Source organism: Mauremys reevesii, linkage group 1 (assembly GCF_016161935.1).
Source record: "Mauremys reevesii isolate NIE-2019 linkage group 1, ASM1616193v1, whole genome shotgun sequence".
Classification (NCBI taxonomy): Eukaryota; Metazoa; Chordata; order Testudines; family Geoemydidae; genus Mauremys; species Mauremys reevesii.
Window position 1 is genome coordinate 244,470,773 of NC_052623.1, and position 105,837 is coordinate 244,576,609.

General features: G+C 40.9%; 1 protein-coding gene across 2 annotated transcripts; it reads right to left on the reverse strand.

Moving 5' to 3' along the window:
- Window positions 1-2,321: 2,321 nt before the first annotated feature.
- On the reverse strand, window positions 2,322-84,499 carry AEBP2 (AE binding protein 2). Of its 2 annotated transcripts, XM_039544448.1 has the most exons (9): window positions 83,760-84,499; window positions 57,504-57,711; window positions 52,808-52,915; window positions 39,113-39,299; window positions 25,560-25,684; window positions 15,563-15,630; window positions 6,271-6,384; window positions 5,945-6,011; window positions 2,322-4,358 (listed from the first exon to the last, which is right to left on the reverse strand). In XM_039544448.1, exons 1-8 carry the CDS (start codon window positions 84,317-84,319, stop codon window positions 5,957-5,959), a joined length of 1,425 nt encoding a protein of 474 aa, XP_039400382.1. In that variant the 5' UTR covers window positions 84,320-84,499; the 3' UTR covers window positions 2,322-4,358; window positions 5,945-5,956. The 2 variants fall into 2 exon arrangements, with proteins under 2 accessions (XP_039400382.1, XP_039400391.1); XM_039544457.1 differs by lacking the exon at window positions 5,945-6,011 and having other exon boundaries at window positions 83,760-84,494.
- Between the last annotated feature and the right edge of the window lie 21,338 nt (window positions 84,500-105,837).

Here is a 105,837-nt window from a genome sequence, read left to right on the forward strand (position 1 = left end):
TGGCACAATGATGATGCATTCTGTACAAGGTAAGTAATGTGAGGTGTCACTGGAAAAGTTATGTTTTGCTGAATATGATTATCCTATTTGTATGCATATACATTTTTGTATCTGACATTAAAGATACTATGTGTCTATACTTCAAATGTAGTTACACCTGGGTAACATCCACTAAACAAAATGCTTTCAGTCTAGATAGCTGGTTGGGAAGGGCCAATGAGTCATTAGGGAAAACAATAGGTCTTGGGAGAAGCTTATCCCCTACCTAGTGAGCCTTCTGGTGAATGCTGCAGACAGCCTGTAAGGCAGGGGTGGCCAACCTGTGGCTCCAGAGCCACAAGCGGCTCTTCGGTAGTTAATATGTGGCTCTTTGTACAGGTGCCAACTTTCCAATGTGCTGGGGGAGGGTGCTCACTGCTCAACCCCTGGTTTTGCCCCCACTCCGCCCCTTCCCCTGAGCCAGCTATGCCCTCGCTCCTCCCTCTCACTGCCTCCTGCAGCCACAAAACAGCTGATAGGGAGGTGCAGGGAGGGATGGGGAGGCACTGATCAGTGGGACTGCCGGTGGGCAGGAGGTTCTGGGAGCAGGGGGGAGCTGATGGGGCGGGGGGGGCTGCTGACATATTACTGTGACTCTTTGGCAATGTACATTGGTAAATTCTCAGGCTCAGATTGGCCACCCTGCTGTAAGGAATGGCTATGACGACTAAGGATATGTGACCAGGCCACAGGATTCTGGACTCCATCTTGAGATGTCAGTATTTAGTCAGAAAACAGTCTGGGAAGCAAATTTTGAAACAAAGGGTTCCCGGTAGTGTTCCCTTTTTATGTCTATGTGTGGAATGAATTTTGTTATGTGAATCAATATGGAGGTGGTGCGTGACACATCACCTCAATAGTGGTGCACATAAAATTCATGGGGTGGGACCGAGGGGTTCAGGGTGCAGGAGGGGGCTTGGGCAGAGGTTTGAGGTGTGGGGGCTGCAGGCTCTGGGGTAGAAATGAGGGATTTGGAGTGCAGGCTGCCCCGGGGAGAGAGGACTCCCCCCCAGCCCTCCCTCACTGCAGCAGGTTGGGGCCAGGGGAGAGATGCCTCTCTCCGGCAGCGCTGGTCTGAGGGAAGGGCTCCTCTCCCCAAGCCGCAGCAAGTCTGGGGCAGGTCTGTTAGGGCCCAGGGAGGGACACCGCTCCCCCGGCTGCGGCAGGTCCATGCTGGGGGAGAGATCTCTCTCCCCACTGAAGCCCTGAGCATGGGCATGGGGCTTAACAGGCACCTGCACAGCTTTGAAGGAATTTAGGTTCCCGCCCTATGCTAAATCTATATAAGGCAGGGAGTAACCTCATCTGTGGTTCTTTGCTCCCCACAAAAGACCACCCCTGGAAACACCTGAGGAACAAAGACTGAACTGAGGGAAGGACTTGACCCCGGCAAAAGGGATTTCTAGCCTGTGTATGAAACACCTGGGGATTCTAAGCTGCAAAGCAAGTGCAACTCGCCCATTAAGAATCTGCAGCCTGCTTGTATCATGAGATTCTGCTAATTCATATTCAATCTAGTTAGTATATTAAGCTTAGTTTGTTTTTTGTTTATTTGCTAAGTAATTTGCTTTGATCTGTTTGCTATCACTTATGATCACTTTTGTAGTTAATCCTATAACAGATCTCTGAACAGAAGAACATAAAAGTTATATATCAGGGTAATACCAATAAAAAGAGAACAGCCTGAATTGCTCCAAACTGGAGAATTAATGTTATTCTTCAGAAATACTCTAAGTAACATTCAAAACGTCACTCAGACAGATGCGTGGAACTGCCGTTGTGTGTGCCTGGTATACCTCTATCAAAGTTGGTATTTGTTTAGAGCAACAAATCAGTGGCACTTAATTCTTGCATCTGAAGCACAGACAAAAGAATTAGATACATTCAGAACATGGATATGTATAAGCATAAACTTTCTTCAAGCTAAAACAAAGCTAAAAAATTCACTTACCTTTTTGTTACCAGTGCAAACTCAGATTTAACTCTGTCTGCCCCCTGCATTTTGGTTTTAAATAGACTCTTCCCCCATCATGCCCTTCCGCCCCACCCCGGGCAACTGCTGCATCATTAGGACATCACAAAATGCTTTGCTCAAACGCAAGAACAGACAATCACTGGTTGATTATTAATGGTTTACAGGTACAGTATGGGATTTATATCCAACAACTCTGGATTAAGTGTACATTCCATCATTTACAGAGGAACTAAAAAGATATTTAATTTATATCTTCAGCTCTTTTAAAACCTTCATTGAACGGTTACAATTTGGAAGCTAACATGTGGTTATTTGCTTTGTTTTATTAGAAAAAATACTCAGGCAAGGTCTACAATCATCTGTCCATTATAGATGACTTACAAGGAACTCATGAAGCAATAAAATTAAAAAAATACAAATACAAACTATATCTGAAACACTTCTATTTGGCAATTTTATAACAAATTTTAAAAAAGAACCAAAGAGATTGTGGATTACTTTATAGGTACAGAATAAGCAGTAGATGAAGTGCTCAAGCAAAAAAATTAAACAAAACACTGTACTTTTTTAAAAAATAAAGTCAGGTTGCTACAAATCTTATGAATAATACCCTTATTTATTAAACAACCAGTCCAGAACATCTTATATTAGTGGTGCTTTTAATCTGCACTTCATTTTGTTTGATAAGATTTTTCATGTATATAAGTAACATATTTAACCCGTTGGAGCCAAGCAAGTCTTGTGTCAGTACCAATGCAGAATGCATTCGTATTATATTAGGAAACACGTAACCCTGCAGCCAAAGGGTTAATTCTAAGTTTTATTCTATTTAATAAAATTTTAGTGTAAAAACTGCTGGTTTTTCGTTTCACCGTAGTAACGTGAAAATTCCTCCCCAATAAGGAAGACTAATTCTGCAGTTTGACTGCATATATCCACATATATTTTACATTAGTTCCTTCCAACAGCAAGGAAATGACTGATTTCACGTTCACTATCAGAAAAGAGTTCTTCCCTCAAAGATTTCTGGGAAGGATGTTCAATGTATTTTTGTTCTTACAACAGATATTAACAGTAGTATATAGTCCCTTAGGTATGCAAATGACTTTTTTTGTTGTTAGGAAGGTGCTTTTTTAAACATTTCTTCTGGCAGCGCTAGTGAATTACAATATCCTTCCATATTTTCTAACATAATATATACATTTTAACTTTCATGCCTCTAGAAAAACATCTACAGTACATTTCATAATATAAAAATATATTACAAATCTGCGGAATTATTTACAAGCAATGTCCTATTATCTATATGCAACATTTTTGTCTCCATACAAGACTAACAAGTTACACACATTTCTATTTCTGCAAGTTAAAAAAATCCATGATTTCTTGCTTATTAAGCAAGAAAGTGATTTTATTTTCCTTTTCAAAGCCAACTTTGGTGCATAAAGGTTGAATTTCTAGATGTTTTAAAAAAATATCTTTTTCTTTACATCTAGAAAAGATTAGGCCAAATTAAAAAAACACATACTGTACAAATGACAGAGTCTTAAAAGGTCAAAAAATTAAAATCAAACACCAAATTTTGCTAACTTAAGTAGAGGTTTTTCAAAAACCGTTCAGTAATAAAGATTACATAAAATTAGACCTCATTAACATACAGTACTAGTCCTGAAAAAGGGTCAGACATACTGCAACACTCTTAACAACACCTTTCAGTCTTACTTGGATATATGAATTTATAGTTGATTGGGGAAAACAAGCATTCCATTAACATTTGTTTAAACATCATTTAATGTCTCTTAGTTTTTGTGAAAGGATGCACAAGTGTACAAATGACGATTGATCACTATCCACCATACTCAGAAGGTAATAGGATAAAGCCTGGGTAGTTTGTTCATTGTCTGGTGAGTGTTAAACTCTTAGCAGCTTGTTAAGAGTTCTCCTGGGAACTGTGTAAGTTGTGATGGTTAGTTACTTCCTCTTTTCAAACTACTGTATATACTAACAAAAGAAAAGCAGCTTAAAGAAGCAAGCATGCAAAGCCTTTTAGTTGTTCCACTAAGTTGCCAGAAGAGTGTTTGCTCAGTCTCCCACTGTACCATTCCATGACAATGTGGATATACAGTAATATATTAATATATTCCACAGAAGCATCTACTTCATTCACAGAATGTTTACACTAAGCATAAATATTATCTAAGGATTTGAAAAAAAGGATGAGGGTGGGTTGGGGGGCCTTGACTAATGTGCAACTTTATTTCTAATTCCATTGTCAGTGACTAAAGACTGCAGGTGTCCCCAATTGCTTGGTTTTTACCTCTTCAACCTCTTCTGTGGCATTGTTCTGCAAAAGAAGAAGATACATTTATGGTTCAAGGTCATCTCAACAGCTGATTCAATGTAGTTGTATATGGAGTACTTTGGAGTCATGATTATACACAATTTATTTTAATCAAATTTTATTCAAACTGAAATGTCATTTTAGAAAATCCCATATTAGGATCCATTGTATCAGCCTTTGTACCGAGACTAGTATCCCTTCAATAATTCTTCCCCCATGCAAGTTTTAGGCTCCAGTTTCAGTTCTTTGATCACACAATACTGTGAGGTTTCCAAAAGAGCAGTATTTACCAGTACACAATTCCAAGAGTTAAAATTCTAGAGTACAATTTATATAGTTCATGGGGGTATTTTAGTAGTTTTACTGGGGTATCTCTTAGCCCAAAAACATTACAGTTTCATTTGAAAGGATTATCATATCCATTTTCATGGAACTTGTAGAAAGTTGGCTAACAATAAATTAAACAAACTGATCTATAGAACATCAGTTAAATTCCATTTGGGGCCATAAAATTACAAGTAACTAATACCTAAGGCAGGGAATAAAAACAGTTTATGTTAAACATTTTAAAACAAGATACAGTCTAATTTTGCTCATCACACTTATGAATTATTAGTTCACATCAGTAATTCATATTCAAGTAAGTATTTTAAATACTTACATTTAGAGAGACAGCACATATAGCAAAATTAATTCTCTCCATACTCAAAATCCATTAATTTGATTAGTGATGTAAATTGGCTATGAAGGTGAACTGAAAGGCTTAATACACATCCAGGCTTAATATACATCCAGACCTCAGCTGAGTGTTCTGTGTATTGCTTTAAACCTTAGTGATGTCAAGAAACACAGGAACACTGAACTTTGATCATGGCAGGTAAATGAAAACAACCAGATTTTCAAATTTTTAAAGTTTTTATAATTAATCCTACACATGTATCATCCTGTTATTGATTTGGGATCTTAATTTATTTAAAAAGAATTGAAAGCATTTCAGATTACCTTTAAAAATTTTTACACAAGATACAATCGTGGGATAATACAGAGGAATAAAATAAGAAAATTATTAGAAATGTGATGATTAGAAGCCAATCTGAAGTCCTAAAAAAAAAACACCACACGTGTATGCTCCTTAAAGACATGTACTATCCCTCACCCCACCCCAAAGGCTAAAGAGTCTTGTATCAAAAAAAATAATAGTACTTGTATACAAGTACAAGTTTCTAAGGCTATGTCTACACTACTGCAATAAGTCGACCTATGCTACGCAACTCCAGCTACATGAATAATGTAGCTGGAGTCGATGTACCTTAGGTCAAGTTACCGCGGGTGGTCGACAGGAGAAACTCTCCCGTCAACTTACCTTGCTCTTCTCGTTGGGGGTAGAATACAGGGGTCGACTGGAGAGCGATCTGCTGTCGATTTGGCGGGTCTTCACCAGACCTGCTAAATCGACCACCAGTGGATCGATCTCAGAGCGTCGGTCCCAGCTGTAGTGTAGACATAGCCCAAGTAATACTGCATGTATTACAGCTGAATGTAAAATATGAAAAGATAAATTTGGACTTTAAAAAAATTGGTATACAAACCAGTATGTGATCTTAACAGAAGTGATCTTTCAGGATTCCACTGTATGTACCTCCTTTACTAGAATTTCTGTACACCAAGCACAAAAAAGTAAAATACACTTGGTAAATACATACATTCCCTGTGTCTCAGTTACTAGAGTTCAGTTCAAGAAGTTAAGCAATTCTGAAAAGCCTTAAAACCTCAGAACTTAACCCCTGTACACTGGCAGGATTGATGTCACCTGCACTGGTGCATCATGCATTAGCAATCTTGGCTTCTGGCATCAAAAAGTTAAGTGAGGCTTAAGACTTTATTGAAAGTAAGAGGTTTAAAATTAGGAAGTTACCTGTATATGTTTGGGTCCAGAAGCAAGGCAGTATCTTTTGGTAGTTTTGATAAATGAACTACTTTAGTTTTTAATTGATGTCGTTCACTTTCATTTACCCACACATCAGGCAGACTATGAATAAATAAAATAAAAATTTTCAAAAAAGATCAACCCTTTTTCTCACCACAAAAGTATGTGGCAAACTAGCACTTACAAAGTTTTTTAATATAATCCTCAAATTTCATTTATTAAAATAGCATCATCACTGGGGTGGTAAAAAGACACCAGAATTTTTTACACATTCCTTACCTTTACAGTGCAAAAGAGATGCTAAGAATGGCTGAAATTATAGTTCCTTAGAAATACTGGATGAAAAAAATAAAACAATGGCCTTGCATTTTGAATATCAGACTTTTGGCATTTTAAATGTAAAACAAAGAAAAGCACACAGTGACTTCTAACAAAAAAGAATAAATTCAACTTAAAGTCTCAAATCTAAAACAAAAATAGTATGTTTGATTTTTCAAGTATTAGATAATGATAATCTAGAATACTAAATGCCCTGCGCTTCACCACCCTGGATCAATGAACTTGCTAGTTATCTGCTTAATTTTCATAAAACTAAAGCTTACTTGACATGCTCATCAAAATATGATTTCCTGAGTCAAAATAATGAAGTAAACTGTATTAATTCTCTTTTTTGGATATATAGACAGCTAATTTCAAGCATGTTTGGTATCTAGTATATCAACTGTTCTTAGAGTGAGATACAGTAGAACCTGGTTACTACATAAATTGAGAGGTAGTCCCAGTGCTGCGTATAGTGAGGATCATGGGTAAGGGCTTGGGACAAAGGAAACACACTGGCCCAGTTCCTAGTACTCAACAATGCTCTGAAACAAGACTAATCCACTTAAAACTGGCTTTTTCTTTTGCTGTTTAGGAAGCTGTGAGTGCTAAGGATTGTGACATGCACGGTATATGGAAGAATGCTGCATGGCCATATATGAACGCAATTTACAGAGAACATTGATGAAATGTAAAAAGAAGTGTCTATAAAATGTATTTTAGAAATAGGGACTATTAACTGTTCCTAATGGAGCCTGTGGCACAAAAAATTTTGAAAAGAAATCAATGGATTGATCCAAGTCAGATGTTTGGAATGGAAATTAAATTAAAAACAAGAAATTACCAACTAAAGCTGAAAAGGACACAGAAACAAATAAAAAAAGTTCTTCATACAAAAGCTATCTGGAATGTAGAACTGTCATAAACAGACAGTAAAGGGTTAAGAAGGTCACGTAGCCTAGCTGACACCTGACCAGAGGAATCAATTGGGGGAACAAGATGTTTCAAGAGGAAGGAGGGAAGTTCTTCCTTTGTTCTGTTCATTAAGTTCTGTGCTGGAGTGAAAAGATCCAGGAATCAACCAGGGTAGTGAGTATTAGAGAAGGAATGAATTAGCTTATGTTTATTTCCTTTTGTGACTGTCTTTCTGCATTAGAGGGATAATCAAATTGGGTTTTCTTTTGTGTAACTAAGGTTTTTGCCCAGGGGAACATCCTCTGTGTTTTGAATCTGTTGAGTGTGAGAGTAGCTTGCATGCTAATCTCTCAGAGGTATTTCTTTTACCCCTTTTCCTTAAAGTCTTCTTTTTAAGAACCTGATTGATTTTTTCCTTGTTTCAAGATCCAAGAGGTTTGGATTGGTGTTCACCAGGAAATTGGTGGAGAAGTCTCTCTAGGTTACCCAGGGAAGGGTTACAATACTTGGGAAGGATACATTTTTTTCGGGGGAAGACAGTGTTTCTCAAATGACTCAAACAACTGTTTAACGATTTGGGAGGTGGCAGCAACCAGATTTGAGCTGGTAATTAAGCTTAGGGGTTCTCATGCAGGTCCCCACATCTGTATCCTAAAGTTCAGAGTGGGGGTGAAACCTATGACAAGAACAAACTGCCAAAGATAGCAACTTATGAAAATTAGTCCTTCTGTAAGCCTAAGAGGCAATTTGAAACACTTAAGATGGAGAAAATACAGTAGAACAGATTCTTTTTCTGAATCCAAAAAATCAATTGTAGTTTTTATTATTCCCTGTGTTTATAGGGAAGACATGCCATCTGGCGCTCTGTCCTGGCTCTTACCTACACCAGATAGTACAGAATGTTTATAGATTTACAACTAATATTAAGTTAGCTACAAAGGTGTAGTACAAGATTATTGTGTCAGAACATACAAATTACCTTACTTTTTCAAGAAAGCCAGTCAACAGTTCACTTCTGTTGAAACAGCAGAAGTATGCACATTACAGCATTCCTTTAATTGGACCAGAACTTCCATTCTTTACATTTACTTTAAATATCGGATTGTCTAGCATATCTGAGTAACTTCTCTTCTGCACTGTACAAAAAGTTCTAAAATGTTGTTCATTTCTTTAAATTGAAATACTGAAATTCAGTTTGACTCCTTAAAAGTAAAATATTGCACTCAAAATTTAAATCACATTTCTGTTGATATTAGAACATTTGTAGACCTGAAACTTTCAGGTATTAATTAATTAAGCAAATAAACTTTTATCTCCTATACCGTAATAGGAACAAGTATATGTTACAGTACTGTTATAAATACTCATAACTTAGAATTCTATTACAAGATATTAAGTTCTATTTTTAATACATTCAGACTTAATCTTGCCCAATGAACGGCAAGAACAGTACTTCTTAGTGGCAGCTGAAATATTTATAATACCCTTCCCATTCCTGGCTGAAAATTACTCAATCATCCTGCACTTCTGAGGTGGCAGCAGCACAAAAAAAAAGAAAGAAAGAAAGAAAGAAAAAAAAAAGAAAAGAGCCACAGATAGTTACAACACCAAACCAAAATGCCAAGGACTCCAGGAAAGAGAAAAAAATAACTTACCAGTAATCCTTGTTCTCTGAAGACAATAATTATAATAGAGCCACACTGTTGGGTTCATGCTCTTGCACACAACCGGTTGAGACACTGAAAATCTGAGGTGTTAAAACCACCTCATCAGAACATGTGTTTGCCTACCTGCTTTTGAAGATTTAAGATATTTATATTACACCTGCTCATCACAGTGGTATCTGCATCAATCTTCAGTTATTTGATCTAAAGTATCACTGAAACTAAAAATATTCCCTTGCTCCAAGAGATGTTGGTTGAGTGTTGGCAGAGCTATTATATGCAATTATTCTCTATAAATCGAAATTCACTTATGATAGTGTCATGCTTGAAACCTAAAGTCCATGCCTAATTTCAAATTATATGATTGCTACAAAACTAGAGCTTTTTTGATAGACAGTATCACAGGGATTTTATTTGAAAGTCTCCAAAGAAGGATGCGCACATGCCACCTTTCTGATGCAGCCATTTAACTTTTCTGAATTTTAGCTCTGAAGTTTTCCAGATCCAGTTATATGCAAGAGCATGGATTCAAGAATGTGGACCTATTATAAATCTACTTACCTTTAGAAGAAAAAGTAGTAACTTCGTTAAAAAAACTTGTGGAAAACTCAGGGATTGCGCAACACTGGCTAAACTACACTCCTAATGGGTTTCCTAATGATATTAGAACAAGGTGGAAATAAAAAGATTATTCCACTTTTCCATATAATTAGGATTATAATATTTGCATACAAAAGAACTTTTCTTATTTGAAAGAGAAAGCTCTCATCATTATTTAAAGTAGAGTATTTTAGAAAAGTAAATCAATGATGTATGAAATATTTGATACTTACAACTTTCTATTTGCCTTAAACCTATTTGAGGAGGGTTGAAACTGTTATTTGAAATCTGGCAGAAGGCGAGATTACTTACCTTGTACAGTAACTCAAGTTTTTTTGAGATGTGTCCTCATCAGGACGTGTGCATGACTGTGCACTCTGGAACGAAGATCTTTCATCAGCAGTGGCCACAGGTCTGTTCATGCTTGTTCCCTAGATACCCTCATGCACCAGTAAAAGGGCATATAGGAAGGGGTGAACCCGCTGCCACTCTAGTTCCTTCTCAACCACAGAAGTCCAACAAGAGACTCTCAAGGCAGAAGGGAAAGACGGCCTGTAGTGGAGCACCCATAGGTACTCAAATCTCAAAGAGCTCCAGTTACTGTATAAGATAAGTAACCTCTCCTTTTTCAAGTAGTGTCCTTATGGGTGCTCCATGTCACAGACTCCTGAGCAGTACCTCTATCATAAAGGAGGGTGCTGAGGAGGTAGATTCATTACAGAATGTTGAACAGCCTCAGCTCTGGAAGCAATCACAAGAGCATAGTGCAGGGAGAACATGTGTATCAAAGACCAGATGTCTGTGATGTATATGTTTCTCAACATGGCAACTGGTAGAGTCAGCCAGTGAGAAGGGGATGAAACTCTGAGGCTTTAAGATGGATCCTGCAATCCATTTGGGTAGTCTGAAGGGAAATCACCTGTACTTTCATGTTTTCTGCAATTGATAAAAAAAAATATGGGTGAAGCCCTAAAGGGCCTAGTTCTAGCTAGATAAAAGGTAAGATCTCATCTTACATACAGTATATGAAGGCTCATTTCTTCTCTTGAAGAATTAGGCTTGGGATAAAGCAAACAGTAGGCGATTTTCTTGGCTGAGGTGGAATTCTGAGGAAACTTTAGGAAAGACATGAAGGCATGGATACAGTCACCTTGTTGTGATAGAACACCACGTACGGTGGGTCAGCTATCAAGGCCCCAACCTCCCTTGTCCTCCTGACCAAGGTGATGGATTTGAGGTTTTAACAGACAGATGGAAGAGGAAATAGTTCAGCATAGGTTCAAATGGGGGTTTCCTCAGTGCGTTGAGGACTAAACTGAGTTCCTGTGATGGAGTTGGTTCTTTAATTGGAGGGAAGAAGTTTAAAGAGGTCTTTGAGAAACCTCATCATGGTTGGGTAGATGAAGACTGAAAACCTCTCAACGAGGGAAGGAAGGCTGTTATAGCAACTAGGTGAACTTTAACTGAATTCAGGGGTAATCCTGTGACTTTTAAACTGAGTAAATAATTGAGAATGTGTGTCAGACAAGACTCAAGAGGAAGTATAGATCAGTGGCTGTACCAAGTCTGGAAGTGTATCCTCTTATGTAGGTTTTTTGCTATGTTTAGATGCTTGAGCAGTAGGGGAGTTGGGATTAAACATATAGCAGTATGTGAGGCCAAGGAACTCTTAGGGCATCTCCCATTGAGTTCCACCTGTATCCTCCCCTCGAGCAGAATCATCTGCACTTCACATTGGATGGAGGGAAAGGGACAGGACCCTACTTGTCCTTGCCAGGGTTGGGTGTATCCCCGGCTAAAAGTTTTGCCAAGGTGAACCCCGAATGAAGGAGGCTCAACTGGGAACCCTGAATAGACACTTCTGAATCTAATAAGGAGTTGTCTCCTGTGTCAACTGGAGGGGCAAATAGTGCCAGTTACCAGTGTTTAAGTGAGTACAGAGGCCTGAAATGGGTTCTTTAATTGCATCAGTACCAGAACCTGTTAATATTAAGATATCGGATAGTGTCCAGTTGATAGAACTGGAAATGCATCTGTGTATCCACAACGGAGTTTATGAGAGATTGAAGACAGTGATGGTACCAGGGGGCAAGACAACATTGAACACGGTAGTGGAGGTGAAGTAGGCTCCAGCAAGCAAGATGGTACCAGTGGGGAGCATCTCACAGTACGCCTCAGCAACAATGGCTCCTTCAGAATCTGAAGGTCCTCAAGGGTCAAAAGACTAGACAATACCAGGGCCTCTGGATAGGAAACATCAGGAGTACCAGAGATGTCACTGAAGTACAACTGGTGCCTCCTTCATGTCTGGCTGCTGGAGGTAGTACTGACAATGATTTTGATTTGACTTGGGAGTCCTTATGTCAGAGTCACAGAGTCCAGTGCCAACGTAGGTGCCACTTTAGATAGTTTACCTGATGGTTTCTCAGTACATGGCATGTTTTTTTAGCCTGTGCTGTGGTCTTGGTGGGAGCCTCAATGGTTCCCATAACTAGTCACAAGGTCCCCTGCGACCCAGATTGAGGGTAACTTTTCTCTTTCTTTTCTCCCATTCTGGGGAAGGAAGCCTTCTCTTCTTCAATGGTTTAGATCAGCGGTTGTCAAACTGGGGGTCGTGACCCCAAAGTGGGTCATGACCCTGTTTTAATGGGGTTGCCAGGGCTGGCTTAGACTTTGCTGAGGCCTGAGGCCGAAGCCTGAGCCACACCACCCAGGGCCGAAGCTGAAGCCTGAGGGCTCGAGCGAGCGCAGGCTTTGGTCCCCACTCCTACGGTCGTGTAGTAATTTTTGCTGTCAGAAGAGGTCACAGTGCAATGAAGTTTGAGAACCCCCAGTTTAGATGGTTTTGAAGGGCCAGCGGGGTCTTTGCTTACTGTCAGTAGAGACGATCACCAGAGCTCTCTGAAGATCTGATGTACAAAGGGGGTGACTCAAATCCCACAGATCTCAGGCAGCACTCCACTGACAGGCGTTTGAGCCTATCCTTCCTCAATTTATTAGATCTGCTCTTAAATCCTGAGCAGATCTTAGATTGGGAGGGGATGTGAGATTTCCCGAGGCAATGGAGCAGCTTGAACTGTCTCTGTGGGGGAAAAGACCCATGGCAGGTCTGGCAGGCTTTAAAGCCCAGGGTCTTGGGCATAACGTAAACTTGAGGCCATGACCCAAAGACCTGAGAAAAAGCAAAGGCCTGAATCAGGCAAAATAAGGGAAGGGGAAACCCTTTATAAAAGCACAAACTGTGCTAAACAAAAATGAAAAAATAAAGAAATTTTAGCAACAGGATAGCAAACCAAGAGGCTAGCTAGCAGATGCTGCGACACAGCCACAGGCGAATGAGAAGGAATTGGAGTAGCAGTGGGTCCATCCCTCCTGATATGACCTCATAAAAGAGCATGAGGGTATCTAGGGCACAGTTGCAGACCCACGGACACTGATGAAAAATTTCATCACATATCCTGACATGCAGTACGCACAAAAACACTACTCAAAGAACATTCAGAATCAAAAGAAAAAGCAACCAAACACGCAGAGAAAGCTTCAAGTGCAGTGTAGCAGTTTGTTCTTAGAGTATGTCTACACAGAAAAGAAAAAACCTGCAGCTGACCTATGCCAGCCAACTCAGGCTCATAAAGTTCAGGCTGTGGGGCTGTTTCATTGCTGTGTAGACTTCTGGGCTCGGCTGGAGCCCAAGCTCTATGACCTTGCAGGGTCGGAGGGTCCCAGAGCTCAGACTCCAGCCCAAGTCCGGAAGTCTACACAGCAATGAAACAGCCCTGCAGCCCACATCAGCTCACACAGGCCAGTCGCAGGTTTTTCTCAGTGTGTCTTAGTTAAACAGGAGAATCCAAAATGGCAGCATTACACAATTTACAACTGAAGCGACAAAATGTAATGTTCCCATGGTAAATTTATTGCGAGATTGCAGCATTTGCTTTATGTATCTTGTAGTCCTGCTGTGTATTACCAATTACAATACTATTATGTGTCCACTTTATGAAGTTTGTTGCTATTTCACTTTCCCAACACCTGACATACTGAGAATCAGATAAACCATAGTGAGAGAACAATCACCATTTTATTATATATTCCTATACTGCAAAACCATCTGTAATTCTTAGGGCTGTCGATTAGTCGGTTAACTCACCCGATTAACTCAAAAAAATTAATCGCAATTAATCGCACTGTTAAACAATAGAATACCAATTGAAATTTATTAAATAATGTTGGATGTTTTTCTACATTTTCAAATATATAGATTTACGGGAGATACTGCTGCCTGCTTCTTATTTACAATGTCACCTGAAAGTGAGAACAGGAGTTCACATGGCACTTTTGTAGCTGGCATTGCAAGATATCTACGTGCCAGATATGCTAACATTTGTATGCCTCTTCATGCTTCAGCCACCATTCCAGAGGACATGCTTTCATGCTGATGATGCTCGTTAAAAAAAATAGTGTGTTAACTAAATCTGTGACTGAACTCCTTGGGGGAGAATTGTATGTCTCCTGTTCTGTTTTACCTGGATTCTGCCTTATATTTCATGTTATAGCAGTCTCGGATGACTCAGCACAGGTTCATTTTAAGAACACTTTCATAGCAGATTTGACAAAACGCAAAGAAGGTACCAATGTGAGATTTCTAAAAATAGCTACAGCACTCAACCCAAGGTTTAAGAATCTGAAGTGCCATCCAAAATCTGAGAGGGACGGGGTGTGGCGCATGCTTTCAGAAGTCTTAAAAGAGCAACACTCCGATAAGGAAAGTACAGAACCCGAACCACCAAAAACAAGAAAATCAACCTTCTGCTGGTGGCATCTGACTCAGATGATGAAAATAAACATACATCGGTCCGCTCTGCTTTGGATTATTATCGCGCAAAACCCATCATCAGCATGTATGCGTGTCCTCTGGAATGGTGGTTGAAGCACAAAGGGACATATGATTCTTTAGCGCATCTGGCACATAATTATCTTGTGACACCAGTTACAACAGTGCCATGTGAACACCTCTTCTCACTTTCAGGTGATACTGTACACAAGAAGCGGGCAGCATTATCTCCTTCAAATTGTAACCAAACTTGTTTGTCTGAGCGACTGATTGAAGTAGGATTGAGTGGACTTGTAGGCTCTAAAGTTTTACATTCTTTTATTTTTTGATACAGTCATTTTTTTTGGTATACAGTTCTACATTTGTAAGTTCAACTTTCATGATAAAGAGATTGCACTACAGTACTTATTAGATTAATTGAAAAATACTATTTCTTTTGGTTTTTTATTGTGAAAATATTTGTAATAAAAAATAAATATAAAGTGAGCACTGTACACTTTGTATTCTGTGTTGTAATTGAAATCAATATATTTGAAAATGTAGAAAATATCCAAAAATATTTAAATAAATGGTATTCTATTCTTGTTTAATCACTTGATAGTCCTAGTAATTCTACATTTCAATGATTAACAGCACTGGCTATTAACATTTACTCTGGCCTAATACAGCACATACACCTACTTATGGAAAAACAAAGTATTTTTTAAAAGGCATTTACATAGAGACGGTAATAATGGATCATCTCAATGACTTGGCAACTGAAGAAAATCAACTAGACAAAAGAGAAAGTTAATGACTCTTTTGTTCCAAACACCCAGGTTACTTTAAAAAACCCAGTATTTACACAGAAAATGTACTGTTAAATATTCAAAGAATAATAAAGGAGAGCACATTAACTGGATTGTAAACACTTCCACACGCAAATGGTATAATTGACAATGTATGTACTCACATGTCTTCTGGTGTCCAGTGAAGCAAGAGTTTTATTTTTCCAGACTCCTCTTTTCTTTTAGCTATTACCTGACATTAACAGTTAAAATAAACGTTATTTAAAAATCACATCTGCAGAATATTTGCTCACATTTACATTCCCTTGCTAAGTTTTATCCAATTGAAACAACTACTTAATTAAAAATTGTTTAATCAAAGACAGTGATAATTATATGCATAAGAAATCTATGTATAGAACTGCTCGAATAGTTTAGTAAGGTTGTAACCCTTTCATTTAAATTTCCCTTAGTATCTCATACTTGACATATCCAACAATCACTGAATGAAAAATTTAGATGTAACTTGAAATTTATTTTTTTTAATTAAAGCTTTTTAAAAAAAAATCAGTCAAGATTTTGCAAAGTTACTTCAAAATTGAAATTACTGAATAAGATCCACAACTTATGTATAGTTACAAAAATGCATGTGATGCTTTATTAAATACCTATGGAGACAAAATTTTTGCCTGATGGAGCTTAAAATCTCATTCTAAAATTAAATCCAAAACCTAATGTTCCTTTAATGTATTTAGATTGCAGAATAAATCACACAAAAAGAAATGCTACATTTATGGATGCCTGTGCAATCTTTATTCTTCTCCCTTGTACATACAAACTGTTACTCTTGGGGGAATTCTGAACTATTGTGCCCACTAGGGGCCACTGGACTCTGCAGAGCCCAGCTTGCACATAGAAGACAATGCTGGGGGAGAGGGAGCTAGAGCAGTGGTTCTCAAACTTCTGTACTGGTGACCCCTCCTCATAGCAAGGCTTTGAGAACCCCCTGGTAAATTAAAAACACTTTTTTATATATTTAACACCATTATAAATGCTGGACGCAAAGCAGGGTTTGGGGTGGAGGCTGACAGCTCGTGACCCCCCATGTAATAACTCCGCGATCCCCTGAGGGTCCCAACCCTCCGTTTGAGAACCCCTGTGCTAGAGCAGGGGTCCCCAACCCCCGGTCCGCGGCCCGGTACCGGTCCGCGGCCTCTTACAAACCGGGCCACGAACCGACCCAGTGGACCTCCCGCAGGCGTGCCTGCGGGAGGTCTACCCGAGCCCAGGGCCGCCCGGGGGGGGGGGGCAAAGGGGGCAATTTGCCCCGGGCCCCGGGCTCCGCAGGGCCCCCCTAGAGAAGAGCGGAGGCTCCCGCCTCCGCCCCTCTCCGGAAGCCTCGGCGCATCACGCGCCGAGACTCCGGCCGAGCCCCTGAGCCCGCCCGGCGCCGTGGGAGGCGGGGCAGCTGCCTCCGCTCGGCGTGGAGCTCACAGCCCCGCCCCCTCACCACGCGGCTCTGAGCGGGACGGAGCTCAGGCCCTGCCGGAGACGCGCTCGGGTAAGAGGCCGAGGCCGGGGAGAAGCCGGGGCCGGGCGGCTGAAGCGGGGCCGGGCCAGGCGGGGCGGGGATGGAGGCTGCGGCCGGGGCCGGGAGAAAGCGGCGGCGGGGCGGGCAGGGGAAGCGGGACCCGCCGCCATCGAGCGCAGCCCGGTCTTGGCGGCGGGGCCCCTTCTGTTCCGGGACCCGCCGCCGAAGTGCCCAAGACCCGCGGCGGGACCCGCCGCCGAAGCGCAGCCCGGTCTTCGGCGGTAATTCGGTGGCGGGGGGCTCCCGCCGCGGGTCTTCGGGGCACTTTGGCAGCGGGTCCCGGAACAGAAGGGCCCCGCGCCGCCGAAGACCCCAGGCCCCCGGAATCCTCCGAGCCGCGGGACGAGCGCTCCCTCCGCAATCATTCCTGCGGGAGGTCCGCTGCTCCCGGGACTCCGGTGGACCTCCCGCAGGCCTGCGGGAGGTCTACCGGAGCCGCGGGACGAGCGCTCCCTCCGCAGGCATGACCGGTCCCTGGTCCTGAAAAGGTTGGGGACCCCTGCTGTAGGGGACCGGCTCACCCCCTAGAGTGGTGCACACATGCCGCAGTATATAGGGCACCGCCAGCTCCTGCCACCCTCAGTTCCTTCTCGCCGGAAACTCCAACAGTGGGGAAGGAGGGTGGGTTGTGGAATGGACATGAGCAACACATCTTGAAGAACACTAGTTGCAGAAAAAGGTAACTGTCTTTTCTTCTTCAAGTGCTTGCTCATGTCCATTCAACTTAGGTGATTCCCAAGTAGTACCCCTCGGAGGTGGGTAGGAGTTCAGAGATGTGTAGATTGCAACACAGCTCTGCTGAACCTAGCATCATCCCAGGCCTGCTGAGTGATGTCAGGAGGGGGCATGAACATGTGCACCGAGGACCATGTTGCGGCTCACAGATGTCCTGGATCAGGAAGTGTGCCAGGAAGGCCGAAGATGCCCACACTCTGATCGAGTGAGCTCTGACAATCGGCAGTGGAGGGACTCCTGCCGCTCATAGCAGGTATGAATGCAAGAGGTGATCCAGTTAGAAATCCTCAGCCTTTCATTCTATCAGCTGTAGAGATGAAAAGCTGAGTCAACTTAAGACTTTGTCCCATCTAGGTAGAAAGCCAGGGCAGAAGACTGGAAAAAAGATGTCCTGGCTCATGTGGAAAATAGACACCACCTTGGGAAGGAAGACAGGTGGGGCCGGAGCTGAACCTTGTCCTTATAGAAGACCGTGTACGGCAGTTCTGAGGTCAGGGCTCGCAGCTCAGAGACTCACCTCGCCAACGTCACTGCCACCAGGAAAGCTACCTTCCACGATAGGTGAGACAGGGAGCATGAGGCCAAAGGCTAAAAGGGCAGACCCGTGAGCCTGGACAGAACCAAACTGAGATCCCAATGAGGGACTGGGGATCGAACTTGTGGAAAAAGTCTCTCAAGACCTCTGAGGAACCTGACCGTTATGTCATGGGAGAACACCGTCTGCCCCTGGATTGGCGGATGAAAGGCTAAAATGGCCAGTAGATGCATCCTGATAGAGGAGTGCGCCAGGCCCTGGTTCCTCAAATGAAGCAGGGAGTCTAAGATCAACTGCACCGAAGAATGCGAAGTGGAGATGCCCCGTTTGGCCGCCCAGCAGGAGAACCTCATCCACTTTGCCAGGTAAATCTGTCTGGTCGAGGGCTTTCTATTCCCAAGGAGGATCTTCTGGACTACTTCCGAACAGGCCCATTCCTCAGGGTTCAGCCACGCAACATCCAAGCCGTGAGGTGGAGGGACATGAAGTTGGGGTGCAAGAGGTGGCCATGATCCTGTGACAGTAGGTCAGGTCAATTCAGCAGGGGCCACCGAGGGATTGCTGCCAGGCTCGACAGCGTCCCAAACCAGTGCTGGTGAGGCCACACCGGGAAGATATGATAACCTGAGCCCTGTCTCTCTTGATTTTCACTAGGACCTTGCCCATGAGTGGAACTGGAGGGAACACATACGTCAGGCTTCCTGCCCACGGCAGGAGGAAGTTGGTCCAATAAAAGATATTACCTCATCTACCACGTCTATCTGAGAAGGAACCATGTTGATTTAAAAATTGTTTGACAGTAGATGCTGTCAAAAAATGTTTAGCAAAACCGTATGGTGGTGTGTAGCGAGGAGGTGTGGTCTCCCTCAGAGAGGGACCAAGAAGGACAACAGCCCCCCCTTGGGCTGCAGAGCCAGAAAAGCCATGCCTACCCCGCCAGAAGCTGAGGGGCAGGACAGGAAGAGAAAGTACAAAAGGCAGGCCCTGCAGCTCAGTTTGGCTGGAGCTGCCAAGAGACACAGAGGCTTCTCCCCTGCCTCTGGAGTGGGACGCTGAGGAAGAGCTCCCAGAGCTGCCGCCTGAGGACTGGCCAGAGTTCCTAAGGCCAGCACCTGACAGATGACAAGGAGCTGCTGGGGCTACCCCGATTACTGGCTAGAGCTTCCAGGGCTGCTGGCCGACCGAGGCATCAACCATCGGCTCAGGCTATCACTGATGACCGATCCCAAGGAGATGGAGGACACCTACAGCACGGAGGTACCTACCTCCCCAGCATTTGGAAGTAGCCTGGGAAACTAGACAACAGTCTGGTTGGACCTTGGCCTAATACTAGGTGGGCATGTTGCGGGTGGATCCCCACTGACCCAGTGGCGGACCACTCGGTCACCGTTAGGGCGCTGGGCTGGGACTGGTAGAGTAGGGTGTGGGGGGGGTCCCCCTGCAACCCCACTCCTGGGGTGGCAGCCTCCCCGCATTAGGCCAGGAGGCCTATGTTTGGTGCTCACCCTTGCCTGAGCTCCGAGACTGCCTTACCACTCTGTCGTGGTTGCAGACCACAGCCCCTAACTGTTTGCTCCCCTGCCCCAGGGTCTGGGCTTATAGACTGTGTTACTGTGTCCTGACTGCAGATTAGAGCCCCTAATTGTTGGTGCCATGCCCTGCCCGAGGGCCAGGGTTCACAGACTCGCCATTGCCCTGCCCAGATCAAGGAGACTGAGCTCTAAAGACTGCTAATACCCACTAATTGTTGCAGTGCTAAGGGCTCAACAGCTTCAGAGAAAGACCAGGAGGGACAGCCACGCAGGCTTACACGAGATATGTTAGGGAACAAAGCAAAAAGTACACATGCCACTAGGTGCACAGAAACAGAGGCTTGGACTTCTGGATAGAATCTCCACACGGAGAACTCATTCAGAACTTCAGAGGTTGAATTTGAAGGATCAGCAGCTAGCTCCTGGGAAAAGGAAGAAAGTTAGTCAGTTAGCTCCTGTGAGGAGAAGCAGCACTGATGGGCTTTTATAAGCTTAGGCAGTCCTCAGTGGAGTATGAAGTAGAAAGGTTACTGAATGTTGTTTTGTTAGTATTATGTTTACTCTTGTTAAATAAGTTTTGTGTTTTGTCAAACCCGGGGATTGTAGGAGTAGTCTGACAGTGAGCTTTGAAGAGATCTGCAGGCTCCTCAAAAGAATTAAGAAAAGCAGCCATCAAGGCTCGATATTTACAAGCAAGTTCCTAAGATTACCTTAGACCTTAGTCCATCCCATGCTTTGCTGCACATTGGGCTACCCACATTTGCCATCCTTTCCTGTTAACTGCCCTTCTCTCCAAATCTTCCCTAAGAAGATTAGAGGGGCAAAAAGGATGCACTGATGTTGCACCGGTGCTTAATAAGGTGTGCACCGAGGAAGGGGCAGGTCATGACAAAGAGCCTAACTCTTGGCTTTAAGGAACAACTCTAGTCAGAACTGTACGTGAATAGAGGTGATCAATGCAAGAAACCAGGACCTCAATAGAGGAAAGAAGTACCCCTCTAGAATTAACAGCAAATTCAACTGAATAGGCTCAAGGTCAAGTTGCTGATTATTTTATAATGGAAAAGTTAATAATGACTAACCATTATAGGTTAGTACATAGTTATAGCATGCAATTAGAGATTATATATATATATATATTCTCTAATTGCATGCTATATTATATATATATATATATGTTATGAAAGGTATATTTTATGGGTTTTCCTAGACAGAAATTCTAAATCCAATTCACTCTAATTTTTTTTTTCTTGTAACTTGTATCATTAGCTTCTCTTACCCTTACAGAATATGGATTACTTGGTATCCTAAAAAGAGAGCTGAATAACTAGTTTGACATGGATGACAGATTTTCTAGTCACACTTTAAGTAAGAACACTTTTGTCCCCTAAATTTACACACTAAACTGACCAGAACTCTTTCACTGAAAGACAGAAACCGCTAAAATTTTGAAAAGTCAAGTTAAAATAGATTACCCAAACAGCTACAGAACCTCATCTATCAGAAATAGTGCTGCACTAGTAATTAGTAATTCTGACTCTCCCATGGATCTAATTTGGAGAGGACCAGAATCACAAGTAGTGCTCATTTCATGGTGTAAACCACGAATACATGGACAGTCAGGAGTATGCAAACCAGCCACTGTAATATTAGCAACTAGAATATTATGGCTTCTGTTTGCAAAAGCCACAATATAACTGAAATAGTAGAAGCTAGCTTTGCTGTCACCCCACTGCTGTAAAGACTCAAAGGTCCTCTAAAAAAAAAAAGCATTATTTTTAAAACTAAATTTATTCCACTCATGTGAAATATTTTATTTTTAAGTGTACTGTTCACCCTGTTGTAAAATAAAACATTATGTACGAGATGATAATTTTAAGTGGGTGAGTTATGTATAGTACTATTTCTTTTGAAAAAGTCATACACCTTTCTTATAAAATACTTATACTGTAATTCAGTTTCCCTCTGCAACTAGATTCCTGTATACAGTGTATCTACTTTTACAGCACTGATCATCTGAAAGTCTTTCTAGTTAGGAATCAGAAAGGTTAATTATAGATGAACGGTAATCTGCTGACCTCTTCTGGAAAGCAGAAAACCCTCACCTTCAAAAACAAAAAAAATTGGCAACAACTTAACTTCCTGCATTCCATAGCAACTACATTATTGATTTCACATTTTTAAACATTTCGAATGGTCTCTCATAAGTGGAACCAGCAAGAAACAGAACTCTGAAATAAACCCAGAATAAGATATAGTAATCGTTTTTATACTTCTAATTTGCCTGCAGTGAAAATAAAAAAACCCAAAGAGATGGGAAAATAGTACCCTTTTCCACAATTTCTGTGTAACACTGGTGGTGTTCAAAGAATTAGTTTCACAAAGCTGAAGTTGAAAATTCAGAAATCAGAAATCTCTCTTGTGGGAGAAGTGGGTCAGCCTTCAAATATTCCAAAATAAACTAATCCTATCAATTTCAAAGCTAATCATAAATAGAAAAAGTATCATCTTGAGAAAGCAACATCCCAGGCAGACAAACTACAAATTGCAAGTTTGAATGAAGATTAGAATCTGTCACTGACAGGTAAATAGAATGTGATGTCTCATGTTTTCTACTTAGCTCAATTATGAAGACACTCCAAATGCCAACAACAAAGATGACAGTAAGTCAACCAATTCTGAGTTTAGACGAGAAAAAAATAGGAAAAATGTAAACATGCAGGCAGTTTGAGCATTGGCCTGCTAAACGCAGGGTTGTGAGTTCAATCCTTGAGGGGGCCACTTAGGGATCTGGGGCAAAAATCAGTACTTGGTCCTGCTAGTGAAGGCAGGGGGCTGGACTCGATGACCTTTCAAGGTCCCTTCCAGTTCTAGGAGATAATAATAATTGGAGATATACCTATTATTATTATCTAGTCAAAGTAAGCAGCAACTACAATAGCCAAATATCCTAGTCAGATAAGAAGATAAAACTTTACCTATCACAAAAATCTTGCTCAAAGAATTCAATTTTGATAAAGTTATATCACCAAGAATCTAACATTTGAAATAATCTGTATGAGTTAAAACAGTGATATTCAAAGCAAACCATCTCATATTTGACAAGAATTTATTATATACTACACAAAAACTTTAGTACACCTCTACCCCGATATAACGTGACCTGATATAACACGAATTCAGATATAACGTGGTAAAGCAGTGCTCCCAGGGGGGCGGGGCTACACACGCCGGCAGATCAAACCAAGTTCAATATAACTCGGTTTCACATATAACGCGGTAAAATTTCTTGGCTCCTGAGGACAGCGTTATATCAGGGTAGAGGTGTAAGTAGTCTTATTAATGAAACAGTACCCCAACTGTCTAAATTATCTTGCTTATAGAGGAACAGGCTCAAAAATTACAAAAGAAATGCCTTCAGTAAGGGATGAGACATCAAATCTATAATTACTATTCCCAGATTTTTCACCCTAGAAAAGGCTTCTAATTTTCTCTCAATGAAGAGACATCCATCATATACAATACTGCATCGTGCTGACTCCATTTTGTTCCACCTAGTTTCCAGGAACCAATTCCATTTTCTTTTGGATTTTTTCCTTCCTTTGGTGTAAAAGGCTCTCACAGATTACAATTCCCATTCCCACCCCTATCTGAAGATGTCCTGTATATGTGGGCTGTAGCTGTAGCACTGTTTGCCAAACTGCATGTGACAAATTTGAAGTCTGGTGTTGATGAGAGATAGGCTAATATCTATGGGTATTTAAGTTGACTATGACCTAAGTACCTAATGGCCTTGAGACCTAGTCAGTGCCCCATCTTCCCACCATCTCATGAGTGGCGGACATGAGGAAGAGAAGGAAGCCCCCTCCTCCAAAAAGTAGGTAGGTAGGTAGGGGTGTGTGTGTGTGGACAAGTGGAAAGAGTCCCCAAAACTGCATTTAGGACCCACTACTTTTACAGCACAATCTTTGACCTGGTCACACTTCCCTACTCATGTTGCCAGAGCTGGGCTTCCACACTTGCTGAGAGTCTGACCAGACAGCCTTTTGGGGAATAAGGACAGAATTTCCCCCTCCAACTAAGACAGATGAGTTGTAAGGATTTTCGCTTTCCTCGCAGCATCCTGGAGGCGTGTTTATTTAGAAAAATATGACAGGATGACAATTAAAAGAAGTACTTGTGGCACCTTAAAGACTAACAAATTTATTTAAGCATGAGCTTTCGTGAGCTACAGCTCACTTCTTCGGATGCATAGAATATCCCCTGTCTGTGTGTTCCATAGACTCTGCCTGTTGGTATGCATACTTCCACCTTTTCATGTTCTCTGTATGTATAAATATCCCCTGTCTGTGTGTTCCATAAATAAATTTGTTAGTCTTTAAGGTGCCACAAGTACTCCTGTTTTTTTTGCGGATACAGACTAACACGGCTGCTACTCTGAAACCAATTAAAAGAAGGTAATAGCAATAAATGGAGCAACTGTGGTCTCTACTTACAGCTCATGTCCACTGTGGGTAATAGGACTTACGAGTTCGCTAGCTGACGTAAAACTCCAGCACAGGACACATAAGTCAATAGGCCTGTATCCTGTGGTGCATGGGACGGGATTGAAGTCTTAAGCTTAATGCACCATTCCCATGGGTTGGATTCAACAGCTGGGCTGAGTCCTGTTCTTGCATATGGAGGGTTAGGCCAAGGATAGCCCTCCTTCCTTTCTAGCAGTTGTATACCTTAAAATCAGTTAACCTTGCACTGAACCCAATTAAATGCTTGTAGTTCAGTGGACCACAATTCCCTTCCCTTCCAACAGTTTTGTTAAAGTTAATGAATTAGTGGCCCGTTGCTTAAAATTCATCACTATGATTGCTATGTCTTCATTCTCTTGCATATCCACATCACCTGACCTAGCAAGGAAAATTGGGAATCGACACTTTTTGAAATTCTGATTCCTATATTTCATCACTGATGGAACACTATCACACAATTTTTTTTTAAGTGAACCACGCTGATCTCTGCATCAGTGTATGTTAATATCAGTCCTGTCCATCTACATATTCTTAGTAGGAAATCTAAAATACAATACTAAAAATATTACACGTAAAAGGGACTGAAATTGAGTTCATCAGCTGCTACTTGCCTAGTATTTTGGTGGTATGCTTATGGGAACTGGAGAACAGTGAATTTTGATTAAGATACTTATCTTGGTCATAACTTTTATAATGAAAAAAAGACCTGGATGTAGATCATGGTTGGACGTCCCCATCAGTCCACCAATAGGACCACACAAAAACAAGCATACATACTTTATAGGACTTTGTTAATCTCTCTTGATAAGTATATTTTCAACTATTCTCATTCTAGTATCCTTTTTTGAATTTTTTTTTAATAGTAAGCCCTAAAAATTCCACATTATGATACTAACAAAATCATACTACAAAGCCAATGAAATGAGTTTTGATTGGGAAGACACCTTGAAATTAAATTGTTCATCACTACGTATCTACTGTTAAGATACTGCCCAAACTTAGGGCACAAAACTGGATCTCAAACCTAGGGTACAAAACTAAGATTCCTGGAAATAACTGCCAACATACCTTAAAAATTAAGTTCCTCGATTTCCTTGTTTTTAATATTAAGTGAAAATTCCCTATTAATATTTTTGCATGTGGAATATCATTAAGAACAAGATCTTCACTCAGGTGAGAATTAGAATAATATTACACTTTGTAGCCATTACACTTTCAGATACATAAATGCAAATATGAAGGACGAAACAACATAATACTTACAGTACTATGAAATACAACACTATGGCCTTTTCCTAAACTTTCTATATGAGCTGAGAGGTTGAAGCAGATGGCTCGATGTCGTATGGCATCCAGTGTTTGTGCATCAAAGAAGTCATGTGGTCTTGCTGGAAAAAAAAATCCTGACTGTTAAACTCCAAGACATCGCAAGCATTCAAATACCTGCAAGTACTTTATATTTACACAAAAAGGCTGTGAAGTGTAATTAACAAGTCAGTTATTTATACTGGTAGTGAGCATCGTATCTTGTCAATATGATCTAAAAATTAATTTGGCTAAAAAGGGGGGTGGGGAGAGACCGACTCATAAAACTGGCTATCACCTGCCTGTCTTTCAAGTTTGATCAGAAACATTTACTTTTAAAACATTCACTTTAAAGTCCCAGCACAGCACCAATATGTGCACTAAACCACACTGTAAATCCTTTTGCTTTTACACTGCTGAAGTACATACTATTCTTTTTTAATCTTTAAGAGTAAGGATTTCATGATGGATTTACTGAAAAACGCAGCTTCCCCAGAAGTACTGCATTCTTCTTAAAAAAAAAAAAAGTAGTTCTACTGCTCAAACTCAAAACAGATCAACTCCTTTTTAACAAATGGGAACCCAAATGTATGGCAAAAGAAATATTGGAATGCTTCCCAGCACTACAATGAATATATTTGCAAACCTAATTCTCCAAACCACCCTGAAGTGCTGTCCAACTAGTTTCACTACTGCTGCTATGACTTAATTCAAAGTAGTATTTAAAAAAGGGAACTCCTCATACTTATACTAAAATAGCAATGGTAGACAAACTGCATGATACTCCAGCAGACCCAGGGAAATCCAGGAAGTGGAATCTCACTAGAGGCCTAACTAAATTACAACTAAAGTTTATCCACTGTTACTCCAATTGTTTCAAAGACAGACAGACTGACTACGCTATTCTATATGGAGTGTTGTTTCAGTCAATCTTTTTTAGGGCTGCAGAGGAACATACATCAAGTTTAAACAGCACTTCAACTATACTGACAGGATAAGAAAATCAGTAAATGATAAGAAATTCTAACTCCCAAACCAGAGGGTTTATCTGTGGACCATTATGTCTAAAAGTTGACTGAGGGTATATATTTTTTAAAAATCCACGTATTTATCACATGCTTTTAAATTAAAGCACAAAGGACTAAGGCAAAATTAATATTGGTGTACTGGCTATCAACTAAGGTTTTGGTTTTTTTTAAAGCCAGTTTTAAACTCTAGTACTGTCCTACCCTCTATGAATACATTGTGCAATACTTCATTTTCTATTGTTTGATAATAAACAAATTGTTGATATTAAAACAAAAATGAACACTTGCCAATTGTGCTCCAACCATTCCATCAGACCTTAAGTTTTAACTTACAGTTTTAGGTGAAGTGGTATTAACATCCTTCTGGTACTGTACAGTCATTGGTTGGGTGAGCTGAAGGTTGGTGAACCAACAGAACTGATTTGTCTCATGTGTTAAAGACATTTGTTTGTTTTTTGGCTAAAGGTGGACCTTACTGGCAAACACTCAAGAACTGTGAGTAAAAGGCTGCTGTAGCATATGATTTTTGGGGGGTGGGGTGGTTAAAGGAAATTTGTCAGATCTAAGCTATTTTTAAGAAAAGCTGAAAATTGCATCTAGTTAAAAGGTAACTGCAATTAAAAATACATATTCTCATCTTACTCTGTTAAAAATACTTTAGGCTTTACCTAGCATACATGAATATCATATTAAAGTACATAACGTTAAGTTTTGCTGTACTAATGACAATTTAAAATAATCCTTTAATTTCATGTGACAAATTTTAACAGTTTAACCCTGCATTTAATTAATCTCTACTGAAAGATAAAGTAAAGGTTAGCTCATAAGAAAAGCAAATATTATATCATGGGCTATATCACCATACAAACTGAAAATTATTTAAGTTTTTAAACAACTTTTACTCTTTCCCCCCCTCAAAAAAAAAGATTAGTTATCAAATATTCAAGAACAATTCTCAAAATTCTACTGGAAAAAAATATTTTCTACACTCTTAAGACCAATTACTGCTTAGACGTTGGTTTTCACATACTGTGCCTTATTCTCTCAGAAATCAATACTGCAAATTAGGCAATCATCTCAGTTGTAAGTGCTCTCCTGCTGAAATCAGATAACCTAAAATTGTAGGCCAGGTCACAAGAGGCTACTGAAGCTACTAATTTTTATACGGAGACTTTATTCTATCAAAGTTGTAATGGCTGCAAAATTTACCTTTGTTTTAACACAAAGCCATGGCCTTGTACCCCAAACAGCCTTAATACTAATTTTCCTTGTTCATAATACAACCATAAAGACATTTTTGTACAAATAAAACATGTACAATTATACTCTAAGGCAAGTGTGGTATTTGTATTAGCACCATGAAGGCCTGATTTGGCATAATACTTGAAGCTTCCACAACTGCAGGGATTCTCAACCTTTTTCCACCCATAACCTCAAACCACCAGCTTCTTTCTTCTCTGATCCAATATCTTGGATCCATTATTCAAATGATCCAAATGCTGTCATATATAGTTTTTTAAAGTTCATTGTGCCATATGACACTATTATCCAAATAGATATAAGCAATAATTCCATCACATTGAAAAAGTTATACTTCAGTACTTGACAAATCCACTCACCAGTGGTGAGTAAGACTTTCTCTGGTGAATGGGGTGGCTTAACAGTCTCTACGGAATCTAAGCTTTCATTCTTAAAAAGCTAAATTTTGAGCTTTTGAGTTACAAAGACACCTTTTCCAACTGTGACACAAACAAACCAATGCAGTCCCCTTCCTGAATCTGGAAGTAGCATGAAACAAGGTTTGTAAGCTACACTTGAAGCCTAAATCCTGGTCCCAGTGCATAACCTGAGCAACCACGTTCTGTTTTAGGAATTTCCTTCAAGGCCTGTGCAGGACCCTCTGGTCCCATAAAGCATCTCCATACCAATGGGACCAGTCCATAGCAGCTACAGGATAATACCACTTGGATCCAGGGAAAAAGAAATTCTAATGGTACATCCAATGTTTCTGAATCTTTTCTACTTCATATCAAAATGTTTTGTACATCGCTGAGGCTAGGTTTCTCAGAATCAGTTAGCCACTCAGCATCCAGGCCACAAGATGCAGAGATGCCAGGTCTGAATGAAGACTCTTCCAACTGTCCTGAGAAATCATGTTCATAGACACTGGCAATGTTTCTGGAAGATGTCTGGAAAGTTTTAACCAGTCTGTATCAGTATTGTCTGGGCCTCACTAGTGCTAATAAAAACAGTACAGCATAGAGCTGGTGGGGAATATTTTGACAAAGCATTTTTTCCACTGGAAAATGTGGATGTGTCAAAACAAATTATTTGCAGGAAAAGATTGGTTTCAACTATTTTTTCTACTTTTTTTTTTCAATCTGAAGCTGCCAAAATGTTTTGTTGCAACATTTTTAAATAATTTTCTAAACAAAAAATTCAAAGACGTCATTTTAAGCAGGTTCAAAATTTAAGCTAATTACAAACAAAAAAATGGTGAAAATCAAGAAAACATTTGATTAACCCAAAGCATTTTTCTGTTATTTATTTTTGGTTCACGAAAACTTCTGACATTGACTTTTTGTCTTGTTTCAGGATGGGAATTTTTTTTTTTTAAATCTCAAATATTATCATGGGAGGGGAAAACTGTTTCCTGTCCAGCTCTATTACCAAGACTCTCATTTGATTTTTCCTCAAAAGTCCTGTTAAAAAAAAAAAGTGGGTGTGCATATATCACACCCCAGTCCATACTATGAAAAATGTTTCTGCTTGGAATCCTAGGTTCTGACCCACTCAAACAGTAGGTTTGACGATGTGTTATTTTCTGTAGCGAACAAGTCTATGTACGGCTTATCCCAGCACTGGAATACTCTTTGAATGAGGGAATCCTTTACTGATCATGACTGTTTGTAAGAAAAATACCTGCTCAGGCCATCTGCCAACTTATTCTGTAATCCGAGCACAGAGCAATGATTATAACTTGGTGTTCAGTGTACCAGTTCCACAGCCTAGCAGCTCCTCATTGTTTGTTTACATAAACCAATGTCGTGGTACTATCAGTTCATGCCTTGAAAGAAAGGAAAAAGTATCATATGCGCCAAGCAGATCAGAGTTCTAATATGTGGATGTACAAGTGAATCTGTGCACATGACCACAGATCCTGTGATGGAAAAGATGAGCTCCCCATCGCAAACTTGAAGCACCTACTACTATCATCTTTGGGGGTAGAAGTGGAGAAAATGGAATGCCCTTGCAAACTTGATCGAGGTTCTTCCACCAATTTAAATATAATAGCATTTCTTGTGGAATCTCAACTGCCACATCTCCGAGATGTCTGCTTGGGTGATAAGTGGACTTGAACTAGACTTGCAAACAACAAAGGTGATGTGTGGGATACTGAGTCACAAATGAACACAACGCCATGTGGCCTAACATTCTTAGACCAGCCCTTACAGTCATCTGTTCATTTGTCTGTAACTGATTTATGAAGTCTGACTGACATCAAACCTGCTTTGGGTTAAGTGTGCTCTCACTGCTGTTGGGTCTAGAAATGCTCCTACAAATTCTGTTTTTTGAGTTGGCACTAACGAGGATTTATCTTTGTTGATCTTGAGCCCAGAGCAGTGAAAAGCTTAAAAATGTGATGTATGGTGTCTGTGACTTGCTGAGGAGAGTTTTCCTGAATTGGGCAGTAGTCACGAATAAAACTATAATACCTTGACACTTTAAATGTGCTGTTCCTGTGACAGACAAAGACTCTTGAGGCTAATGATAGACAAAGGCAGTTCTCTAGTAGTAGTGTGATGTTGTAACTACAAATCTTAAGTATTTCTTGTGAGCTGGATAGATCAATATATGAAAACGTTGCCTGGAAATCAAGAGCTGCAGTACAATCCTGAGAATCTAACATAGGGATAACGGAGGCCAGATTGGCCACACTGAAGGTAAGCCAACAAATGAAGATACTGAGCTCTCTCAAATGCATATATACCACCACCCTACTCTCTTCTTAGGGACTAAATTAATGAGAATAAAAACTCTTCCCTCTAAACAGAAGATGAACTCCTTCTATTGTTCCCAGCATAAGAAGGGGTTTCACCTCTTGATTCAACAATCTCTGGTGAGAAGGGCCCCTGAAAAGGGAGAGGGAAGATTGGTGGGTTTTAGAACTGCTTGAAACTGAGCTGAGTAACCTTTTTCAATTACAATTTCTAGGACTCACTGGATTGTGGTAACAATGTTCCAAGCTTCTTGAAAATAAAATCAACTGTTTTTGAACTGGAAATAGGGATGTTTTAAGGTATATCTACATTCCACACCCCCTTTTGGTGACATGTACAATACATACACCACACGCTTCCTTAACAAGGATATAAATAGCAGTATGGACAGTAAAGCGCTGCTTAGGAGAGCAGAGTACAGACATGCCTGAAACCTGTACTCTTTACTCACCCAAACAGTACGTCACCCCACCCCCATCTACGTTTTCAACAGCGTAATGTCCTGCTGTCAGAGCCCTTCCCCATTGGAGGGAGCTGCCAGAGCCTTTCCCCACCACAGTGGAAGACTCCAGCAGCAGGGAAAGGCTCAGGCAGGGGGGAAGGCTGCAGAGAAAGGTTCTGGCAGATACCCACTGCTGAACCTTTCCCAGCTGCATCCATTCAGTCACCACCTTTCATTGACATGTGTAGCTGCATACTGCATTGTGGATGCAACCTGCTTTTCTGCGAACTACACATATACCACACGCCGCCACAAGTGACGTGCAGTGTAAACGAAACTTCAGATGAGGTTCCCAACAGCTCTGGATGGAAAACTGTTTTTAAGCTGGCATGTGACTCAATGAAGTCACAGTAGCAGCAGAGGAGGGTCTTCTCCTATGAAACTTTTATTTCCTGCTGGGCAGTTCAGTGGTATGACTGACAGGAGGAAGCAGGAGCTTGTCTTGAATAAGGTTTGTACCTAAACTGCTTCCTCCTGGGCAGAAAGCTGTAAATGCCCAGGATCTGAGCACAGCCCTAAAATCATTTAGTGAAAGTAGACCATTATCAGTTTGGGTGCTGCAATTTAATTTCCATCAAAAAGAAAATCTTCTATTGCATTCTGAACTTCTCTGAGAATCCCAGAAGATTATAGCCAAGGCATGCCTCATAGGAATAGCTATTGCCACTGACTTAGCTGCAGTATCTGAAGCACTGATTGCTGCTTATAAAGAGGTGCACGCAATGAGCTGTCCTTCTGAAGTTAGATATTTTCATCCTTTTTTGGAGTCTTGTGGTGATACCTTATCAAGGAAATCAGACACTTTGTGCCCACTTTCATACTAATTATCAGACTCTCCTTTCTAAGACTAGCACATTAATAACTTTTTCTGCCAAAGAGATGTGTTTCAGCTCCTTCTCTTTCAGTGTAGATTTTGAATGTTGCTGTCTTATCTTTTCCTGAGCTGCAGCAATCATCCGTGACCCAGGTGTTGGGTGCACGCAGAAATACTAAAAGTCTGAAAAACTGACTTTGTATATTGCATCGGCTTTTTTAGAAGATGGTGGAATAGAGGTTGACGTACGATGACCTTCATTCACAGGCACAGCCAAGTTTCAGGCAAAGAGGAGTGCAATATGTCCAGAAATGTTGTGTGCCTTTTCTCGCACAACCTCTTTTGGTATTTCCAGCACCTCTGCCACCCTACAAAGAAGATTTAGAAAAAATCTTATATACAACAGGGGCAGAAGTATAAGATGTGTCAGCTTCACTTGGTGATGAAGATATGCCGGCAGGAGCAACTTTAGTAGAATACTGCTGCTTTTCTTCATAAACATGTAAATTCTCAAGTTCTGTACAGAAGAGCTGGGAGGTGGTTGCTGTTGTACCTAGATTTCTGTCAAGAGGGATCTGGATTTGGATTGAAAAGAGGAGCAGGGCTTCCTGATATGACACATGCTCAAGGTGCACACTATGGCCAGGAATAAGAACCATATGTAGTAAGTGGACAGCCAGAGTGAGGGATACCAAGAAGCTGGTCTCTCCCTACATTCCATTTGCCTACTAGGACTCCTAGCTCCGGAAAACTCATCTGAAAAGTAGGAGTCATAAGACTGTTGCCTAGGTGAGTACGTGGTGACTCCCCACTATGATGTTCTGAGAGAGAGTGGTACAAGTCCTCCACATGTAGCGGAGGAGCAGAGCTAGCAGAAGTCTGTGGGCCTAAGGAAAGGAGATTCTTTACTAGCGCCAAAGACGGCCCTGGTACCATAGCAGTTGGTATTGTGGCAGGTATTTTCACTATGAAAGACAAAGGTGACTCTGGCAGTGCTGATACAGTTGAATCTCCCATTACATAAGCTGTGGTACTGACAATAACAAATTAGAAGTTGTCAGCACCACAGTAGATGGTGGTACTACAGACTCCATACTGAAGGCAGCTAGAGATGAACTCTCAAATGGTACTAGAGCACAGATACTGAGATTTCTATGCATGCCCAAGGGACATTGGTCAGGCCTCAAGCAACCCTCATCTGAAAGGAAAGATGAGATTTTCCCCTTTCTTTTGCTAAGTCCCTGGGACCACATCTGTGTTTCTTAGGGTAGCGGTGCTGTGTCCTACCCTTTTCAGCTCCTGAGGAAGATGTGGCAGCTGGAACAGCCTAGGAATGCTTCAGTGAAGAAGCAGGAGCCTCGAAACTTGAAGAGCTAGTACCTACCAAGGCACTTTCAGAAGAGGACTGCTCGGAGCCAGAAGATTCTTGTCTGACCTTATCCAAGGAAGGTCTCATTTATTTATCTAAAAGAATCATGTTCAAGCACTCTGTGATGGTCTGTACCCCTGTATTCACCCCTTCCACACTATAATAATAATCTTGGTACAAAGTATGCCTTGGGAGGTCTTATTTGAAAACCCATAACTCACTGGTCAATGCTGTCCTGGCAAAATATATGTGTTGCAACATTCAATTAAGTTATGAGATTCCACTGTATGATGTTACTGAAACATTCAAATTCTGGGAGCGGCCAAACTACTTTCTCAGAGACAATGGGCAAACTGACACCTCAGTCAGGTATAAACAAGATCAAATAAGCCATCACTTGCTTGCATGGCCATTCATTAGCAGGAAAAGGGACATGGATGAAAGTCTACATCTTAGCAAAGAAACAGCATAGAGTTCCTGACAATGTGAACTGCCTGGCGCCCTGCTCCCTGCTGGAGAAGCTTCTCAAAGGAGGGAGAGGACCATAAAAGGAAAGACTTCCTCCCTTTTTCTCTGCCCACAGCGTTCACGACACTTGAAGAACAAAAACAACAACACTGGACTGCAGGAGGTATCTTGACTGAAAGAAGTTCAGCCAGTAGGACTGCTGAAACAGGTGGTGAGAGACCTTGCTTTGAATTTACTCTAGTTGGTCACTTTTTTTTTTGTAAACAATTCTGACTTTCATGCCTCACTACTTGTATTCATTTTAAATCTCTCTCTGTAGTTAATAAACTTGTTTTATTGTTTTATCTTTATCAGTGTGTTTGAAATGAAGTATTTGGGAAACTCCATTTGAGATAACAGGATTTGTCCATATCATTTTCTATTAATAAAATGATGGACTTCATATGAGCCTGTATTGTCCAGGAGAAAGTCTGGGATTGGCAGCATGCTGTTGTCACCCTGCAGTGTGGTTCAAGAGTGGCTGGCTGCAGAACTCATACAATGTGGCTTGAAGTGACTTACATGCTGGAGGCTGTGAGAGAGCAGACCAGGAGTGGTAGCTACAGCATAAAGCAGTGTAAAGGGCAGCCCAGGTAAGAGGGCTGAGGTGACACAACTGTTCATCAGCATAGATTGTACCCTGGGTATGTCACACATGCATCCCAGACTATTAGGGTTCCTCTGGAGAACAAGTGAAAAACAGCATTTCTCAGTGATATGTTCCTCACAAAGAAAAAATAATAATGCCAATCACTGAGTAGTATTGCTGTGCCACATAAACAGCAATATTAAAAACCAGGAGATTATTGGTCAGCTATGAAGTTGACCACCTGGTACTGGTAAACATATAGCTAGAAATAGTTAAACCAAACAAAAACCTAATAAAAATACTATCCTAACTAGTAATGTATTATTAGGGGCTTGTCTAATATTAGTGGGATAACACGCACTGTGGAGGTGTGATTTCTAAAGTGCATTAATGTGTTGCACATTAGGTGGTCCATGTAGTCCCTGCTGATGAGCACTAACGATTTATTTGTGTGCTTTAGGACTTGTCTCCACTTGAAACACTACACTACAAAGCCAGTGGGAAGGGTTCTCCCATCAGCACAGATAATTCACCTCCCCAAGAGATAGTAGCTAGATTGATTGAATAATTCTTCTGTCAATATAGTGCTCTCTACACCAAGGCTTAGGTCATCTTACCTACTCCACCCAGAGGTATGGATTTTTCACTTCCCTGAGCCACGGGACTGGATCAAAACTAACTTTTTAATGTAGACCAGGCCGTTACAAATTACTGTTTCAAACAGCACTATATCAAGGCATGCCAGCAGGGACTACACAGAACAATTCATGCACAACATGTTAGTGCGCTTTAGCAATCACACCCTAGTAGAATTCATTACACTACTGTGTAGACAAGCCCTAAGAAGGTAACTATATATAAAAATTCTGGTTTAAGGACCACAAGTGCAAGAGATAGGGAAACTGCTCTCTCTGTCACAGGTGATAAGAAGGAACTGAGGGATGGCTGGCCCTACTCCACTCTTTATGCCTTTGGAAGGGGTGGGGGCTCTCCCTGGTATAGGCATGGTCCCAACAGGCACTGCTGGCCCAAATATTCCCATTGAGTGCATGGGGTGTAGGCACACCATGAGCAGAATACATATAGACAAGCAACTGAAGAAGCTTAGATTCTGTAGCAAATATGAAGACACATTTTAGGGTCACGGTACAAAGTTGAGAATCACTTTCAATAAGTTTAGATGGATGCCTCCAAATGTATTAGGAACAGAGAATCTATCTGAGGCTACACAGAACAGAATTCAGTAGCAGAGATATTATGACTGTGAGCATGAGTGTCAATTTTGATAGCACTTATAGTAACAAGGTCAGCAAGTCGCCATCTGACTGCTTATGTAATCAGCTAGGAAGGTGTCTACAGCAAGAGAAAAAGAAAAAAATCACATTGTCAAAAAATACTAGATTCAACTTCACACAATATCTAATCTTTCATTACCAATTATTTTTAAACGCATATGCCTATAACAAGCAACTGAAAAAATATACACAGTGTTTATGAACAGAAAGACAAAATATAAACTAGTTTAAGACCAGCAAAATATCAACATGAAGAATAAACTGTTCATATTCTAGTAAATTAAGTAAGATCTTGCTTTTGTCACCTAAACATTCATGGTAACCTATTTTGTGTTAATACGCTCCACTGAGAACCTGGGGTTTGAGCAGAGAATCTGATCTCTCTACTTTGACTTTTATAGATGTAAATATGAAGATATTTTCAGTGTAATCATGTATAAACCATCAATAGCTAGTATTTTCGTTAGATACTTAATTCTAAATAAAAAATAATTGCCTGAGTTATAAACTGTAACCAGGTGCACAGAATTTCCTCCTCAAAGTAGGAGGGAAATAAGTACTTTCTTCAGTTAATGAAAAAGGAAGTTGGAAGGTTGCTGGGGAGGTGACAAACTTTAAGAGTTTATTTTTTCTGAATGATTTTAGCAAATTGTATCTTATGGTATTTCAGAATTTGTTTGATCAATAACTTATTCTAACCTGAGCTGCTCAGTACCTCTGAAAATCAGGCCACTCATTCAAGTACTTAAATACAGATCTATGTCTACATTATGGGCACTACAGCAGTATGATGACACTGCTGCAACTGTGCCACAGTAGCACCATATCGTAGACACTTTCTCCAGTGATGAAAGGGGTTTTTCCTTTGATGTAGGAAAGGAAGCAGCCATAGCTAGTTTGATGAAAGAATTCTTCCATCCACCTACCGCATCTACACTGGGGGTTACATCAGCTTAACGATGGAACTCAGAGGTGTGAAAAATCCAAACCCCGAGTGCGGTAGCTATGTCAACCTAACTTTTAAGTGAGGCCAGACCTTAGATCAGCAATACTCAGACTGAGGCTCGGGAGCCGCACGTGGCTCTTTAATGTGTCTGCTGTGGCTCTTTGCAGCACAGATTAAAACACTGATTTAATTATTAACCAATCTAAGTTATTAGCCAATCAGGATTCTTTTACTATGTTATTAACCAACTGCAGTATACCTGGGCAGTCATTTTGCTGTGAGAATAATTATATAATCTACTTGCCTTTCTGTTTCTTCAAATGTAGTGTACCTAAAGTTAGGCATCTAAAGCAGTGATACTCAGACCTCACTGGTTCAGGAGCCAAATTTTACTACATATAAAAATAGTAAATGAAACAATGAATTCACACTACTGTGGCTCTTTTGAGTAATACTGATCACTAATTTGACTCCTAAACCACTGAGGTCTGAGTATCACTGCCTTAGATGCCTAACTTTAGGCCCACTACTTTTGAAGAAACAAAGAAACAGAATTATGAGACCATTAAGGAGTCTGATTTCAGAGCCTACCAAGATTTGCAACCCATGGAGAAAGTTTTAAAACAAGCTACCTATACGTAGCATTTTGTGAAAGTGTTATCAGCTTCGGATAAACGTTCTGGTCACATGGCCTTTGGAGAAGTACATTACAGGAGTCTATCCTCAACTCAGATGGGAATTTTGCCTTAAGGTAAAGTCATTCAAAAAGCTTTGTTGCATGGGGCAAGAAAACTGCAAGTGCTAATGGCAACTGTCAGTTCTCTTTCTATATAGAACTTAATTTTGGAAGTAAAGTGAAGCAAATTACAACATAATGAGAGAGACTGGTATGTAACCAAAGAGTAGGAGCTGTGAATATTATTTGCTTTAAAAGAAAAAATTACTCATGAAGCCACATGTATAGAGATTAAAGAGCTACAGGATGTCAGCATGCTGAAGAGAACTCCAACAGAACAATACCTTGCGTGAAGTCCTGTAAGGAAGAATTTCTCAAGCAATGTCAAGACGGGAAAAAAAGTAAATTAGTTGTTCTACACATTGTCTATGAAACATTAGACAAAATGGCATATTAACTTAAATTATCCAAGCAACATATATACACAAGATAAAAGAAGGAAGAGAATCAGATTTTGAATCACAGAATCTAGAAAAATTAGAAGACCTATTGGGTCATCTAGTCCCTCTCCCAGCGAGTACTGTTCCTTACTGTCCATTTCTGGTTCCTCCTTTCTGATTAATCTGCATCAGATTCTTTTACTTCAGATTTATTATCTTGCATTTGTCCAAGATAATCTCATTTTATCATCTTCCACTCACATTAATCTCTCTAGGTCACTTTACATGATGTGTTTGCAACTCCTATCACCACCTACAACTTTTTACAGATTTTTCCATTTACTTCCCCATTACATACAGAGTATATATTCTTTACACAAGATCTGTAGAAAAATTCAACAATATATTCATATTATAGCTATGTAAATCTCGAAGGATGCAGATAACTTGATGCTGGCAAAGAGCTATGTCACAGCTTTAACTGAGGAAGCCCTGACTTGACTCTTATGACTCAATCATGTTCAGTCAAATATAAATAAGATGTGCATACTGCCAATTTGAAATAGTTTTTTGGACACAAGAATCAATACTTTCCAATTTGGATACTTAAAGTCAGCCACCTAAATCATATTTTGACTTCAAATGAGCTGTAGGGCTCAACATCTCTGAAAGTGCAGTCATTTATTTTGAGGTGCCTAGCTTTAGTCATGCAAGTTTTGACAAGCTCCAGAAGCTCCTGTTAAGTCTTCATTGGATGGAAGTGCTTCAAATGCAAATTAGACACACTAAATAGCAGAAAGAAAAGATCTGTTTTGATTTGCAGCTGATCAAGTTCTTTACACCACATTTTCATACTGGACCTTGGAGCCATCAGTATTTTCAGACCAAATGCTGAAAACATTGTTATTCATTTTAGTTTTGTGCTGAACTCGTTCTTCAAACCAGGAATAATGGAGATTCTGTTATTCAAAGTGATTTCCTTTGATTTTTCAGCCTTTGTTTTTATGTGTAAAAAGTGATTGGTTGTCATTTCAATAAGTGAATTTAAACTTAGTAAGATTTTATAGATCACTTCATAAAACTGTTCCCCCCCCAACCCAATATCTACATATAACACGTTAATTTTTGTACTAGAAAAACCTTTTCCAACAGCCCCTCTGCACAACGATTCTTACTGCTGCCTCACTGCCTGGCAAATATATCCTAGGCTTCTCTGAATTTCATTGGAAAGGGATCTCAAATATGCATCTGGGGGAATAGAGAGATGGCATGGTGGAAGGAAAAGGGGAAAAGATAATACTGTCAATGGAGGTAAAAAAAAATTAGTACAACTCATACACTTACGTAATGAGCGTCGTCTTTTGTTCTTTAACTTCCTTCTTTTGTTCATTCCAGCTTTAGAAGGAGATTCCTCTTTGGCCTTTGGCTGGCTGGCAACTTTTGAAGAGTTCTGCTGGCTGAAGTGCGTGGGCACATGACGAGCCAGCCCTCCCTGAGATGCAAAACTGGCATTGCACCCACCAACCACACACTAAAGGGAAACAAAATGACAAGAGAATATTGGGGACTATCTGTAGCATTCATTCAAGTGGCAGATAAATCAATTCTCTGCAGACTGTTATATTTTAGGTTTTTTCAGTTTACCTTTTCTTACTTGAATTCCAGCAAATTAGAAGTAATCAATTCAAGTTCTCAAAGTGCATGAAATTCTATGCAAGAACAGAAAAACTGTGATACAAATTCCCATCCTAACTTCTGTCACATATTTTTCCAGTGAAACAGATTACTGTACAGCACAAAAAAAAAGTTCTCAAAGCTCAGAGAAAAACCTTAGACACTGTACCTACCTGCAGCTCTTGCTGCAAGAAGCAGATCCATTCACTCTCATCCTCAATGACATTTCCCCTTTCAATTCAAACTTACCCCTTTTTCAAAATCCTCCATTCATGAACTAGCTCTACTCTGCAGTTACTTTACAACCTTATTTACCTATCAAATATAATGTTCTCTTACATCTACTTCTTCTGCCCTTCCTTGTGACAATTCATAGTTGGAGATTGTTTTTTAAAAAGTACTTTTTGAGCTTAACTCTTACGTGAACTACTATACTATTAATAAAGGATGCTTATTTTTAAAAGATACTGTAATTCATATTTTACAAATTTTAAGTACTTCAGTTATTTTGGCTTGGTAAGGTTACCTTAGCAAATTTTTTGAGAAAATGCATAATCAAAAGCTAATGACAGAAAACAAAACAGAAAAACAAGACGAGACCAAGAAATCTCCTGGTCATAAACAAAAGAATTATGGATATAGTCAGTGTTCTTCTATCTGGTTATATGAAACAATTAGACAAATAGTAAATCATAAAACAATGGTTCAACAATGCACAAAATTCAGTATTTCGTCTTAGTTCATAGACAAAATGTTTTAATTTCACTTTGATTAGGAGCTGGGGAGGGAAATCTTCCCTCCAGGGCCACACACTTGAAAATGGAAGTAGGGGGGAAAAGATTCTGATGCTCATTTTGGGATAAGAATGGATGTGTGTGAATGTAATATTAATTTTTTCAGCTCCCTTTCCAAGTAACAGTGATAGTTAACTGTACTAGCAGCTGAAAGGAACTAAATCATCACTGCCCAAAAATGGAACAATGTGCTCTTATTTCTCTCTCCCTCCCTACTATCACTTTGTTGTTTGAGTTTGGCCTGCATCCTCATATTTCCCATCTCACTTATGAAAACTCCCTTGATGGTCAGGCACTGCAGCAGCTGGAGGAGTGCGGGAGGCTGTAACTCTGCAGGTAATGACATCCATGAGCAGCCCAAGAAATAAAACCACAAACCTCTCCCTCGCATATCCTGAGCTTGCAAATTGGGCTGAATGAAGGGAGGAAATGGGGCTATCACTTAGCATATTCTACTCCCTCATTCCCAACTGAGCCATTCTGAGCTGCATAATAGAGAACGTAGGCCATGATTACACAATGGGCAACTCTATCCTGGGAAGCAGTGACTCTGAAAAAGATTTGGGCATTCAGCTGAACATGAACTCCCAATGTTATGCTGTGGCCAAAAGAGCTAACATGATCCGGGGATGGATAAACAAGGGAATTTTGAACAGGAAAGGACATTTTATTTCTCTATTTGGTATTGCTATGAGTGCTATTGGAATACTGTGCCCACTTCTGGTGCTTACAATTCAAGAAGGATGTTGATAATTTGGAGAGGGCTCTCAGAAGAGCCACAAGAATGATTAGAGGATTAAAAAACATGCCTCCCAGTGACAGACTCAAGGAGCTCAATCTCTCTATTTTAACAAAGAGAAGGCTGAGGGGTGACTTGATTACAATCTGTAAGTATTTACATTAGGAACAAATACTGGGCTCTTCAAGCTAGCAGAGAAAGGTACAACATGACCAGAGGTGAAAGTAAGCCGGTGCGGTCCGGTACGGCGTACTGGCAAGAGCCAGTACGCTGTGCTGGACCGCATCGACTTCCACAGCGGGGATTGAAAGAGCTCTGGGCTGCCCGCAGCTGCGGGCAGCCCAAAGCCCTTTGAATCCCGGCTGCGGCTCTGGCAGCCGGGTTGGGGCCAGGATTTAAAGGGCTCCGGGCTTCCCTCAGCGGCAGCTGCTCTGGGCCCTTTAAATCCCTGCCCCAGCCCCGCAAAGCTCGGGGTTCCCCCTGGTGGCCAGAGCCCCGGGCCCTTTAATTTGCCCTTGAGCCCTGGGGGGGCTCCCAGCCACTCTGCAGCTGGGAGCCCCTGGTTGATTTAAAGGCTCTGGGTCTCCCAGCCACAGCTGGTTCCCCAGGGCCTTTAAATCTTGAGAGGCCACGCCTCTTCCGGATGAGACCACACACACCCCCCCGGAGTCCGGCAGTACCGGTAAGTTACTTTCACCCCTGAACATGACCCAATGTCTAGAAGTTGAAGGTAGACAAATTCAGACTGGAAATCGGGCATTAATTTTTAACAGTGAGCACTGGAACAATTTACTAAGGGTCATGGTGGATTATCCATCACTAACAATTTTTAAATCAAGTTCGATATTTTTCTATAAAATATGCTTTAGGAATTATTTAGTGAAAGTTCTATAGACACTTGTTATATACAGGAGTTCAGACTAGATGAGCACAATCATCCCTTTGGCTTTGGAACCTGTGAATCACATATAAGCACCTAATAAGTGCATCTGTGGACAAGTTAAACACAGTGGTCCAGGATCTTAGTATCGTTTACACACCTGTAACGCTGGAGTAACACCAATGTGACTTCAATTACCCTGAATTCATAGTGATGTGAAATAAAGAATCTGAGCTTAGTCATGTAAAAAAATATATATATATCAAACTTGTGCCAGCAGAAGTAAGGATGAAAACAACTATCTGAAAGCATAATTTCTAGCAAAAATTGTTTCTTCTGTAGTTCCGAAATCATTAGAAGCCGGTGACTTCTACATGAACACAAGATGGTTTCATGAAAGGAAACTGAAAATCACTAAAATAAAACTTGAGGTTCTCTACTATTTAGCCTTTATAAAAAAAAAAAAAATAGGGCTCCCTACTGAAGTTGTGTTGCACAGCCTTCTTAACTTTCACTTCGAAATCTTCCTAGCTCCATTAGCTCTGACAAGATTGGAACAAAGCAGAAAACCTGACCCTAAGTAGAACCACACTCCTTGCAAAATTTAAAGCCACACTCTTAGCAATGTGTGCTAGAGCTCAGAAAATAGTCCCAGAAAAAAAATGGACTATTAAACAACAGTGAAACAGTAATACATTCTACAAATATACCAGGTAAATGTGTACCAGACATGTTTCTGGAAGCCAGGTTCATAAGACACAGTGGTGTTTCTAGTCTGTTTGGGTGTATTACACAGCTGGTCAAAACTTCATTGTTCTCCAACCACACACAAGATATTCACGAGATTCACCACAAAAATCAGCACTTGCTCTATCCAAAACTGAGCTTTTTTCCAGGTCATTACTGACACAGCATACTTACATACTCAAGTAGGTGCAGTTTACATCTAAAAAGCACCCGAAAATGGTTAGTTATAAAGTTAAGCAATTGAGCCTGCAACCAAGATACAAAAGTATTTATTTATAAGGACCATTTATTTTACTGTGTCTTCATGTGCAACATAGTTTGACAATAGTTGGTTATATTATTAGAGCTAATTAAAAGAAGTGTAGTATACCACAGATGCTACAGAATACTTTGTAGTCAAGAGGAAATAGAAGAGAAAAATGTCTTACCTGTTCTTTTCTTTTTTTCTCTAAAATAATATATCCAGCAATCCGTTACTAATGGGTTATGTCTCTTCCTCTCCAAAGATATAGGAGCAGTTCAGGCTGTCATTTCAGGATCTCTGGACTTTAAATCCCATCCAATCAGCTTCCCACCAAATACTTATACAGCTTTAGAAGACCTCTGATAAATCAAACTCAACTATTATGCATAACTTTAAACCTCTCTCTTTCAGAAACACAGATCTAAGATTTTTTCGGTTTTGTTTGTTAAAACCATAGGGTGGGTCCGGATTGGTGGATATGTTACTTCAAGAGAAAATAAGTTAACATGTAAGAAGTTTAATTTCTCCAGTGTACCCATACCCACCATTACTAATGGGCAGTAATGAACATTGAATTTAATTTACAGAATAGGTAGGGAAAAGCAAGAAATAGGTAGTAAAGAAGTAAAACAAAAGATCTGCTATAATCCCCTTTTAAATATAAATGCTACTTTGGAATTATAGCTTGTGCTATATAAGAAACTCTCAGTGCCAACTAACATTTTGAAAAGCTTTAACTAGACACACTACCATAGATTTCCCTTAAGAAATCTGCACTCTTTCTGACCATACAGTTATTCTCACTGATGTGTTAAACAAAGGTTCTAACCATAGGTGACACTTGTAAATATTCCAGCACCTGATCCACTAAAATAGCAGCTTTAAAAGCTTTCATTATGCTATTTGTTTCTGGTTAAAATATGCACTTTTTATCCTTTATAATAATGCCAACTTAACAGATAAGATCAAACTTGTAAAGTTATTTTTAATCTCAAACATTCAGTTCCGGTTCCTTCTTTCAGAACTTCCCAATTTATTGTGGACTAATGACATGTGATCCCCTCTAATATCTAGCTGCACGTGGATGGGAGTATAACATTTAGCAGTTAACCATTCTAATTATACTGAAATCTGTAAAGTATACTTTTTAATATTCCCCTACAGATTCACAGAATACCTTATGTCAAGAATAAAAAGTTCTCTCTTTGCACACCAGAGCTTTTATTTTAGCCAGACACTATTTTCTATGGTCAGGTTTTAAAGACAAAACTTTTTTTCTCCAAATTTAAAAATCCAAACTTAATTCAGTCATGGTATTTATTTTGAGAGGACATTATGAAATCCTAAAATAATTTTAAGTGCCACAATGTCTATGCTGCTTTGGGTGGGATTTTTAGATGGCCTAAATTCTGACTCCAACGGTGCAGAGTTAGTCTAAAGCTAAGCACTTCTGAAAATCCAACCCTTGGGTATTGACACACACAATTCTGGAAGATGAAAACATGGAACACTACATCTACAGGTTTTAGCAAGTAAAAAGCTGACATATTGGTTCAACATTTAAATTTGATGGGACTCTAACAAATAAAGAAGAGACTCCTAATCATGGTCTGAAAAGAAGTTATGTTGCCTTTGTATTTCTATTGGATTCAAAGAAATTATGTCTCTTTTGACAGTAACAAATGTGAAATTTTGCAAATAAATCCAATCGATGTTTCAAACAGCTGTCATCTGCATAAATCCTACAGATTTGAACACTATTATAGCTCAATTATCAGTCTGCTTAGGCAATCTGCCTTTTTATACATCCTTCGTGTGCAGTGCTCTGATGAAGAGGATACTTTGCCAGAAGAATAACTGGCAGAATTCAAAATAAAGACTGGAGCGGCTTGATCCTGTTTGCTGGGCTATGCAACTGTCATTCCATTATCAAGCATATCAAATGTGCTCATCCTTTAATGAGTTCTGGAAGTGACTGGTGCTGGCAGGACCATTCAGTTATCTAATGCTCTCTCTTTTACTGCTGACTAGAGTTCCCATACCAGAGCCTCTGACAAGTGTCCATGTTGACATCAGTTATTACTTTAAATACTAACCACTGTAGAAGCAAACCCTGCAAGAGAGATGTAAGAAACTCAGAATATACCCACTGGAATAATTTTATCTGGGAAGAAACAGCTACAATGTCCTCAATATGGAGTTTTACATGCAGGGATATTTCTATTCAGGGTTATAATTTCCCAGATTAAATCTCACTGAATTCCTTCTAGGTCAATAATTAATTGTTGCACCTTGCCTTGAACCTATCACTTCTCCCAAGCATATGAATCCTTTCAGCAAGTGTCAAATTCCTGTTGACTTTGTTGAGGAAACTGTTTTTGAAGAGTGCGTTTAGTTCATCTAACAGCTTAATCAGGTCAACTTCCTTTTCTCTGTTTGCTTTATCAGGATATGGCATAATAAGGGATACTGCAAGTCAGTCTCATAAGCACTACAATCCACTCTGGGCAGGGGCGGCTCTACGTTTTTAGCCGCCCCAAGCAGTCATGCGCAGGAGGCGCCCCGGAGCCGCGGGAGCAGCGGACCTCCCGCGGGCATGACTGCAGAGGGACCGCTGGTCCCGCGTGGCTCGGCTGGACCTCCCGCGGCTCCGGACATGTCGCAGGTCCGGCGGCTCCGCTTGAGCTGCCGCAGTCATGCCTACGGGAGGTCCAGCCGAGCCGCGGGACGAGCGCCCCCTCCGCAGTCATGCCTGCGGCAGGTCCGCTCCTCCCGGGGCTCCGGTGGACCTCCCGCAGGCATGACTGCGGCAGGTCCGCCAGCCCAGCCTAACGCCCCCCCCGGCGGCAGGGGACGCCCCCTAGATTTTGCCGCCCTAGGCACCAGCTTGTTTTGCTGGTGCCTAGAGCCGCCCCTGACTCTGGGGAACAATCAGGCTGGCTGAAATAATTAAAAATTCAATATTATCGTGTCTGTGATAAGCAAGTAACAGGACAGTCCAAGGAAGTATAAGGGAGACATTCTCTCTTCTGGAAGAGGTAATCAGTTATATGCAATTATAGTCCTCTGAAGAGAAGTACTGCAACAAATTACCACCCTTGATTCCGTGAGCACGTGGACTACCACAGCCTAAAAGATCTAAGTCACTTGACTCAAGGAAGCATCTCATGCTACTCATGATGTAGCTGGGCTGGCCATAGTCTTCCTTCAGTTCCTTCGTAAGAGGGGCAAAAACACTTTCATAACCATCATCAATTAAAAGAGAAATACCCATAATTTACATAAAACTCTCAACTCTGTGGGGGAAGCGATGTACTAATAAGAATTCATTCAAACATACAGTGTATCATTGGGGACCAACAACAACATGTAAGCTAGACACCCAATGACATACCCACAGTGCTGAGCAGGACTGTATTCAGGTGACTAGCCCATGCCATCGTGGCTACATTGCTATTGTTAATAACTAGCTCCATCAAAGCTATTGGCACTACAGTAATGCCACCCTATTGCAGTGCAGATAAACCTTCAGGGGTTGGCATGAGGGTTTACATATTTCTTTAAAATATATATTTTAATCCTATTTAATGTAATGGTGCATGTTCTCATTAACCACATAAATACTGAAGCCTTTTCTAACCCAACACATCTGAATGCCTCAGTGATATCTATTGCAATAAATTCCAGACTACTTTAAGAGTTTGATACACACACACACACACACACTTTTAAGCTTATCTTTCAATTTAATGAACACATCTTTCTCTTGTACTAGAAGAAAAGGTGCACAGGAGTACCCACTTTACCTTCTTTACACTTGAACAGTCTCCTCTCTAAACGGTCAGTCATTTCATCCTCCACATAAGAAATCTTTCTAATCAACAGTACCTCTTCTCCCCTCTTTTTTACTCTACCCTTTTGGAAACCGACCAACCAGAATTGAAGAGTTTTCCAGGTAAATCTGTACCATTGATATATATATATATATATATATATATATATATATATATATATATATATATATACACATATATATATATATATACATATATATACATACACACACACACATATACATATACATACACACACACATATACACAGTTATAATTTCATTATTGTCTTTCCCATGCTTTAAAATCCTAACACCATGTGTCCCCCACCCTTTTTTTTTTTTTTTTTATTTTTTTTTTTGAGCACTGCTTCACAAGAAAGAGATTTTCATTGAGCTGTCCACAATGGATGTCTATACTACATTGTAAACACAGGTCTGTGGGACCTAGAACTATAGACTGTTTCCAAGCCTGCACGCTTTAGTGTGCGCACTGCATTGTAAACCTGGGTTTACAGTTGCTGGACCCAAGTGTCAGTTGTGCTAATGCATCCATACTGCACTACACAGAGCTTCTGACTTGAATCTGCAGCTGGAACTGAGTTTACACTGCAAAATGACATGGGACATGAACCCAAGACACATTGGGACTTGGCTCTGACCTATTAGAAGCACTAGAAGGATTCTGAGTGCTTGCTTACCCTGAGTCATACCCACGTGTGTGGACAGATGAGGGTGGGGGTGGGCTCAAACCTGAGTCAGAGCCCTATCTTAGCATGCAGTGTCCACATACCTAATACATCCATTTCTTTTTCCTGACAAGTCTATTTCTAATTTAGAATCCAATAATATGTATGATCAGCTCAAACTATTCCTTCCAGTATGAATCATCTTACATTTGTCAACAAGACACATAGCTTAACTCTGATCTGCTCCTCTGAAGTTCCTCAATCTTCCATTTAATCTTTTGCCAATTTGAGATCTGCCCATTTTTTCAGTTCCTTGTTTTCTCCTAGCCAGTTTCTAATCCAAGATAAAATTTTGCCTCTTACTCCATATTAGTTTACAAAGCAACTAAGTTTAAGGATTTTTGAAAATCCAAACAATTGATATCTACCAGTTCTTTTTTAAGCGCTATTTTATAGACACATTCAATTACTTTTAGTAGACTACAGGCACAATTTTCTTGTATAAAAGCCCTGGTAGTTGGTTCCTATCACACATTCAGATATATGTTTTATAATTCTCTGATTCTTTTCAACCAGTTTTCCTGGACTTGAAGAAAAGCTCCAAGGTCTAACTCCTATGATCAATCCTATTGCCTTTTATAAAGATAGGCACAACCCTGACTATCCTTCCAGTCCTGCTATAGGAGCCCATGCGATTTTAATTAGACTACATTTTTGTTTGCAACTCAGCCATTACATTCTTGGATGTGTACCATTAGGTCTTTTTAAAATGCAGTATTTTATTTATTCCAGCAAGTCTTCTTGCCATCTCAGTCTGACAGTGCCTCATCTTTATTAGCTAAAAATGTGAAGGTCCAGAGTAAGACTCCTTCCACCCCATACAGTATCTTCTGTAGTGAAGACTGATACAAAAATCAGTTAGCATTTCCACAATGCCCTTATCCTTCATCTTTATGAGAGATGCCTTCAGAAAGCTAAAAGGATTTGAATCAGGACTCTGAGAGAGACATCATCTTACTTTCCACCATAATAGTACTTAGCTCTTGAACTGTAAGACCCATGCCAACAAGTAAAGAGACTTTAAGCTGGGATCTACAGAGGTGCCCAAGTTCTATGTGATAAAATATGGCCGAATTCTCATGCTGATGGGATTAGCCACTACTATCATTAACGGGATTGAGACCCACGTGAAACCAAAGCATTGGGGGGGGGGGGGTCATGGAATTCCTCAATCTCTTGAGTTTGATCAGAACCTTTGCTATGACAAAAATCTGTGGAAATGCATTTCTTCTCAGTGCTTTCTACAGAATATTGGTAGCTCATTCTTCTGGAGGGTTCCTAATAGAGCTCTCTGGTGTTCCCCACCCAAAAAAGCTCTCATCCACTAAGCATCGTTATCTCTTAATTTTGGTAGGTCAATTACCCATTTACTAAGCATGTCTGCAATCTTGTTTTTCTTTTGTGCTAGGTAAATGGCAACTAGCAATGTCCTGTGGGGGACAGCCCAATCTCACACATGAAAGGCTTCCTAATAAAGGAAGTGAAATTCTTTTTTTCTGTTTTAGCATTTATACAAGACAGAGTGGCTCAAATGTCAGTTCTCTGAAAATCCATTGTGCTTTCAAGCAGCCCTCATCTCCATAACATTAATATGAAGCTGCTGCAATACCTGAAGAGATCAAGTACTTGAATTGTGCAGTCTCTGCATGGGTTCACAATCCCACTGGAGTAACTGGAGATTAGGGGAAGTCCATGCCTAATTGCAGTCTGACCCTTGATCTGCCACCAAGGCTAGGAAGTTGTCCATTTCCTCAGTGCCATACAAGGCTCTGTGGCCACATGAATAGTCCTGCAGTATACACATTTGTGTCGTGACTAATCCATACATTGTTTTGGCCTCCAGCAGTGACATTAGTAGCACAGCTCTTGTTGATGCCTACTCTGGCAAATCCCGCCTGCCAAATCCACAATGTTCTGGATCCCATCATGGGGAAGGAAGGCTTTGAGATCAATCATGTCTGAATCACGTAGGACTTCTATGTACTTCAGTGATCTTTGTGGGGACAAGATAGAATGTTGGGAATCAATCATGAACACTAGTGACTAGCACCCAGAGATGATATGAAATTTTCCTTAACCGGGTGAAGTTTGGCTTCTCAGGAATTCATATTAGGATTGAGTTCTTCTGGCTTTCTGGGTATCAGGAAGCCCTCCTTGAAATTACAACCCTTCCCAACTTTTGCCAGATATGTCAGGTTTGATGGGATCAGATTTCCTACAATGTCTCTTGCTGGTATGACTGAACTCAAATGCATTCTCAAAGGGGATCATTTGGAGGGATTTCTCTGAAGTAGATTTTGTAGCTGGACATTGCTGAGAATCCTGTGTTTGAGCTGACTGGGGTCACCAGGAACAAAAAGTCCCAGTCAACCTGGCAAGAAGTTTCTGAGAAGCAGATACTGACCAGGGTTAGCTATGTGCTAACTTGTAGCAAACACAGGGCTTCGCTGAAAGTAGGAGTTGCTGCTAAGTGTGTAAATAGGACTCAGAATACTTTGTCATCTGCTATGACACTGAGCAATTTGACTTTGGTAACTCCTGAATTCAGACCCAGAAGTGGGCCTCTTGAAAAAACTTTTTCCCGCTGTAGATGAAGAATGATGAATGGATAATATACTTGAAACCTGGGGGTGCACATTCTCTTTGGCCTTAGTGAGACTAGACACTAACTTTCATCGAAGAGATTTTCTTGTGATATGGTAGATCTTTGAGCCTTTAATGAATACTATATGAAGGCCAGATAATCACAGCCATGTGTGTCTGTATCCATCAATGCTACCTACCCTTTCTGCCATACAAGAGGCAACGGATGACTGCACCTGATATCCGAATGCACTCCCTCATTAATCATGTTCTTGAAGAATAGAAGGTGGAAACTCTCTTCCATTGCTCAAAATGGCATTTTCCAAATGAAAGACAAGTGGTTACCAATGTAAGCCATTAGCATTGCAGTCCAGAAAACTTTAATAAAGAGCATCCAGTGCATTAGGTCAGAAGTGGGCACCCATACTGTTAGTTCAACCAGTCTCGGCACTGGCCATAGCATATTCTCCATCCATTCAAGTACAGACAGTAAAGACTCTGCCCCCATATATATGTGGGAACAGTCTACTCCCCAATACCTGGAAATCATGGCACACGGGTGCAGTCTGATTTCTGGTGCTAGATTCTCTGAAAGGAACCAAAAAAAAAAAAAAAAGACGGCAGTAAGCTCCAATGGAGATGCAAACTTCCCCCAGAGTCAAAGCTAACACAGGAGATGTTTAAAAAAAAAAATCAGTAGAGTTTAAGGAAAATACACCAGAGACGCAAAGAATTAGAGGATAATAGGATGAAATGCTGAAATTACTCAGAGCCATGATGAGCACTATTGACCAACAGTTGTAATCTTTAGAGTTTTTTCATCAACCTTACCCAGAAAGTACTGGGAACAGATTAGCAATATCAGCACATGTAACATAAGACGCCTTCATCTAGGACAAACTGCTTGGAAGTTTAGATGTACGAGTTCTCACCAGGCCTATATGCAAATGCATTAACCTAAAAGCTGGAGTCCACTGGGGCTGGGATCTTTACAGAAGCTTCTGTCTTTTGCTAGGTAACTAACTATGGCACCTGTAACTGAACATGAAGTAATTCATCATCCATTGTTGGATGTACCCCCTAAAAAGCCTACATTTTCAAAGGCAAATGTCTCTAAAATTGGATTCTCTTTTACCTAATCTTTCATGGGCTAAGTTCCCTGATTTATAGTGATGCCTTGGTTGAATGCCTATGGCTTTCGATTACTTGTTTATACCATACTAAAACTTTGGCAGGAATAATCTTGCTGGACTAGGTGGATTGATGATAAAAAATACATCTGACATCTCTAACTGGTGCATAAGGATAATTAGGACAGGCCTATCTAGTCAGGATTAGGCCCAATACAAGTTTGCATGCTACCAGAAAGCTACAGGTAGAGAGGATCTTTCAGAACAATCACTACCACTTGCCTCTACTTATAAAGCAGAAAATACCCATTTTAAATCTCAAAGTGCAGGGGAATTAAAGGAGAAGTTTCATCTGATCAATAATGTTCAAAATTGTTTCCGGGACTAGTAGTTAGTGCTGGATCAGTTACTGGAATAATCATATCTGAAGGTATTATGGATCTCTGACCCATCTGTTGAGCTTCTAAAAATAAGAGCCATCACCTCCATGCCAATTTAATTCCCCTGAATAAGCTTAAGGGCTGGTACTGAATTCCCATTTGTCATTCATCCTCTCAGTCAGAAATCCTCAGATTATGTTACACAGTTTGCGATGAAAAATGACATTTTAGTTTGCATACAAGGCTGGAGAGATGGATTGCATTTTTTCATCTCAGGCTTTGACCGGAGCTTCTCTTTTTCTGCCATGATGCAAATATGATCTCTGCAGAGAAATAACATCTGGCAGAGGTCATTATAACAAAAAAATATAAACGCCTTTAAAAAAGAAAACAGAATAGAGTAGCCAGGAAAAAAAAATAGTACTACTTTTTAGAGGGGAAAAAAAATATTACCTAGGTAAGTTATCAAAGAGGAAGAAAAGCCCAAATTGATGTTTCATCAAAATGATGAACCCTGCATGGAGGGAGAACTTCAGACGGGAAATAGTGTGGGTGGGACTTACCATCAAGTGATCCAGGATTGACAGCTATGAACTGCCCCACTGTATCCATAAGAGGATGAAGCAACCCATTAATAACGGATAGGTGGATATGGGAATGATAAACACTACTATACCTAGAATCACAGGTACAGATTAGGGGGGGAGAAAGAGAGAGAGAGAGAAAGTTAGAAAATGCTATGCAAGAAATATAGTCAGCTATATGGACCTCTATTCCTGACTCACATTTCCTTACTACATTAAGAAGAAATATGTTGATCATAAATATCGCTCACTGGGTTTCAACTAAATTTTGTTTGCAAAAATGGCTGCCATCTAGATGCAGGATTCACATGCTTTTTTATTCACCAAGAGTGGAAGTTTAAAACATAAGAGTCATGCTTCCACCTGTTTTCACCATAAACAGATAGGTTAAACTGGAAGCTGAGCTTCAGGAAAGAGAGTTAAATTTAAGAGAGACTCCCATACCACTTCGGATAAAGGCATTGGGAATAAATGTACAATCTGTGTGGGGCAGGGACTGTGTCTTCATCTGTGTTCGTACAGTGATGGAGCCTTCACGTGCTATAATAATATAAATGATTAATGAAGTGCAATTGGCCAACGTTTGTCTCTCTCGATACTTTTAGAAAATCCTCCTGTGTTAAAAATGTAGCCCAAACATAAAAAGTAAAATTGTTTATCATTTTCAACATACAAAACATGATTTCGTATAAAAACAGCTTACCTTGAAAGGTTTGTCCCCACTGTGCGTCAGCATATGCCTCTGTAACCAACTTTGACTTGTTGAAGGTGTATTATATACTTTGCAACCTTTCCACAAGCAAACAAATACCTAATAAAGGAAAAATATGTCATTATTTCTTATAGGAGTCTAAAAACATATTATTTGATTATGTTATGAATACAAAACATGTTGGTTCAAAAGATACATGTTGGTTCAAAAAGTGTTTAGACCCTGAATAAATAAATAAGAATTATTTGCTCTCTCATACCAGCTTGCCCAGAATTTTGAGAAAAAAAATAAGGCCCACAGGCATTCATAATGGCAGTTCTTGGGAACAAAATTTTGGTGCCCAAGTGCTTGCCCCCTATAAATAAGTTCAAGAGCTACACCACGAACCCTAGAGATAGCTTCCAAATCTTGAAATCCTCTAATGATTAATACCTATACAAAGAAAGGAAAAGCAAGATCCAAACTGAGTAATCACCTTTACAATCTTCTCATAAGAGAAAAGGACAAAATGGTTTGTTGTCATATAAAAGCAACAGTCCATTTCTTCTATATGAGGGAATCAAGTTAAAACTTAGTTTCAAGGTACTAAAAAGTATTTAAATAACTGTTCAACATTAGTGAATTTTTGGGCGCTCCAAGCTAAACCACATATTCACATTATTCCCATCACAGCATACATGGAGACATATTTACTGTAGGATGGAAAAGATATCCTTGCCTAGTATGATTTTTAACCCCCACCTTAGGTAACTGGGTTTTTCTAAGGCATTTATCACCATGGAATCTAACTGCTTCTGGATGATGGAGGAAAAAGAATTTATTTCTAGATACACATATGGATTAACACTCCTTCTAAGGTGCCAATTATTTCTATGTCCATTCCTTTCCTTCCATAAAACTCAAACTTCTACTTTCCTGAGTTCTCTCTCCACATTCTCCCATGGGTTCAAAATGCTGATGACAAAAAACAACAGCAGCAAAAAAATATCCTCCAACATAAGCTTTAACTAGGCTTTTGTTATTCATCCTATTCCAAAGATTAACTGATGCCATACGCAGCTACATTCAAGTAATTTTAAAAAGCATGTTTTAAATACACTTTCAAAAGACGAAGCTGCTGAATTTGAGGTTATTGTCTTTAATCATTATGTACAGAGACCCTAAGTATGGCTTTCAAACATCGTGTATATACCAACAACTTGAAATAATTATTTCTGTAATTTTTTGATCACTTCCCTCTGCACACACAGTTCTATTTTGCTTAAAAAAAATAAAAATGATCCAAGTTCTCTGGACTTTGGAGCAAAAACCTAAGCAGATGAAAAAGTAAAAGCGGTGCATATAAAAGGACACCTTCATATTTTGGCAATTTAAAAAGATTTAAAAGTCATTTTATATATACATCCACCCCCAATCTCCCAGGCCAATTTTTGTGATTTTACATGTTTTGTGCTATCCTATTCTATCCAAACATATTAATTGCAAAACGATGAAGTAAAAAATCATCATACAGAAGTGTCTTTAAATTGATTGCATCTCTTTTAACTAATTTTCCAAGGTATTTGCTAATTTCATGTCTGTGGGTAAAAAGAAAATGATCACTTTATTGGCAGCTTTGATGGGGCAGGGAGCACTGACATGGTGGGTGGGGGAAGGTGGAGGAGGAGAGATAGATCTCAACCAGGAGCAACTAGGGCTGTATTCCATGTGCTGCTGCTTCCCTCTCTCCTTTTCCTTTATAACTGGGGGAAGGGTATGCATGCTGCAATCTAGCTCCAGAGCCTGTCCCACTCACCACTGCTACCATTGGCTGGTGAGGGTGGCAATGAGACAGGGTGATTGGCTTCTGCTTGGAGGAGGAAGAAGGCTGCAATGGTTTGCTGCATAGGCAAACAGCCACTTTGGGCTCCCTGTTTCAGCCCTACCCTTAAACTAGTATGTTGGATCTCCTTTGATGGCAGGGGCTAGATTGATCATCATTTGGGGATCTGGAAGGGATTTTTACCTACAAGAGTAGGTGTATGTGCACCACCTGCAGGTGAGGTGGTTGAATAACTCATGGCTTTATTGTGGAGTTTTCAAGCCTATTTATGCACAATGACTGCACCTTGTAAAGAACAAGAATTATGGGCAAGGGAACAATGAGACACATTCAACATAATATGATAAATGTACAGGCTGCATATATATATATATATTATATATATATGCTACTATGCTGAATGTGTCTCATTGTTCTCTTGCCTATAATTCTTGTTCTTTACAAGCTGCAGTCATTGTGCATAAATAGACTTGAAAACTCCACAATAAAGCCATGAGTTATTCAACCACCTCACCTGCAGGTGGTGCACATAAACCTACTCTTGTAAAACAAACCTGACAGTAACTGTCAGTCTCTTTCTTGCAAAATGAAAATTTAATTTTTAACAAAAATTTCCAAACTACAGCAGGGCACACAAATGGACAAGTGTAGACAGATTGCAATTCAGACACTCAGAGCTTCACGCAAACTTTTCTTTTCTGAAAACAAAGTATAGCCTATCACAGAGCACATTTTGTAAACTAAAAACTCCAATAGCAGCAAAATACAGAGAAATATGCAAACATTAAAGAAACATTAAAGCTTCAAAAAAAACAAATCCAACTTTAAAAAAGCCTGAAAGAGTGGAGTGTGTGAAAGCTGGCAGAATACTGATGTGGACTAGCAGTTTTATTGTTGTAATCCACATTCCATGCGTAATGGTTGGTGAACATATGCAGAGATCTTCACATGGCAACTCTGCGTATTTTACGCATGGTAAAATGTCTGAGATTGGCTAATTGCACTGCAATGCCTGCAACTGACTATTACCTAACATCTAACAGTAAGATTAAGTCCTGCTAAGGAATAACATTAACAACATACAGTCATACCATCAAGTCTCCCTTAATAACAGGCTGAGTTATTAAATCCAAAACCTGACCATTCTAAATCCTACTCCAGATAGGGCATTAGAAGTCATTAACTTCTATTTGTAGGGAAGATCCTTGTCAAAACAGGCATGAAGAAACTGAGAAATATTGATCACAGACTAGTTTAGGTAATGATATTACCTGTCTAAGGAATTTAGGATGAGTGACTGACAACTCAATCTGATGCATTTTACATGATATAGAAATTGGATGGGTCTTTAGTATTTATACCTAATCCAAAGCCAGTTTACTCTGAAATGACATCACTGACACCAAGTTAATTCTATGGCTTTCAATTTTTTTAAACTACATCATTGTAAGAAACTCAAACAGATTTCTAGGAGAACAAGGAAGGCTTCATGTGTCGATAAGGGACCAGATTAATGCTCTATAACACAGTTGGCTTCTTAATACTTAACTCAGGATGTAGCTTCAAATTAACACTGACATAAAGAAGCCGGAAGCTTTCAGAGCATGTTTGTTTTTTTGTTATAAAATTCCCCACGCATTAACAAGGCCTAAGACTACGCACAGCCTGAATACACAAAAGCACATCTTTTAAGGATACATCTTGTAGACAACTGTCAAACTACAAATACTGTTGTAACTATGAGATCCTGCATTCTCAGGATGAACTGGACCAATGCCAGCCAACACTATTACATATTCAATGCCAAGCCAAAGACATTTTACACTCTTAAAATGGTCAAATGTAGCTTTTATCTGAGCTGTATGCAGTAATATGTACTCTAGAAACCATTACAAAACAAGCTCCAACTATGGGTAATTAAAAGAGATACTAACAGCTTCAGCTCCCAAATAACCAGCATCGCTATGGACAAATTCTTTGAGGTCTTTTCTTGAAGAGCACTATGTAAGCTTGTCTCTTTTACCAACAGAAGTTGGTCCGATAAAAAATATTATCGCACCCACCTGGTCTCCAATATCCTAGGACCAACACTGCAAACGACAAATCCTTTCCTCACTTACAAAAAAAAAAAATGTATCAAAGGAAGCATAACAACAATCAAGAGCTTATGAGGAAGCACAGGGTTCCAAAACTTAACTATTCAGTTTTAAAACCATCTAATTTCAACTCAAATGATAACACTTGGAACCAGAAACAGGGCACAGAAAAAAAAAACCTTATACAAAAGCTTTTAAAAGGTTTTTTTTTTTTTAATTAGTGTCAAGAAAGGGTTGAATGTTAAGGTACCCACAATAATCTAAATCAAAACACAATATACATATTTTATCTTCCATTGTACCTGTGACAACTGCCGTTATGGCCAAACTGCTGTGAAAAAAATCCACCACATATACAAATCAACTTAAAATATTGGCTTTTTTTCCTGAATTTGATTTAAAATTTGCAGCTTAGAACTTCTGAATATCAGGTCAGATTTACAAAGGAGTCTAATTTTAGGAATCCATTTTTTTAAAAAAAGTCCTAAGCAGAATGACTAGTATAAATCATCCAGCCCCTATTTCGTTCAGACACTGCATTTCCTAACATGAGCTATTTTATCTACTCAAAGAAATTTGTGATGACATACGCCAACCCGCAACAGTTCCAAATAAAGCTGCAATAGCTGGCATCTAATTTTATCATTCAACAAACATACGCAGGTAAAGATAGTTATCTGAAAATGCAGAACTGCTGACATAACTTCATGAAAGTGCTACAAAATATTAATGCATGGAGATAGGACAGCAAAGAAGAAATAAAACCAACCCCTCCTCGCTGACCATCTACATGTATGGAGCGAATGTGATCTGCCAGATCCGGGCTGGAGTTGAAGCAAGCATGGCACTGGTCCCAACAACAGTTATAAGCAATACTTTTTGCTGATGAAGCAGTAACTCCTTGGCCATTCATCATAACTGGAGTCGAACGCCCACTGGAAATTGTGCTGTCTACGTCCATTATAGTGCTGCTTATACTATAAAGAAAAAAAGAGAATGTTATTCCTGGGTGCATGTTAACACAGCAAACACTTGATAATGAACATCTGACTTTTAGTTTGACTTTTTGTATGTGTAGACTTTATGAGAAATAAAATGTATGTTCTATTGAGTTGTCAAAAACACGATGCACGGTCTACTGAGGCTTGCCAAATATGAACTGTGCGCCAGAAACTATTATCGTAGATCTCTCATTCCTAATGTTATCTGTCCTCTACGGTCTACTAACATCCAGAATGGCACTGTATGAAACTAGGTAGGAAAGAGGGAGCAAGGTGTATTAATTTTTTATGTTTTGTAAACCAGTACAATATAAATATAAGTCAAGTTGGGCTAATTTTGGAACAGACACAGATGAAAGATGGAAGCTGTGACTTCTGCAAGCCTGCTCCCCAGAGTTGATAAAGTATGAACTTCTCTATCTGTGCTCATTTGTCTATGTTTAATAAACTGCTTGAGCTGAGTTATCTTTCGTCTTGTTAATCAATAATCAAAACTGAACCTTAACAAGTCAAGTGCTATATTATCTCTTTAAGAGTCAACTAATAAAATCCAGTGCCCAATACAACCTAATAATACGCCCCCGCACCTTTCTTTTTTTTTTTTTCTTTTTATTAAAGAGAGGTTACTGATATGCTTTTCAAGAATGGCACTCATGTATTCACACTTGAGGAATAAATGCAGAAATGCCTTGACAAAGCCATGTCCTTAGGTCAGAAGAGTGATGTCATCACCCTACTCTATATTAGGAGCGTGCGCACATCCCTCACCATTACCCTCAGTTCCTTCTCTGAAACGGCAGGTTTGATATTATACAGAACTGAGGTAGACGGGAAGGTGGGTGGGTAGCATGGACAAGTCACTAGAAAGTAACCTTGCTTCTTCAAGGGCCTTGTACATTTGCTACCTGTGGGAGATTAGCAAACAACATTCCACCAAGATGATGATGGACAAGTTCTTAGCTAAACCTGGATGGCAGCACTGTTCTGCCAAACTGGGCACTGAAGCACAAAGCCAAGTCCAAAAGTAGCACTCTGTGAATGTCTGTACTGAACTGCAAGTTGTTGATTTGCACATCACCACCACAGGAACTTGTTTAAGACACGTCACTGAAGCTGTGGTAATTCTCACGGACGGGGTCTTTAAACCAGGGAATACTGGCTTCCTGGCTAAAATGTGGCAATATTCTATACATCTATCAATCCAGAGTGGAAGTCTGTTTGGCAACAGGTTTTCCTGACACTCTCCCAACAGGGTACAAATAACCTATTAGACTGTCTAAATGACTTGGTCTTTTGCAAGTAGTGACCTTTTTACACCAAGGGCATGGAGAGGAGGTTCCCTTGGATGGGAGTGCGGATCTGGAAAAGACACAGAGTGGTGAAATGCACTGAAGTAGATGGAAATATGACACCATCTTGGGCACAAAGGTAGAATGCACCCTCATGATGATTCTCTCATTGTAGACCACAGTGTAATGTGGAATGGTCATCCTAAGGACTGAGCTCCCTCACTCTCTCAGCAGATGTGATAGCTATCAGGAAAGCTGTTTTCATTGATAAATGACAGAGGAAGTAAGAGGCGAACCCATCAGCTTTAGCAGGACAAGGTTTAGATCTCAAAGGCAGGGCTTCCTAATGGGTGGACCATTTATTATGCCATTAAAAACCCAGAGACTGTAGGTAAGAAAAGATGAGTGTTGACTACTGGACTTGCACTGGTGTCCTAAGAGTCATGTTCTGTCCTCAAAGTGCCTAATGAGCATATGACACTTTATGACCTGCATCTTGGCCACTTTCTTCTGTTCCTCTTGCAAGGAGTCCAAGATAGGACTCATGGCAGCCCACAGACCTTAACTGCAGGGAGACACAGCAGCCTGATAACTGGCTGTCTGAAGGTCTAGTAAACCAACTTTCAGCCCCCTGTGCCAGAAAGGATAGAATGAGATTTTTGTTGATAACTCTCCTTTTCTGCAGACAGAAGGCACTGAATGTGGGCGTCTGTCTCTGGTCTGATCAGCAAGCAGGAGGCACACACTTCTTTGAAGCCCTTACAGACTCAGGGCCAGACAACTGTATAACAAGATTCCAGGATTATCACTATCTTTGTGTCACTCTGATGCCTCGAATGACTGTTGATTCAGTGTGAAGCAATGGAAACAACTACAAGCATGGCTGAGTGCGTGCTTTGTTTAAACTACCACTCTGCACACAAACTTTGGGGAACATGTATAAACAGCAACACTGTTTACTACAACACAGTGCATGGAAACAAGAGCCCCTATTACTGGATTTTTTTTTACATACTGTACATGACTTTATGAATTACACCTGTGCAACAGCACAGACTTTCAGTTATTAGAAAGCAAGGGCTCCCAGAATATTACTATAAAATACTCTAAACTATTTACAATAAGGTCTCAAGTTAGGCAAAAAGCAAGTCTAGTCCTGAAGACCAAAAGTAAGTTCCACTTCCTCTCTGTGATGCCAGCAAAGGAACATAGGCACTTGGGAGAGTGCACTGCCTTAGTAGGACGATGATACCACCCTCAAACGAGAATTCTCATGCACTTCCGAATGGTCATGGCTTTTCAAGGATATATCCACACACGGAAATGCAGAGACCTTCACAGAAGAAGGTTATATTAAGCAAACTTTACCATTTCCAAATATACCTCAGGCCCTTTTTTTTGGTTGCTATACAACAACTCTGACAGGCAACAGGTCATTCCACGCGCAGTACAAAAATCTCTGCAATGGTGAATCTCTTACAGAAATCAGGGAAATTGCTATTGGACCACCATTCCAAAAAAAAAAAAAAAAAATCACCAAGAATGCCCGCCTCTCTGGCTGGAAAGTTCAAATGGCTTTGGACTGTGTGTGTTTGGAGACAAACTAAAAACATGGGCCTTTTGAAGTTGCAGGTGGTTGAGACTATCATCAGATCCCTTCTTCCTACATAATCCTAGAGATCTCCAACCTGTACAAAGATGATAACCCAGCAGGGTGTCAGCCGAGAGCAAAAAGTCAAATTGGAAGTCTTTCACACTTGTAGAAGCTGAGCTCCTCATGAGTTTTGCACTCACTCATCTGGGGTGGAACAAACATGTGGATTAGCTAAGCTGATTAAAAGGAATTCTCCCTAGGACACTTACAATTGGCTGTCTTACCAGAGGGGTTCTGGATTTTTTAAAATCTGGCACAGGCACCTGCAAGCATGAAAAAATTGTGTATTTCATTCAGGAGTACAAGTATGAAATACATCCTTTTCCACTAGTAGTAAAAGTAGTCCACAAAAATGAGACAATGCATCAATGATTTTTAATGACACCAGAGTGGCTCAGAAGCTATACTTCCCTCACCAGGAAAGAACTTGTGTCAGAACCTTGGACTACGCTAACTATGGACAGGCCCATTCAAAGCACTACTGCACCAGACTCTCTTGAGCTACATGACAGCTTAGAACCTGAAACTCTAAGCTTACTGCCATACCATTACTGGCAGTATTTAGCAGAATTCTTGATGAATTCCAAAGATGCCTCTACCTTGAAAAAACATCACTGGACCTGGACGATATGGTTTCGCTTGTGAGAAAATCAACTTCATTACCAAGATTCACCAAGGGCTCAAGTTCCCTATCTCAAAGCAAATATTTTAGTTTTGGGAAGTATTAACTTAAGTTTATTTCAAGTCTCCTCTCCCATCCATACAGCAATAGATTTATCAGATATGTTGTCCAGAGACCCTGTAGATTACATCTAGTGGGTTAAAGGAATTTTATCTTAATATTTCTAGCACTGAGTATATCCTTAGCCACTGATAAAGCATCTGCTGTCTTTCCTACAGCAGACATTCCTTATAGCCATCACATCAGATAATCTATCAAAGCACCCAGGTGAAGGGAGTCAAGTATCAGGGTATGGCTACACTTACAAATCTGCAGCGCTGGTAGTTGCAGCACTGGTCGTCCAGCTGTGCAGGGCCAGCGCTGGTGTGTGGCCACACTCTCAGCTACCAGCGCTGCAGTGTGGCCACATTTGCAGCGCTGTTGGGAGTGATGAATTATGGGCAGCTATCCCAGCATTCAAGTGGCAGCAACGTGCTTTTCAAAAGAGGGGGGTGTGGGGCAGTGTGACAGGGACCGGGGGGGGAGTGGATTTTTGGAACTGACACTGTGCAAAATCAGAAATTTTTCCCACCCCCTTACTGTTAACTGCAAACAGCCTGCATCCAACATACTCTCTTTCCCCCCTCTGCCCCCTCCACCGTTTCTCTCAAGCAAAGCAAACACTCAACCCCTGTGAATGACTCCTTTTCTCGCTGCTGGTCAAGCAAAATGCAAACACTCAACCCCTGTGAATCACACAGGGAGGAGGATCTCATTTGATTGTTCACAGATTGATCACAGCAAACAGGAGCTGATAAGCAGCTCCGGTAGAGCGGTAGAGGTAGAGCGGTAGAGCAGCTCCGGTAGCAACGGCGCTCCGGAGGTTCACAACAAAACAAAGAGAGGCTGCATAACAAAACAAAGGGAGTAATTTAGTTAAAAGCATTCTGGGATACACCCTTATACCCTGGAGGCCAACAACAGCGCTGTAGGTAGAGAAGGTGGGAGCAGGAATGGTTACTTCACCCAGGTTCCATACATATTATTTGTATTACCATAGCACCTAGGAACCCTGGTTATGGATCAGGACCTTACCGTGCTAGGCACTGTACAAAAAGATGGTGTTAAAAGGCAACCCTACTGTCAGACCAAAATAGTAGGAGAGCAGTATTGGACATGATGAACAGAGTATGCAATTTAGGAATTACTGCTGATTTACGGTTACTGGGATTTATACATATGCAATCTTCAAGTCTACAGAAGTTGAAAAATCTCTCTAGACAATGGGAATAGAATGGATATCTATATTTAATCCTTGGAGTGTGCACTAGCTTACTTCTTTTGGATACAAAAATCACAAATCTCAGTGACTTTTTGAAGCCTCAGGACTCCGCAAATAGCTTGAACTTTCTGTAGACACTGGACTGCTTTCAGAAAATTCTTTCCTCTTTGGAAAAATATGGGAAAGGCTGAAACCAGTAACATTAAGGCTGTGGGAAGGTGCTAAGAATCCTTTTATGACGATGGCCAGGACTATTAATAAAATGGGAGAACAATAACCCTTAGAATTTGGACCGGTTATAACTGCTGGAAGAAGTGTGTGATAAGGGCCTACTGTGTGTTTAAACTGAAGTTTAGCACTCCAGAAATTGGAACCCTGGTAACCCAAGGTAGGTAGTTCATATCTGGATCATCTGTGCTCCACATCTGCTTTAATTTTTTGATGGATAAGAACCAGTCCAGTCTGCAACTGAATAGGCACTGCATAAACACCATTTCATCTGTGAAGTCCCCATTCCATTGCTCAAGCTATAGGAGTCCCATAACTAGTACAACAAGCCCATGGCAGTTCCTACTCTTTTAATAGAATCCTGGGAAATGTCACTTAATAGCCAACTTGCTCTTGAAATGAGTTTTGGGGATTCCTGGGGTATTTTGGATAAAGTGCTTTATCTGCCTGGATTTTTGCAATCCATTTGATATATGCCCTAGAGATAAAGAATTCATATACTCTCATTCCCAGCTGAGCTGTTGCCAGCACATTTTTTCATTTCCGTCCCCATTTTCCTATCTAGCATATCTTTATACAATACATTAAAATATTGAGAATACCACTAACTATACCTAGCTCTCATATAGCGCTTTTCATCAGTAGATCTCAAAATGATTTACAGGGGGAGGTAAGATGAACATTTCACAAGTATTGTTACATCTTCCTATTCTGGAAATAGCTAAATTTTGCTTATTAGCATGACTGATAATCAGCAGGAGCTACCCAACAGGAGTCCATTACTTTCAGAATAAATGGGTGCATGCCTCTCCCTATTTTTGTGGGTTAGTCCCCACAAAATACAAGTAGCCTGCTGTCATCTCACTTTTTGTTTCAGTCTTACTGAAACATATTTGAGTTGGTAACTTCTCTAGTGATACTACAGAAAGAAATATGTTGATTATTTCAGAAGCACAGGAGATAAGAGAATATACATTTCAGGTAATCAGGTTCTTGTTGCCCACAAAGAGGCTGGACTGATTGTTGATTTTCTTATTCAAGGGCCTCCTTTAGGTCTCAAGGGCTGGGTTTTGCGAATGGACTGTCCAAAAACACAATGGCTCCCTCCAGCCCTGTACCACCACATGCTGTCCACATGGTCTGCATTTTCTGTCCCCACCCAGTCCTGGGGATATCAGTAAGGGACCCTTGTGGAGTGTGTTACAGAGGTGGGAGCAGGAGGAAGGTGCTTGGCTCCAAGGTCCTTTGCCAGTGCTGGAGCATTTAGTAGTGTCTGTGCTGTGTCCAGTACAGTAACTCCTCGCTTAACGTTGTAGTTATGTTCCTGAAAAATGCGACTTTAAGTGAAACAATGTTAAGCGAATCCAATTTCCCCATAAGAATTCATGTAAATGGGGGGATTAAGTTCCAGGGAAATTTTTTCACCAGACAAAAAACTATATATTATATAGATATATACACACAGCATATGTTTTAAACAATTTAATACTGTTCACAGCTATGATGATTGTGAAGCTTGGTTGAGGTGGTGAAGTTAGAGGGTGGAAGAGGGAGGGATATTTCCCAGGGAATGCCTTGCTACTAAATGATGAACTAGCACTCAGCTGAGCCCTCAAGGGTTAACACATTGTTGTTAATGTAGCCTCTCACACAAGGCAGCCCGAACACAAGGGAGGAGAGACAGCATAGCAAACAGAGACAGACACACACCTCGTGTGTGTGGGAGAGAGAGAGATGCACACTGCCCCTTTAAGTAAGCTGACCCACTCTTAAGTGCATTGTCTTTTTAAGTGGATCAGGAAGTTGAGACAGCAGCTGCTGCTCCAAGCTCTCTGTCTCTGTCTGTCTGTCTGTGTCCCCTCCCTGTTCTATATGGAGAAGGTGTAAGCGGGGTGCAGGAGCGGGGGGGATAGGGACACCCTGACATTAACCCCCTCGACCCTTGCACAGCAAGCAGGAGTCTCTGGGAGCATCTCCAAGGCAGAGGGCAGGAGCAGCACATGGCAGTGAGGGGAGGGACAGCTGAACTGCCAGTAATTGATAACCTTCAACTGCAGCACAGGGAACTTGGGGGAGCGGGGAGCTGATGGGGGGGCTGCCAGTCCACCTTGGTTACAAGCTCCCATCAGCTAGCTGCAATGGGCTGCTCTTCCTGCAAGCAGTGGACAAAGCAGGCAGCTGCCAAACACATTAAAAGGGAGCATTGCACAACTTTAAACAAGCATGTTCCCTAATTGATCAGCAACATAACAACGAAACAACGTTAACTGGGACGACTAAGTGAGGAGTTCCTGTATTCTCAAATCATGTCTCAATTACTGAAGCAGAGATAAAAGACAAAATTAGTTGTCACCATTAAAAATTCTTGTTTAAATGACTTGCCCAATAGCAAAATAAGAATTGCGGCAGAGAGAGAACTCAGTTCTCTTGGGTTCAAGTCCATTATATTAAGCACATGTACATTCTCTCTCTTCCTGTAGTTCCCTGCCTGTTCACTTGACAGAAACTCCATCATATGCAACTATTTGCTAAGCAAATTTTCCTCTCTCTCGAGGGCTTTGTATGCTTAAGTAGATCCAATGTATCGACAACAGAGTAAAGCACATCAATCTGGCCAAATTATTCTGAGTTTATAGTACATTGCACTGTGATATTTTTAATCAAAAAAATGCTTGTAGATGCGCTTGCTAACCAATTCATGATTCAGGCTTAACTGTATTAAGGTCAGGAGGGAGATTTTTTCCTTGCAGTCTTGCACACTGTATGGTGGGATTTCCAAACATACCTTTGAAGCATCCATGTATTGGTAATTTCTGGAAGCATGATACCTGACTCAAAAGATTAATGATGCGATCAAGTATAGCAATCTGATGTTCAAATTATCTCTGCTCCCCGTATTATCTCCCACTGATATCAACAGTAGATTTAATGAAAGATTGAAGGTAGACAATAGTTTATTTACTATTTAGAAGCTTACTGGTAATTATTTGTTCAATATCTTATGGCTTAGCAAAAATCAATTTTTACTTTTATAAAACTGATGGATATTGGTTATTTTTAAGCATTTTTAATTACTGATTTAAATTCACAGTTGAGCAGAATTATGGGTTTTAAGCATTTTTTTCAATATGTATCTATTTAAATTTTCAAAGTTGCAGGAAATTAGGGGAGCCTTAGATAATTATTTATGACAGTAGATGCTGAGATTCAAAAAGTTAAAAGTTTATAACAGTTAAAACACAAATGGTCAATACCACATGTCAAAATACAAAGTAAATACCCTTAAATCAAACTCTAGAAAGTTCTCAAACAGCATTTTTCTTACTTTCTCTCGCTGGAAATTTCAGTCACCATCAATAGAAATATTTTCTCATCAGTTTGTGTGTACAGTACAAAGTTTTCCAATAGTTACCAATAAAAATCTAATCCTTCCAAACCTAAATACCTTACTATTATACTCACACTCAGGGGGGAGGGATAGCTCAGTGGTTTGAGCATTGGCCTGCTAAACCCAGGGTTGTGAGTTCAATCCCTGAGGGGGCCACCTAGGGATCTGGGGCAAAAATTGGTCCTGCTAGTGAAGGCAGGGGGCTGGACTCGATGACCTTTCAAGGTCCCTTCCAGTTCTAGGAGATTGGTATATCTCCAATTATTACAAATTATTACCTTTAACAGTGGGAAAAAGTTATCACCTTTAAAACCACTGCCATCTTTGCCCTTTGCTTCTCTTCCTTCCTTCCTTATCCTCCTGCATTTGCCCCTCTTTTTGTTTTTGGGCATCTCCTTTCATTCCTCTCCATTTCCTTCTCGGCATTATCTCCCAAATCCCAACCTCACAGACTTTATTCCCACCCACTGCATTCACTAAAATGATCACCAATTAAATAGTTAATGCTGACATTTGGAGAGACTTAATGAGGCAAAAAATGAACATAGGCCTAGATGGGGGAGTTCACACTTCAGAGCCATTGTTTCAGGATGACAATGCTCAATTGGTCTATATTTGATTCAGAGTTGGAAAGTTATCTTCACAATCTTTATGAGGGCTAGGAAGTTATTTTTTAAAATTACAGCTTACCCTCTACAGACTTTGAATGTGCATGTGGGCCATATAAATCCATCGAGAAGGTTGGATCTGGCCTATGGGGCTGAATTTAATATCGGTCAAAAAAAAAAAGTGAAAAAAATTCATAATATAAAGGCTGAAAAGATCATTCAATTTTAAACAACTAATTTCTGTTTTTAAAATGCAAACGTTTTTCTTCTGGACTGAAGTTCCTCAAATATCATCTGATCTATAGATTCTACTTTTCCTTTTAATTTGACAATTATAGAAAAACTGTAAAATGCGCTTTTTTTTTTTGACAATTTAAACTGATTACATACATTCTTAAGACCTAACGGCTGTGCAAGTTTGAAAAATGCATTATAAAATAAAGATAAATATGAATGAAAATATATTGAACATATATTTTATTTCATTAAAGAAAATGATGTAAGCACACACCACTCTTGACACACAGTTCAGTTCCCCAAGGAGGCTGATTTCATCACTATTGCAAGTAATCCCTTCTGGCCAATTTAATGAAGACACTTATCTCAAAATTCATCTTTGTCAGTCTTTCATAACTGAAGACAGCATAAGGCCTTAGAATGAATATTAAAAAAACCAAACAAGAACAGCATAATTCTGTTCTACCTTTCTATAAACACATCATTACTTGCCACAGTCAACTTACATAAAGGCTACTTCAGAGCCAGACACTGAATAAAAGCGTACATTCCAAACCCTGTAAAATTTACAATCGTGTTTTCTAGATCTAACTGTTCTCCCCTCAGGAGCTTAACTGGTGCAATCTTCCCCCAGGCAAAATTCAAACCTAACAGATGGGCCTTATAAGAGCTCTTGAAGATCAACAAACTTTAGCTCAGCCTGATCAAAAGGAGAACATTTCAGAGTTACTCTCCCTCCACTAAGAACACCCAGCCTTCAGACGCTCAAATCTAGGGCCTTGTCTACACTACAGAGTTTTGTTGACAAAAGTTATGTCGCTTTAATTGAACCACTCTTGCATGTCCACACTATGCTCCTTGTGTTGGTAGAGCACATCCACACTAGCAGCTCTTGCATTGACACAGAAAGCAGTGCACTGCGGGTAGCTATCCCACTGTGCAAATGGCTGCAGGGTGCTTTGGGAAGGGTTTGCAATGCCTCACATGAGTCACATGATGCAGGTTTCTCAATCTCACTGTTCCACAGGCATCCTACTAGATTGCCAGCTGCTTTTTAACTGAAGTGTAGGGGGAAGAGAGGGAGATTGTGTGAAAGGGAAGGGGGGGGGGGGGAGGGAGAGTGAGCGTGTGTCTGTTGGGGGAATGTGTGTCGACATGCTGTCTCTAAGTTCAGACAGCAGCCTGAGCAACCAACCCTGGGGGAGGGGGGACAGCCCCATCAGCCCCCAGCTCTGCAGAGCACAGCAGTTCCCCCCCCCCCTCGCCCATAGCAGCAGCCTGCTCTTCCTGCCTGCCGATTTCTGTAATTCTGTAAGGATTCTGTAATTCCCTCTGAGTTCTCCCACACCGGGAGAGTCATCCTCAGCAGCTCTGTGCACTCTCCACGCTGAGGAATAATGAAAGCTTCCGGGAGCTTTGAAAGGGGAGGGGTGAATGCCTGCAGGGCAGCCAAGTTAAAAACAGTGAGCAGGGTAGTCACGACCAGCATTGTGGGCTGCCGGGGGAGGCCAGTTATGTCAAAACAACAAATGGCAGCGTCTACACCAATACTTTGTCACTCTAATTTTACAGCAAAAAGCTTTGCCTCTCATGAAGGTGGTTTTGTTTTGCTGCCAAAAGTAGCTTTGTAGTGTGTACACCTCCACTGGTTTGTCCACAACTTGATGCCAGTACAGATTTCAGGAAACGTGATTGCTATAGTCAACATTGCTAAATAAGCAGGCAGCCTCATTCTATACTAGATAACTTCTGAGAGATCCTTAAGAATAGCTTCTGAAGGTGACAAATACATGGACAACTGGTGAAAGCAAGTCTCTAACCAGAGAATAGGAAGGCAGCACTACTGCTGATCACTGCCTAGAGCAGGGGTTCTCAAACTGGGGGTCGGGATCCCTCAAGGGGTCACAAGGTTATTACATGGGGGTTTGCGAGCTGTCAGCCTCCACCCCAAACCCTGCTTTGCCTCCAGCATTTATAATGGTTTTAAATATATAAAAAGTGTTTTTAATTTATAAGGGGGCTTGCTATGTGAAAGGGGTCACAAGTACAAAAGTTTGAGAGTCTAGATCCCAAGAGCCTGTGAACAGAGGTGGAAGATACCCCTTCCATCCTCTCTAGAGACTTCCAAAGGCTTACACATCTTGTTTTATCTGGTCTGAGCTTTAACCACATCACTCCTATCTAATCTATCTCTGCCAGACAACAGAAAAAAGAGACTACTATCAAGATAAGACATAAGGGAGACTTAGAACTGCATGTCATCCACGTTTCTTTCCCTACCTCCCCCAATGGCCCCACATACCCATCAAGGCAGATGAGCAATTGTCCAAAACCACGAGTGGGGGAATCTAACAGAATGTTGGGAATCATCAGGAAAGACACAGATAAAAAGACAGAAAATATCATATTTCTCTATGTAAATCCATGGTACACCCATATCTTGAATACTGCATGCAGATGTGGTCATCCCATCTCAAAAAAAGATATACTGGAATTGGAAAAGATACAGAAAAGGGCAAGAAAAACCTGTCAAAACTGATCCGTACCTGCAAGAAATTTTTGTTCTGACATATCAGCATTTTCCAACAAAAAACACTGCTGAAAAATTCCTGACCACTTCTAATTGGGACTCCACACAAGTATAACAGTTTGTCAGGATAGATACTTACAAAATCTGAAAATGACACAATCAGATGAACTCTGTGATCACTTGCTTTTCCAGTAAGCTTTCTCCATCTGAAGGATGTGTCCTGAGTAGCATGTAAGGTTATGATCCTTTCTGCTTTGATGCAGCATTCATCGGTTGTAAACTAGGGCTCAGATACCAGAAACACTCTAAGGGTATGTCTATACAGGAAAGAAAAACCCAGAGCTGGCCCATGCCAGAACCCGGGCTCCAGCCTGAGCCCAGATGTCTACACAGCAATGAAACAGCCCCACAAACCGAGCCCCAGTCGACTGGCACAAGTCGGCTGTGGGTGTCTAGTTGCTATGTAGTAATAATGAGATTCTGACTCACTGCTTGCTCTCTCACTTAGGAACATAAGAACATAACATAAGAACATAAGAAAGGCTGTAGCGGGTCAGACCAAAGGTCCATCTAGCCCAGTATCTGTCTACCGACAGTGGCCAATGCCAGGTGCCCCAGAGGGAGTGAATCTAACAGGCAATGATCAAGTGATCTCTCTCCTGCCATCCATCTCCATCCTCTGATGGAGATGAACAGAGGCTAGGGACACCATTCTTACCCATTCTGGCTAATAGCCATTTATGGACTTAGCCACCATGAATTTATCCAGTCCCCTTTTAAACATTGTTATAGTCCTAGCCTTCACAACCTCCTCAGGTAAGGAGTTCCACAAGTTGACTGTGCGCTGCGTGAAGAAGAACTTCCTTTTATTTGTTTTAAACCTGCTGCCTATTAATTTCATTTGGTGACCCCTAGTTCTTGTATTATGGGAATAAGTAAATAACTTTTCCTTATCCACTTTCTCAACATCACTCATGATTTTATATACCTCTATCATGTCCCCCCTTAGTCTTCTCTTTTCCAAGCTGAAGAGTCCTAGCCTCTTTAATCTTTCCTCGTAGGAACAGAAATTGCAAACCAAACTTGTTCTGAACTGAAACATACAGTCATGCTCCTAGGAGTGACACATTGTTCCTTCCATTGCCTGGCTCTTACAGACTTCAAAGACAGAAGAATTAGACCACAGGATTGCTGCTCAGTTAAATACTTGTAACAGACAAATACGGAATTTAAGTATATAGTTAAATATGTTACTATAAAAATATTGCATGGTTATCTTGATCATCTGTGAATATGAAGCTGGTTTTAATACTGACTTCTTACAATGTTAGTATTTGGTAGTTTTAAGACCAACATTCTGGGTACTGAAGTAGGATAAAATGCACAATTAATGGCAGCAATTCTCACCTGCCCAAGTACAGATTTAATGGAATCTAAACCAATGCTCTTCAAGTACTAGTTATATCAATGTAAAGACAGGGTAATATCGATCTGTGGAAAGATTAAGGACACATTCTGAAAAATATGAGGTATCATTAAATAAGATTCCCCAGGAGATAGACACATGGCCAGCAACAGAAGCTGAAAAGATAAAATTTACTTACCTACACGTTTTTTCTTCTCTGAAGTGGTCAACTGGTACTCTGTGATCCTTTAACTCCATACTGGTGATGCATCTCTACTCTACAAGTTTTCCCAATTATCAGTGCAATATCCAGTATCAAAAATATTCCTGTTCCAGGAACAAAAGAATTTCCCTTGCTTAATTTTGGATTTTTAACTTGTTCTTTCTTGTTCCAACCTGCAAGTGCCCATATGCACAGAAGTTCTACTTGTCATGTGAATGGCAACTAACCCAAAGTGAATCTTAAGAGTAGAGAGAAAACAAACTTCTTTCTACTCTAGGAAGTTGTTCTGATGAGCTTCCTGGGACAGCCGTTTGCCCTGAATTACATGGGACCTATCTGAGTTCCTTCAGTGGTGCAGAAGATAATCTGGTACCTGAATGAGGAAATTCCACTGCTAATCAGGAAAATGTATAGAGTAGAGAGCATCACCACCATAGAATAATGGATCACAGAACACCCAATGCCCATCAGGGAGAAAAGGGAATAGGCCAGAATGTCAGGATTCAAGCAGTAACATAGAAATCATGGGGAGCAGAGGCAGAAACTCCTATCTAGCAGCAGCAAGAGCAGAAATATCCACAAAACGCAACTGCTGACTTATACAGAAGAAGGGTCTTCCAAAAAGGAAAGAAAAATTATAAAAATGAAGAGGGAGGTACAGAGAGAAACCTGGGATGAGAAATCAGTATGTAAAAGTGATGGAAAGGATAAAAGAGTGAGTAAATATCCTATATTTAAGTTATAGGAGTTAAAAATAGGTAAATAATTAAATTAAGAATCAATACAAACTGACTTTCATTACAACCTTTTCCCACTCTTGTGTGCGTTGCCTACTTACATTTAAAGTTCTTTAGAGGACAGAACCCTTATGCGTCTAAAGAGCCCAGGACAATTTTAGGTGCTCAACAACAATCACCCTACTAAGTATTGCCATTTAGGTATAAAGTCCTAAATGACAACAAAACTTTATCATAAACAATACAGGGTTTGACTTTCAAATCATCTAAGTGACTTAGGTGCACAAGTCTAATTGAAAGTGTTTGTGGTCCTAGATCATATAGGCATTTTTGAAAATCACAGCTAAACCATACCCAGATTAAGCCATGATAACTAAAACCACGTGAAATAAACAAGAAAGACTTTACAATTACAAACTATCAAAAATAAACACAAGAACCAACTATTTGTATTTTTATAATGTAATTTGAATGCTGAGAAATCAACAGTGGAAAATGAACAGACAAATCAATGAGAGATAATTTTAAAAGTGAGTTGCTATGGCAGCACTAAACCTTGCTTTAAAAAATACTTTTTAGAAGTAGATAATTATGAAGCTGTATCTAGATGGGGTACGCCACACATTTTTTAATCCCTAGAAATGGAGGGAAACATATTACTAAAGTTTGTTGACATTACATTGGAAGGATTTACAATAAACAGTGAGGACAAGAGAAATAATACAAAGGGACCTAGAGAGATAAGAAACATGGACAGAAAACAAAATAAGATATTCTGAATCACCACCTCTCTGCGCCTTTATGCTTTGTCTACCCTGACTGTGTACATAGTAAGATCTTCAATGCAAGAACTCTTATTATGAGTTTGTAGAGCAAATAACACAGTGGGACCCTGATCTTGGTTGAGGTCCCTAGATGTTACTGTAATGCAAATAATAAATTAACAGGAAAGAGAAACCAGGAAAGCAGTTATAGTGAAACAGATACAGCAGCAAGAACGCAGAGCAAGTTAGACAAGCATGCAATGTGACATGATCAAAAAAAAAAAAAAGATAATGGAGTCAGACTGGCTGGATTTAAATCACCAATTTTAATCATGATTTCAATTAGCAAGTAGGAAACCTTGACTTAGATCATCTATTTTTATCGTGTTTTGCATTAAATTTTTTAGTTACTTTCCTTAAAAAAAGGTTTAAAAGGTTGATCCTCTTTTATTATTAAAAACACATTGAAAACTAAAAACAGCCTTCACACTAAATTCGGTGCTTCTTTTTCTTAATTAGACTATGCCTCAACACATTTAAGCAGTTATATAGCTTAACTTACATTTATTCATATTCTTACTTATTTTATGTTAGAAAATGGTGAATGATGCATTTCTTATTTACTAGATGATAAATCACAAGTAAAAGGAAGTCATTGATAAACTTTAAACCATTGCACTGTGTGGATTATTAATTATTTGTACTACAGTGGCATCAAGGGACCACAATTGAGGTCAGATACTGTGTGCAGTGCTAGTGCAATGGGTAAGTACAATTCTTCAGGGTGGATAAAAGTCAATTTTTTTTTAAAATGTTGATTTAAATTGGATTTTTTTGATAAAATGCTTTTTGAGGAAAAACCTATCTAAAGATAGTTTTAATTAAGACACAGTATAGGTCAAAGATATCTCATCATGGAATAGGGATTATAAATTGTAATTCTACAGTATGAGACAATATATTCATGTAATGTTTAACAAAAGTTTTGTAAATGAGTTCCAATAGTTCATGGATTCGGGACCCAATCTTATGAGGTTCCAGGGGCTTCTGTATAGATTTAGGTTAATCTTTCTATTTACCCAATAGTGCTCAGTCTAGACCAGGGATTGGCAACCTTTGGCATGCAGCCAGTCAGGGAAATCCGCTGGCAGGCCAGGACGATTTGTTTACCTGCGGCGTCCGCAGGTTCGGCCGGTCGCAGCTCCCACTGGCCGCAGTTCGCCGTTCCAGGCCAATGGGGGCTGCAGGAAGCGGCGTGGGCCGAGGGATGTGCTGGCCACCTTTTGCCGCAACCCCCATTGGCTAGTGGGAGCTCCGATTGGGCAAACCTGCAGACGCTGCAGGTAAACAAACTGTCCCAGCCCACCAGCGGCTTTCCCTGACGAGCCATGGGCCAAAGGTTGCCGATCCCTGGTCTAGAAGATACCATCAGACAGGCTTAGTTTTGCAGTTCTCAAACTGTGGATTTGTGTCTCCAGGGATAACATCCTTGTTAATAGCAAAAATGTTTTTAAATAAATAAATAAATAAAATATACAGGTGAGAAATAATAGATCTCAACTTTATTGTCCCTCCGCAAATTTGTGTACACAGAGTCAATCCCTTACCTCTCCCTAAAAGTGCAAAGTTTCAATGAATAGAAGATTGTTGGGGAGGAATAGATATGAATAGAAGATATGAATAGAAGATTGTTGGGGAGGAATAGATATGGACAAGGTGAAGAAGTCTGGTGATAAATGTGAGATGGGAGGGGCAGGCAGTAGAAACAGAAGCAAAACTGTTTGAGCAGCACATTCCAGAAGTCTTGAGGTCTTTCTGAGTGTAGCCTTCATTGATTTGAGATCTACCATACCATTCTCTCACTAGAAGGGAAAACCTATAATGGCAGCACTCTATAAAAGAGACCCAGTTTGGGAATAAGAACCATTCAAGAAATATATGTTTGCTGATGATGTTTTAAAGAAAGTCACACCGGTGAACTGGTGGAAGTCACTTAAGCACTTGGATTCAGATACTGTTGAAGTGATAATCTCACTTTTAACAGCAGTAGCTTCTTCTGCCAGCGTAGAAAGAATATTTTCTTCCTTTGGACTAATTCATTCCAAATTAAGAAATTGTTTGGTACCTGAAAAAGCAGGAAAGCTTGTTTTTCTTTTCCAGATTATGAACAAACAGGAAAATGAATGAGAAGACAACTACTGAGTTACTTGCAGAAGCCAGTAGTTTAAGTTTTTTTTAATATTTCATTTAACTATTTTAGCTAAAAACAAACAAAAACAAACCTGATTTTAAAACACTTGAATGTTTAACTAAATTCAAAAATTCATATGCTTGTTTTGTTAAAATATTCTATGTTTGCTGTTGAAGAAAAAAATCCAGAATACATGATGTTGTCGTTTTAGTTCAATGAAACAATTTAAATGTCTGTCTGGTGATGTTCTCCTCCTAATACAGCATGGCAAGAAAATCCTTCAAATATTAATGATTAACATGTTGAATTGGAGATAGTTCACCTTCCAATGACTTCATAAATATCTGCTTCAATTACCTTTGGTAAATGAAATAACCAATCATTCATTTTCTGATATAGCTGTAAAACTAATCTGAAAAGTTTTCAAAATAAATCACTTTAAAAATGTAGTGTGTACCTTCTAAAAATGAAACCTACATCTATCTCTGAGTTGTGAAGAATATGTATTAAGGTTATAACCAACAAGAATGCACTTTTATGTAGAAATCCCTGATTAAATCGAGTCTTCCTGATCAGTGATTGAAGTCATTAAATCAAATCCACCCTGCAACTCTTCACACAAATCTTTCAGGCCATAACTTGACATACAAAGTAACAAAGAAATCTGCTAATACTTTACAAAAGTAAGGAATTTCAACAGAAAAATGCTGATCTTTGTGCACTATGAGAGCAGAAAAGTTAAGCAAAGTTTTAAGTTTTTCAGGCCTTAAGCTACTAGATTTTTTTGAACTTACAGTTCTTGAATACCAATCACTAACAGTTAAATAATAATTATTGCTCAGTACCTATTTTTATACATGATAGTGTATCTAGATTTCAATTTTAGTTTTCTGAAAATTTCTTACTCTGTGTTTCTGACAAGTAATTATCTGATCAATTTCTAGAACTGAGAGACTGACTAGATCACTATAGCTAAATTAATCTGAAAGATAGAAAATCTTCAAATTTTTATTACAAGTGTCCATTGCACCCCAATTACCATATCACACTTTGTGTACAACTGCTCATGGATTTTGACACTTTCTTTCCTTGTTCCCTTTTAAAAGAGCTAACAATTATATAAAACAATAGGTACATCTTAAAGAAAATCAAGAAAATTAATTCATGAATTAAATATATTCCGTGGGCTATGTGAAGCATAGAATAACCAGAGTCTGGTGCACTTTGATCCCACCTCTTCTTTTCTCTTGCAATGCTCCCTCCTTTCAACATACACAGGGCCCTGGCCTCTGTGTCAGGGTGGCCAGTGCAGATACAGTCTAGCAACTCTACAATGGAGAGAAAATCCACTTCAATGGTCCCTATGACAATTTACACCAGCTAAGGATCTGCCCCACTGTGTTTAAGCCCCCTTTACACCACAGGAGCAGACTAAAAAGAGCAACAGATAACCAAGCTCTCTGTCTTTTGCATCCTGTAAAATGCTGAGCAGTGTTGGGACTGTAACATTAATCACAGATCCATTACCTCATGTCCTTATTTGGCTAAATATATCCACATTATAAAGGAAATTCATGGTAACTGCCTGTAATTTGGATTTTAAAAAATGGCTAATAACCAAACAAACTTCCTAAATTGTCTTGGTCTCTCCTTTATATCAACCACAGTATTTAGACAGCCAAGTGTTGGACAACATTTAATAGGTTAACAACACGTCTGGCAGCCAAACTCGGTCAGCATGGATTCCATTACCAATACACAGGGTATTTTTACATATGCCTTTCAGAACTTACAGTTGGAGAAGTTGCCCAGTGAAACTAAGCAAATGATAACATTTAGAAAAAGATTTAGGGTACGGCTACATGTGCCATGGGATAAACGACCCATGGCACAGCTGCAGATAGCCTATGTCAGCTGAATCTGGCTCGCAGGGCTCAGGCTCATGGGGTTAAAAAAATCACTGTGTAGACGTTCAGGCTCGGGTTGGACCCCATGCTCTGGGACCTTCCACCCTCCCAGGGTCCCAGAGTTTAGGCTCCAGCCCAAGCCCAAAGGTCTACACATTGACTTTTTAGCCCTGGAGCCTGAGCCCCACAAGCCCACACACCCAGCCAGTCACAGGTGTTTTATCCCTGTGTAAACATACCCATAGGATCTTAAATGCTAGCACAAAGAGTCCTACATAATAAAATTTGAAATCACAAGTCTCAGGACACATCTTTTTGCATCCTATTGGCATGAAAGAAAAGCTAAGCAAGAACGGGCCGTCGTAGTCTTGAGTAGGAAGTGGCAGGATGCTTTATACCAATTTCATGAAATGGGATGTATTTTCCAGTTTTGTAAAGTCGTAACTTGCTGCTGAAACTTTAGAACACTACATCTCTGTGCACTGTAAACTAATATGTGAAATACAGAATGTTTTTATAATATTCTTTCAAAACAATTTCTTTGAACATGCTGCTTACACTCTAGGTATACACGACAAAACACTTGACAACAACTAAGCCCACTGAAAGTTCAAAAGGAAGCAGTTTGAGGTATCTGAAAACTCAAAAATATCATTTAAAAATCCTCAACTCCCCAGAGTAGCTAACAAATTTACATATGCTCCCCGGGTTACGCAAACCCAATTTACGCAAATCCGCACTTATGAAAAAAGTTCCATAAGTTTGGGGGTTTTTTGTCATGCGTGTAATTCTCAGGTATATGTTCCTGACTTACGCAAAGTTCGACTTACACAAGTCGGGGAGCGTCTGTAGTTTGTAGGTGTGTGATTAAAATCTGGAAATGAAAGCCAGTATTTTTATCATGAATCTCAACTATACTTGTGTGAATTGTAGAACTTATGTAAAATTAATGATATCACTCATTTGTTTCATTGGGTGGCAAGAGTACTAAGCTTGGATTCCAGATAATTTTTAGACATCACTGCAATAATCCCATATTAACGTTCAGTACAGGTGATCAAGTTCTTTCAACTAGTCCACAAAAAGCCTTTATGTTATCCATGCTTAATTAAAACTAGCAGCAGATTTTATAGCAAGAGATGTTACTACCCTTCCTATAAAACATCTGGGCAGTTTGGTCTTCCAACAAACATTTTTTTCCAGTGCCATAAAGACTTGAACATAACGTTACGGGAACAAGAATTTAGAATTTATTTTTCCCGTTCCGTGTATTACTTCTGAATCTGAAAGCAATTGCAAACAGGCGTCAGGAACACCTTTTAAAGAACCAATGGTAAAGTTATTTTCAGCAGAATCCATGAACTATAAATAACAGCCTGTATAGCCATTTGTCAACCGAGGTTTGTCAGTATTATACAAGAACTAGAACAAATTATATTAAATTCCATCTGCTTAAGCACCCTGTTGTAGGTACAAAATGGATGATCTTCACTTCCTCGCTAGGATGCGCAGCCTTCATAAATGAGAATGCATACCTAAAAGAAGCCTGAAGCATTTTGCAATCTGGTCACATGAACACATCACAGAAATGAAGCATCTGCACTAGTACCTCTTGCCTTTTTATTGTCTTTTAGATTGCTGTTCTGCTTTCATAAACGTCACTCTTATCATTCATAATTCGGTCACAAATGTCACTCCAAAGTGGTCGATTTAGAAGACAACTAAGTTTTACAACTCTCAGTTTAAAAAAAGTAGGTCAAATATGGACAACCTTGACACTAAGCCTTTAGGAGGTCTAATAAGCTAACCAAAAAAAGCAGCACACACAACTAACGATTAAGGAGACCCCCATTTCAAATCACACAAAAAGGGGAAAACAGAATTTTCATTCCTAGTGCTGCCACATTCTCATTTTGAGTGTAAAAATTTAGGAAGGAACAATTTAATCAAAGGTTTTAAAGTAAACCCTCAAAAAATAATTTCTGAAATGAATTCGCCTAAAAATGTCCTTCACTAATACTTCACAATATTCTGAGGTATGTCTTTGCCCCAGAGTTAACCTGGGTAATCAGCACTCCAGTGTAAGCACCTGGGTATGAGTAGCCACACTCCACAGTCATATCCAAGTTACTGGGTACACACTGCTGCTGTGCTCACTCATGAGTGCCGCTTGTACTTCTGCAGGCACATCCCATGGTTCTTTGTACTGCAGTAAGGTGAGCCACTCTGAATCTTTTGAAGTGAATTGTGGGAGAACTTGTCTGTCCTCCTGTGTACACAGGGAAATTGTGGGAGGCATTGGAGGACAATCAGCTCCTGAATGGTTTGTCCTGTATCCTCACCGAAATGGGATATCAGTCCAACTGACAGCAGCATCCAGGCTTTAGCCTATCGCCCCAGAAAAGCCAACTAGCCCAAGCTGACAGAACCAAACTAAAGGTCAGAAGTTTGTGTGTGGGGATGGGAGGGAGGTTAGGGACAACACCTGAGTAAAAGCCCAACTTAACTCTGCAATGAAGACATACACAGGGTGACTCATTTACTAGCTGTATGTATCTATTTCATCCTTTGAGGAGAACCAGCTTAAGATGTTTTTTCAAGATTGATATCAGCAAGTTAGTGCTGTACAACTTCTCAAATGTTAGTGGCACTGAAAGTCAACCACTAGAAACACTTTAAAGCTGAAAAAAGTTCTCATACATGGCAATTTATTAACTAGATAAACAGGCCTAAGAAACAAAGTGGTGCATATGAGTTACTTTCAGGATGTTATTTCAAACTTGGGAGTAAATGGGTAAAATCCTCTGAGTCAAATTCAGCCTCAATGTCACGTGTCTATTTTCTACACAGTACTTTTAACATCTAAAATTTCCTGGCTTCTGCTGTAGGAAATAATTTTTTTTGACCCTCAGGGTTTTATCAAGATCCACTCAAAATCGGTAACAATAGATTAATAATCTTTATTTGTGGTGACCTGCAGCTTTGCTGCTCTAGTTTATGGTAAGCATGAGTCAGGGCAGGCTAGAGTGTGTGTTTTGTGCTGGGAGATTTTCTGTTGATTTGTGCAGGTGGCAAATGAGGGGTGCTTGTTGTGGTAAGGGTCTGCATTTGGCCTTACTGCGAGTTACTGTACCAGGAGAGTTGTGCAGGTGAGAAACTGTGTGTGTTTGGAGTATTTTGTGTTACGTGGATGTGGCAGTTGGGCCAAGTAATCCACCATACAATTGCCCTCATGCAAATTAGCTCTAGAACGAGGGTGGTGATTGGCTGAGTTACCATAGCTATCACAACAGTTTTGGGCTCAGAGATGCATGCTTTGCTGTCGCACAGGTGTAATTCATAAAGTCAAAATGGCTGAAAACTTAGAAACTGGATGGTAACATACAGTAAATCCCAGTGGTAACTGAATGTGGTGATATTCTGAAAAAAAGGGTCCCAAACCATGCATGTAGGTGTTTCCATTGCTTCACACTGCCTCAGGTATTCCAGGCTTCAGCATGATATGCAGACAGGTGACAATCCTGGAATCATATCCTATAAATAAACTATGTACCTACTGCTTCTTAGAAGGAGAAAGATTTCAATTAAATATGAAAATCTTACATAAGACCATCCATATATTAGAGATTATTTTAGAATACTTTCATACTAGCACATACAATTATTCTCTGTCAAAAGGTATGCAAATTAACTATTTTGGCATTTTTCTATTATTGTAGACAACAGTAATAAAATCCAAACACACTGAACTAATCAGAATGCGAACACTCACCTGAAATTCTGACCCTCTCACAACTCCCTCCCACCCATTCAAACATTCAGAGAAAAAGTTTGGGAAAACAAGCCTTGAATGGTAATCTTAATGTTACCAGACCTAGGCTGTGGCAGATCTTAGCAAAGGATCCCTCACCAACAATGCCCTTCCACTAACCCCTTCCTCCTTTAAACAAGGGAGCTATTAAATTCAAGCCTCTTCAGAGCGTCATAGGTGAAAACCAGAAGCTTAGCCTTCACTCAAAAATCAACAGATAGTCAGTGAAGATCACAGAGCATGGGTGTAACGTTCTCTACGTGATACACCAGTTAATAAGCAGGATGCTATCGTTGCACTTTCCAAATGATTTTAAGGTGTATCCCCATGTAGACATAATTAATGCTACAATCTAGAGGCAAACACTGTAACAAGGCATAGATCCAAAATAAAAGAAAAAAAAAGTTTTCAAACTTGCTTGCCAAGCATGAACATACCTAAAGGAAGGGTAGAGGAAAATTATGAATTCTATTATACAGTAAATAAATCACAAAAGAGAAACTCCACCATTTCTTTCCACTGCTCCCCTAACTCAGGTACTTATCTGGGTTGAATCTCACTCTCAATGTGCTAGCTAGCTCTCATCTGTGTTCCAGTATCTATAAGGCCCTGAGATAGTCACTCAAACACATGAAGTGGTTTATATTAGATTAAAATATGGAAAAAAAAAATCAGCATTGCCAAGCCTCTCAATTTTATTGCAATATCTAGCAATATTTGGTGTTCTTTTTAAAGCTCCAACTCCCAGATTTCATGTCATTTCATGAGAATTCCAACTTTCATTTCAAAGAAATATCTAGCACTCAACAGTGGAGAAAGGTATGAAAACCGTGATCCCAGTGCACACTAAAGGCATATGACACAGATGGCAAATACAAAGCACCCAAAATGTATAGTTTTTTAAATCATCATGATTTTCAAGTCAATTCTATGATTTGGAGTGAGGGGGAAGGGTGGCTGATTCAGGGTTTCTGAACACCTGGGGTGGTCAAAACTCAACTATATGGACATCAATCTCATCTGCTACATTTCTGCAATAATTGAATAGACTATTTTAAACTTTTTGTCCAACTAGACTAACAAAAAAATTTCTTCCCACACTACCATGTACTGTTAGGGGTGATAAAAACACTCCCCACTGTATTTGAAAAATACCATTTGGAAATGTAAATAAGTAATTTTTCAAAGGCTATGAAGAACCTGGCTGTTTTGGCATTTGTTCCTCTACATGAACAAATACATTAACTAGATTTCTGCATTTAATGGAAGTAAAACTAGAAACATATTTATGTAAAAATCATAATGGGCCATGATCTATTAGATTTGTCAAGGACACAAAGCATCACTTATGATCAAAGTTACAGAATTTCTTAAGCCATTTTAAAACTCAATATTAACTAGATCTAGAATAGAGTTGGACTAGTAAAGTGACAAGTAAATAATTTAACAATTTCTTATTCTATTTATTTGTCCTATCATTTAGTTTGATTGTTAATTAAATGCTAGCACACAAAAACAAAAGAGTCACTCAGTACATCACATGTTTTTGAACAGCTTAAATCACATCAAAAACAATACTTTATAAGTATGTTCAAGTACTGCACATGAAGTTCATTGCTCATTTGCAAGAAGGAAATAACTAAAAACTTAGTGTAAAAGTTAAATATATTATATATAGAAATCATATGTTTATCTTTTATTGGATTCAATTACATAAATATTCTATTCAATTTTAATCCTTAAAAAAAATCCTAAAGATGACAACTACACCAACAGAAGTTGGCCCAATAAACAATATTACCTCATCTACCTTTGTCTGTCAACCACACTGATTCATAAAATCATAGAATATCAGAGATGGAAGGGACCTCAGAAGGTCATCTAGTCCAACCCCCCTGCACAAAGCAAGACCAATCCTCAAACAGATTTTTGCCCCAGATCCCTACATAATCCCTTCAAGGATTGAACTCATAACCCTGGGTTTAGCAGGCCAATGCTCAAAACACTGAGCTATCCCTCCCCCCTAGATTATTAATCTATGTTTGTTTTAAACAAAGAAAACAGTTTTATGGTCAGGGAAAAGTTGGTACATGACCAGGCCTTTCCACATACCAGCCAGTAACCTATGCTGATCAAGTAAACTTAAATTCCCCCCTATAGTTACAGACAGGTTGTTTCTCTCTGTAATACACAAACACCTGCACTGGTATAGGTAGAATACACCAACCAACACCTTTAACACTTCATCTTTGAAGTTTAGATTATGCTGATTGAATTTTAACACAAAATACAACTACAAAGGCACTTGACACTGTTTTATAAAAGAGGCATTGGCATCCCAGGAAAACAGTCGTTAAACTTTACTATTTAAATACGGACCATCTGCACATCAAACAAGAAGGAACCAAATCGAGTGGCTATCAAAACAGCCAGTTAATGATTTCTATACTTCAAGAACTCCACTCTCACCTGACCAGAGATTTTTTTAGGGGAAAAAAACCGTCAGGAAGAAAATGAAGACCTAAGGACAAAGTACATTTCTGAAAGTACGGAAGTCGGCGATTTTTCAGCTATCATTAAACCTGGTAAGAGCAGAATCATTCTAGGAGAGAGCACTAACCCCTGCAAAAGCTCAATATGCAAATAAAAATATCGAGGCCTCTCTTCCTTCTGCTGGGTAAGTACAAGAGGAAAACACAACCCACCTGGTGGCTCCCAGCCCTTGTTCTCGGTTCTAGGAATGACAATCCCCACCCATCCCTTCTTCCTGCACTAGCTACCCTCTGCCCCTGGCTGGGAGATGGCCGGGGGCAGGAGGAGTGCGGGTGGCGGTGGTTTGGGGCTGGGGCTGCTCCGTGTGCGGGCTGGGGGGAGGTGATTCCCAGGGGCCGCTGTGCGCAGGAGGCCCAGGAGATGGCGTCTCAGGGCCCCCATCTCGTGAGAGATTTCGAGGCTGAACCTGCCCCCGCCTCCCTGGCGGCCTCCCCCGGCTGAGGGAAGAGCTGCAGGGCCGACGTCCCTCTCCCCCCGCCCCGCAATCCCCGACCGGGGGAGCGACCCCAGGGCTGCGGCCGGCCCCAGCCTGCCGAGGCGCGGGGGCGGCACTGACCTGTCCTCCGAGTCCATCCGGCTCAGGGGCTCCCCGTCCGAGGACATCTCCAGGCTGCCCCGCCGGCCCCCCGACGTGGCGCTACAGCAGCTGCTGCTGCCGCTGCTGCCGCCCCCGCCGCCGGTGCCGTAGCCTTCGTCGCCACCGCTGGACACGCTGCTGCTGCTGCTGCCGCCGCCGCCGCGGCCCAGCCCGACCTCCTGGCTGCCCCGGGGCCCCTTGGGCTCCTCCTTAGCGTCGGCCTCGCTGCTGCCGCCAGGGCTGAGCGAGCGGGTCTCGTCGCTGCAGCAGCCGCTGCTGGTGCTGCTGCTCCCCACCAGGCTGCTCTCCTCGCCGCCCTCCTCTTCCTCCTCCTCGTCCTCCCCGTCCCCGGCCTGGCTGGCGCTCTCCGGGCTCGGCTCCGACATGCTCTCGGCCTCGCCGCTCAGCAGCAGCAGCGCCTCGGACTCCGCCGCCGCCCCGGCCCCGGCCTCGTCCTCCTCCTCGGCCGCCGCCGCCACAGCCGCCTCGCCGGGAAACAGCCCCTCCGGCTCCGCCATGTCGCTGAGAGCGGCCGCCATGGCGCCGCCGAGCTGCTGCTGCCGCCTCCTGTGTCTGTCGCTCCCTCCGCCGCCGCCGCCGCCTCTCGCCCGCACAATCGCGCCGCAGAGGGGAGGGACTACTGCACGCGCTACGGAACCCGCCCGGGGACAAAACACCGAGCTGGGAGGGTAGCGCCGGCAGCGCCGGGAGGGGAAAGGAACCGAGGACACGAGGCTGCTTGGGAGCGAATGGGCAGAACCAAGTGCGGGCGGGGGGAGCGAATGGGCAGAACCAAGTGCGGGCGGGGCGGCTCTGAGGCGGGGAGGGGAGGCGGCGGGCAGCTGCCAGCTGTGAGGGGACGCGAGGCTGGGCGGCCCCAAGTGGTTGGGGCAGGAGTCCCGGCTCCAGGCTTCGCACTGTTGAGTCCTCCAGTCAGGCCCCTCCAGAGAAAACGGGGGACCCTCATTGCCTTTGCCCCTGCCCCCCTCCAGGCACTGGCAGGGAGCTGGCACGGGAGGGGGGTAATGAATCACCCCAAACTCCGGCTCAGAGAAGTAACTTTTCTTAGTTCTTCGAGTGCTTGTGCAAATCCATCCCACTCTTAGCACTGTACTCACTGTACCCCACCGTGTGCGGGGGGGGGGTGCCCCACGGTGTCAGAAAGTTGGCAGCACAGCTCTGCCAAAAGACGTATGGGCTGAAGAACCCCACGTGGGCGTGAGCCCTAATATGAGCCATAGGGGTTTAAACTAGCTCAGGCATAACAGACCCAAATGCATCCCGATACCCACTTGTGAGAACATACTGCTTGACCTTCCTCTCTGTCAGCAAACGGTACAAATCATCCTGCAGAAACTCTGAAAGGTTAGGCTCTTAGTGAATAAAAGGATGAGGCCCTGTGAACTTGAAATGTACACCCTAGCTCCCTTGATTAGTGTTTTGGGGGAAACACCAATAAGAGAGTGGGTTCAAATGGAAACCCATAGAAACTCAGAGCGGGATCTGAGTGATGCCTCACCCATATGAAATATTGTACAGGAAGGGCCAACCCTGAGAGCTTGTATTTCCCCAAATCTTCTGGCTGATGTAACTGCTATTACTAAGGATGTTTTTTGTAGATAAATGCAACAGGGAGCAGTTTGCTAGGTGCTTAAATGGATGGAGTGGATATGGCTTACCTGCCAGCACAACATTAAAGTCCAATGGAGAAGGAGGTTCCCTTACTAGTGGGAAAAAAACATGTATAAAGCCCTTAAGAAATTTAATCATAGTAGGTGGAAAAAACACTATAGCCTTGAAAGGGGGGAGAAATAGCGAGGATGTGGCAATATGACTGCCTGGAACACTTTAAGGGCTTGTCTCTACTACCGCATGGGTTCGATCTAAGATACGCAGCTTCAGCTACGTGAATAGCATAGCTGAAGTCAATGTACTTAGATCTACTTACTGTGGTGTCTTCAGTGCAGTAAGTCAATAGCTGACGCTCTCCTGTCAACTCCGCTTGCGCTCCTCATTCTGTTGGAGTACCGGAGTAGATGGGAGAGCGCTCAGCGGTCGATTTATTGTGTCTATACGACACACAATAAATTGACCCCAGCTGGATCGATCACTGCCCACCGATCCGGCAGGTAGCGTAGACAAGTCCAGAGAGTGCAAGCAGTCCAAGAATTAGGGATCTAGGAATCAGGTTCTTATTGACATTGTTCACATTAAATCCTGAATATTTTCCACTTAAAAGCCTATGTTAGTCAGGAATCTTTTCTACTTTGGAATCTGGATCAAAGTGTTCCAGGCATTCAGTAAGTAGCCAAGCTGTGAGATAGAGGGAGACTGGATTTAGAAGTAAGATGTTCCCATTGTTTTGAGATATTACATCTGGTAGAATTAAAAAGGTTTTCAGTGGACGAAATGATAACATCAGCTCCATATACCAAAACTACCTCAGCCAGGCAGCTGCTATGATAATGACTGTGGCAGCATCTTGTCTGATCTTTTTGAGCATCCTGGGAATCAGAGGGATGTGAGAGTAAGCATACATCATCCCTGGCAACCACTGAGTGAGGAATGTATCAGACAGGAATTCTAGGCTTATACCACCTTTGGAGCAGAAATTGATACATTTAAATGTTCTTGGGCAGTTGCAAATAGGTCTACAGAAGGATGACCCCACACGTGGAAAATGTGATGGATAACAGAATCCTTGATCATCCACACATGGCTTGACATAAATATCTTCTAGAGCATTCTGCAGATCTAGGATATGTATTGCTATGAGAGATTACTTAGTGCTGAAACATCAGTTCCATAGTTAACCTCCTTCCAGACATCAAAGGGTTCCTCCCTGCCTGTTTATATAAAACGTGGTTGTCGTGTTGTCAGTCATAACTTGAACTGTCAGTCCATGGATAATTGGTAGGAATGCAACACAGGTTCTACGAACCACTTTAGGCCCTAATACATTTATGTGTAGTCAAGTATCCTCATGGGTCTATAGACCTGAAGCCTGATGATGGTCCAGATATGCTCCCCATTTCGGAAGGGACATGTCCTGCCATGAATGCTGGGGACTGGACTATGATTCTATGTCTATCACTAAGGTCTTGGGTGGGAGAAGTGGATAAAAAGGGGCGGGGGAGGGAAATATTTCATCGTGAACTTGCACCTCCCATTGGATGCCAGGACCAGGGTGTCTTCCTCTTAATGATAGACAGTGTCATTGAATGAGAGGCTGTATTCAGAGGCATCCATTGCTGCCTGGAGTGACATCCTGGGTATTAGCTGTTCAGGATTGGTCCTGCTTTGAGCAGTGGGTTGGACTAGATGACCTTCTGAGGTCCCTTCCAACCCTAATCCTCTATGATTCTATGATCAGCAGTCAAAGATTGAAACTCTGTTCTACAGGGGGACATTGTTTGTAAAATCTGAAAAAATAATGTAATTTAAAAAGTCATCACCAGTAAAATCTGATAATTAGCAATCCAGAATTGCTGGCGGGCAGATGAATAACTCTTACATCTGAATAAATCTCTGGAAGTTATCTTTGTCTGGTGCTGTGTGCTTGTTTCATTAGCTACCATAAACACTACTGGTGCAAGATCCTTTTCCTCTACCACCCAAGTAATTTAGGATAGGCTTCTTGTCTCTCTCCCGCTTCTAAATTCTCATTTGAAAATTTCTCTTTACTTTGACACACCTTCTATGTAAGGTACATATGTGGCCTCCATTTTGCAGTGTCTGAGCACTGCACAGTATTTTATTTATTTATTCATTCTCAGAACCCACCTGTGACATAGGGAGGTGCTATTATCCCCCTTGTACAGATGAGGAACTGAGGCAGAGAGGCACTAAGATACATGCCCAAGGTCACACAGGAAGTCTGTGGCAGAACCGGAACTTGAATCAAAGTCTCCCAAGTCCTCAACTAGTTCCCTAACTCCTGGACATTTTTTTCTTTCTTCTTTTTCTGTCCCACTATTTTGTGATTGCAATGTTTCATTCTGTGATTATTTGTAACAACCAATTTTGTAATTTAAATCTATATAGCATTTTCTGATCTAATGGTCTGAGAGAAACCATAGAAAGTTTTTGTTTCTATAATCTCTCAATAATAATACATTGTGGGTACAGAAACATAATATCAATAGACTAAGTAAGTGTGACTATTCACCTGCATAAAGTTGCAGAATCAAGACCCAAGAGCACAATTTTCACTCACAAATGGAGAAAAAAATTAAGGTCAGTTGAAAATCTAGTTTGAGAGACAATTTTATATATAAGGCACTATTGTGTATACATTTTAAATAATACTTAGTGATGGGCTTGAACATGACCTCCAGAGCCAACTGATATCAGTCTTTGTGATTAATGGTATGTCTTCACTGCAATTAAAAACCTGTGCCTGGCCCATGCCAGCTGATTCAGGCTTGCAGGGCACAGGCTAAGAGGCTGTTTAATTGAGGTGTAGATGTTCGGGACTTGTGCTGGAGCCCTGGCTCTGTGACCCTGCAAGGTGGGAGGGTCCCAGAGCTCAGGCTGCATCCCTAGGCCGAACGTCTACACTACAATTGAACAGCCTCTTAGCCTGAGTCCTGTGAGCCCAAGTCAATTGGCACAGGCCAACTGCAGGTTTTTAACTACAGTGTAGACATCCTAAGACCATGGTGCAGAATGTGAGAGCCAAACACTCTTGAACTTCAAAGAAGTTCAGATCTGCACTGAAGCCTCTCTTTATTATGATATCCACTCTCTATACAATTACTGTCTTTATCTACTTGTATAAATAGGTCATATTTCAAGTAAGTCAAATGAGTTTCCTAATAAGAACACAAACAGCAGACTATTTCACTATAATGTTCCATTAAAACACAATACAGGAGATTATGGATCATACATTTATCTTAGCCTATAGACCAGTAGTTCCCAAACTGGAGTTCGTAAACCCCTGGGGGTTCACAAAATGTTACAGGGGATTCTTGGGAAAAAATTCCCTAATGGCAGACAGAGCTGTTCATCGGGAGCACAGGGCCTGGAGCCTTGGGGAATTCCAAGAGCTAAGCAGCTCAAAGCAAGCCTATCTATCACACTGAAGAGATTTAAACTTCAAGACTCTGTATACGAAATAGAAAGGGAGGGGGATATTTTTTACTGTTTTTAAAATTAAATAGGCTGCTACTGTTGTTTTAAAAATTATTATAAAGAACAGGTTTAAGCTTTGTTGTAACGTGTGTTGTTTGCCTGGACTGCTCAAGACCTGAATGCTTGTGTAGGAGGAACTCTTTGAGTTGGGTTCTTAAATACCTTCATGCTGTTTCACACCTTGATGAAAGATAGGAGCCAGAGGCACCAGTGGTTGGGAGGGGGAGGGGAAGGTGACGAGTTCCTCCCCTTTTTTTCTGGCAGCCCTCACAGCCCCTCCCCCCACTTTTCTGGCGGTGCCCCCTGGCCCCGGGGTACACGAGGGCTTTGCCCTTGCACCCCTTTTTTCTGCTGGCACCTCTGATAGGAGCCTTGTCTTATAGCAGGCTTAATCAAAAGTGATACAAGTTACAAAAGTCAGATCTTGAAAAAGTGTTGCCGTTTTCATAATGTAATAAAAATACTGTAATGATAATAATAAATACTGTGTAATAAGCATGGCATAAAAACAAATTTTATATTTCCAAGATCACTGCTTTTATAATTTATGCTGAGGTAAGGGAGAAAAATCCTTGGAAATATTCATTTTTAGGAAGGGGTTCACAAGCTTTGACATTTTAGTGAAAGGGGTTCACGGGTTGTTAAAGTTTGAGAACCACTTCTATAGACCATGTTGTTTCCAGTTTGTAACTCTTATCACCTTTCCTCTGCTCAAGGACCTATCACGTATATTGAAACTAAACGAACCTGATAGATTCTGCTTAGCTTCAGACACATACAGTACTGCTCACTATTTCATTCAATCAAATCTCAGAGAAGAGAGAGATTGATGAGAACAACCTACTTTTCTGTGCGTGGCATTCACTGAATGTGAAAAGGGCTTCAACAGGATTGAGAAAGTGACTGTTGTCATGACAGCACTGGGAAGCCAGGGGATTGAAAAGCTCTTCATCAGCTCACTGCAGCAATTCTATGCCAATGGAATCACACTGCCAGTCTGCATTCTGAAAACTACAGGGAAATGCCAACTCCTCGAACCTCTCCAATTTCATTCTTCAAACTTTCCTGTAGCCCAAACCTGGGATTTGGTAATTTTGCAAAAATACTGCCTTTTTCATGCATCTATTTTTTGCTTTTTAACATGGAAAAAATGCCTTATTCTGCTCCTTCACGGCTTATTACCTTCCTCTTCTGGCAAAATTGCAGTGTACCAAAAAGCAGCTCAAGGCTATTGAAAACCTTAATAAAAATACAACAATGGTCTGCAATCTGAGTCACATTTGCACATTTTACAATCTTGACTACAATTTTTTTCCTGTTATTGGTGACTACTGTAGTATTGCAATGGGAATTAAAAATGAGACTTTTGTAGGAGCATCACTTGCTTGGGATGATGTTCTGACAAGCCTTAGATCCTATCTGGTTAATTCTGGCCATTCCTTGGGTAGATAAAATTATTTTCTTTTAGCCTGCAGTTGGGCAGCCTGCCCCCATGTCAACTGGCATGGTGTGATCACTGAAAGGTCACATCACTTCTGGGGACATATGAGACTGTTACTGTTTCAATGAAACTTTTGTTTTACACAAGTGACAGAATGATATGGTGCATGGCTGGGAATTTTGTATTGTAGAAAAAAAGGTTTTGTATATGCAGATTGGCTGAATTTCAATACTTGTTTATTTAGTGTGGTGAGAAATATAAACTTGAAACTTTTAATCCATATTAGTGTAATTGTTGTGACTATACAAATTTTCAATCTAGCAGAGCAAGAGATTGGTAATAAGGGGTCCTGGAATGAGATTCTCAACTCCACTCTGGCACCTTTGTGTCCGGTAGAAGAGCAGGAATAATGCAAAGGGGTGAAACTCCCATTGACTTCAGTGGGGCTAGGATTTCACACCCAGATTGGGCTCTCAGAAGATTGCCCTAGAGCAGAAATTGAGGAAGACAACCACAGGTTTTCCCTCAGAGGACTCCTAGCAAGCCTTGGTGTGGGAGGTGTCTGTGCTGGGGATGGCTGAGGGCTGGAGGGTCAAATCAGAGGGGAGACCACAGCAGGTAGCACTGTGAAGAGTCTGGGCTATAGCGGCTGGCATAAGTTAAACAGCTCTCCCCGCCCCCCCTTATACTGGCGACTGCAGAGCTTCCCAGAAGTGTGAGGACACACAGGTGGCTTAAAGCTACCATGATGCCCCTCACACCACACCACACTAAGAGGCACAACATAGAATCTCACCCCTGAAATCTATCAGCAGCTCCAGGGTCGGATTTAGGGGCAGGCAACTGCCTGGAGTGCTGGACTTGGGGGGCTGTTTTTGTTGTTAGCGACAAAAAGGAAATAGAATGTTTGAAGTAAAATGTTTCAGGTGGATTCATTTTTTCCACTAACCTTCATAGAACCTCCCAGACCTTCTGAGAACTAAATTTTCCTTGAACCTCCTAGGTATGTACCTCGTGGGTATATAAGGGGTGGCGTATCAGTCAGTGAGATATAATTGTGAAATGTACTTGTGTTTTAAGACTTGAAGTTGTGAAATAGGCTACAAATGCAATAAAAAATAAGGTATTCAAAAGTTTAACAAATGGAGTTTGGTCTAGTGCTTTGAAACCATTCAATGAAAGTTATTACCATATATACACAACACAAAGTATTCTCACTAAAGCTGGGCATACTTTTATTTACAAACAGATTTTGTACTGTTCACCCTTTTCTAATTGCTTGTTTCAGCAAAAAAAAAAAAAAAAAAGAAAATTAGCAGATGATAAACTTCAATACATTTAAATATGTATCCTATTTCCCTCCAACACTTATTTTCCTAAACAGTTCAGTGCCTAAAAATAGCTTTCTGTGTGTGTTGAAATACAGAATGAAAATCTGGAGTGATAAATTATTACTAGGTAGCTATTAAATTGTTTCTGAGGTTGGAACATTGTGTGTGTTAATCCTGAAATGTCTTGAGCTAGTCATTTGTTATGGCGATGTTCTTCTTGTCTGGATTTCTAGTCAGACTATTCAATATAATAATTCAGTCATTTAAATTTCAGTCTAGATAATCAGAGGCATTTTTACTGTAATGTGCTCTAGAGTTAGGTGCAAAAGGTCTATTTTTAGATACACTGTATCATATTGTAACCCAATTCATGCTACCAAACTTTAGTCTGCAGAAAAAGAACATTTTGATTTACACTGTGCTGGTCTGTGAGGAAACACAAAGAACAGGAACTGTACAGTAAGACTAGGCCATTCATTGAAAAATCATCATTTTAAGTCAGTAAGATTTGCCTAAGGAACCATAACCTAGGTCTATACTGTTTTTTCATAAGTAGACTCTTCATGCCTCAACTAGGTTATTGGCCATGGCTTCTTTGGTCCTCACTGCTACCTTGAGCCCTCACAAGCTTCAATGGTTTTTCTGACTTCCCAGAGTATGTGTACACTGCAATGTAAGCCCAAGGTTACTCAAACTCAAGTCAGCAGATCCGCAGTTTGAGAACCCAGGGCTTGAGCATCTATAGTGATTTCCAAAAATAGGTTAACAATTTTTTAACCCTGGCCTGAACCCGGGCTCTGTCATCCACACTGAAGTACACAGACCTGAGTCAAACCATCTGTGTCCTTCATAGTGCCCCCATAGTGCTGCTCTAGCCCTTTGTTCATGGTACCGTGTGGGAAAACTCATCTGTCCTTCCCTACATGTTCTAGCAGGGGTCAGCAACCTTTCAGAAGTGGCGTGCCAAGTCTTCATTTATTCACTCTAATTTAAGGTTTCGCGTGCCAGTCATACATTTTAACATTTTTAGAAAGTCTTTTTCTATAAATCATAATATATAACTAAACTATTGTTGTATGTAAAGTAAATAAGGTTGAAAAATGTTTAAGAAGCTTCATTTAAAATTAAATTAAAATGCAGAGCCCCCCAGACCGGTGGCCAAGACCCGGGCGGCATGAGCGCCACTGAAAATCAGCTCGTGTGCCGCCTTTGGCACGTGTGCCATAGGCTGCCTACCCTTGCGTTATAGGAAGTTCAGATGGGTTGCCAACACGTCCTGCTGAGCTGTCTTTTTGGTCTGTGGGCTCCCAGCAATCAGAGCCAGCAATATGGAACTTCTCTTTTTTGCACTTTCACTCCTGTTTCAGGAAATGAGCGGAGATGCTAGTGGACGTTTCACCCATAGGCGGCAGGTTTGTATAATTTTTGGTGGGGCCCAAAATGGTGGTGCCTCCCCGCTCCCGCCCTGCCAGCAGCCCAGAGCAGGGGAGAAACCTAGCTCCAAATATTGCTGGAGCAGAGCCCCTGACTGTGAATATTCCTGGGGCTAAAGCTCCAGGAGCCCATATAAGTTGGCGCCCATGGTTTCACCTGCATTTTCTGACCAACTGAAGACACCTGACAGAGCTAGTGATGGAGCAGGAGGACATGGACACGGCAGACTTGAACTGGCTGATGTTGCTCATGACACTTGGTATTGCTACTGATGCCCACTACTTAGGCCAGTGCTTCTGGAGCAGGGCCACAAGCACAGAGTGGTGGGATGACATTGTCATGCAAACCTAGGGTGACCATGAAGAAAGCTACATGTCTGGAGCTTTCTGAGCTGTTTGTCCCGACTGTCCAGTATAAAGACACCAGCATGAGGATGACCCAAAAGCTGGTCCAGAAGCGCGTTGTTGCAGCTGTGTGTAAGCTGGCTACCTCAGACTGTTACAGGTCTGTTCCCAATCTGTTCTTGGTATCATTCAAAGTGTCGCCTAGAGTTCTTCTACTAAATACATTTTCTGTAACTGATCTAGGACTTCATGCAAACAAACAGAACTCCATTGCCATCCCCTCTCTCCTCACGGCAAATTTCTTGACTGAATTCAAGCCCCCATTTGTATTTGGGACTAATGATTTAATTGCCCATGGAATGCATGAACTACAATTAACAGGCTTGGATTACCTTTGAACCTCTCCCCGTCCCCCATTCAGTTCAGTCTGTTCAGGCAACTCCTTACAGATTGGTGCCGAGCAGCATATGTACAGGGAAGGTAATATAAGGTTCTTATTTTAACAAACTAGAATGAAGTACACAATGTGTGCGTTCCCAGTAAAAATTCTCTTTTGTGTGCTTGCTTTACCTTTTGTGTTTCCTGGTCTCCATTTTGAATTCCACCTGGTGGGGAGCAGGGACACCAAAGCACTGGCATGCAATTGCCATTTGTGGATACATGCTGCTATCTGGGGCATGTTTTGCATTGGTTCATAGAGTGGAAACCCCTCCCATTTCTATATTCAGAAGCAAGGGTGGGTTATGCGCCCCCTCAGATTTCTGCAGGTGCTAAGATGCTCTTGGAGGGCTTGTTCTGCTCAGACTGTTGGCGGGGGAGGGGGCCTCTATACTTCTCTTGCTGCTCCTCCTCCTGGCACATTTCTGGCTCGCTTGGCCCTTCTCCCTGGCAGCCAGGTCCAGGCAGGGCATGGAAGGGGTGGGATGGAGCTGCTTCTCACGCCAGGTGCTGGAGGCCACTCAGGGTCGCTGCTTCTGTGCAGCATGGTGGCTGGCTGTGGTGCTGAGAGTCTCCCTGTGCCCAGAGGCACATGCTCCCCCTCACTCCTGTGGCCCCCACCCCCCAGGAGCAGGCAGGATTGGCAGCCCTGGCCCAGGGAGGTGGGGCTGGAAAGTTCCTCCCAGAGGCAACACATGGGACAGTCCCGTCCCCGTCCCCCCATTTACACTGTGCCTCCCTCCTCAGTATCAGCAGGTATGAGTCATCTCTGCTTATATTAACAAACACAAAAATGGAGCTAGAAACTTACCAGGTGCCGAGGCAGCTTCTCGATCTTCCATTCCCGTTGTTGGTTCTAGGGTGGACTGTTCCTCCAGGGGAGTCATCGAAAAGCTCCAAGTATGGCCTTAGGATGTGCTGCAACTGCTTCGGAGGCAAAGCTTCCTCTAGAACCAGTTTCACTAGCAGAGTCACTTCATTTGCCTTATTCAGTGCCTGCTTCTGGCTCCCATCAATTCCCATGCTGGTTTCTGGGGCCAGCAGGGTGTGATTCCAGCTTACCAGGTCATTGTGCACAGCTGGTCACTCAGTACTTGGCACAGTCCCCAACATCGGGTCAAACTCATCATAAAAGGGTCACGATGTCGGCGAGTTGCCAGAGGTGGAGTTGTGGGCCCTGTTTTTCTGATACTTGGTCTGGAGTCATTTATTCCATTCTCTGGCCTGGTCACCCGTCCAGTAAATGTCCAAAGCCATCAATTTCATCTGTTTGTGCAGTTTTTCCTGGTTAGCTCACTAAAAATCACTTGTTTTGCTGACTTTGCACCAGAAATTAAACAAAATCTGGCTGTGCTCCCACGATGCAGCATGCTCTGTAAAGAACTTCTTCTGGTCAGTATCCATTGCAAACGCCAGTGGCTCTCCTAAGATATATTTGCAGCTCAGCAGTCAAAATAAAATGGAAGAGAAACACCAAGCTGCTTCACTGGAACAAGGTGGAGTGCTTCGGTTTCCTCGGAGTCAATAGGCAATTCTTTGGAAGTCAGCCCATAGCATTGTGGGATACTATTGGTACATTATAAGGACCTCTGTCTGGGGGGGAGGGGGCGGGCAGGCTGTGTGCGCGCTTTGTCTACATATCAAAATGATAGGGCTCAAACATTGGGTCCCGACTTAACTTGGACTCAGACCCTCCACCCTTGCAGGGTCCTAGGATCCTGTGTCTGATCCTGAGTTTGGGAGATTTGTGTGTAAATAAAAGGGGGGTTGGGGCTTGAATCTGAATCTGAGTTTACCTTGTAGTGTAGACATACCCACACAAATTTTCCTCAACTCTGTCATTCCCCGTCTTTCTTTCATCATCTTATGCTGACCAAGGGGTTGATAAAAGTGACCAGAGTAACGTGGAGCTAAGTATGGGAATTCCATGTTTTTCCTGTTTTACTTTCAAGTTAATTTAGTGCTGATGGAAGGTGCTAAAGTGGAAGCTGTGGAGTTAACCATTTATTATTTGATTATGAATTTATAAAGGGCCTAACTTTTGAATGGCAGGCTATTCAGATCTGTAGGCCTCAGCCTTTTGTATCATGTGATCCAAACCCATTCTTAATTTCCCCCTTTGCACTGTTATACTAATTTGCTTGTTACATGCAAACTATACATACCACTCCAAGTATGATTTTAGTAGCATCTTATCCTTTATATTAAAAACGAACAAAAACAAACAACATGAGTTTAAAATGTAATGGTCACTGTCTCTTTATAAGGCTAGCTGTATTTCTGATGCCTCACTGGTCTCTCTGAGTGCACCCTCTCAGGTTCGAGCCCTCATGCCTTCACCTCTTTCAGGGTGAAATCCCATGATCCTTAGACCAGGGCCTGGGCTATAGTACTCTATCTGCTGTGCTTACCCAACAGATCTGACTGAGTTTGACACCTGCAGTTCTTCCCTTAAGGAGTCTGCGACCAGAAGCAAATACAGTGCCAAATGCACTACCAAAGTATTGTTTAATCTTAACAATAGGAACCCTGAAAAGCATAAGAGAAAAGGATTTTAAAACAATGGAACAGTTTATATGCATGTCTATCTTGCCTGAAGCTTACCCCCTTAAAGCTTAGGAAGTCCTAACATTTTCATAGGCCTAAGTAGGTGTATGTCAGTCTGTTCCCTGCAAACCACTCACTGATAACTGCCCTCCACCTCTGAACGCAGCAAGTTTTTAACTATTTATGGCCCTTTTGATCGCCCCTGCCCTCAAGAGTTGACAAAAGAGCTGTCTAACTTTGGCTGGAGCCTAGAAGTAGCATCTTCACAGCTAGTAGCTGATATTGTCTCAACCTTCTGACCGGTTTACGAGGTATTGTTTGATCCAAAACCATTGTCTGGCCTTCCTGGCTGTTTTCAACAGTCTGCTATTAAACTTAACCTACAAATACATACAGTAAATTAACCCAATATTGCCATGCAGTAAACATTCTGATAAGTCATATACAATATTCATAAATTAATACAGACTGGCCCCACATCTGTCACAGTTGTCATCCCAAATCAATATTAACAGAACACATGTATAATTTTAAATTGATATCCATTAAAACAAAGTATTTGAAAATCTGTTCCCTTATTATTTAGCTAAGTACAGCGTGAAGGCTCACTGTGCTGTATTTCAGCTGAAATGGGCAACGACTTCAACACATGCCTCACTTTTAATCATGCGAGTTGCCCCATTGAAGTCAGTGTGCTGAAGTCCCTCATAGAACTGGGGTGCCCATTATAGGAACGTTAACCTTTGTTGTCTTGGTCAAATTTGACTTCTGATAAATGCATTACTCCCACTTCAATTCACCGTATAATTCCAGTTTGATATAATTCTTCACTTCCTGTCCTAAACTGCTTTGTGCTGTTGCTGTGTACTATTAAATAGCTACAGCACTCCATTTCAGAAGCTATTTTAGTGGTGGGTCTAGTAATCCTATCATATGAGGCCTGTGAAATTTATTAGTTTTGGTACAGTTCTATGCAGAAGCTTATTTCAGTCTGCGATTTCTCTTGCCACTAAGGTTGCAGGATTGAGCCCTTAATATTTGAAAATACATAATAAAAGTAAAACATTGGACCATTTTGGTAAAGAGATTAATAAAATAGAATCTTACACTAACTAAAAAGGAGCTATTTTTTCCCTACCGGTAATTCGTTTACACAATTGAATAATCTTTCTTATCCTGAAACCTTACATGTAAAACAGCTCAGATAGTATCATTTACATACAGGCTGCTGCACATGCACGCTAATGTCTTCCAGTGAAAAGTTCAGACAAGTTTGTAAGTTTGCAGATTTCTTGCACGTGCTCAGCACCCAGATACAAGGAAAACCAGAACAGAACTGGATATTTTCTAAAGAACCTTTAAAATGACATGTCTGTTATGGCTCATTGTGCTTCTGGATGGATTAAATCCTAGACAATTATCTCAGGCCTCAAAATTTTGACAGCCCCTTATGTATTTTTTTAAATTGAGCTTTGAGTCAATAGTAAACCTTTTTATGCATGTTGAGATTGTATAGCAACAGTTTCTTTCGTCTGTCACTTATACTCATGCCTGACAATCATTGTAACCCTGTTGTGTTATCGCCACTTGTTTTTTCTGGCTTACTATATTGCTCACCACTGGAATCAATCTACATTCCCATGAAAGGTACTATCATGTCACTCATCAGCAATTATTTGCTTTCATTCCTTAAAACCGCTATACAATAGTAGCCCTGCCAGGAGGACAAAAGCACAGGGAGAGAGGCAAAAGGAGAAAAACTGCAGTGGGAAAGCAGCAGCAGCAGCTGCTGAGCTAACTTAGTTCTTTAGGGGTCCTTCCGGTAGAATACTTGAACTTGAACTGAGAATGTGTGTGTCCTTCATCTTCTGCCTCGACTTGTAACACAACTAGTCTCCCCAGTGCAGAAACTGGAAATTAGTTTGGATTAATTGCTTGTGCGTCAGCAGAGCCAAGAGGTAATAACTTTGCTTTTATGACACAACCCAGTGATTCTGTGCCTGTTAAAAGCAGCAAGTGGCAGGAGAAGGGAGGGCGTGGGAGAAAACTTCCTGGAGCAGTAATTTTGATTGCCATCAGGAGTTTCCAGCACAGATCCAGCTCTTTGGGGCCCCTTTCAATGAATGTAAATGAACAGCAGATTCTCCTAGTGGTTTTAGAAGAGGCCCTTTGTATATCAGAGCAAAACTCCAGAGTTTGTATCTCTGTTTGAATGCAGCAGAGACAGCACCTTCGTGTTAATTAAGGCATTTATCTGAAATGCTGAGTCTGTTCTTTCGTATAGTCATCCTCCTTTTGTGAAGGATTTTGTTTTGTCAAGAGATCAGAGCTATATCAGATTTTTAGATTGCCTGGATTTACTGATTGAATATTGATCCAGCTACTAGATGGCTTCTGTCCTTAAGCCTGGTTAAGGTGCCCAATGAGCAGCTCTGCTAGGACATGTTTAGTAGATCATGACAATGTGACATGTGAAGAGGGCGTCTCTTCCATAGTCCTCTTGAATGACTCAGGTAGTGCAGTTGTCAGTGAATTCAATGAGATCAGAGTAATTTTCTCCCTCAAAGAAGCCCCCAAGGCTTTAGATTATGTAAGCAGCTGTTTTCCCCCAGTGCTCTAATTTGTCTCTACAGATTCTCTGTCACTGACACACTTTGCTAAATGGGGCTGAGAGGCTGATCCCTACAACCACCTGTGGGCAATAGCCGTTGTTCTTCTTTGAGAAGTGTCCCTGTGGGTGCTCCACTTTAGGTGTTCAGGCACCTCTGCGCTTGTAAATCAGAGATTTGCAGTAGCAATACCCGGCTGGGCCGAACATGCGCTGCCCCCGCCTCGAAGTGCCTGAGGAGGTTATATAGCACCAGGTGGCCAACCACCTGTCAGTTCCTTCTCTTCCACTTTTGGCTTGAATTGGACCACTAAGCGGTGCCTCTGTATCTATTCTACTTAGTATAGTTCTTGCTGTTAATAGTTAGTGTTAATTTAGACTATAGCCTCTCTTCCCGGTTTATTTTACTTAGATTAAGCTTCAGTTGTTAGTGACCTCTTAGAATAGAGTTGTTCTACCTCGAGGGAGAAAACCCCTCTCTGAGGACCATGCCCGGCTCCCCAAGTTTCAAACGCTGCCCGACGTGCAGATTATCTATTCCTGTCTTGGACGGGCATTCACAGTCTGTTCTCTGCCTGGGCAAAATGCACATACTGCAGAAAAGCTCACACTGCCATAAACTTAAAGCCCGCACCAGGATGGCAAGAGATTTGCAGTTGAAACTTCTTATGATGGAAAAGTCTCCGCACCTGATGTCTGAGCCCAAATCACAGACTTCTCCTGGACAACTGTCTCCCATGACAGCCTCTGACAGAGGCTCTCTCAGGATGTCTCAAGCAAAAGAACAGTGTCAAGAAGGCGACAAAAAAGCAGGCTTCGTCATCTCCTTCTCGGGAATATGCCAAGAAAAGGCATTCCCCAACTCAACATACTCTGTCGGTACTGACCGCACCGGGGCCTACCACCGCCAAGATAGTGGGACCACAAGAGCAAAATAACCTAGGCAGGCTAGCTCAGACTAGGGCAGCAAAGGGACATTGAAACCCTCTGCCTCGGAACCATTGGAGTCAACAAGATTCTTAGCACGGAGCAACTCGACATCATCACAGACTGTGTGTGATGTTGCACTCCATATGTTTTATGGAAATATGCTTATGAATGTGAATATGATGTAACTGGAATATGCTTTATGCATAAGGTCTCGTTAGGTATCATAACAAAGGTTATAACCTACTGAATATATTCCTCCTATTTGTATGCATGTATCATTCTTGTATCTGAAGCTAGAAATATGAAGTATAACTCTGAGGTCCTACTGTAATTATGCAACATGTGGGCCATTAATGGTGGTTTAGAATCTTGATGGCTCCCATTGATTAGGACAATTGGTTGTAAATGGTTTATTTACCTGCATGCCGCCTTCCTGTGTACGTGTGGGCCAGCCCAGGAAGAATGGAGACTTGGGGTCTTACAGTGAAATGTGACCATGTCACATGATACTGGAATCCATCTTAATCCTTGTACTTTTCCATTGATGAGGCAGGGGTGGGGACAAACACAGACAAGATTCCCGCCTTGTGCCAAAGCTATAAGGGTGCGGGAGAGCAGGACAAAACGGTGGCCAGTCATGAGAAAACCCCTACTTACCACCTGAGATGTCTGTTGGATCTAACAGACTGTACTGGATAAAAGATTGGGGCCAAACTAGGAAGGAGTCTAGTCTGTGAAAGCAGTTTATTGGAACATCTTTGAGGGTGAGATATTACCTGTAATCAGTTTCTTAATGTATTAGGCTTAGACTTGCGTGTTTTGTTTTATTTTGCTTTGTGACTTACTTTGTTCTGGCTGTTACTTGAAACCACTTAAATCCTACTTTTTATACTTAGTAAAATCACTTTTGTTTATTAATAAACCCAGAGTAAGTGATTAATACCTGGGGGAGCAAACAGCTGTGCATATCTCTCTATCTGTGATATAGAGGGCGAACAATTTATAAATTTACCCTGTATAAGCTTTATACAGAGTAAAACGGATTTATTTGGGGTTTGGATCCCATTGGGAGCTGGGTGTCTGGGTGCTAGAGACAGGTAATCTGCTGAGCTATTTTTAGTTGAAGTCTGCAGCTTTGGGGGTGTGGCCCAGACTCTGGGTCTGTGCTGCAGCAGGCTAGTGTGTCTGGCTCAACAAGGCAGGGTTCTGGAGTCCCAAGCTGGCAGGGAAAATGGGCTCAGAGGTAATTTCAGCACATCAGGTGACAGTCCCAAGGGGATCCCTGTGACCAAACCAGTAACACCATGTTGCTGCCCACTGCCTGCAAAACTCATACAATGTGATCCACAGCACCAACAACCGTGCAACAGCCGTTGATACTGACAACATTCTCAGTGGCACAGACCCCCAGTACCGCAACAATTCCTATGGCAGAAAGATTTGCTGGTCTCCAAAGTGCATTCTTGTTGGTTGTTATAACCTTAATACATATTCCTCACAACTCAGAGACAGACGTAGGTTTCATTTTTAGAAGGTACACACTATACATTTTTAAACAGTGACTTATTTTGAAAACTTTTCAGATTAGTTTTACAGCTATATAAGAAAACGAATGATTGTCTGGTTATTTCATTTACCAAAGGTAATTGAAGCAGATATTTATGAAGTCATTGGGAGGTGAACTATCTCCAATTCAACAGGTTAATCATTAATATTTGGAGGATTTTCATCACCAGACAGACATTTAAATTGTTTTATTTAACTAAAACAACGTTAAGTATTCTGTATTCTTTTCTTCAACAATAAACTTATAATACTTTAACAAAACAAGCATATGTCCCTCGCATCTCACATTTATCTCCAGACTTCTTCTCCTTGTCCAGATCAATTCTGCCCCCAACAATCTTCTATTCATTGAACTTTTTGAAACTTTGCACTTTGGAGAGGGATAAGGGATTGACTCAGTGTACACAAATATGCATATGGACAGTAGAGTTGAGGTCTGTTATTTCTCACCTCTATATATTATTTTATTTATTTAAAAACATTTTTGCTGTTAACAAGCATGTTAACCTCTGGAGACACAAATCCACAGTCTGAGAACTGCAAAACTAAGCATCGCTAATGGTATCTTCTAGACTGAGCACTGAATCCCATTGGATAGATAGAAAGATTAATTTAAATAATCTATACAGGAGCCTGTGGAACCCTGTAAGATTCGGTCCCTAATCCATGAACTATTGGAATTCATTTACCAAACTTTTCTTAAACATTACATGACTATATTGTCTCATACGATAGGGATTATAAATTCTAATTCTATTCCATGATGAGATCTTTGACCTATACTGTATCTTAATTAAAATGATCTTTAGGAAGGTTTTTTTCCCCAAAAAAGCATTTTATCAAAAAAATCTGAATTAAAAAAATCAGATTTTTTTGATTTAAAAAAAATCATTGATTTTTATCCACCCTGGCACTACTCCAGAAATACCCTGTATGACAGGGACTGGAAGAGATTCCTATCAGTCACTACTAGCTAAGTATGACTTCACAAATTATTCAAAAAACGCTCAGAATTTATTAAATTACTCCCAGATGAAAAGAAAGAACAATTTAGAGCCACGATTTCAGAAGGGCATCTTATTGCCAGAACGGTGTTGCAAGTGGCATTGGATTCCGCAGACACTCTGGCCTGATCATTAGCCACAGCCGTAGTCATGTGACGAATATCCTGACTGCACCTATCTGGTTTTCCCAGATAAATACAAATGACCGTAGACGACCTCCCATTTGAGGGTCCAAAATTATTCATTGGCAAAATGGACGAATCTCTTCATATGCTGAAGGACTCCAGACCCAGAGTGACACTGAAGTCCTTGGGCATCTATATGCCTATGAACAAGAAAAAACAGAGCAAATACTACGCAGCACATAGAGCTCGACCAGCGCCTTACCCACAACCACAAAGGTAATATGAACCACAAAGACAGAAACCCACAATGTCGCCTGCATATTCTATAGAAACGGACAATAAGTGGGGCACACTCACACTCCCTATGCACAGGGGCCATGCTACTTTGGACCTGGTGCATCAGTCACAACATCCACATCTCAGCCTCATATCTACCGGGATGTCAGAACACACCACCGCAGATGCATTAAGCAGAAAATTCTCCCAGGACCATGAGTGGGAAATGGACCCTCGAGTACTAAGGAATATATTCATACAGTTGGGGTTTCCAACCATAGACCTCTTCATGATGACACAAAATGCCAAATGTCCTCAGTTCTGCACTAGAGCAGGATTGGGTCCATGCTCCCTGGGTGATGCCTTTCTCATCTCATGGGACACACCTTTGCTCTACACCTTCCCCCTGACGCTTCTTCTATCATGGGTGAGACACAAAATCAAAACAGAGAACTGCAAAGTTATCCTAATAGCCCTGGCAAGCCTGGTTTCCTTACCTCCTAAAGATGTCTGTGTGTCCACCCGCTCTCTCCCTCTTCTGCCTCATCTCCTCTCACAAGATGTGGGCCAGCTTCACCATCCCGACCTCACAAGACTCCCTCTCAAAGTGTGGCTACTCCATGGCTCCAAGAAGCTGAAATGACCTGCTCAGAGGAAGTACAGGACATTCTGTTAAATAGTAATAGACCAGCTACCCAAACACACTTGCAAAAATGGAGATGATTCACTATATGGTGCCAAAATAGACAAATCACAGCCGTCTACCTTGTGTACTGGACTATATATTAGAACTCAAGGAACTGGGTTCTAATCTAACGAGTTCCATTAGAGCACACCTTGCAGCTATTACAGCATTCCATCATAAGGTGGGTGAGTTATCCATTTTTGCTCACACAACCACTAAATGTTTTCTTAAGGGCCTTCGTAACATCTACCCCAAAATACAAACCCCTACACCAGCATGGGACCTTAATCCTGGTCAGACCACCATTTGAATCAATGGTGACATACATAGTGACTCTCCACTCTGGAGCACATGAACATCGCTTCAAGTACACAACCCCAGGAGTGCAGGAGTTGTTACATAATTGTGATGTAAAAGGCTCTTCCATGCCTCAGAGATATTTTTTTTAAATGTTTGCAAATTTAAGGATCAAGGTACTGTTTGTTTTCAAACTCCCATTGGTGAGCAGTGTGTGGCAAGCCTGAAGGGTTGTGCTTGTTCTGTGGCTAAAGAGCAACTCCAGTCGCCGGGGCAGCAACTTTCACCCACACTGAATTCAATAAAAAAAATATTGTGACAAAAAATTAACACTATCATTCTTTGAAGTGTTACCATTCTGTCGCACACACCCCTGGACAGTGCTGGTGGAGCATTTAATTTTGTATTTTAGGGACAGGAAGAACAGCAAAGAGGTTAGTAAGAGCATTGCTCCAAGTCCAACTATCGTAACTCTTTGAAGTCCATAGTAGTCCCCTCTGAATAGTTTTGTGTTTTCAGAGTTTTGTTTACCCCAAGCATAAATCACTCCAGTCTAAGTACCACTCTCAAACTTTATCTATACTAGGGTTGGGAAACTAACCATGCAATCCTACTGATGCTAGCTGTGAGTGATTGTGGTGAAGACTAGCTTTGTAGTTTAACACCTTAATGTAATTCAGTTTGATGAAGGCCAGATTTGCTATGGTATACCCTGCGTGCACATGCTTGGGAAAATTAGTTCAATAGTTTATTCCTCAGATTTACCATCAGGTATGCATTTTTTTTTTTTTATATAGTCAAGTCAATGTAAAGTGTCATCTTTCCAAATGATGGGCCAGATTCCACATGTTGAATTGTGTTTTTACTTTGAATAGTCTTATTGAAATCAGCTAGACTACCTCTGGAACATTACAAAATATAAGTAAGGGTAGCAGAATCCAACTCTGGAGTAAGTGTGCACAGGATCCAAAATATGAGACACTGGTGAGGAAAAACCACAGTGATCTGGTTCTTCATGTTGAGTCCCATGATTCCATGCCATACGCTTGATGCTTTGCAGTTCATTGTACCAAACAAAAATTATACCTCTGTTGGTTACAGAGCAACAAAAGCTAGGAGGGAGGGGAAAGAACTTCTTGGACTATCCAGTCCAGCCTTCTGAATTAATCAGGATCTTTTCTTACACTTCACTTCAGGATTTCATCTAATCTCTTGCTTAACACCAGTGCCAAAAGTGACTCAAAATTACTTCACTGGGCAGTGGAATAGCAGCTAATATTAAAAAAATTTCTTATATGTAACCCTAGTTATGTCTAGTGGAACTGTAACAGTTTGCTTTCAACTTGATTAATGCACTTTAATTTAGGTAAGAAAAAAGTAGTTTTGATTGTTTGAAAAATTAATCTGTGTTTTTGTCAAGTCCCTTTATGTTTTTTTTTAAACTATGAATTTGAATAGAAAGTCCCCTCTTGTCCCCATCATGACACTGAATCAGAGTCGGGTTTTAACTACTGGGTGATCTATCTACTCCCTGAACTGGCCCCGACCAGTTCACACAGAAATTCCCAGGACATAATGTACAGCTTTTCTAGTGATGTTACTTTATTCAGGAATTTGAAAGGACCACATTCCTTAGTCTTCTTGGAACAATGCAAGTGGTGAACAAAAGCTCCAGACGGAAGGAGATGTAATTGGTTTTGAAGAGCATGAACATCTGTAGAGCATGTGTCTGTCGTATATCCCTAAGAGACCCTGCTTTTGAGGAAAAAAGCAAACTATGTACAAATGTCAGCACAGTAGCCAATGAAGCAATCAATCAGAAATTTAAAAAATAACCTAGGCACAGACTTAAAATATAGCTATTTCCAGGCTGACAATCTAGGGATCCACTTGTT

Bases quoted from the DNA above. Each gene is read 5' to 3' on its own strand.
- AEBP2 (XM_039544448.1), bottom strand. From the start codon at position 84,319: ATGGCGGCCGCTCTCAGCGACATGGCGGAGCCGGAGGGGCTGTTTCCC. The intron at 57,712-83,759 runs GTCAGTGCCGCC...TTTTCTTTATAG, and splicing joins CGGATGGACTCGGAGGACAG to TATAAGCAGCACTATAATGG. The intron at 39,300-52,807 runs GTAAGCTGTTTT...GTTTCCCTTTAG, and splicing joins GTGGGGACAAACCTTTCAAG to TGTGTGGTTGGTGGGTGCAA.